The 110,752-nt window shown below is 44.4% G+C and overlaps 4 protein-coding genes across 7 annotated transcripts in view; 3 read left to right on the top strand and 1 right to left on the bottom strand.

Annotated features, from left to right (window-relative positions):
* Positions 1 to 10,090: 10,090 nt before the first annotated feature.
* Positions 10,091 to 45,211, top strand: TPRN (taperin). 2 transcript variants are annotated; one of them, XM_063433051.1, is made up of 5 exons: positions 10,091 to 10,116; positions 10,152 to 12,703; positions 37,442 to 37,646; positions 43,024 to 43,133; positions 44,462 to 45,211. In XM_063433051.1, the coding sequence occupies exons 2-5, from the start codon at positions 10,208 to 10,210 to the stop codon at positions 44,522 to 44,524; spliced, it is 2,874 nt and encodes a 957-aa protein (XP_063289121.1). In that variant the 5' UTR covers positions 10,091 to 10,116; positions 10,152 to 10,207; the 3' UTR covers positions 44,525 to 45,211. The 2 variants fall into 2 exon arrangements, with proteins under 2 accessions (XP_063289121.1, XP_063289119.1); XM_063433049.1 differs by lacking the exon at positions 10,091 to 10,116 and having other exon boundaries at positions 10,123 to 12,703.
* Positions 45,212 to 49,134: 3,923 nt separating this feature from the next.
* Positions 49,135 to 51,737, bottom strand: TMEM203 (transmembrane protein 203). Its single transcript, XM_063433048.1, has 2 exons — positions 51,663 to 51,737; positions 49,135 to 50,069 (listed from the first exon to the last, which is right to left on the bottom strand). The coding sequence occupies exon 2, from the start codon at positions 49,993 to 49,995 to the stop codon at positions 49,588 to 49,590; it is 408 nt and encodes a 135-aa protein (XP_063289118.1). The 5' UTR covers positions 49,996 to 50,069; positions 51,663 to 51,737; the 3' UTR covers positions 49,135 to 49,587.
* A 12-nt stretch (positions 51,738 to 51,749) lies between these two features.
* On the top strand, positions 51,750 to 101,947 carry NDOR1 (NADPH dependent diflavin oxidoreductase 1). 3 transcript variants are annotated; one of them, XM_063433045.1, is made up of 15 exons: positions 51,750 to 52,016; positions 63,566 to 63,700; positions 65,667 to 65,744; positions 69,027 to 69,124; positions 74,200 to 74,298; positions 75,934 to 76,035; positions 76,620 to 76,838; positions 85,024 to 85,145; positions 85,254 to 85,474; positions 86,078 to 86,185; positions 87,156 to 87,270; positions 87,361 to 87,507; positions 92,777 to 92,895; positions 94,280 to 94,374; positions 101,611 to 101,947. In XM_063433045.1, exons 2-15 carry the CDS (start codon positions 63,566 to 63,568, stop codon positions 101,753 to 101,755), a joined length of 1,803 nt encoding a protein of 600 aa, XP_063289115.1. In that variant the 5' UTR covers positions 51,750 to 52,016; the 3' UTR covers positions 101,756 to 101,947. The 3 variants fall into 3 exon arrangements, with proteins under 3 accessions (XP_063289115.1, XP_063289117.1, XP_063289116.1); XM_063433047.1 differs by lacking the exon at positions 51,750 to 52,016 and adding an exon at positions 52,054 to 52,064; XM_063433046.1 differs by lacking the exon at positions 51,750 to 52,016 and adding an exon at positions 60,513 to 60,549.
* Positions 101,948 to 106,666: 4,719 nt separating this feature from the next.
* Positions 106,667 to 110,752, top strand: part of LOC134573346 (uncharacterized) — an 8,693-nt gene continuing 4,607 nt past the window's right edge. The window contains exon 1 of the mRNA XM_063433044.1: positions 106,667 to 106,702. The gene's annotated coding sequence lies outside the window, so the exon portion shown is untranslated. The remainder of the gene's footprint in view (positions 106,703 to 110,752) is intronic.

Below are 110,752 nucleotides of genomic sequence, written 5' to 3'. Positions count from 1 at the left end.
GAGTCTGAGGCGTTCAAAAATTTTTTAGCTATTGGGACACCGCAGTGGAAGGTACCCGGACAAAATTTATTTTCACAAAATGCAATCCCCAACCTGTACTCCATTGTGCAAAAGAAAGTAATGGCATGTCTGGCACACAGTGTTGGGGCAAGGGTCCATCTGACCACCTCCTCTACTCCTCCTACTCCATCCTCTTCCATAACCTCCTCGGCTGAGTCCTCTTCTGCTGCTGCGTCTTGCTCCACATCAACGGCACCCCCCCAGCTCCCAGGTAATATTCCACATCCCAGATACGGCAGTGTCACGCCGTCTTGGGTTTGACTTGCTTGAAAGCAGAGAGTCACACCGGACAAGCACTCCTGTCTGCCCTGAACGCACAGGTGAAAAAGTGGCTGACTCCGCAGCAACTGGATATCGGCAAAGTGGTTTGTGACAACGGAACAAATTTGTTGGCGGCATTGAAGTTGGGCAAGTTGACACATGTGCCGTGCACAGGCTTACAGGACGTCCTGAAGCAGGCCAGGAAGGTGTGTGGCCATTTCAGGCGCACTTTGCAGATATCCAGTGGCGAAACAACATGCCAGTGAGGCGCTTGATTTGCGACAGCCCGACATGTTGGAATTCAACACTCCTAATGTTCGACCGCCTGCTCCAACAAGAAAAAGCCGTTGATGAATATTTGTATGACCGGGGTGCTAGGACAGCCTCTGGGGAGCTGGGAATTTTTTTGCCACGTTACTGGACGCTCATGAGCAATGCCTGTAGGCTCATGCGTCCTTTTGAGGAGGTGACAAACCTAGTCAGTCGCACCGAAGGCACCATCAGCGACATCATACCATTTGTTTTCTTCCTGGAGCGTGCCCTGCGAAGAGTGCTGGATCAGGCCGTAGATGAGCGTGAAGAGGAAGAGTTGTGGTCACCATCACCACCAGAAACAGCCTTATCAGCATCGCTTGCTGGACCTGCGGCAACGCTGGAAGAGGATTGCGAGGAAGAGGAGTCAGAGGAGGAATGTGGCTTTGAGGAGGAGGAGGAAGACCAACCACAACAGGCATCCCAGGGTGCTCATTGTCACCTATCTGGTACCCGTGGTGTTGTACGTGGCTGGGGGGAAGAACATACCTTCACTGAGAAGGAGGAACGGGAAATAAGTAGCTCGGCATCCAACCTTGTGCAAATGGGGTCTTTCATGCTGTCGTGCCTGTTGAGGGACCCTCGTATAAAAAGGCTGAAGGAGAACGTGTACTGGGTGTCCATGCTACTAGACCCCCGGTATAAGCAGACAGTGGCTGAAATGTTACCAAATTACAACAAGTCGGAAAGGATGCAGCATTTGCAAAATAAATTAAAAAGTATGCTTTACACAGCGTATAAGGGTGATGTCACAGCACAACGGGAATCTAACAGGGGAAGAGGTGAAAGTAATCCTCCTCCTCCCACGACCATGCCGGCAAGGACAGGACGCTTTAAAGACGTGTTGTTGATGGAGGACATGCAGAGTTTTTAAGTCCTACGCATCGCCGCAGCCCTTCGGGATCCACCCTCAGAGAACGACTCGACCGACAGGTAGCAGACTACCTCGTCTTAACTGCAGATATCGACACTCTGAGGAGCAATGAACCCCTTGACTACTGGGTGTGCAGGCTTGACCTGTGGCCTGAGCTATCCCAATTTGCGATAGAACTTCTGGCTTGCCCCGCTTCAAGTGTCCTGTCAGAAAGGACCTTCAGTGCAGCAGGAGGTATTGTCACTGAGAAGAGAAGTCGCCTATGTCAAAAAAGTCTAGATTACCTCACCTTTATTAAGATGAATCCCGAAGGGACTGACAGTGGGCGATACATTCGACTAAAAAAGGCCTGATGAGATGAGCTGCCTTGGGCTAAAAATGGTGACCCTATGTAGGAGGAACAGTCCCTATTCTGCTCTGTGTCAGTGTGTATCAGGGTCCCTGAGGACAGATGTAAATCCATATCTGCCAAGTGACCCTATGTAGGGGGAATAGTGCCTATTCTGCTCTGTGTGAGTGTGTATCAGGGATCCTTAGGATAGGTGTCAATCCATATGTAACGGACCGCTTCATCAGACAAGGGGTAAAAATCAGTTTAGGCGATATGCCCCTTTCTGAGAGACAGGCACAGCTACTGCAGAACACCAAACTCCCGAACTGGATACAAAATAGCACTCCAAACTGGAACCTCACGAATAGCTGCTAGCAGACGAACAGGAAAAGCAGACATCAGTTTACACTCCTAGCAATCAATCTCCAACAGCATACAGTGAATCCCCCCCAAGAACGAGACAAGGCTCCGTGTTGAGTGTCAAGCAGTGGTCTCAGGTGCTGGCACACCCAGCCTGGTTTTTATTACGGTTGTGCACATACAGGACACACCCAGGGGGAGGCATAAAATAACCAATCAAGTAACAGTACAACCCACACATCCCCTCCCCTCAGATAAACAGTTAACATAATTAGTACATACAGTAAAAATACAGTTTCCACACATACTCTGTAACTTTAAAACCATACATCACATTCACATAAAAATACATATCCACAATCAATCCATTCAGGGGAACAACATATTAAAAATTGGCATTAATCAGACCAGGGGTTCAAAAGTTAGTAGAAGTATCTTTTGGGCCCTGGCTGGCAGCATGGCAAAATCTGGCTCAAACAGTAAAAGTAAAACATCCCCACAATGCATCATGGCTTCCTCCCTTCTGCCCTGGAGAAGTAATCCAATTATCTCCCAGGTCAAAGACAAAACTACATTACACATGTGGGGACCTAAATACAGGATTATGTTTTAAAATATATAAAGTTACTTTTTATACATTAAACACAGACATGTAACATATCCCCAGATAGCTCAGGTCTGCGTGCACATTATTAGGTGAATGGCACGCAGACCACACAAATACAGTTTAATTGCCATGGAGCCAAAGTCTTTACCATAGTCTTTCATTATATGAATAGGGCAAGTACCGAATGGCCCCACTGTGTTTAAAGGGCCAGAATGAGTGACATGCACTCTGTTAGGGCCAAATACGTTTTATAAAAGGGCCCAATCTCCCAGGGCCATAGTCCAAAGGCAGCAGGCGGGCAAGCAGTCCTCTCCAGGCCCAAGTGGCGAAGGGCACTTTGTCACACCATATCTGCCAAGTGACCCTATGTAGGGGGAACAGTCACTATTCTGCTCTGTGTCAGTGTGTATCAGGGTCCCTGAGGACAGGTGTCAATCCATATCTGCCAAGTGACCCTATGTAGGGGGAACAGTCACTATTCTGCTCTGTGTCAGTGTGTATCAGGGTCCCTGAGGACAGGTGTCAATCCATATCTGCCAAGTGACCCTATGTAGGGGGAACAGTCACTATTCTGCTCTGTGTCAGTGTGTATCAGGGTCTCTGAGGACAGGTGTCAATCCATATGTCAAGCTGTCAATATGTCATATGTCAATCCATATCCATTGTGATTTAGGAATGTTAGGTGATTTATGCCCTTTATGGATTAAAACCAGACTCTGCATCAACTGTGTAATTTTCCATGGGAGTTTTGCCATGGATCCCCCTCCGGCATGCCACAGTCCAGGTGTTAGTCCCCTTGAAACAACTTTTCCATCACTATTGTGGCCAGAAAGAGTCCCTGTGGGTTTTAAAATTCGCCTGCCCATTGAAGTCTATGGCGGTTCGCCCGTTCGCGGAAGTTTGCGTCCGCCGTTCGCGAACCGAAAATGTTATGTTCGCGACATCACTAGTTGGGGGGAGGTGGTAGGTGAGGGATAGACACAATTGTGTAGGTAGGGGTAGACACAAGGTAGGTAGGGAGAAGTGAGACCAGGTAGATAGTTGGAAGAGACACTAGGTAGGTGGAGGAGGGACACAAGTGGGGAGGAATGACATTAGGTAGGTAGGTGTGGAGAGAAGGTAGGTAGGGAGGAGTGACACTAGGTAAGTGGAAAAGGCACTAGGTAGTTGGGAAGATAAATTAGGTAGGTGGAGGAGAGACACTAGGTAGGTGGGGTTAAGACACTGAGTAGGTAGGTCAGTGTAGACACTCTGTAGGTATGTGGAGGAGGGGAGACACTAGATGGCAGATGAAATGTGACGGAATGTCTGGCATCCCGACCGAGTTCCTCTGTCAATCGCTGCTTCCTAGTACTTGCGAGCACCATAAGCACTGCACTGGAACACCATAACCACCTAAACCACACAATAGGTAGGTGGGGGAAGACACTGGGTAGGTAGGTGGGGGGGAAGACACTGGGTAGGTAGGTGGGGGGAAGACACTGGGTAGGTAGGTGGGGGGGGAAGACACTGGGTAGGTAGGTGGGGGGAAGACACTGGGTAGGTAGGTGGGGGGAAGACACTGGGTAGGTAGGTGGGGGGAAGACACTGGGTAGGTAGGTGGGGGGAAGACACTGGGTAGGTAGGTGGGGGGGAAGACACTGGGTAGGTAGGTGGGGGGGAAGACACTGGGTAGGTAGGTGGGGGGGAAGACACTGGGTAGGTAGGTGGGGGGGAAGACACTGGGTAGGTAGGTGGGGGGGAAGACACTGGGTAGGTAGGTGGGGGGGAAGACACTGGGTAGGTAGGTGGGGGGGAAGACACTGGGTAGGTAGGTGGGGGGGAAGACACTGGGTAGGTAGGTGGGGGGGGAAGACACTGGGTAGGTAGGTGGGGGGGGGAAGACACTGGGTAGGTGGGGGGGGGAAGACACTGGGTAGGTAGGTGGGGGGGAAGACACTGGGTAGGTAGGTGGGGGGGAAGACACTGGGTAGGTAGGTGGGGGGAAGACACTGGGTAGGTAGGTGGGGGGGAAGACACTGGGTAGGTAGGTGGGGGGGAAGACACTGGGTAGGTAGGTGGGGGGGAAGACACTGGGTAGGTAGGTGGGGGAAGACACTGGGTAGGTAGGTGGGGGGAAGACACTGGGTAGGTAGGTGGGGGGAAGACACTGGGTAGGTAGGTGGGGGGAAGACACTGGGTAGGTAGGTGGGGGGGAAGACACTGGGTAGGTAGGTGGGGGGGGAGACACTGGGTAGGTAGGTGGGGGGAAGACACTGGGTAGGTAGGTGGGGGGGAAGACACTGGGTAGGTAGGTGGGGGGAAGACACTGGGTAGGTAGGTGGGGGGAAGACACTGGGTAGATAGGTGGGGGGAAGACACTGGGTAGGTAGGTGGGGGGGAAGACACTGGGTAGGTAGGTGAAGGGAAGACACTGGGTAGGTAGGTGAAGGGAAGACACTGGGTAGGTAGGTGGGGGAAGACACTGGGTAGGTAGGTGGGGGGGAAGACACTGGGTAGGTAGGTGGGGGGGAAGACACTGGGTAGGTGGGGGGGAAGACACTGGGTAGGTAGGTGGGGGGGAAGACACTGGGTAGGTAGGTGGGGGGAAGACAGTGGGTAGGTAGGTGGGGGGAAGACAGTGGGTAGGTAGGTGGGGGAAGACAGTGGGTAGGTAGGTGGGGGAAGACACTGGGTAGGTAGGTGAGACACTCTGTAGGTGGGGGGTCACTGGGTAGGTGGGGAGAGACACTCGGTAGGTAGGTGGGGGGTAACTGGGTAGGTAGGTGGTGGGGGAGACACTGGGTAGGTAGGTGGGGGAGACACTGGGTAGGTAGGTGGGGGAGACACTGGGTAGGTAGGTGGGGGAGACACTGGGTAGGTAGGTGGGGGGAGACACTGGGTAGGTAGGTGGGGGGAGACACTGGGTAGGTAGGTGGGGGGAGACACTGGGTAGGTAGGTGGGGGGAGACACTGGGTAGGTAGGTGGGTGGGAGACACTGGGTAGGTAGGTGGGTGGGAGACACTGGGTAGGTAGGTGGGTGGGAGACACTGGGTAGGTAGGTGGGTGGGAGACACTGGGTAGGTAGGTGGGTGGGAGACACTGGGTAGGTAGGTGGGGGAGACACTGGGTAGGTAGGTGGGGGAGACACTGGGTAGGTAGGTGGGGGAGACACTGGGTAGCTAGGTGGGGGAGACACTGGGTAGCTAGGTGGGGGAGACACTGGGTAGCTAGGTGGGGGAGACACTGGGTAGCTAGGTGGGGGAGACACTGGGTAGCTAGGTGGGGGAGACACTGGGTAGCTAGGTGGGGGAGACACTGGGTAGCTAGGTGGGGGAGACACTGGGTAGCTAGGTGGGGGAGACACTGGGTAGCTAGGTGGGGGAGACACTGGGTAGCTAGGTGGGGGAGACACTGGGTAGCTAGGTGGGGGAGACACTGGGTAGCTAGGTGGGGGAGACACTGGGTAGCTAGGTGGGGGAGACACTGGGTAGCTAGGTGGGGGAGACACTGGGTAGCTAGGTGGGGGAGACACTGGGTAGCTAGGTGGGGGAGACACTGGGTAGCTAGGTGGGGGAGACACTGGGTAGCTAGGTGGGGGAGACACTGGGTAGCTAGGTGGGGGAGACACTGGGTAGCTAGGTGGGGGAGACACTGGGTAGCTAGGTGGGGGAGACACTGGGTAGCTAGGTGGGGGGGAGACACTGGGTAGCTAGGTGGGGGGGAGACACTGGGTAGCTAGGTGGGGGGGAGACACTGGGTAGCTAGGTGGGGGGGAGACACTGGGTAGCTAGGTGGGGGGGAGACACTGGGTAGCTAGGTGGGGGGGAGACACTGGGTAGCTAGGTGGGGGGGAGACACTGGGTAGCTAGGTGGGGGGGAGACACTGGGTAGGTAGGTGGGGGGGAGACACTGGGTAGGTAGGTGGGGGGGAGACACTGGGTAGGTAGGTGGGGGGAGACACTGGGTAGGTAGGTGGGGGGAGACACTGGGTAGGTAGGTGGGGGGAGACACTGGGTAGGTAGGTGGGGGAAGACACTGGGTAGGTAGGTGGGGGAAGACACTGGGTAGGTAGGTGGGGGAAGACACTGGGTAGGTAGGTGGGGGAAGACACTGGGTAGGTAGGTGGGGGAAGACACTGGGTAGGTGGGGGGAGACACTGGGTAGGTAGGTGGGGGGGAGACACTGGGTAGGTAGGTGGGGGGAGACACTGGGTAGGTAGGTGGGGGGGAGACACTGGGTAGGTAGGTGGGGGGGAGACACTGGGTAGGTAGGTGGGGGGGAGACACTGGGTAGGTAGGTGGGGGGGAGACACTGGGTAGGTAGGTGGGGAGACACTGGGTAGGTAGGTGGGGGAGACACTGGGTAGGTAGGTGGGGGAGACACTGGGTAGGTAGGTGGGGGAGATACTGGGTAGGTAGGTGGGGGGAGATACTGGGTAGGTAGGTGTGGGGAGACACTGGGTAGGTAGGTGGGTGGGAGACACTGGGTAGGTAGGTGGGTGGGAGACACTGGGTAGGTAGGTGGGTGGGAGACACTGGGTAGGTAGGTGGGGGAGACACTGGGTAGGTAGGTGGGGGAGACACTGGGTAGGTAGGTGGGGGAGACACTGGGTAGGTAGGTGTGGGGAGACACTGGGTAGGTAGGTGGGGGGAGACACTGGGTAGGTAGGTGGGGGGAGACACTGGGTAGGTAGGTGGGGGGAGACACTGGGTAGGTAGGTGGGGGTAGGTGTCTCCCCCCCACCTACCTACCCAGTGTCTCCCCCCCTGGGTAGGTAGGTGGGGGAGACACTGGGTAGCTAGGTGGGGGGGGAGACACTGGGTAGCTAGGTGGGGGGGAGACACTGGGTAGCTAGGTGGGGGGGAGACACTGGGTAGCTAGGTGGGGGGGAGACACTGGGTAGCTAGGTGGGGGGGAGACACTGGGTAGCTAGGTGGGGGGGAGACACTGGGTAGCTAGGTGGGGGGGAGACACTGGGTAGCTAGGTGGGGGGGAGACACTGGGTAGCTAGGTGGGGGGGACACACTGGGTAGGTAGGTGGGGGGGAGACACTGGGTAGGTAGGTGGGGGGGAGACACTGGGTAGGTAGGTGGGGGGGAGACACTGGGTAGGTAGGTGGGAGAAGACACTGGGTAGGTAGGTGGGTGGGAGACACTGGGTAGGTAGGTGGGTGGGAGACACTGGGTAGGTAGGTGGGGGGAGACACTGGGTAGGTAGGTGGGGGGAGACACTGGGTAGGTAGGTGGGGGGAGACACTGGGTAGGTAGGTGGGGGGAGACACTGGGTAGGTAGGTGGGAGAGACACTGGGTAGGTAGGTGGGAGAGACACTGGGTAGGTAGGTGGGAGAGACACTGGGTAGGTAGGTGGGAGAGACACTGGGTAGGTAGGTGGGGGGAGACACTGGGTAGGTAGGTGGGGGGAGACACTGGGTAGGTAGGTGGGGGGAGACACTGGGTAGGTAGGTGGGGGGGAGACACTGGGTAGGTAGGTGGGGGGGAGACACTGGGTAGGTAGGTGGGGGGGAGACACTGGGTAGGTAGGTGGGAGAGACACTGGGTAGGTAGGTGGGAGAGACACTGGGTAGGTAGGTGGGAGAGACACTGGGTAGGTAGGTGGGAGAGACACTGGGTAGGTGGGGGGAGACACTGGGTAGGTAGGTGGGAGAGACACTGGGTAGGTAGGTAGGTAGGTGGGGGGGAGACACTGGGTAGGTGGGGGGGAGACACTGGGTAGGTAGGTGGGAGAGACACTGGGTAGGTAGGTGGGGGGGAGACACTGGGTAGGTGGGGGGGAGACACTGGGTAGGTAGGTGGGAGAGACACTGGGTAGGTAGGTGGGGGGGAGACACTGGGTAGGTAGGTGGGGGGGAGACACTGGGTAGGTAGGTGGGGGGAGACACTGGGTAGGTAGGTGGGGGGGAGACACTGGGTAGGTAGGTGGGAGAGACACTGGGTAGGTAGGTGGGAGAGACACTGGGTAGGTAGGTGGGAGAGACACTGGGTAGGTAGGTGGGAGAGACACTGGGTAGGTAGGTGGGAGAGACACTGGGTAGGTAGGTGGGGGGGAGACACTGGGTAGGTGGGGGGAGACACTGGGTAGGTGGGGGGAGACACTGGGTAGGTAGGTGGGAGAGACACTGGGTAGGTAGGTGGGGGGGAGACACTGGGTAGGTAGGTGGGGGGAGACACTGGGTAGGTAGGTGGGGGGAGACACTGGGTAGGTAGGTGGGGGGGAGACACTGGGTAGGTAGGTGGGAGAGACACTGGGTAGGTAGGTGGGAGAGACACTGGGTAGGTAGGTGGGAGAGACACTGGGTAGGTAGGTGGGGGGGAGACACTGGGTAGGTAGGTGGGGGGGAGACACTGGGTAGGTAGGTGGGAGAGACACTGGGTAGGTAGGTGGGAGAGACACTGGGTAGGTAGGTGGGGGGGAGACACTGGGTAGGTAGGTGGGGGGGAGACACTGGGTAGGTAGGTGGGAGAGACACTGGGTAGGTAGGTGGGAGAGACACTGGGTAGGTAGGTGGGAGAGACACTGGGTAGGTGGGGGGAGACACTGGGTAGGTAGGTGGGGGGGAGACACTGGGTAGGTGGGGGGTCACTGGGTAGGTAGGTGGGGGGAGGTAGTTGGTAGGTTAAGGAGGGGGTACAGTAGGTAGGTATATGACTTGGGTGCTGTTGCTATGGTTACCAGACCCGCCATGTGCTGTCTGTCATTGAACAGACCGAGCTACCCGCGGAGCATGCTGGGAGGACTCCGGGCAGCTCTGACAGTCCGCGTGCAGGGAGGAGGGAGTATTTGCGTTCCAAGCCTCGCTGTGAGCGCGGAGACACGCCCCGTAGGTAGGCGGAGTCTCCTCTGACAGGTTTGTGGTCTCCGTCTGTCAGTGAGGGAGAGGCGTGGTTTACGTGCTCAGTGGGCGGGCTCAATGTCCTTCCTCCCAGGTGTCTATTAACGGGCGGGTTTAATATGGATCTGTCACTCAGGGGGCGTGGCATGGGCGGACTCAGTGCTCCCCTGTCAGCGTTTCCTCCAGTCAGAGAGCAGTGGGCGTGGCTGTAGGCGTGGCTTTCTGAAGTACTCTGTGCGCGCACTCAGTCACTCAGTCAGTGAGCGGAGCAGCCAGCGGCCGGGCAGAGCCGGAGAAACACACACACACACACACACACAGAGACAGACAGACAGACACAGGCTGCTGGAGCCAAGGGGAGCCAGTGTCTCAGGAACCGAGCAGCTTCTGAGGAGCTGAGTCTGAGGAGCTGAGTTGGTGTTTAAGGAGCTGAGTCGGAGGAGGAGCTGGAGCTGGGTCTGATTTGCTGGAGTTGGTGTTTGAGGAGCTTAGTGTGAGGAGCTGGAGCTTAGTGTGAGGAGCTGGAGCTGCTGAGAAGCTGAGCCATTGAAAGCAGCACAGACCAAGTATGGCTGTGAGTGGTGGGAGTAGCAGGAGCTGGGCACGGCCGGGGCTGGAGGCTGGAAACATGCCTGCCTGGAAGCTGGAGGTGCTGGAGAGGAAGCGGGCAAAGATGGGCAGTCTGCCCCCAGCCAGGGAAGGGTCCCCCAAGAGAGGCCGGCCCCAGGAGCGGGGCCCTACAGAGACTTTGGTGCTGCAGGACAGCCTAGGGCCCCTTCATGAAAACCCTTTTATCAAGTTGGAGAAAGAGCGGCGGCGCAGGTGGGGCTCCCAGCACTCCCCAGGCAGGAGCCAACAGCAAACCTCCCCTATTCGGCACTTGCTGGACATGTACAGCAACGTACCAGGCATCAGGACCATCAGGGCTGAGAACATCATCATCATCGAGTCTGACCCCGGCTACTTCGGCAGGACTTCCGCAGAGGAGAACACAGGGAGCAAACATCACCGTGACCCAATGGAGGAGCTGCTGGCCAAAAGGGGCAGCAAAGTGACAGAGATTAGAGCGTCTGAGGTGGTCATTTACGAGCCTGACCCTTCCATGAAGGTCAATGAGTCAGTTTCTCTAGGCCAGGAGGACAATGCTGTGTTGGAAGAGGCTGGCAGGGTGAGCAGACTGCTGGAGAAGTTTGACCATGGCCACAGTAAGCCTGTGCGAACCAGGAGCTGGGAAAATCTGCTGGATAGAGACTCTCAGCCCTCACACCGTAAGCCCACCATGTTGCCAAAGCCTCTTATCATTGAGCGGCAAAGCCAAGCACCCGTGAACAAGGCAGCCAAGCGGTCTGGGGAGATATCGCCTTCATCTTCCTCATTTTTAGATGAGGACAGTAAACGGTTTCCCTTAAACAATCCTTCATGGTTACCTTCCAAACCACCAACTGTCCACTCTATCCCTGACCCTGGTTTGTTTCATAAAAGACCTACCAGTCCCGTATCTCCACCTGCAGTAGTTGCACCTGTTTCCACAACCCCTCTGGTGGTAGGTCCACTATCGCCTCATTACGAGACCTCCACAGATGAGAAGAGTGTGTCAGCTGTGGTGGCATCCTTTATTGAAAAGTTTGAAGTGGGCTCCTCACAAAACAATTTGCCTTTGTCCAAGTTTTTGACTGGGTCCCAGAAGACTGGTAGAAATACAATTGTCATCAACCCAAAAGCCACATCTTGGAATTCTACCAGACCTGAAACTAGTGGAAGCCAGGCAAAAGAGAGCCTGCCTCTTACGAATGGTCATATTGACCAGTCCAATGTAAGTGCTAAGGCAGATGGCTCTGTAAAAATAGAAGACCTTCTTTCTAAAAGCAGAAGAAGCAGGGGCTACAAGGTATCTGAGGGAAGTGGGCAAGTGCCATCTACTGCAAGTGTTTCTTCTAGTGAGATCTCCCTTGGGGCCAAAAGCTGGGGGCCAAAGTGTGAGGTAGACCATGCTAGAACAATCATTCCCCCTGAATCCAGTGCCACTGAATCAGGTTTGTGTTCATCGTACAACCACTGTGACCCAGCTTCCAGCAGTGCCACTCCAAACCAGCAAAAGCGAGTGTCTGCCTCAACTAGCACCAATGACTCTTTCGAGATCAGGCCAGCTCCAAAACCAGACCTGACGAACATCGGAGAAAATGACATCCAGGCTAAGGCACTCGCAAACATCCGAATGCAGTCCAAAAACTCTTTTGTTTTTGTTCCAAAGAAGAGGCAGGCCCCTTCTGCACCAAAACATGATACAGCCATGCAGTCTTCGATCAACAGGCCAAAAGTAAAAAATAGTGCTTCCATATATAATGGTTCCAAGCTGGATTGCACCGATGCTCCTTATGAAAATGGCATCCTGTCAAATGGAGGTGAAAGTTTTTCGGCCAGAGGGGACATTTCTAATCCAGTTGAAAGACTGGAGCAGACTGAGTCACAGAAGGCTTCTACAGTGCCCGCACTCTACGACTTTGATTGGAAGAGTGGTCTTTTACCAGCTCACTCTGCCACTGAAGGACACTCATTCACTGATGTTGGCGCAGAGTTGGAGTACATTAGTAGTGTTCAACATGACAAAAGAAATGATGTCTTACCTGTCACTAACATACACGAGGGTGTTATTAAATCTGATATTCCCATCACAAATATTGATGATGTAGTCACTAATGATGTTGGAGAGCTAAGTCAAGAAAACAAAGCAGACGTGAAAGGAACAGATTCATCTGCGCCTTCTTATCGCCCTCATGCTTCACTGTCCTCTGTCCGCAATAAAGTCGGGAATACGTTCACGGTGGTCCCCAGAAGGAAGCCAATAACCGAGCAGGAGGCCTTTAGAACACCTATCATTGAAGAAGAGGACGATGATGAAAGCCGGTCTAAAAGAAAGCCTTCTGATGGGAATGATGCACCTTATTCTGAACTTGGAGCTTTGCTCAAAAAGCGGTATCCCACCGTGGATGAGATCCAGGTCATTGGTGGATACCTCTCACTGTCCAAATCCTGTCTGTCCAAGAATGGCTCGACTAGAAAGAAGGTAAATCATTGAGAACGGGTTTGTTTGAGGAACATTCCCAAGATTTTAGCAGCCAGTCTGTAAACATGGCCCTGGACTGTTCTGAGCAATTATTATTACAGAAAGTCAAACCCTTTCCTCTGTGATGGCCAATCCCACACAGTGTGCAGGAAGCCCATTCTCATATTGACTTTGTGTAATATAATCAGAAGCGTTTTCTTTTCCATTAGATTGACTCGTTAAGTTTTGTGTTTATTTTTTTAAAAAAACATGTTTTTTTTGTAGATTAGTGATTGATTGCTAACCTTTGGCTCTCCACCCCGTGTGATCTACATGTTTTATTCAATAAATGTTAAAATTGGGGAGAAAAGACAAAGGAAAAGCAACATTTTTAGAATTTTTCCAGCTCTGATATTTTAAAATTCAATGTGCGATATTTTCATTGTGATTCCTCCCCAATTTCTGGTTTACAGAATAAACCTGTATTAAACCACAATTCGAGTCTAGTGGCCGGCTGAGGATAATGTAAGATATTTCTCTGCAGGCAGAATAATGGAAAGTTCTGTTTTTACTGTGATCCATTTTTGTTTTCATACATATCGCCCAGGTAAAACACAGGTTAATGACGGCTGTTCTGTCTGACAGTGAAAGGGTTATTCAAGGAATGACGACTACACCAGCAGAAAGTAAACCTCCGACAATAATTCATAGTTAGAGTTAAAGGGATTTGACTTGATTCTTGTGTTTTTTGTTTGTTTTTTACCCTCGCTATATGAAGTCATAATTTAATGCAAAGTTTTTTGTTTGTTTGTTTTTAAACACTGACCGGGTTATACACACAACTGAGAATTCAAAATGAACTAAACATTTAAGTACAAATTAGCTGAACACTTGGAGATTTTTTTTAAAATATTTTTTTCTAGTTTTTGGCTATTTTGTCCTGAAATTTGAAATTCACGTTGAATACGGTAACTGAAACATTCCAGGAGAGTGGTTAATCTCTAAACTGGGAAATGTAGGAACGGAACGCAAAACCTAGGCAGAAATAGCTGACCACTCCGCTATAGTCACGACTTGTCTGTTTTTAGCACCGAATTTTCATTTCAGTTTTGAATTCACTTGAATCTGTGTTTATTAAAACCCCTGTGTATTTGTATCGGCCCCTACCACCTCTGCTGGGAGACTGTGCCTTCATCTACACCTCCTTCTGATTCCTGACACTTCCCTCAGCTAGCGTCCATTTACATCATTTTATATTTCAACAAATTCCTCAATATTTGGCTCATATCTCATAGATTCCGTGTTTATGACTTTTTATCTTTTTACATTCAGGTGTAGAAATCATCCTTCTTTTTCTCCAATTTAGATCCAGTTTATTAATGACTTGGAAATGTAGTCCTTTAGTGTCCGTTAGCTGCCCCAGGTTCTGCTCCAGAAATTGCAGTCAAATTTGGAGTTAGGGGCTTGGCCCGATAGGGGCCTTCCTTGTTTTCCATACTGCTCAGCCTTTAAGTAGGGTATTCCTTCCATAGTGATGTACGTGGTATGATAATGGCTAAAAAAAACTGATTTCTAGATTTGGTTTAAAAATGTAAAACAAAGCGCTCTATATAGTACTCCAATGGTGAGCAGTGAGTGTTTCATGTTAAAGGAGCACTCCAATCCCCTAGGATGTTGCTTCTCTGTGTGGTGACCGTGGTGAGAGCTGCAATGCTGCGCATGCACCCGTAGTTCCCCCATTACTTTATTAATAGAGGTATTGGATTGGACCTGAGATCATCGATCGCGAGTGGGCTGCGCTGAGGAGGCTCTGTGGGCAAAGGAAAATAGGTGGGGTTACTTTTTTATTAATGCTAAAGGGGAGCGTCCCAATGTTAAACATGAAATTACAATTTTTAACAATGAATTGCTCCTTTATTTTTGTTAAGGCATCGTGGGAATGTGTTCCCCTGCTTTAACCGCAAGTGGTGTCAATGTTTTCAGCACATCCAATAGAATGTATTTGTTTCTCCTCCTGTGGTTCCTTGGAACCTAAAAGAAGCCCATTAAGCTGTGATCCCCAGTTTTACATTAGTCTGTTCAGGCCGTACACTGTGCCGGCTATACAGAGCGCTGGGGATTTTTCTTGTGCTGTTCACAGATCCTGTTTGTGGCCCCATTAATGTGGTTTCCTCTGTAAACAGCCAGGTTTCGGGTGAGCGCTGCGGGTATGCAGAGCCTGTGGCCTGCCCTGCCCTTCTATGCTGGAACAAAGTGTTCTGCATTTATAGTGTTCCCTGGCTGGGACCGGCGTTACGATGCTGGGTGTGTGGGGAGGGCAGGGTCTAATGCCAGCCAGGAGCTCTCGTGGCTGGCCATGTATTGTGGCCTCTTGGTGGGTCCTGCCTAAGTTGTCACTTAGTGCTCAATGGCCACATGGTCAGTTTTTCCACTATATTTTTAGAGTACGGTGAATGCTCCATGCTGGCTGAGAATCTTGGGGTGTGAAGTGAGACCTTTAGCCTTGCTTTCCATGGTCCTGCAAGCTCACTTGTCATTCCATGGTTATCGGAGGAGTACGTTCCTGAGCCCATGTAATATTCACCTACTATACAAACCGGACATGATGGACCTTTATATAGCTAACGGTACCTGCTCTGTGTGTCTATCTCTGTAATGGTGTGTGTGTTTCCGTTTAGGTGGCCAGACCCCTTCCGTTCACAAGAGAATGGTATTTTTATTCACTTTTTTTTTTTTACGGTGTGCTGGTCTCCCCTCGACTGCCCTGCCTCTATGGCTGAGATGATCAAACTTGATGATCTCAGCCAATCCTAAATTTTCCCATAGGATTAGCTGCAAAACACTGCACCAATCAGCATCTCCTCATAGATATGCATTGAATAAATGCATCTCTATGGGGAGCGTTCAGCGCACACTGTGCAGCACTAAAACAGGAAGCATCTCTATTGACCGTCTGAGTGACGGTCACTAGAGGTGTCACTAGTAAGCAATGTAAACACTGCGTTTCCTCTGAAAAGGCAGTGTTTACATTGAAAAGTCTGCAGGGACAGGCTCTAGACACCAGAATCACTACATTAAGCTGTAGAGGTCCTGGTGACTATAGTGTCCCTTTAAGAATTGTATTTTTGTCGTTGAATATAAAGCTTTGTAAGTCTTAAAAAAAAAAACAATCTGGCTCCTAACTTTTTTAGCTGGCTCGTAGATTCAAAGTAAATTTGTCAAGCCCTGGTTTAACATATGAATGTGTGTCAGTGGACACTCCACTGCATGATCTACTGGTATCTGGAGATACTGCTTTCTGCCCATTGGTATAATTAAGGTGGTAATTAGAGCAGTGCATTATTGGAATGTGCATATCTACACATCCTCTCGGCCTAGTGATAAAAGTTGACGTTGTCTGCGTCATGTGACATATGGCTTTTATTTATACTCCAGAATGAGTGCATGCTGGTCCAAGGTTCAGCCAACGATAAGACGTACTCTATACTTCCTGTTCTTTGTATAATATTATAGCTGTACTCTCCCCGAAATTCTCCAGATACCCACCACCCCCAGCCATAATGGTTCAGCTGTATAAAATTGTTCAGATTTGCACTGTGAACGCGGTGTATACGCCTAAAACTGCGCAGCGATTGCAAAGTCCAAATGTCGGGACGCTGAGAAATGTCTTGCGCTCCCTGTAAACTGTGACTGATTAATGTGTTCATAACCAGAACAAGTATATCGGCTACGGAGGGGGACAGACTGGCCAAAAACTGCCTGCGTTAATCATGAACGCCGCATCACCCATTCTGTGTTAATCATTTCTAAAATGGTTCATTAATTTTTTTCTTTATATTAACTGGACATTTGCACGTCTGTTGTGATGACTTATCATTTCCACGCTTGCGTCTGACCCCTTCACAGCCAGCAATCCAGGGGTTATGCTAAAATAAGGGAATTGTGGGACCCTTCGGTACAGTTTAAAATCAGGGGTTTATTCACTAAACAGCAAATTGTCACGAACTGAAAACTAAACGGCTAAATGTAGGCTTACATCGGCAAGCTGTGACCACAGCTAGGTTGGTGAATGAACTCAAATCTTCCATGTTACCTTACACTTTGTAATTCCCCTTTTAGTTACAATTAGGATTGATGTTAGGAGATACACACTGCTTTCTGCAATTGGGTTCGTTGGCCCCTGGGGACAGCATCCTCTGAGGGCTCTCCCGGTACAGGCCTCGACACGCAGAGCGCAGCTCGTTGGATGGACTGCACCTTTTAATGTTCGGTTGGAGAGCTTTATCTTGTGTGACTTGTTGTTGCCTAACTGGGTGTACATCCAGGAACCAGCATCACTTGGGAATAGTGGTGACTCCCATAGCTGGGGTGACGCCTGTGGTTTTATGGTTTTATATAAAATGAATCTTTAATGCTTTCTGCAAATTAAATCTTCACGTTGTGGGGGGGATTTAGCAATACGGGAAGAGGAAGGAACTGATGCCAAACTCTGAGAGTCGGGCGTGTGAAGTATCTGACGAATATGTTTTAAATGGGCTCTTTTTGTGTTCTTTAATCAGTGCATGAGACTTGGGGAACATATTGCACTCTGAGCTCAAGCAGGATGATGTAGCAATTGGCTTGTGACTCTGACTTGCCCGCTTTTTGTCAAAAGTCTGTGAATTTTCAACCAGCGCGATACAAGTCACTGTTTATTGTAAATAAGCCCCCATTTCACGCTGGCTCAGATTAGTAATTTCTTCTTTTCATTCACCCCTAAATCTTGGACCAATTTTGGCTTCTCTGGGCCTTGTTAGTGTGCTTCAGCCTACATTCTCCTTGCAGCCCTTAGGGTGACGTGGGAATTTGCATTTAGTAAAATGTTAGCTGCTCTGTCACTGGCTCCTCCGTCTGATTTAATGGCTAGGTCTATCGACCTGGGACTGCAGACAAGGCCGGGGGCACTTTATTATGTACATCCGTGTTCAGCTGGGAGCTCGTGATTATAAATTGTGTAGTTTATCCCATAGCAAGTAAACGAAACAGGTTCTGAATACATCAACCGTTTACGTAGTCTTGTAAATGTCACACAAACACCACTTTGTGATTTATTAATCTGAACATTGTGCAGCCAAAGTTATTGCAAGTTGAATTATTGAGAATTGTGCTATGCTGCCCGTATTTGGGCAAAAGTGACTCTGTAACAGTGAGTGAGTGGACAATGTTGGCCCCCACCGCGTTCTTGTACCAGTTATAGAGGACAAAGCAAGTTCTTCATTTCTAGTGACCACCTATAGATCAAAGTTTAATAAAGCCTGCCGTGGATCATCGGGCGGATTGGTGATGTTGGGGTCCACTTTAAATGTGTCCATAATATGTGTCATTCTGATTTCCACAGGAAGCAGGTGGAAGGCTCAGAATGCGAATGTATGACCTCATTGTCACTTCCTCTCTTACACCAGATAGGGAAGATTCAGTCACGGATATTTACCCTTCAAGTGCTGGGTGTTTGCTTTGCAATGCGTTGGCATGTAAGGTGTTGGAACAATGCTGCCAGCCAGTTGGATTTGTACGCACGCCAGTAAGAAGTTGGAATTTTGCTCCAATCCCGTGTGGATGAAATGGATTCCGTATTCGCTGTGCTTGTCACAATGTGCAGTTTACCTATACACGGAGTGCTTTTATAGCTCACAATTTAAGGACATGTCTATGGTAATCAGGGCTCAGCTCCCCTTTCCATCGGTAATTGGGGAGAGTTATGGCAGAGAATGTTTAATTCACTTTACTTTGAATTGCAATTACGTAGCGTCACGCGTGTGTCCATTGCGTGGCAGCCATGCTTTATATTTGGTTCACGTAGAATCCAGGGGCAGAGTACCTGGTAGCAGCTCCCTTGGCGCTCACACTGGAGGGATTCAGGTGTCTGGCAATCTATCTAACGTTGGAGCAAGCCGGGATGGAGCTGTGTGAAGGGTGTACTGCTTGGGTTTATGAGGAAGCAATAGCGTAAGCAGCAGTGGGTGGCTGGGATTGGCTCAGTGTCAGCTGACCACTTGCAGCCTATCACAGCACCCATTGCTGGTATAAATTGATATGGCTAAAAGGACATGTGTAATCTCTGCCTTAGCCGCACCTCCAGTGGGGGCGGAGCTATGGGAAGCCAGGCACCCACTTTCGGTGTTAAACTGCTCGAAAATGGTTTAATACTGGATGGCTGGACAGCACCAGGAGACTCCAGGCACTATAACCACTTCAGTGAGATGGTTATGGTGCCTACACTGTCCCTTTTATAATAGCCTAATAATTATTTTCTCACGTGGAGTGTGAAAAGGATTCTGGGATATGTTTATTCAACCCCCTGTGAGGAGATGGGCAGTCCACTTCATCTTCCAGATCAAAAAAGCAGACTAGTAAGAATGATTAATTACTCAAAAATCTGCTTAACCTGAATCAGGTCTCTCTTCCCAATTTCTGGGACTTTTTTGTTCCATGAAAAAGCCCGGGGCACCTCTGGCTATGCATAGCTCGTGGAATGCTTGGCTACTGCATTGCGGGACCAGCATGCGCCCCTGAAACGAATCTCTATTTAAACACACCCCTGTAAGGTCAGGAAACCTGGTGGAACGTGTGCGCAGGGAGCCGTTGGCCTGGAAGCCATTGCTGATTGTTTGATGGTTTAGTTGATTTGTTGAGCACTGTGCGCAGCCTGTGGATGTGGTGATGGTGGTGGTGTGGAGGTCTGCCAGTGGCCGCCATTTATCTATTCCTGTGAATTCCTCTTGTTGTCAGAGTACGAGCTGAATGTGAGAAACTCTTGTGCCTCCCTGAAGTAGGCCAGGCTCGTGTAAGCTCGACATGCTACCTGCATGGCTGGGGATCGGCTTTCACTGATGGCAGATTGTTATCGGCAGTGAAAATGCCTTGCTGCAGGCAATGCTCGAACCAGATCTGGTTTCTTTGCTCCCTGGAGTGGGCGAGGCAACTCTTATAGAGAAGTGAAAACAGCATCAACATCAATAGACAGCATTGAAAGTACAGGTGTCGGGTGTATGGATAAATGCATCCGTTCCTCATTGATGACGAGGCAGGGACAAGCTGGCTGAATGACCATGTCAGCTGTCACCTGCCATTTACCTTCCCAGAGCAGCAGTAGAGAAATTATGGCGGACAGCAGGGACGAGAGCCTGATGGAATCTATAAAGATACAATTTAATATTTCTGTTGATCAGCATTCCTGGTCAGGCATCATGTCAACCTGCAGACTTTGTAGGCCAAAGCCCCTGGCTGTGATTGATGTGAGTGGAAGAGGTGCGTGCAGTACCATGCACAGCCAGCTTCTTGCTGGGATTACTCCTTCAGATAGACCTAAATAACCGTCCGCTTATAACGTGTGGGTTACAGTGCGGTTGGGATCGAGTGCGGCACAGGTTTTGGTAACAATTGTCTTTCCATATCTGTGCCAAACTGCATATTACCCTAACCTGCTCCAATGGGAGCGTTGTAGTGATTGGCAGGTATCGCGCACTCCAGAGAAGACGTGAAATGAAAGGAGAGGTTTTTTTTTTTTCTTTCTTTCATTGGAATTGCTTGTAATAAAGGCACATTCCATACATTTATAGGTATATATGATAATCACTTCCTTATAACCCTGCTGGTGTACCTGTATTGCAGAACGTGACCTGCAGATATACCGCACTCTTCTCCTGCTACCACCAATAATATACATTCTTTACGTTACCCCAGCAGTTTAAAGATAAACTTACCTTTTAATATTATGTTTGTGGTGTGGATAATAAAATGAATTCCCATGCTCTCTCCAAATAAATGCATCCCTCCTCCCTTGGAGATGTTTCACATGATTTGCTTGAATCGGTACCTATTTCTTATTGACTTATATGCCACTTGTGTCACATTTCATTTACCCAAAACCTTTGACATACTCGTTTTTCGATTGTCACAAACCTCTCGGCGGCCCTGCCTGTGAACAACCTGTTTATAATGCCATTTTTAGAAAGCGAGTCACTTAAACTCTTCAAATTGTAACAGGATTAGATAATGTCCTGTCCATGCTCAGCAGCCGCGTTAACCAGTTAGTCTGATAATGCTCTGCGGGACGGTAATTGTCTTGGGCTCTAGAAATAGATCTTTGCTACCAAAGCCTCTCGTATTAGTGTAGCAGTTTATCACATTTCAGAGATTTTCCACCTGTTTGGGAGCAATAGATGAGGTTTCTCTGTTAATATGGGGCAGGTGTGAGAGATTATGAAATATCTGGAATTAAGGCTTGATGTATTTGCTTTCCTTTTGTTAACACTATACCTTTGTCACGTTATGTTGGTTAAAAAGCTCATTTAAACTGATCACGTATGAGATTAATATTTTGTTATAAAAAAAAGGGGTAAAAGACCGGTTTAATTATCCGTTCTGACCCTCCCACAGAAGAACCTGGTACAGGTTGAACTTGGTGAACCCCAGTGTTGTGGGTCCCTCTATCTGGTGTGGACTTGGTTCTGATATCGGTCAGTTAATAACAAGTGGTGGAACCAGGCCTGTTTTTTTTTTTTAAAAGCACAGCCTGGTCTGCTTTTCGTGTAGGGAACAATGGGTGCCCCAGACCTCCCCAACCCCATAAATCCTGGAATGTTTGGTACTCACTTGGTTCTCATCGTTAGTTTGCTCCCCCAGGACAAATATTAAATGGCTCTATAGACCGGTACCCAGACAGCAGTTTGTGTGATACCCCTGATGGGGTCTTTCTCCTATAACCCCCTGCCCAATATGATGTGCTGCCTTTATAGTGTGTCTGTAAAGGCTTTCTATGAATTTGTTACTGCTACAATGTGTGGCTGCTATACCTGTAACAAGGTGTGCTACACTCCGTCCACCTTTACTTCCTTGTAACCAGGGCTGGGTGTATGTTAAAGCTTGTCAGGCCATGTTCTCTTTATAGCAGCAATAAGCTGCTTGTGTTTCCTCCTTAGATTACACAGAACTAGTGTACCAGTTCTGCCTCCCACGTCACCTCCCGATCCAGCATCAGATTAGTGCATTCCTTGAGATGTAAAGCTGCAGGGTAATGTTCTCCAAACCGACGGTAAAACTGGATGCCAGCCAGCCAAATCCTTTAATAGGCTATCACTGGGGCTAGAGTCCAACATTCGTTTGGCTATAGCAGCGCTCTATCTCTCGATCAGTCCATGTTTATACAGGAACGCCAGTTTATAGCTTCTGCGATTGCGTTCTGCGTAATAAACTGGGATATTGGAGCTAAATATAGACCTATAATTGTATGAGCTGCTGGGAAACCGTTCAGCAATGTAAGGGTTAAATGGATAAAACTCCGGTCCGCGCGGGGTGTGTTTGGCAGCCCAGGTATTCTGTATTTACAGACTGTTTATTTCAAAGTCTAAACAAGACGACCTGAGCTCAGGATTTTTCGTGGCACTGTGTGATGTTTGTACCCCTTTTATTCCTATCCTGTATATATAATTAGTCCTTATTTAATGGTATCATAGTATGAGCTAAACTCTGAATGTACCCCTATTATTTCTATCCTGTATATATCTCAATATATAATCAGTCCTTATTTAATGATATCATAGTATGCGCTAATCTCTGCCCGTACCCCCTTATTCCTATCCTGTATATATCTCAATATATAATCAGTCCTTATTTAATGATATCATAGTATGCGCTAATCTCTGCCCGTACCCCCTTATTCCTATCCTGTATATATCTCAATATATAATCAGTCCTTATTTAATGATATCATAGTATGCGCTAATCTCTGCCCGTACCCCCTTATTCCTATCCTGTATATATCTCGATATATAATCAGTCCTTATTTAATGATATCATAGTATGCGCTAATCTCTGCCCGTACCCCCTTATTCCTATCCTGTATATATAATCAGTCCTTATTTAATGATATCATAGTATGCGCTAATCTCTGCCCGTACCCCCTTATTCCTATCCTGTATATATCTCGATATATAATCAGTCCTTATTTAACGGTATCATAGTATGCGCTAATCTCTGCCCGTACCCCCTTATTCCTATCCTGTATATATAATCAGTCCTTATCTAACGGTATCATAGTATGCGCTAATCTCTGCCCGTACCCCCTTATTCCTATCCTGTATATATAATCAGTCCTTATTTAATGATATCATAGTATGCGCTAATCTCTGCCCGTACCCCCTTATTCCTATCCTGTATATATCTCGATATATAATCAGTCCTTATTTAACGGTATCATAGTATGCGCTAATCTCTGCCCGTACCCCCTTATTCCTATCCTGTATATATCTCAATATATAATCAGTCCTTATCTAACGGTATCATAGTATGCGCTAATCTCTGCCCGTACCCCCTTATTCCTATCCTGTATATATCTCAATATATAATCAGTCCTTATTTAACGGTATCATAGTATGCGCTAATCTCTGCCCGTACCCCCTTATTCCTATCCTGTATATATCTCAATATATAATCAGTCCTTATCTAACGGTATCATAGTATGCGCTAATCTCTGCCCGTACCCCCTTATTCCTATCCTGTATATATCTCGATATATAATCAGTCCTTATTTAATGATATCATAGTATGCGCTAATCTCTGCCCGTACCCCCTTATTCCTATCCTGTATATATAATCAGTCCTTATTTAATGATATCATAGTATGCGCTAATCTCTGCCCGTACCCCCTTATTCCTATCCTGTATATATCTCAATATATAATCAGTCCTTATTTAATGATATCATAGTATGCGCTAATCTCTGCCCGTACCCCCTTATTCCTATCCTGTATATATCTCGATATATAATCAGTCCTTATTTAACGGTATCATAGTATGCGCTAATCTCTGCATAGAGATCCTGTATAGATCTCGATATATAATCAGTCCTTATTTAACGGTATCATCTCGATATATAATCAGTCCTTATTTAACGGTATCATAGTATGCGCTAATCTCTGCCCGAACCCCCTTATTCCTATCCTGTATAGATCTCGATATATAATCAGTCCTTATTTAATGGTATCATAGTATGCGCTAATCTCTGCCCGTACCCCCTTATCCTATCCTGTATATATTGCAATATATATAATCAGTCCTTATTTAATGGTATGATGGTATGCGCTAAACTCTGCCCGTACCCCCTTATCCTATCCTGTATATATTGCAATATATATAATCGGTCCTTATTTTCAGGTATCATAGCATGTGCTAAACATGGGATACTGAATGCCGTGTTTATATGGATCCTATGGACTGAGATGCTATGTGTTTGGATAGTGTCTCCTCCAAGATGGGTACAAGTTAGCTACCGGCTCGACATCTCTTCATACAGTGGGCAGTGCAGGAATGGAGCTGCCCTGCAACATATACAGGGTTTATGCAGGATACCTCTTCCGACCGCATTGGAATTCTATGTGCTGTAGGGCAGTACTCTTCATGCGCTGCCCAACAATATGTATAGATGTAGTACCCAAGCAGCCATGTTGTTTTTTTCAATGTATGGAGCCATCAGAGATCTATATTCTGTATATCTGTTTTTCTGGCACTCTGTGATATGAATTAAACTCATTAAAAACATAATGTGCCAATACTGTGCGTTCCAGCTCACAGATTGTTTGCTGCAGTTGGCCAGGCACGGGCTGGGTTACAGTGTTCTAAGATTGTCCCGTTCTGTGTCCTTTTATTTGTTGTCATTTATCAGAAGCCTGTGCATTGATCCTGGGATCGGCGTGACGTCCGGTGCATGCAGTGTAGCTAGTGACATCACACAGATTGGTCATTTCAGGTAGAGCAGAGAGAGCTTTATGCTTCTCCCCATTAGCTTTCTGCAACGGTGTTATCACTATTGCGCCCTGAGGAGTGATTCACTAAATGGCAGGAAATGAAAATGTTAAACCATAATAAGTGTTGTGAAATACTCAGTCTGCTCTAATCTCAGTTTGGCTCTTTCGGCCTGAATTTTACAATTCACACACCTCGCTGAGCAGTCAATAAATCCTTTTAGTTTAAACCCGTGTTATTGTGAGCTGGGGGTTTATGGACAAAAGGGCCGCGATCCGATACCCAGGAAAAGCCCTGTACAATGAGTTCTAGGAAGAGCCAGAATGGGAAGGGGGGGGGGGGGTCATTACACCTACCTTAAAACTCACAGAGACACCGTATTGTCTGCGTCATTGTGTGGCCAAACCACCAACAAATATATATAGAAACAAAAACCCTTTCATTTAACGTTACTTTGAGTTTTAATAACCGCACTGGATTCCCAGCTCGATCAGATGACATATGTAAAACAAGGTAGAGAACACTTTGTCTCACGTTGGTGCTGATTGTCGTCAAAGTTTGTTGATTGGGCTGGCTTCACGCTGCTGTTATGAGTAGCATCTGATGGCAATGTGCGTCTTCTTATACAATGTGCAGTAGATGTCTGTGGAATATCCATGTGCGTTTGCGAGGTAATTTATAGATAACTGCGCAGCGTCCTCCGTGGCTCCCCACTTTGTACTCTACTCTTGCGCATGTTTTAGTGTAACAGTGACACGGACTCCTGCTGAAGGAAGCTGCGTCCAGCTGAAAATTTCACCAAAATGGAAAATGGCTGCAACGTAGGGAGAGAAGTTCAGGTAAATACCTCTCCCTCGGACACCTTACGGTGTTTTGCAAAAAGTTAGTTACATTTTAATGCTAAAGATTCAGGCTTTTATGCTCTCTGCCTGTAATGTATTGATCTAAATTACCATGCCACTCGTTAGAACATGGTTGCACCCTTATTCTTCCCACAGTGCACGTCTCAATCCCAGAATGCTGTGTGCCCATTTCATCGCGCAGGCGCAAACGTCGTAAAGGTTGACATATTTGTTATGTTTGTTGCGTCACTAGGGCCATGTATAGACTGCATGGTTACTCCTAGCAGACATTGCTGTTTACGTATATGGACTGATCGAGCAGTCACTCTAGAAGTGTGAGCTTTTGTGACAAGATGCTTCGAGTCCTGTGTCCGCAGTTATTGGTGAAATAATGGAATGTTTAGACGCGCTCCATTTGGAGTGACATTGTATGTGATCGTATGTTCACTGTTTGGCAATCTGCAATAGGGACACGCTCAGCCTTGGTATTACAGAAGCTCACCCATTGCACAGGCCGGGCGACATGCTCACTGCTCGAAGTCTTGTTTATTTTAAACCGTGAAGATGTTTTGACAAGGAATTAACCTGTATTGCTTCAGGGAACATCTGGAATTACGAAACCATCTAGTGTGATCTCAATAATGCCGGATGTGTCTTCATGCTAACACTCTGATCTGACCTTGGAGATGGGGTAGAGTTCATTCTAAAACACCTGCTACAGAGGTTACATTGCTGCTGAAAGTAGCAGGATGTATAAATTGCAGAAATATGATGGAATTTGTACAATCTACATATATATTCCATTAAACCCATTCTGTAACGTGCCATTTGTGGACAGTCTGTGGGGTGACATGCGGGGGGGGGGGGGATTACGTACAAGGTGTGTTACAATGGGTTAGGTGTGGGTCCTATTAATATCCCAACGAACAATTGTCAAACACGGTTACACCTGCCAGTGTCTAGCTGTAGTAAGAGTGTGACTGTGTATCTATTTAGCCTTTATTTAGATTTCCCGAAGAATCGCAATTGGCAGCTAAAACGGCAATTTCAAATAAACCTGGTCCCAGGGTATATCTCAGTTTTTATTGGATTTATACATTTTAAATATCGATGTTAATCTTTGCTACATTGCTGCTGTACAAAGTCCGGCCTGTGTCGGGAGTTAATCTTGGCTGCAGATCTGTGCACGGTTTTCCTGCAGCTGCAGCATGGTGGCCATGTCACAGTATGGAGCCAGCCTTGACTTGGGAAGAATAGCCTGTGCATTCCTGTCATTCCATAAATATTCAGAGAGCTTAATGGGTCCGCAGGACGGCCCGTCTAATGGAGAACATCCTGGCTGCAGAGTGCGCCATGTTCCTGGTGTCCTGGTTTTATCGTATCCGTTTTATATAAGGTGATGTGTGCCACCGTTAAATATCTGTGCTAGTTACCCTCTCTGGAAGGTGCTTGGAATTGTGGGAAATGTCAGCTAATTTGCAATAAATGCCCTCTCTCTGCCTTTTATCTATCAAGCCAAGTCAAAGCTAGTTTAATTTCTCCGATTCTGGCATAACTTCATCCAAAGCGGATCTGCTTTTAAATGCATTTGATTCTACCTTTCTCGGCTTGTTGTACATTCACGCTGCCAGATAAAATGGCACATGTTGGTTAATTGATAAGTTGGGGTGAAAGGTCACTCTCCCAGACTGTACTCCTTGGAAATGAGACATTCTGCCTTAACTTAATAATTCAGCACGCTTCCCTCCTGTATAGTGGCGTTCCTCCGGGGGCTCGTGGGGGCACACGCTGTTTGCCTGCTTTGAGGTTGAGGGGGATGTGTGTAACCCGTTCAGTGCCAGGGGGCTGGGCAGCATCTGTGGTGTAACCTGGCGTAATCACGTACAGCCACGCAGTGTGCATGATGCAGCCTTGTATCAAAATTACCACCTAGCTTTTGGCTGACCCCCACGGAATCCGATACTGGTGGCCCTGTTCTCTATTGTATGTCTATGTTCTAATTACTATAGACCGGTGTACCATCGGCTGTAATAATCGCAGGTTTGTGGCCATATATTTTGAGTCCAGGATTCTGTTCTATGCCGTGGACTTCATGTGGCTCCAGTATGGAGTCTGTGGAGCAATGCCTAGCCCACCCAGTATTTGTTTTAGAAAAACTCACATGTTAAATGTTTGTTGTATTATGAGCCCCTCTCCTGCTCTCTGTATTACTGTTTTCTGTGTACTGAACTGGGGCCTGTGAGTCTGGAAGGCTGATTGTGTTAGATACGCCTGTGTGTTGATGGGTAAATATTGACCTTCTCCTGCTCGCCTTCATGGCTGGCATAGAGCTGCTTTTATATAAAATCTGTATTGTGATTTCTCTGGGTTTTATGCCAGGTTGGAAATGCGCTCTCTCTCTCTCTCTCTCTCTAAACACCCTGACTTTAATGGCAAGTTCGACTTCCAGCAGAACTATGCAGGGAGCTCATTAGCTGTAGATACCTTTTATTGTATTAGCTTTATAATGACAAGAACTCTGCAGCCCTGCTGCGCCTTGTGACGCCGAACTCTGCAGCCCTGCTGCGCCTTGTGACGCCGAACTCTGCAGCCCTGCGGCGCCTTGTGACGCCGAACGCTGCAGCCCTGCGGCGCCTTGTGACGCCGAACGCTGCAGCCCTGCGGCGCCTTGTGACGCCGAACGCTGCAGCCCTGCGGCGCCTTGTGACGCCGAACGCTGCAGCCCTGCGGCGCCTTGTGACGCCGAACGCTGCAGCCCTGCGGCGCCTTGTGACGCCGAACGCTGCAGCCCTGCGGCGCCTTGTGACGCCGAACGCTGCAGCCCTGCGGCGCCTTGTGACGCCGAACGTGGCAGCCCTGCGGCGCCTTGTGACGCCGAACGCTGCAGCCCTGCGGCGCCTTGTGACGCCGAACGCTGCAGCCCTGCTGCGCCTTGTGACGCCGAACGCTGCAGCCCTGCTGCGCCTTGTGACGCCGAACGCTGCAGCCCTGCTGCGCCTTGTGACGCCGAACGCTGCAGCCCTGCTGCGCCTTGTGACGCCGAACGCTGCAGCCCTGCTGCGCCTTGTGACGCCGAACGCTGCAGCCCTGCTGCGCCTTGTGACGCCGAACGCTGCAGCCCTGCTGCGCCTTGTGACGCCGAACGCTGCAGCCCTGCTGCGCCTTGTGACGCCGAACGCTGCAGCCCTGCTGCGCCTTGTGACGCCGAACGCTGCAGCCCTGCTGCGCCTTGTGACGCCGAACGCTGCAGCCCTGCTGCGCCTTGTGACGCCGAACGCTGCAGCCCTGCCGCGTCTTGTCACATTGATGTCTGCCCTTGTATAACGAGTGAACGTTGAATTCAGCAGAATTTGTGCAGTCTTTAGATCCTGACCAGGGCTAATTCTCTTTGTATTTTCCGTCTTGGGGTGAGCTCTGATTAGTGCATGGTTTCTGTAGAATGTAGAGATTCTTCTTTTATAGATCATAGCCGGTTATTTACAGACCTAACCCACATGCTGCTAGGTGTATTCTGGCAATGGATTTAGCCCACTGGATGAGACAGGTATGTCCAGTTTTATTGAGAAAAAAAAGGCCCCAGGGCGTGACCCTCCCCAAATCACTTTCATTGAAATCCCTTTGTGAGTCACCTGTTTATATTTATCTCCCGTAGCTGTCACCTTGAGCTGTGACGGAGGTATTGTTGCATTCCGAGTTTAAAGCGTGGCGATTTCCTGTAAGCCTGATGTCGTCTATCAACGTATTTGGTGTAATGGCACCTGCAGTGAGGGGGTGGTATGCTGCGCCCCGTGTTTCTGTGCTGATATCCGTATCGCTGTATTTCAGTCACCGCACTAATTGTCACTGCCAATCACTAACCATCAAATGCAAGAAATCTGCCGTTAGGAACTTTCTCAGTAAAATACATTTAAAGGAACTATATTTTGTATACATTTGGTAGAACCACTGCTTAGAAATGCATGTTCTGTATGTGCCCCGATTCCAATTTTTTTTTTTCTGACTACACTTTGTGTTAGCCGTCCAGAAGTTTTTTTTTCTTTTTTCTTCCACATATGAAATAGAAGTTTTCTAATGCGGACTTCCTTTGGATATAATGGACATTTTTTTTTTTTTTAAGACTCCCAAAGAACAGAACTCTGAATGTTGGACTAGATGCAAACCTTCTTACTGTGGCTTCCATGACCAACCATGAGGGCTCTTGGTTCCTATGCTGTGGCCCTCGGTCCCTATGCTGTGTGCCGCCTGTGGCCCTCGGTCTCTCTGCTGTGTGCCGCCTGTGGCCCTCGGTCCCTGTGCTGTGTGCCGCCTGTGGCCCTCGGTCCCTATGCTGTGTGCCGCCTGTGGCCCTCGGTCCCTATGATGTGTGCCGCCTGTGGCCCTCGGTCTCTGTGCTGTGTGCCGCCTGTGGCCCTCGGTCCCTATGCTGTGTGCCGCCTGTGGCCCTCGGTCCCTGTGCTGTGTGCCGCCTGTGGCCCTCGGTCCCTGTGCTGTGTGCCGCCTGTGGCCCTCGGTCCCTGTGCTGTGTGCCGCCTGTGGCCCTCGGTCCCTATGCTGTGTGCCGCCTGTGGCCCTCGGTCTTTCTGCTGTGTGCCGCCTGTGGCCCTCGGTCCCTGTGCTGTGTGCCGCCTGTGGCCCTCGGTCCCTGTGCTGTGTGCCGCCTGTGGCCCTCGGTCCCTGTGCGGCGTGCCGCCTGTGGCCCTCGGTCCCTGTGCGGTGTGCCGCCTGTGGCCCTCGGTCCCTGTGCGGTGTGCCGCCTGTGGCCCTCGGTCTCTGTGATGTGTGCCGCCTGTGGCCCTCGGTCTCTGTGATGTGTGCCGCCTGTGGCCCTCGGTCTCTGTGCTGTGTGCCGCCTGTGGCCCTCGGTCCCTATGCTGTGTGCCGCCTGTGGCCCTCGGTCTCTGTGCTGTGTGCCGCCTGTGGCCCTCGGTCTCTGTGCTGTGTGCCGCCTGTGGCCCTCGGTCTCTGTGCTGTGTGCCGCCATCTATAGTTTTTCCATATTCCCACCATTCACAGATTTCTGAACAGATTAGCATTATCCCTTCTTGTTCGGATTTCACAGGAACGGATTCCAGTCTTTACAGCAAGTCACCATCATGGTGTAAATTCTATACTGGCCATTGCCCCTTATCCTACACCCCTGGGCAGCAGGGCTGTTTATTTGACATGACGTGTCCTGTGGATCACAATGGAGATAAGGCACAGTGCTTGTCATAGCTGTAAATGATATTACCCCAGACACGTGTTCTAGTCATAGCAGATAATGCCACTTAATGGAAAATAAACGCTGGTGGATTAGTCATTTGTGTTGCTGCAGGTGACGTGTACTCCCTGGCAGGAAACTGGTTTATATCATGTGACAGACGTGGGGTTATAAACTACAGTCTAGTGTTCTAACTTACTATGAAGTATGTTTCCAGGAAGTACTGTGTGTAATGCAAGTATTTAATGCTGCAAGGTTCACCCTGTAGTGTGGGTCCTGCCGGCGCCGTATATAGTACTATGGGATGTACCCTGTAGTGTGCGGGTCCTGCTGGCGCGGTATGTAGTGCTATGGGATGTACCCTGTAGTGTGCGGGTTCTGCCGGCGCAGTATATAGTACTATGGGATGTACCCTGTAGTGTGCGGGTCCTGCCTGCATGGTATATAGTGCTATGGGATGTACCCTGTAGTGTGCGGGTCCTGCTGGCGCGGTATATAGTACTATGGGATGTACCCTGTAGTGTGCGGGTTCTGCCGGCGCGGTATATAGTACTATGGGGTGTACCCTGTAGTGTGCGGCTTCTGCCGCCGTGGTATATAGTGCTATGGGATATACCCTGTAGTGTGCGGGTTCTGCCGCCGTGGTATATAGTGCTATGGGATGTACCCTGTAGTGTGCGGGTCCTGCCGGCATGGTATATAGTGCTATGGGATGTACCCTGTAGTGTGCGGGTTCTGCCGGTGTGGTATATAGTACTATGGGATGTACCCTGTAGTGTGTGGGTCCTGCCGGCGCGGTTTATAGTGCTATGGGATATACCCTGTAGTGTGCGGGTTCTGCCGGCGCGGTATATAGTGCTATGGGATGTACCCTGTAGTGTGCGGGTTCTGCCGGCGCGGTATATAGTGCTATGGGATGTACCCTGTAGTGTGCGGGTCCTGCCGGCGCGGTATATAGTGCTATGGGATGTACCCTGCAGTGTGTGGGTCCTGCCGGCGTGGTATATAGTGCTATGGGATGTACCCTGTAGTGTGCGGGTTCTGCCGGCGCGGTATATAGTGCTATGGGATGTACCCTGTAGTGTGCAGGTCCTGCCGGCGCGGTATATAGTGCTATGGGATATACCCTGTAGTGTGCGGGTTCTGCCGGCGTGGTATATAGTGCTATGGGATGTACCCTGTAGTGTGTGGGTTCTGCCGGCGTGGTATATAGTGCTATGGGTTGTACCCTGTAGTGTGCGGGTTCTGCCGCCGTGGTATATAGTGCTATGGGATGTACCCTGTAGTGTGCGGGTTCTGCCGGCGCGGTATATAGTGCTATGGGATGTACCCTGTAGTGTGCGGGTCCTGCCGGCGCGGTATATAGTACTATGGGGTGTACCCTGTAGTGTGCGGCTTCTGCCGCCGTGGTATATAGTGCTATGGGATGTACCCTGTAGTGTGCGGGTCCTGCCGGCGCGGTATATAGTACTATGGGGTGTACCCTGTAGTGTGTGGGTTCTGCCGGCGCGGTATATAGTGCTATGGAATATACCCTGTAGTGTGCGGGTCCTGCCGGCGCGGTATGTAGTACTATGGGATGTACCCTGTAGTGTGCGGGTCCTGCCGGCGTGGTATATAGTGCTATGGGATGTACCCTGCAGTGTGTGGGTCCTGCCGGCGCGGTATATAGTGCTATGGGATATACCCTGTAGTGTGCGGGTCCTGCTGGCGCGGTATATAGTGCTATGGGATGTACCCTGTAGTGTGCGGGTTCTGCCGGCGCGGTATATAGTGCTATGGGATGTACCCTGTAGTGTGCGGGTCCTGCCGGCGCGGTATATAGTGCTATGGGATATACCCTGTAGTGTGCGGGTCCTGCCGGCGCGGTATATAGTGCTATGGGATGTACCCTGTAGTGTGCGGGTCCTGCCGGCGCGGTATATAGTGCTATGGGATGTACCCTGTAGTGTGCGGGTCCTGCCCGCATGGTATATAGTGCTATGGGATATACCCTGTAGTGTGCGGGTCCTGCCGGCGCGGTATATAGTGCTATGGGATGTACCCTGTAGTGTGTGGGTTCTGCCGGCGCGGTATATAGTGCTATGGGATGTACCCTGTAGTGTGCAGGTTCTGCCGGCGCGGTATATAGTGCTATGGGATGTACCCTGTAGTGTGCAGGTTCTGCCAGCGCCGTATATAGTGCTATGGGATGTACCCTGTAGTGTGCGGGTCCTGCCGGCGCGGTATGTAGTACTATGGGATGTACCCTGTAGTGTGCGGGTCCTGCCGGCGCGGTATATAGTGCTATGGGATATACCCTGTAGTGTGCGGGTCCTGCCGGCGCGGTATGTAGTACTATGGGATGTACCCTGTAGTGTGCGGGTCCTGCCGGCGCGGTATGTAGTACTATGGGATATACCCTGTAGTGTGCGGGTCCTGCCGGCGCGGTATATAGTGCTATGGGATGTACCCTGTAGTGTGCGGGTTCTGCCGGCGTGGTATATAGTGCTATGGGATGTACCCTGTAGTGTGTGGGTTCTGCCGGCGTGGTATATAGTGCTATGGGATGTACCCTGTAGTGTGCAGGTTCTGCCGGCGCGGTATATAGTGCTATGGGATGTACCCTGTAGTGTGTGGGTTCTGCCGGCGCGGTATATAGTGCTATGGGATGTACCCTGTAGTGTGCAGGTTCTGCCGGCGCGGTATATAGTGCTATGGGATGTACCCTGTAGTGTGCAGGTTCTGCCAGCGCCGTATATAGTGCTATGGGATGTACCCTGTAGTGTGCGGGTTCTGCCGGCGCAGTATATAGTACTATGGGTTGTACCCTGTAGTGTGCGGGTTCTGCCGGCGCAGTATATAGTGCTATGGGATGTACCCTGTAGTGTGCGGGTTCTGCCAGCGCCGTATATAGTACTATGGGATGTACCCTGTAGTGTGCAGGTTCTGCCAGCGTGGTATATAGTACTATGGGATGTACCCTGTAGTGTGCAGGTTCTGCCGGCGCGGTATATAGTGCTATGGGTTGTACCCTGTAGTGTGCGGGTTCTGCCGGCGCCGTATATAGTTCTGCCAATATGTTCAGGTCTTGCCTACAGTAGAGTTTTGCAGGGCTGTGTTTATATCGGTTACTGTGGAAACAGAATGTTGTGCTGTGAGAACGCGGAAGCCGGCTGTGTGGTGATTTTTGGCATTGCTCAGTTTTACGAACTCTTTAACACTTCACGGGGAGGGAACTCCCTATAACAAGTTATGTTTCCATAGTACAGGATTTGGCCCTTAGAGCAGGTTTGGCTTTCCTTTTCACGGTCTGTTACATCTCATCTGGTACAGAAGCATTTTCCATTTGGTCTGGAGAATATCCAGACTGTAAGGGCAGGCAGGGGCAGTGACCAGGGAGCCTTCCTTTACTCTGGTGGTTGTATTTAACATTGTGTATTGTTCCCACAGACTGGAACTCCTTATCTCAGGTTGGTGAGTTTGCTGAAGTCGGAGGCTTGCTGTGCAGCGTGACATGCTATTGGTCTTAGTATTATATTGGGTGCCCAGCTTAGCGGAGATAGACCCCTCTGTCACATAACAGACTGCATCTATAAAGCAGGCCCTTTAATACTTCATTCAGGACTGGGGGCTGCGAGCTATGTCTCTCTCTGTCCTGGATTGCTGGAAACCTGCTTGGGATTAGTCCCTTTTTTGTCATGGTTGAAGAGGCTAGCTGGCTGGAGAGCAGTGTTGGCCAGCCCTCTGTGCATCTGCCACTATTGGTAAAGTCCCGGCAATCGGATGGTGCACACAGACGACAAGCTGAGTGGCCCCCTGGTAAACTGCCTTGTAATAAGGTAGTCCGTTACCCAAATCAGAGTATGCCACCACTGTACTAGAAATGTAACGACTCCCAACGTATGTTTCAGCCTCATGCATCACTGGGGTTCTGTCCCTCTAAACCTGCCAAAAGCGGTGTACCCTGCACTCAGTGCACCCCCAGCACTCTCACTAAGGTGAGGAAAGCTCAGCCCACTGCCACATTTAGCCAAAAATTACCTTTTCCATAAGTCTCAAACTGGGGGTAGCCTACATAATTTGACCCTGTGGGCACCCTGTATAAGGTAAAATAAAATGGATCTTATCGTGCGTGCCAGTTGACCACCAAACATCATGCCACAAATAAAGAAAAAAAAGCTGAGAATCTCTAATTGCCCGACTGTTCTATTCGCTCTTTGTCTATCTGCAAGGTTTCACTCTGTGTAACTGAAAGATTAGTAGATGCAGTGCATCGCCTCTCCGCATCCTGTCTGTCTGTAAAAAGACTGGAAAGGACTGGACAGTGGGACTTGCTGTCTTAATCCGCTGATTTCCCTGCTCCCTCCCTTCACAGACCAGCAGCATCAGACTCTGGTGCCCAGGTGTGGCAGGCAGGTAAATGTTGGCCAGGTGAGACTCTAAACATAGAACACAATGCCGGCAGTCCTGATGTGGGCCTCACCCCGCTCTGCTTCAATTATATAATAGCTGTGCGCGGGTCACTGCAAATCCTCCTCTCCCTGCGTGGGCTCGGCCAACAATAGCCGTGAATTGGCTATATGGGGTGTGACAAATTGTGCTCCCATTGAAATCGTGTGTGTGTGTGTTTCTATCCAGGTGAGGTTTAACCCCGGCTATGCCAGACGGCCCTGCACAGGTTTCCAGACCACAGAAGGACTGCCTCGTACAATGTAATGTGTCCGCACTGAACGCAGCCCTTGTTTACAGTATCACTGCGCAAGCCATCACACCACTGATTTTTAGTTCTCTAAACCTTTTGGTTTTGTTCCAAACATGTAGAGGAGCACATTAAAGTTTCTACCTATTCTCAATGAATTTGGTACCTAGGGTAATTGGTGTAGAATATGGTCTCCGCTGTATCGTTGTGTCCCTGGGGAGTATTGCTAGGCACCAATTGTCAGTGGGATTCTCCTAACCTAATATACACGTAGTACACGCAGACTGCTTCATGGTACAGGAAGATAAAGCCTTGTTGTGTGCATCAAGCACAGTTATAAACATGCATAATAAGCAAAGCGTGTCTTATTTATGATTTTTTAAAATGGATTTGAAATACACTTTACTGTTTATGTAGCTAAAAAAGACTGTAAAATTGGTGTTCTTGGTTTGTTTTTGATCAAATGATGTAGATTATTAAAGTGATACTATAGGCAATAAAACTTATTTCGCTTAATGAAGCAGTTTTGGTGTGTAAATCATGCTCCTGCAGCCTCAGTGCTCAATTCTCTGCCATTTAGGAGTTAAATCACACTTTGCCAGGGCGTGATCTATACACTAAAACTGCCTCAGTAAACTAGTTGTTTTGGTGCGTATAGTGTCCCTTTAAGTGTGTTAACACAAGACTGTCCATGTGAAATAAAGGAGGGCTGTGTGGCAAAAACGAGATCTGTTTGTGCTAATCGTTCTGCCAGACACTGGTACAGCATGGCAAGGCTACTGGGATTACCAGCAATGTCAGGTCACTGACCCAAGCTGATCTGCAGAGCGAACACCCAGATCCCACTGTGTACCTTCCACATCCTGGCTCTGGTCATACTCCGACACTCTGTCCCCGAAGGGGTTAAACTAAATCGCCAATCATCGCCTGTTCTGTCTTTTTAAACCGTTAACCGTGAAGTATTGTATGTCAGACAGGGAAGTGAATGATGGCTGTGTTTGTCTCCGCTTCCCAGTAGAGATGGTATTGGCGGACACTATAACATCCTGTGGCAAACGTGTGATGCTATATCCAGCTTTTTATCTGCCTCCGCATGTTTCGTTTCTGTGGAAAGTAAATCTCTGCCAAATAATGAGCCTCAACCTGCAGCAGCCTGATAACGTGTCCTGCAATGAATAATGTGTGTGCGTGTGTGTGCGCGCTTGTGCGCCAGTCAGTCCACTGAACACAAACATTCTCTGACAATGGCTTAAAATGGACCCAGTGATCTCCTTACTGGAGAGAGCAAGAGAACCAGGACTTGCCAGTGATATATATATATATATATATATATATATATATATATATATATATATATATATATATATATATATATATATATATATATATATATATATATATATATATATATATATATATATATATATATATATATATATATATATATATATATATATATATATATATATATATATATAGAGAGAGAGAGATACTTAATACAATGTTAAACAAAAATCTGCACACCAGTCAAGCCATAAGACTTGCTTTTCCCACAGAAATCCCAAAACTGCAGCGATGTTGCAACCGCAAAGGATTCTGGGTGGGCATAAAATCTGCACACCAGTCAAGCTATAAGACTTGCTTTTCCCACATATATATATATATAGAATCCAGCGCACTTGCTTATTCACTAAACAATGACTTCAAATCTTAGAGATTGTAATAGTTTTATTTAAAAACTCCTCCCCTAGGCAACAAATGATGGGGGTTTAGTTACATTATATGATCATACATTGCATAAGCCTGCCACAAACGTGAAAGTACCCCATATTCGGCAGATTTGAAGTCATTGTTTAGTGAATAAGCGAGTGCGCTGGATTCTGTATTGTGTACATTTTGGCCCCAGCAGCACCCTATAATGTATGCATGTTCAGGTGAGTGCAGCCCTCTTGGTTTGATATATATATATATATATATATATAATGAGAGATCTGCTACTTCTTTTATCAAGTTATCACAGCCAGGGATTCTGGGTATTAACCCATAATAACACTGTATACGGATGCACATTATATAATTATATAGTATTATTTTCTGCCACATTGAGTCTCTATGCAGTTAAAATCTTGGAGGTGTGTTTAAATACTAAATTACAAATGGTTTTCCAATACAATATCTACGTTTCAGCACCTGCTTTGCATTGTATTGTTTTATCATTTGTGAAACTTGTGACTGATGTCTGACTCTCTCCAACAGCTGAAAATCTCATTCAATGAGCAGAACATACACACCATGTTTGAATATCCCTCTGAAACGTCGTTGGCTGAGGATGATGAGAGTGCTGAAGAGTCTGGCTCAGATTCTGAGGATGACCAACCATCCAGCCCCTTCCTACCACGCCCGACGTTTGTCAGCAGCGGGACGAGCACCAACACCCTCCGCACCAACACTACAAACTCAGGTAAACAGACCACAGGTCTGGAAACTAGGTGAAACTCACCTGCTGATTTCACACCGATACACTGAGCGGTCTATTGGCAGACGGTGTGTGATGGTCACCTGTATAGTGTATAGGCACAGGTTTAATGTAAGATAAGAGTTAATGTAATATTGCTGTATTATGTATAAGGGGGTTAATAACATACATATTGCAGCTTTCTCCCGTATAGGACATAGCATTTACTATAATATCTTAATGATTGACTGTGAACGACTTCAGATCTGGGTTCGTGGAATAATCTGCCATCATGATGTTCAGAACAAGTTGCCGCGTAACCTGTCACCACACCTGTTTCCGCGTTCCCACTGACCGTGTTTATAGTTACGTTATGTAACAATGAATTCATTACAAAGTGTCTAATGGTAATTATCACTGAGTCAGCATCCTGGCCGATCTGTGGGCTGTGATTGGGAGCCACGTAGAAATCAGGAAATAGAGAGAGAGAGGGGTGTGGGTGTATAAATGTATGCCTTATTATCTTGGCAATCATGACTTGGTCGTGAAGGTGTTAAATCCGTTTGATGACCCCCCTCCGCCTCCTGTACTCAAATATGTTTTCCCTGCGGCAGCAGAGCTCTCACTTCAAAGCCTGGCTTGTTGACATAACATTTCATTTCGTCAAATGGGTTCCCTTGTGTGGAATGTTTCCTTAAATTGCTTTAACCCCAACAGTAAACACAGCGGAACAATCAGCGAAGTGTTTCAGGAATAGCCCGGTTGCACAAACTTGTTTACTTCTTTGGTAAAACTTGTCTGTAATCGTCATCTCTCCTGCTCTCCGTAATCTTGCTGTAAGGTGTCGACTTGTCTTTAAACACACTAATGGCCATAACAGCAAGAGATCCACAAAATGGGCAGGAAATTCTGGCTTTTAATGGTTAATCTTACAGGATACCGTGTGTTTGTGGATCGGTAAAACACATTAATTATGAAACAGGTGTGTTTAAAAGAACACTCCAGGCTGGCAGTTATAATGCATTATAAATATAGGCAAAAACTGAAGAGGAGCCTCTTATTCCGGTGTGTTTGGTCTGATTTGTGATCTTCCAGTGGATCTGTTAAATAATTGGTTTGCAAAGCTACTGTGGCTGCTTTCAGTCTGACTGGCCAGTCCTGTGACCCACCAACCTGCAGTATTATACACACAGCCGCAGCTTGAGACCTAGAACTAGACTTGATAAGGTTTTGTAGGAAACAATAAAGCTGCACCTGTTAACCATCCCGCACCAAAGGGGCCAGAATAGTGCTGTAAGCCCCCTGCAGAGACACTGGGACCCCCTCATACCATAAACTCTCCAGTGATCAGGATTTATTTCTGCACAGTTGTCTACGTGTGGCTTTAGCACAGTTTAGAAATTCCATTTCAAAGTCTAATTTGCAGAGATTTTATTATCTAAGAACTGGTTATTGCTTAATGGCACTGTATGCTTCTTGAAGGAACAGGTTACAGCCCTGTTAAAGAATTGTGTGCTTGCTTTTATGTCACGTGCTGTTTACTGATGTACATGGTACTGATCACCGCATTCTTGGCACGGATATGTCATCCCTCCAGATTCTGGTGAATGAAATCCTTTGATCTTTAGATTGTAAGCTTTTTCTGCACTGTCTTCCCCATTATCTCATGTATTGTACAGCATGGTCGAACCATGGTTATCGTTGGAGTTTCCTGGTGCTGTCCCTCCATTCAGAGTTAAACAGTTTTTTAGCTGTTTATCTTTGAATGATAGTCCCTGACCCCACATAGCTCTGCCCCCACTGGAGGTGTGGCTAAGGCAGAGATCATACACTTCCTTCTAGCCATACCAGTTCATACCAGCAATGGGCACTGTGATAGAATGAAAGCTGTCAGCTGACTTACAGCCACCCAGTGCAGCTAATACTTCCTCATTAACCCAAGCACCAGAGGGCCGAACTGCTGGGGTTTAGCATTATCACATTAAAAAGCGTTTAACACTGAATGACGAAGCCGTGCCAGGGGACTCCAGACAGCTTTGCTGAAACGTTGGGATTTGAGTTACATTTTTATTTTGCTTTGGTGTCCCTTGTCTATCACACCATTACTTCGTATTATTTGGTTTTTCTCTGGTAAGTATTTAGTCTGCCATTCTTGTTTTTGAATATTTGCATTTTTTTAATGATTTTTTTTTTTTTTTTAGGGATCGACCGATTATCGGTTAGGTCGATATTATTGGCCGATTTTCGGCAATATCGGTATCGGCCAATAAAGATACAGATATTGCCGATAATACATACCAGGACCGCCGAGCTGTCCTGGGGGGCCCAGCAGCAAGCTCTTACTTACCTTCCCAGCAGCTCCCTTCAGCTCCCCTGTGTAAATCATGCAAGTCCCGCGGCCGTCAGAGCGTTGCCATGGTTTCCATGGCAACTCTCCGCGCGGCACGCAGGCCGCGAGATTTACACAGAGAGCTGTTGGGAAGGTAAGCAAGAGCCTGCTGCTGGGCCCCCACTGCAGAGTCCATGCCACCGGACCACAAGGGAATGCCACAGCCCCCCTCCCTGGCCAAGTAACAAGCAGGGAGCGGGGACTAAAATAATAATAAAATATTTTTACAAATGTTTTAATAAAAAATGCCCCCCTTCCCCCAAATTACATACCTACACAAACACACACACACACACACACACTACACACTCTGCATTCATTATATACACACACTACACAAACACACTGCTTTCACTATACACACACACACTGCATTCATTATATTTACACTACACACACACACACTGCATTCATTGTATACACACACTACACATACACACTGCATTCACTATACACACACAATGCATTCATTATATACACACACACTATACACACACACTGCATTCACTATACACACTCTGCATTCACTATACACACACTCTGCATTCATTATATACACACACTACACAAACACACTGCATTCATTATATATACACTACACAAACACACTGCATTCACTATACACATACACATTCTGCATTCATTATATACACACACTACATAAACACACTGCATTCATTATATATACTACACAAACGCACTGCATTCACGATACACACACTCTGCATTCATTATATATACACTACACAAACACACTGCATTCACGATACACACACACTCTGCATTCATTATATATACACTACACAAACACACTGCATTCATGATACACACACTACACAAACACACTGCATTCATGATACACACACTCTGCATTAATTATATACACACACACTGCATTCATTGTATATACACTACACAAACACACTGCATTCACTACACACACACTGCATTCATTATATATACACACACTGCATCCACTACATGTGGCATGAATATTTTGTGCATTTACCTTTAGAAATAGTTAATTGTTTTTCAAAATGGTAAATGTACAGAAGTTTGGCAAGTTATCGGCTATAGGCCTTAAAGTTCAGATTATCGGTATCGGCTCTAAAAAATCATTATCGGTCGATCCCTACTATTTTTGTTTCATGGTATTTGCTTGTCATTACATTTCTTTACTTGAGTTTGGTGTATATACATTATGACTAATTTATGTATAGCATGCTGCTTGTCATTCTATTCCGTCTGATACATGGATTATGTGTATATTACTGCATTGATATAATCAGGGCCGTCTTTAATATTGATTGGACCCTGCCCCCGCCACCTTCCCCCTCACTCCCTGGCATGCAATCAAGCCCTCCATACCAACGCAGTGACGCACTAAAGTTCAAATAGCCCTGGTGCAAGAATTTTTGTGGGCCCCCTACTCAAAAGGGTGGCCAGAAGGTAGATCCCTATCTGTCGTGCTGCTCCAACAATGCTTTGACAGCTGGGGCTCTGTCATTACCCCATGTTTGCAGGATTGTATTTAGCACTGAGCCGTACTGATGTGTTTGAATGGAAGCATGTTTTTGTATGAAGTATGTTTGTGTGAATGGGTAGGGGTGTGTTTGTATGTGCCGTTTGAATGCAAGCATGTATTTATGTGTAGTGTTGGTTTTTGAATGTAGGAGTGTGTTTGTTTAACACCAAAATGTGTGTGTTTGTATGTAGTGTTGAAGTCTGAATGTAGTGTTGTATTTGTATGTAGTGTTGGTGTACCAATGCTGAGATGTATGCACATACACTGCCACACATACACACAGATACACACTGAAGCACATGCAGATACAGATATACACAGTGACACACTTGCAGATACAGACACACAACCTGACACACAGGTATACACACTGACTACATACAGATACTACAGACACACACACACAGATAACCTACAGATGCGCACAGATACACAGACACATATACGGTCAGACATACAAACACAGACGCATACACTGGTAGACATACTGAAACATACACTGACCGACATACCATCTGTCAGTGTATGTATTTGTGTATCCTGCACACATACATATACACACACTGACCCATATACTGTCAGACATACTGACACACAGACACACGCACCGGGAGACCTACTGACACACACACACACAGATACACATACACTGATAGACAAACTGACCCTCACATACATTCACACATACTGACCTAAAAACTAACACACACAAATACACAGACAGACATACTGACACACACAGACAAACCTACTGACACACACACACAGACACAGACAGGCATGTAAAATTTACATTTTTAAACCCACCCTCTAGTTTCCTACCTTTTTTGGAGGCTGGCTTCCCTGGGGTCCAGTGTGGCGCCTAAGGCTGATGGGAGTGAGGAGCCCCCCTCCTTACTGCCTCCTTCTCTTCCTCCCTCCCACGCGGCTTCTTCTGCCCCCTCCCGCACGACTCCTCTCTTTATGGGAGAAAGTGACTAGTGACTGTCACTTCCTCCCATTAGGCTGCCGAAAAGTAAGGGGCCCTACTAAAAACAAGCCCACCGGGTGTCCCTAAGTGCATGGGCCACCCGGTGGGCCTACTTAGTGTGTGGAGCCCCCGGCTGGTGGCAATGGCTGGGGGAAAAAGTCTTGAGGGCAGCGGGGCCCGGGGCAGCTGCCCTGTTTGCCCCGCGTTAAAGACTGGTTACATTTTATGGGGTGTGCTGCTTATTCATTCTCTACAGATTTTATCCACAGACTATTGGGAATAGAGCATTGAGTGAGCACTTTTTTTTTTTTTTTGGTATCTTGAATATGAATATATATGTGTGTGTGTGTGTGTGTGTGTGTGTTTTTTCTATTTTATCTGTAGTATGCCACCCTTGCTAATTATTAGACTATGGATACTAACTGCTTAATCTCATTAAAGTGGTTATAGTCTTACCCCCTGTGACTGGTAGATATCTAAATGTCCTCTCTTTCTACAGGTCTCTCCAGCTACACACCCAAACACTCCGTAGAATACAGCAAATGGCAGGAGGAGCCCTCCAAGGGGGGATCAGCATCTGGGGACAGTACAGCACCCCAAGAAGAGATGGTAAATATTCTGTCATTAGTTACCCTCGTGCTACATGTAGCTAGTCTCTAGGTAAACACATGGGTTAGGGAGGATAAGTTACCCACAGTGCACCTGGCTCTGTACAGTGTGACGTGGTAAGCCCGTAGTTTTCATTTCAGTCTGTTTGGGGTATGTGCACCCTAAAATATAGAAATGATTTGCTGTCATTAGGTTGGACAATATACAGGTGAAGTCTAGTCTTTAGGCTGCGACCATGTAATGTGTGCATACAATGGCAGCTTTGTCATTTACTGATATTTATTTTTTTGAGAGACGACTAAGATTCAAAGTGTCTTGGGGAGCATAAACAAACAAATGGTGGGACTCAGGAAGTGAAGCTTGCCTTTTGTCAAGTGGAGGTAAAATACACAAGACAAGGTAGTCCCTAGTTTTGCTCTTATGTAATTTACGAGAAGATCAAAATCTATGAAGAGAAAGATGAGGAGTCTTAGAAAGGCAAGTTTGGTGTGACTGAGCCACCTTTAAGGAACGCTGTAGACACCCAGATCATTTCCGCTTATTGCTGGGTGCAGTGTCCCAATCCCACTTATTCTGGCAATGTAAAGCATGTTTTTGAAAAACTGCAATAATTACATTGCAGGACTAAGTCTGCCTCTAGCGGTTGTCAGACAGACATTACAGGCACTTCCTGCTTGCTAGGCAACTTTTGGTCACCTAACTGACGCTGGATGTTCTCAGTTAAAGGGACACTATAGCTACCAGAACAACTACAGCTTATTGAATTTGTTCTGGTGAGTAGAATCATTACCTTCAGGCTTTTTGCTGTAAACACTGTCTTTTTAGAGAAAATGCAGTGTTTACATTACAGCCTAGTGATAACTTCACTGGCCACTCCTCAGATGGCTGTTAGAGATCCTTCCTGGGTCATGGCTGCCTAAAATGCATCCAAACATTCAGTATCTCCTCCCTCTGTATGCAGACACTGAACTTTCCTCATAGAGATTCATTGATTCAATTCATCTCTATGAGGAGATGCTGATTGGCCAGGGCTGTGTTTGAATCATGCTGGCTCTGCCCCTGATCTGCCTCTTTGTCAGTCTCAGCCAATCCTATGGGGAAGCATTGTGATTGGATCAGACTACCATTTCTGATGATGTCAGCAGACTGCTTGTTATTCTGAGTGATCCTTTAAATCCATATAGGAAAGCATTGAAGGGCATGGGGGTGGTGGGACAGAGTGAACTATAGTGTAAGGAATACAGATTTGACATTCCTAGCATTTTGCAGATATAGGCTTGTTTAATCCTCAGATATATCATGTGCTCTATTATTTTGTTTTTTCACAGCTCACCCCGGCAGACAGTAACTCCCTCTCAGATTTCCGTAGTGAGCCGGCTCTGTACTTCTAGAACTTTGTGTGAGAATCCGTGTACAAAATACTCCACGTTAGCACCTTTACCATTGTCATCACTGCCTCAGCCACAGGATTTAATCATCACAAATGAACCGGATCCCAAGGCAATAGCAGACATTCACATTGACGATGCTGCAAAGGATTCTGGGAAATCCCTTTTCCTGCATTGTGTGGCTTGAAGACTAACTTTATAATACTCCTGGAGGGAGAATCGGGAGCTCCTGCTTAATGCAGTTTACCATCCCTCTCCAAAGAATATCGGGCTGCCTGATAAACGTGTATTTCAGAAATGGACCATCCTGCAAATGGCAGCTTATTGGGCTGTCTTTAATGATTTAATCGGTGACGCTCCGCTAATTATATTAATTGGCGAGATGCGTTTGAGGATTTGTGGCGTATGTGGTTTGGCTGAGTCCTACCTAGCACTTTGTGTGAGCGAGGGATGGCTCTTTCTAGTGGTTTACAGAATGATTGAAACCTGGCGTGTTGAATCTCAGCATCTGCCTCGAATTAGAAGCATGAACAGTGCTACAGAGATACCTATGGTATACAGGCTAATATATAATCTATAGTGGAATTATTTTATAGAAAGTTTAAAATTGAAACTATGAAAAATCACTTTAGTGACATTGCACAATTATAGTCCAGCAGTTTATAATTAGAGATGTATAGATATTTTTTTTTTCTTTTTTTTTTCTATTTGACATATAAGAGATGTATAGATAATTTAAGCAGTATGAACGGGATGCTAAAAATCTTTAGATGTCGGTGCTCTCCCGGTCTAATAATAAGACATCTGGATTTCGTTAACACTCCATAATCTCTCGTCTCTGCCGCAGGTTTCCTGGCAAAGAATTAGGGAGCTTTTATCTCAATTTCATAAATAACTGAAAGTGATCACTTTCCATCTTAATGTCATGAATTTGAAGTGTCCGTCGCCATGGAGCCTGGTACAACACTCCATTTGTTTCCATGGTGATGGTTTAGTATTCTCTTCCATGCTGTAAAAGTGAATGGTTTTGTACTGTATGGTAATACCAGCTAATGTTGCACTTTTAGTTTTATCAGCTTTACCTCTGTGGCTGGTAACCTGCTAAACTGGAAAATTGTAGAAAATTCACATTTTAGGTAAGAATTGCCACGTTAGACAGTTTTTCCTAATTTTGTGACTTATCCTAAAGCTGTAATTATCTTCTCTGTTGTCCCCAGTGAATAGCCCGATTTGTGTTCGCCAAGTGCCCTTGTAAGGAGTGTTCCTCCTGGTTTCCTGTTGATCAGGAGATTGGGCAGAGGCTGGGGGTCAGTCCCCCATTTCTCTCAGAGCACTTGGTTCAAGCTATGTGTGCGATTTAAATGGGACCAATGTGACACTCCTTGGCAGTGTGCGGAGCTCCGCAATGAATAATGCACTCTGGGTCAGTCGCAATGTATTAATCTCACTCCGAATCAAGTACTGGGATGAAACAATCCTGCTATTACTCCATATTTATACTTTATATATGTTGTACCGCTTGAGCACGGCTTAACCAAGCTCTATTTATTTGTAATGTCCATAAAACTCATAGGACCCGTTAGAAATTCCCATTTTCACAGATTACAGACTGGTTTTGTATTTGAATACACTTTGTCACACACAGTGTGCACTATATTTACACACATTTTATACAGCACCAGTGATACTAAATCCACAAAGCAAAGGGCGAAGAGCAAAATAAGAATAGCTGTGTCTCGCCACACCCTAAGGTGGTGATATACCGTCCATAGATGCAGTTCCCTTGTGTGGGTTTCTCTCAATGTCTGTTTTACAGATGGATCTCGCATTTGTGAGCACACTGAACGTGTCAGCAAGGCCACAGCACGCTGTCAGTCCTCCACAAATTCTCAGTTTAGGGACTGAATGCCAAAGGACCTGCATTTTAGGCGAAAACAGGCAAACTGGAAAATGTGCAACTTTTTGTTAATTAGTTCCTGTACACAGTCAGTGATATTTCTAGTTCCAGTTAATAAAATCTGGCAATAGCAGGAAGTATTAAATCCACTGGGCGTCACTCCTAACCACCCAGCTCCTGCTATTGGCTGGCTGTCACCAACGTTGCTGATAAGAATACAGGTAGACTTCCAAAGAAGCGTTTTCATCCTATTGGTACAAATCCCAAGGTATGTTTATTTAGGTCATGCTTTACCTACCATGCATGAACCGTTTTACATAAAAATCCACCCATCATTGTATCCAGCAACAAATAAAATCAGTTCCATCCCAGCCCGTCTGTGCGTGATAACCTGACCTTTAATCTCCTATAGACTTGAAATGACACGAATGGCACTCGCTGGTAAGAACACGTGATCTAAGCCAGACTGAATGACCTATTACCAGTGTACTGCCTCATGCATTGCTGTACCCATCGCCCCTCACTGCCCCAGCTTTATGTTCACTGTCAAACTATTTTGCCCTTGATTTCATGCAGTTTGAGTATGTAATATAATTTATATGTAAGCAAAGTAATCTTTATCATCAGGTGTTTTCCATATTAGCCAGTTCGTAATGTGGCCAAATCTTTAATGGGTCTCCCCATACACTTGTTTTTGTGTTAAATGTTCATTTTCCTTTTCTGGTTAATCTGTTTTGTAAACTGTTCTAGCGTAAATTCAGACTTCTTCCCAGATTTTGTTAACTAGATTCAGCTGTAAAAATAAAGTTTAATAAATATTTTCACTGCAGGTTAAAAGTGGAACTTGTGTGTTTCTCTGTGGAAACTGTACATGAACAATATATCGTACAATCCTGTCATCACCGGATATTTTACTGCCCACATAAATCAATGTTTCCAATATAAGAACCTGTAGTGACAGGTTTATATATTTACGTCCAAACATTAAATTAGGTGTGCACTTTCTTCAATTGTTCTGATTACAGAAAATGTGTTAAGGGTAAAAACCAGCTTCCTGTCTCGTCTAACTCCCCTGATCTCCAATGCCCCACATGCCCTCTGCTGGTCACATCCGTGAGGCCTGCATCATACGAATGCAAGTGAAAGTCTATATGTTAACCTGTATTTTTAGCAGTTCTTGGGTGTGTGCTGTGTAACCTTGTTATTAATCTGTTTCCTGGCCCCGTTCTAGTGCTGTATAAAAGGTCTGAAGGGTGCAGTAAAATATGCACCCTATACATAGTTATTTTGGCATACAGTGCTTAAAATTCGAAAGCCTTCCTCTTTTTCTCTGGTATATAACAGACACCATAGTACATTGCATGATGATGTTCTGATCTACACCCAAAACATGGCTGACTCCGTGTCCATAAAACACACAACCCGTTATTCCAACAGACATCACATTCTCAAATCCCTTTGTGTACGGAGGATGACTTTAACGCACCAGTTATGTACATGCGGAGTTGCCGTTAATTCAGTAAGTCTCTTGGTACAGATGTCAGACAGGAATTGTAATTCTTTCTCCCCTGTTCCTCACCCATCTTATCACGAATGGGAAAACAGCTGAATTAGGGAGAGCAGCTGCTTCCTATTACACTTACAGATCAGCATGTGTTTGACTGAGAGACTGGATGCAACAGGCAAATCTAAGGAAAGCAAATACTAAACGAACAAGCATTTAACCAGACCACAGAAAGGCTACATTAAAGGGACACTCCAGGCACCCAGACCACTTCTTCCCATTGGAGTGTTCTGGGTGCCAATTCCCCTTAACCCTGCAACTGTAATTATAGCAGTTTTTTTTATAAACTGCAATAATTACCTTGCAGGGTTAACTCCTCCTCTAGTGGCTGTCTACTAGACAGCCACAATAGGGCACTTCCTGCTTCATAGCGCAGAAAACCTGTGCTATAGCATCGCTGGACGTCCTCACGCTGTGTGAGGACCTCCAGCATCGCTCAATTCCCCATAGGAAAGCATTGTAAAGCATTTTCAATGCTTTCCTATGGAGAGCTCTAATGCGCAGCATTGCCGCGCATTAGGTCTCCTCAGCCGGTGGGTGGGATCAGTCTCCCCCCGTCGGATGACTTAATTAAGAGGAGAGGAGCGGTGGCAGGGGTTTCAGGTAAGTAATTGAAAGGGGTTTTCACCCCTTAAGCAACCAGGGATGGGTGGTGGGAGGGAGAGGGGACCTGCAGTGCCAGGAAAACTGTTTTCATGGCACTGGAGAGTCCCTTTAAACGCACCAAGAATAGTACAAGACAAGCCAAGGTTAGGGTTACAGAATAAAGCCAAAAGGTCAAGGACAATATGAAGGTAGAATAGTCAAAGACAAGCAAAGGTTAAATTACAGAAAATAAACACTCTCTAGAGAAACCAAAAAAATGAAAACCAAGACACGGCATCACACAATAGGAAAAGGGAGTTTAATGGGTTCCCATTGGTTGCTGGGACCTGGTGATGCCTAAATGTGCGTGCACATTGAGGACGTGATTATGCACGCACATCATCAGTGTCGCATTCTGTGTCTGAACCTTTAAATTGAGGCTTGTGGAAGCACCCGGCGTCCAAGGAAACACCAGCGCAACTTGCGGCTGTGGAGACCCAGCTAGAGGTCAGTTTACCGTCTGTGTCCGTGCTGTTCAGGCGCAGACACACAATCGCGCTGGATGGGTAAGAATACACGGGTGCGTCGGTCAGGCGGGGGCATGTGCCTGCCCTAGTCTGGCCGTGTGACACTCCCAAGATCTAGGATCCCGTAAAGCCATTCAAAACCATGTAATATAAAAAATTCTTACATCGTGTGGTTTATTATTTACACAAAGATCTCATGTTGAGGTAAAATGTGACCTACTGGGAATAACATATCATGGATGAGCCTATAACTAACCGGGAAACAGGGGGGAGTGTAAAATAACTTTGTATAAAAATAAGCATGTCCCTTCAGTTTGAATACAACTCCAAATAGTGTAAAGCTTGTTTAACCAGCCACCCACTCACTGAAGAAAACAAACTTAACAACTCATTGGGATCAGTTACATTGAGTTCTGAACGAGAACAAATCATTGTGGGCCATTGAATAAAGCTTTAATAAATAAACATGCAGGGAACTGATCCCGATCCAGTCTTAGTTCACTCTGCAAGCCCGGATCATCAGGAGCTGAAGGAGAATGAATATGGGTGACAGGATGAGTCCATACCACAGCTCCTTGGTATTTCCCACTAGTTTCTGACAGAGAAGCATCTCAAAGACAAATTTTAGGCTCAGTAGGGTGAGAATCCAGAAGAGGCGCAGCACGGCTTGACGCTTGTCCTCCTGGAAAAGTCGCACTGTCACTATAGTAGTGAAATAGGTGCTGAGCCCATCGGCAGCAAACAATGGAATGAACACGTTCCACCAACTGAGGGCCTGGGCCACTCCGTCCACTTTGAGAGCCACCAGCACAGAGAATATGAGCAAAGACGAAACATGAATGAAAATTTCAAACTGGGCGAATCCCAACCATTGCACCAACTCACGCAGCGAGAACAGCATTGTGCTGGCCGATAGGCTGCAGGCAGGGGATGTCAGGACAGCAGCGGGTGATTACACGGACACCGAGGCAGTTACTGAAATCACAGAGACAGGTTTTATTAGCAAAGAAAGGACACAGTAATTCAATAGGTTTAAATACACTTCCTGCACAATGTGAAATTTCCATGTTACAGAGGGAAAACGTGAAACGTTACAGAATCCTGCACAATATAAATACTATGAATATAATCTTTTCATCCTTTACACATGAACATTAAATATCTACTAAGTGTGGTTAAACGCAGCATACGTAAATGTAACACATCTCCCCTCCCCTATACAATACAGCAAAGCGTTTAACGCTCCGTGCCTGATCCGCCGATCCCCTCCGTGTAACGCCGTGCCGGACACACCGATCCCCTCCGTGTAACGTGGCCGTGCCGGACACACCGATCCCCTCCGTGTAACGTGGCCGTGCCGGACACACCGATCCCCTCCGTGTAACGCGCCCGTGCCGGGTACACCGATCCCCTACGTGTAACGCGCCCGTGCCGGGTACACCGATCCCCTACGTGTAACGCGCTCGTGCCGGGTATACCGATCTCCTCCGTGTAACGCCATGCCGGGTATACCGATCCCCTCCGTGTAACGCGGCCGTGCCGGGTATACCAATCCCCTCCGTGTAACGCCATGCCGGGTATACCGATCCCCTCCGTGTAACGCCATGCCGGGTATACCGATCCCCTCCGTGTAACGCCATGCCGGGTATACCGATCCCCTCCGTGTAACGCCATGCCGGGTATACCGATCCCCTCCGTGTAACGCCATGCCGGGTATACCGATCCCCTCCGTGTAACGCCATGCCGGGTATACCGATCCCCTCCGTGTAACGCCATGCCGGGTATACCGATCCCCTCCGTGTAACGCCATGCCGGGTATACCGATCCCCTCCGTGTAACGCCATGCCGGGTATACCGATCCCCTCCGTGTAACGCGGCCGTGCCGGGTACACCGATCCCCTCCATGTAACGCGCCCGCGCCGGGTACACCGATCCCCTCCATGTAACGCGCCCGTGCCGGGTACACCGATCCCCTCCATGTAACGCGCCCGTGCCGGGTACACCGATCCCCTCCATGTAACGCGCCCGTGCCGGGTATACCGATCCCCTCCCTGTAACGCCGTGCCGGGTATACCGATCCCCTCCGTGTAACGCCATGCCGGGTATACCGATCCCCTCCGTGTAACGCGGCCGTGCCGGGTATACCAATCCCCTCCGTGTAACGCCATGCCGGGTATACCGATCCCCTCCCTGTAACGCCATGCCGGGTATACCGATCCCCTCCGTGTAACGCCATGCCGGGTATACCGATCCCCTCCGTGTAACGCGGCCGTGCCGGGTATACCAATCCCCTCCGTGTAACGCCATGCCGGGTATACCGATCCCCTCCCTGTAACGCCATGCCGGGTATACCGATCCCCTCCGTGTAACGCCATGCCGGGTATACCGATCCCCTCCGTGTAACGCGGCCGTGCCGGGTACACCGATCCCCTCCATGTAACGCGCCCGTGCCGGGTACACCGATCCCCTCCATGTAACGCGCCCGTGCCGGGTACACCGATCCCCTCCGTGTAACGCCGTGCCGGGTATACCGATCCCCTCCCTGTAACGCCGTGCCGGGTATATTACCATGGTTCTGCCGGGTCTCTGGTTGGTGTAAGAGTTCAGGCGGTAGGTTCCCGGTCTGTAGGTGACAGGTAGGTGCCGGTATGCCTCAGTGTGGCGGTAGGTGACAGGGAGGGTGCGGTAAGTAAACCCGGTTAGTGACAGACAGGGGGCGGTAGGTGACAGGCGGTTGGTGGCCGCATCTCACGGACCATCAGGGAACTTCCGGCATCACATGACCTGATCACATGACCCGCGATATCATAGCCACGCCCACTCCGTGGCAATTTGCCGCTTCCTGTACCACGTGACCGGTGACGTCAGCGAAGTTCCTGGTAATTGAATGGGAACTTCCAGCCACTGAGTGAGAGAGACAAGGTGAGTGTGAGTGAGAGAGACAAGGTGAGTGTGAGTGAGAGTGACAAGGTGAGTGTGAGTGAGTGAGACAAGGTGAGTGTGAGTGAGTGAGACAAGGTGAGTGTGAGTGAGTGAGACAAGGTGAGTGAGTGAGACAAGGTGAGTGTGAGTGAGTGAGACAAGGTGAGTGTGAGTGAGTGAGAGAGAGAGAGACACACACACAAGCTGAGTGTGAGGGAGAGAGAGAGAGAGACAAGGTGAGTGTGAGTGAGACAAGGTGAGTGTGAATGAGAGAGAGAGAGAGAGACACACACACAAGGTGAGTGTGAGGGAGAGAGAGAGAGACAAGGTGAGTGTGAGGGAGAGAGAGAGAGAGACAAGGTGAGTGTGAGGGAGAGAGAGAGAGAGAGACAAGGTGAGTGAGGGAGAGAGAGAGAGAGAGAGACAAGGTGAGTGTGAGGGAGAGAGAGAGAGAGAGAGAGAGAGACAAGGTGAGTGTGAGGGAGAGAGAGAGAAAGAGAGACAAGGTGAGTGTGAGAGAGAGAGGGAGAAAGAGAGAGTGAGTGAGTGTGAGAGAGAGAGTGAGTGAGTGTGAGAGAGAGAGTGAGTGAGTGTGAGAGAGAGGTGAGAGTGTGAGAGAGAGAGAGTGAGTGAGTGTGAGAGAGAGAGTGAGTGAGTGTGAGAGAGAGGTGAGAGTGTGAGAGAGAGAGAGTGTGAGAGAGAGAGAGTGTGAGAGAGTGAGTGAGTGTGAGAGAGAGAGTGAGTGAGTGTGAGAGAGAGGTGAGTGTGTGAGAGAGAGTGAGTGAGTGTGAGAGAGGAGAGTGTGTGAGAGAGAGAAGAGTGTGTGAGAGAGAGAAGAGTGTGTGAGAGAGAGAAGAGTGTGTGAGAGAGAGAAGAGTGTGTGAGAGAGAGAAGAGTGTGTGAGAGAGAGAAGAGTGTGTGAGAGAGAGAAGAGTGTGTGAGAGAGAGAAGAGTGTGTGAGAGGGAGAGAGAGAGTGTGTGTGGGAGAGAGAGAGAGAGTGTGTGTGTGTGTGTGTGTGAGAGTGTGTGTGTGAGAGAGGGAGAGAGAGTGTAGCGGAGTAGTAGGGGTTACTTCACGATATCTGCACTGGTAGTCAGGATAAGCAGGTAAAACACAGGTAGTGTAATAACAATGGAAAAACACACACAGAATGCTCGGATGTTACCCCTTAAAAAAGAGGGGGAAACTACCAAGCCCGCTGGTAACGATACAAATATAAGTGCACATAGATGTTGTACCACATAAATCTTAGAATCTGGAGTCCAGTGGACAGGGAAATGGGGATAAATAACGGAGAGATGCTAAATATGATAGATACAGTGCATAAGGAGTATCTCTAAATCCACTGAGAGACATACAGACTTTATTAATCTATTAAAGAAAAAGAGATACTGTAGCAACTGTGTATCAATAGGAAAGCTCTCTGGTTCCTCTAATTACCTATAATGTTTACCCTTGGTATGAAAAGCGAATCCATTGTTCTAAGTGTTATTACCAAGGGGGTTATAGGTCCCCTAAACAGCGTTATTCCTTCAAAAATCTCTGTGTGATAAATCAGTTACGAGATAAAAGACTCGATATATACACAGTACAGAGTCTTGAAGGATGTTAGACCGAAACTTAAAAATAGCAGAGCAATAGACAAAGTAGCAAGTGTCTAAATAGACAAAGGGAGACAGCTGAGTCAAAGTAGAGACTGACGGCAAGTCAAAATATCATGAAAATAACAATAAATAGTCTCCTAAACTATTTCTATTTCCCTTGCTTCTGCTAATAAATACCTTCGTGGGTGTTCTATACTAGGTCATTAAACTAAATGCTGTTAACCTATCGTACGGAGTTGAACTCCAGAGAGAGTAATTCTGAGAAAACGAAAATTAGAAGAAAATCATAACAAAAATGTGAACAGAAGAAGGGAGGATTCCCTCAGTGCATCGTGAGTGGTGCTTAGTGCATTGTCCAAGTGCTGTGACTCGGGAACCCCCCCAGGTCAGATCCGACGCGCGTTTCGGAGTAAGCAACTCCTTCGTCAGGGACCAGAATTGCCGCCCAGAAGATCCCGTTATTTAAATCGCTATTAGCCAATCATGAAGAGGTTCTTCGCATCGTCATCAATGACGTCACGCTATGTTCAATTAGACTCGATAGGGGTGGAGTTAAGTTCAGTTACATCAGATGATTGACAGGCTGGAGGTCCCTTGTGTGGAAACCAGCCTTCTAAAGTTTAAAGCTGTCCGAGGCATCGTTGGTCGTACTGTGTTGTTACAATTATGTCCGTATTTATTGGACCATAAACTCTGTGTAACATTGTATCTACAGATATATAGTTAAATAATGAACTATTATATTGATCTAAAGTGGCCACTGAGATTCAGAAAGTGAGAAAGGACGTTAGCACTTATTTGAAATATGGATATAATAATAATAATGAATCTTAATGCTAAAAGTGGCGTGATCTAAATGAAAATATCTACATCGACCTATAATTAAAGCGACCAAACTTTTTTGTTCGATATGAAGTAGCCACTATGTTATGAAAAGTGGAGAGTAGCATTAAGATTGATTTATTGTGTTTAAGGTAGAGTATCCTTAAAACTCAGCAAATAGTAATAGTGAAAAACGTCCTTGTTAGTGGACAGTTGTCTCTGTCCAATGATGAGCCCTCTATCGGGATTAAGAACATAGTAGAGGGGCAGAGAGTACAGGGAGAAGAATTTTTTAATGGGCGGCAATTATAGGGACGGTTAAATGTCCCTCTGTTAAAAAACATAATGAAGTGCAATATAGTGATAAAAATCTCTCAAAAAATATATATATACAAGTAACTAAGAAAAAATGAATAAAGAGGCTATTTACAAGTGCACTAAAAATTATATTTAGGAAGACTTCTAGATAAATGGGGAGTATGGGAAACCCTCATTGAGACCTTTGGGGGACAGGGTTTTGAGGCGATAAATCCAATAACATTCACGTCTCCTTAGACGTTGGTCCCAATTGCCTTTCCTCTGGTCCTGTTTAATTAGTTCGATGCCTTGGAATCTGAGGACTTTTGGGTCCCCATTGTGAAAGGTTCTCACATGCCTGGAGACCGATGTTTCTATGTGTCTGGCTGTTTTTATGGAATTTATATGTTCAAGAATGCGTTTCTTGAACGGTCTGAAGGTTTTACCTACATACATAATGTGACATTGGCAGGTAATTAAGTAGATCACTCCCTTAGAGTTGCAGTTGAAAAAAGAAAGCGATTTGAAATTTTCTGTGTTGGAACTGTTGTTAAAGTCTTTTGATTTTGTATTGATGTACCCACAGGCTTTACACCTGCCGCACTTGTAGGTACCTTTATTTTTTTCCGACAGCCAATGTACAGGTGGTTTGCAGGGCTGGAAATGACTATGTACCAGTAAGTCTTTCAAATTGTTGCCCCTTCTAGCTGTCAGAGTTGCTTGGGAAGGGAGGACGTCCCTAAGATGTGTGTCCTGTTTTAATAAAGGCCAAAAGCGATTCATTATTGCTTTGACTTGGTTCCAGCCGGCGTCAAAGGTGGCAATACACCTAAGTTGTTTTTGTTCTACTTTTGTTGATGGAGGGGAAATTTCCTTTTCTCTAAGTAGATCTTCCTGTTCAGATAGGAGAGCCCTGTGGTATGCCTTCTTCAGGCATTTATTGGGGTATCCTTTGGACCTAAACATGTGGCGTAATTCTCTTGCTTGTGTTTTGAAGTCTTCCAAATCGGAGCAATTGCGTCTTAGACGTAGATATTGGCCCGTCGGTATTCCCCACTTCTGCTGCGTCGGGTGATAACTTTTCCAATTTAGGAGGTTGTTAGTGGCTGTGCTCTTTCTGAAGAGGTTCGTTTTGATAATGCCTAGTTCTTGTGGAGACACCATTAAGTCAAGGAAGCTTAGAGATGGAGTGCCTATTTCAGCTGTGAATTTGAGATTGAGTTCATTTATGTTCAGGCTAAGTGTGAATTGTCTGAACTGGTCCCCTGACCCAGTCCAGACGATTATAATGTCATCTATATATCTTTTCCATAGATATATATACTGGGTCAGGGGATTTTTTGGGGGAGACATGAACACCACTTGTTCCTCCCACCATCCCAGGTGCAGGTTTGCATATGAGGGCGCACAAGATGTCCCCATAGCAGTTCCCTGCACCTGGTGATAGTACACTCCATCAAACAAAAAGAAATTATGTTTTAAATAATTTTAAAATTACCAATTCGCTATGTTTATCTAGGGACGTCCCTCTCCTCCTTAAAAAGTGCTCCGTGTGTTTTAGACCCAGAGGGTGTGGAATTGAGCTGTATAATGATTCTACATCCAAGCTGCAGATAATGGAATTAGGTGGTAGTTTGGTTTTGGTCAGAACAGCTAGAGTTTGTTTTGTGTCTCCAACACAGAAAATTTCAAATCGCTTTCTTTTTTCAACTGCAACTCTAAGGGAGTGATCTACTTAATCACCTGCCAATGTCACATTATGTATGTAGGTAAAACCTTCAGACCGTTCAAGAAACGCATTCTTGAACATATAAATTCCATAAAAACAGCCAGACACATAGAAACATCGGTCTCCAGGCATGTGAGAACCTTTCACAATGGGGACCCAAAAGTCCTCAGATTCCAAGGCATCGAACTAATTAAACAGGACCAGAGGAAAGGCAATTGGGACCAACGTCTAAGGAGACGTGAATGTTATTGGATTTATCGCCTCAAAACCCTGTCCCCCAAAGGTCTCAATGAGGGTTTCCCATACTCCCCATTTATCTAGAAGTCTTCCTAAATATAATTTTTAGTGCACTTGTAAATAGCCTCTTTATTCATTTTTTCTTAGTTACTTGTATATATATATTTTTTGAGAGATTTTTATCACTATATTGCACTTCATTATGTTTTTTAACAGAGGGACATTTAACCGTCCCTATAATTGCCGCCCATTAAAAAATTCTTCTCCCTGTACTCTCTGCCCCTCTATTATGTTCTTAATCCCGATAGAGGGCTCATCATTGGACAGAGACAACTGTCCACTAACAAGGACGTTTTTCACTATTACTATTTGCTGAGTTTTAAGGATACTCTACCTTAAACACAATAAATCAATCTTAATGCTACTCTCCACTTTTCATAACATAGTGGCTACTTCATATCGAACAAAAAAGTTTGGTCGCTTTAATTATAGGTCGATGTAGATATTTTCATTTAGATCACGCCACTTTTAGCATTAAGATTCATTATTATTATTATATCCATATTTCAAATAAGTGCTAACGTCCTTTCTCACTTTCTGAATCTCAGTGGCCACTTTAGATCAATATAATAGTTCATTATTTAACTATATATCTGTAGATACAATGTTACACAGAGTTTATGGTCCAATAAATACGGACATAATTGTAACAACACAGTACGACCAACGATGCCTCGGACAGCTTTAAACTTTAGAAGGCTGGTTTCCACACAAGGGACCTCCAGCCTGTCAATCATCTGATGTAACTGAACTTAACTCCACCCCTATCGAGTCTAATTGAACATAGCGTGACGTCATTGATGACGAAGCGAAGAACCTCTTCATGATTGGCTAATAGCGATTTAAATAACGGGATCTTCTGGGCGGCAATTCTGGTCCCTGACGAAGGAGTTGCTTACTCCGAAACGCGCGTCGGATCTGACCTGGGGGGGTTCCCGAGTCACAGCACTTGGACACTGCACTAAGCACCACTCACGATGCACTGAGGGAATCCTCCCTTCTTCTGTTCACATTTTTGTTATGATTTTCTTCTAATTTTCGTTTTCTCAGAATTACTCTCTCTGGAGTTCAACTCCGTACGATAGGTTAACAGCATTTAGTTTAATGACCTAGTATAGAACACCCACGAAGGTGTTTATTAGCAGAAGCATGGGAAATAGAAATAGTTTAGGAGACTATTTATTGTTATTTTCATGATATTTTGACTTGCCGTCAGTCTCTACTTTGACTCAGCTGTCTCCCTTTGTCTATTTAGACACTTGCTACTTTGTCTATTGCTCTGCTATTTTTAAGTTTCGGTTTAACATCCTTCAAGACTCTGTACTGTGTATATATCGAGTCTTTTATCTCGTAACTGATTTATCACACAGAGATTTTTTAAGGAATAACGCTGTTTAGGGGACCTATAACCCCCTTGGTAATAGCACTTAGAACAATGGATTCGCTTTTCATACCAAGGGTAAACATTATAGGTAATTAGAGGAACCAGAGAGCTTTCCTATTGATACACAGTTGCTACAGTATCTCTTTTTCTTTAATAGATTAATAAAGTCTGTATGTCTCTCAGTGGATTTAGAGATACTCCTTATGCACTGTATCTATCATATTTAGCATCTCTCCGTTATTTATCCCCATTTCCCTGTCCACTGGACTCCAGATTCTAAGATTTATGTGGTACAACATCTATGTGCACTTATATTTGTATCGTTACCAGCGGGCTTGGTAGTTTCCCCCTCTTTTTTAAGGGGTAACATCCGAGCATTCTGTGTGTGTTTTTCCATTTATACAATTAAAGGGTTCATGCCCAATTGGGTGGAGCTGGTACCACCCATTCTGACCAATTTTTTTTTTTTTTTTCCCCTAGTCATAGATTTGACGTTTTGTGAATCTGTAGACTAAGGAGAAAATATATCTCTTCTTTTCATATTCAGTGTAATAACAATCCCTTCCTCCCAAGAACTAGACGATACATAGCTTGGAGGTCAACTGAGGTTTTAATCACAGGTCACAGCATTTATACAGTTCCCCATATACAGGGTTTCCAAAGTGCCCTTGCAAGGGTTTTACAATAGTGGACTACATGGGAAACTTGAGTTACAGGACTATTTCCCAGCATACATTGTTACACTGGAGAGATGAGTGATAAGAATACTGTATATTGATAATCACTCGATCTCTCCATACAGCCCAAGTTACAGTTTCACATTAAATTCTACAACTTAAAAAGTATTAGAGTAAATTAACCGAATGACCTCTCGTTGAATAACTGGGATCTGAGCGCACCATCTGGGGAAATACCGCTCAGATCCCTGCACATTCAGACGAACGCCATTCGAATGACCAGATTTCACGAACTACCATTGTAACAGTGAAATACATTGAGAGTGTTAATATACCGAAATAATTATTGTCCCAAACGGTCTGGAAGTCCAGCGGTGTTCGGTAAGTCGAGTAGCCAATTTTAGTTCCAGGCACTCGACGACCAAACCCCGCTGTGCTTTCGTGAACAAATATGGCCGCCACCATGTGTTCGGTATACGAACGGCGGCCACCGACGAATCCCATTAATCAACTGGCGATACATTGTTGCAGTAGTTAATGGGAGACACACGACCCCCGTTGTGTGGTCTCCCATTCGGCAGTTTGTTGGTTTCACGAACAGTGTTTGAAAATTACTGTTCGTGGAACTTCAAGCGTAACGCTGGCGGCGTTCGCATGCTGCAAGCACACACATGCTCTGTACCTATACTGGTAATATAAGGGGAAATAAACTAAAAATTCAACATTTCACACACATACATTTCTTAAGTGGCTAGTTTTGCCACAGAGAGGAAGAGTGAGAGAGTGTGAGGGAGAGGGGGAGAGAGTGTGAGGGAGAGGGGGAGAGAGTGTGAGGGAGAGGGGGAGAGAGTGTGAGGGAGAGGGGGAGAGTGTGTGAGGGAGAGGGGGAGAGAGAGGGAGAGGGGGAGAGAGAGTGAGGGAGAGGGGGAGAGAGAGTGAGGGAGAGGGAGAGGGGGAGAGAGAGTGAGGGAGAGGGGGAGAGAGAGTGAGGGAGTGAGGGAGAGAGAGTGAGGGAGAGGGGGAGAGAGAGTGAGGGAGAGGGAGTGAGGGAGAGGGGGAGAGAGAGTGAGAGGGAGTGAGGGAGAGGGGGAGAGAGAGTGAGGGGGAGTGTGAGGGAGAGGGAGTGAGGGAGAGGGGGAGAGAGAGTGAGGGGGAGTGTGAGGGAGAGGGAGTGAGGGGGAGTGTGAGGGAGAGGGGGAGTGTGAGGGAGAGGGGGAGAGAGAGGGAGTGAGTGAGGGAGAGAGAGAGAGTGAGGGAGAGAGGGGGAGAGGGAGAGAGAGGGGGGAGAGTGAGAGTGTGTGAGGGAGGGGGAGAGGAAGGGAGGGAGTGTGGTAGAGAATGAAAGGGAGTTATTATATTTATATAGCGCCAACAAATTCCGTAGTGCTGTACAATGGGTGGACGAACAGACATGTAGTTGTAACCAGACAAGTTGGACACACAGGAACAGAGGGGTTGAGCTTACATGCTAGAGGAATTGGGTATGATGACACAAAAGGTAAGGCTAGTATTAGGGAAGTAGATTGGTAGAATAGTGTTCAATGAAGACTTGGTGTGAGGTTTTGGAGCCATTAACAGTTTAATTGATACGCTTTTGTGAAGAAGTGGGTTTTTAATGATTTTTTGAAGGAGTGGAGACTGGGTGAGTGTCTAACGGAGGAGGGAAGCGAGTTCCACAGGAACGGTGCAGCCCTCGAGAAATCTTGAAGGCGAGCATCAGAGGTGGGAGTACGGACAGAAGATAGACGTAAGTCTTCAGCAGATCGTATGGGCCTAGACGGGACATACTTGTGTATAAGGGAGGATAGATCGGTAGGAGCAGCATTATGTAGAGATTTGAAAGCAAGAACCAGAATTTTATATTGAGCCCTATGCCAATGCAGTGTCAGGATTACAAGTTGATCCAGCACACAGTAACGTATAACGTATAAGGATAACGTATAACCGGACCTTAAAATGGCCGGACTTAACATCTCCAAGAATAGTCAAAATACTTGCCGAGGTCAGGAACACAGAATCAGACACAACGACGGCCTTTGACCCCAAAAGCAATTACCAGGTTTCCAGGTGCATGATTGCTGCTCAGCACAAACCCTCCAGTGGATCTGATTGGCCATTGTAATGTCTGCTCGGTGACGTAATGACAGCGGGATTAATGGCTGCTCGGTGACTTAATGACAGCGGGATTAATGGCTGCTCGGTGACGTAATGACAGCGGGATTAATGACTGCTCGGTGACGTAATGACAGTGGGATTAATGGCTGCTCGTGACGTAATGACAGCAAGATTAATGGCTGCTCGGTGACTTAATGACAGCGGGATTAATGGCTGCTCGGTGACGTAATGACAGCGGGATTAATGGCTGCTCGGTGACGTAATGACAGCGGGATTAATGGCTGCTCGGTGACGTATGACAGCGGGATTAATGGCTGCTCGGTGACGTAATGACAGTGGGATTAATGGCTGCTCGGTGACGTAATGACAGTGGGATTAATGGCTGATCGGTGATGTAATGACAGCGGGATTAATGGCTGCTCGGTGACGTAATGACAGTGGGATTAATGGCTGCTCGGTGATTTAATGACAGCGGGATTAATGGCTGCTCGGTGACGTAATGACAGAGGGATTAATGGCTGCTCGGTGACGTAATGGCAGCGGGATTAATGGCTGCTCGGTGACGTAATGACAGTGGGATTAATGACTGCTCGGTGACGTAAAGGCAGCGGGATTAATGGCTGCTCGGTGACGTAATGACAGCGGGATTAATGGCTGCTCGGTGATTTAATGACAGCGGGATTAATGGCTGCTCGGTGACGTAATGACAGTGGGATTAATGACTGCTCGGTGACGTAATGACAGTGGGATTAATGGCTGCTCGTGACGTAATGACAGCAAGATTAATGGCTGCTCGGTGACTTAATGACAGCGGGATTAATGGCTGCTCGGTGACGTAATGACAGTGGGATTAATGGCTGCTCGGTGACGTAATGACAGTGGGATTAATGGCTGCTCGGTGACGTAATGACAGTGGGATTAATGGCTGCTCGGTGATTTAATGACAGCTGGATTAATGGCTGCTCGGTGACGTAATGACAGTGGGATTAATGGCTGCTCGGTGACGTAATGACAGTGGGATTAATGGCTGCTCGGTGACGTAATGACAGTGGGATTAATGGCTGCTCGGTGATTTAATGACAGCTGGATTAATGGCTGCTCGGTGACGTAATGACAGTGGGATTAATGACTGCTCGGTGACGTAATGGCAGCGGGATTAATGGCTGCTCGGTGACGTAATGACAGCGGGATTAATGGCTGCTCGGTGATTTAATGACAGCGGGATTAATGGCTGCTCGGTGACGTAATGACAGTGGGATTGACTGCTCGGTGACGTAATGACAGCGGGATTAATGGCTGCTCGGTGATTTAATGACAGCGGGATTAATGGCTGCTCGGTGACGTAATGACAGCGGGATTAATGGCTGCTCGGTGACGTAATGACAGCGGGATTAATGGCTGCTCGGTGACGTAATGACAGCGGGATTAATGGCTGCTCGGTGACGTAATGACAGCGGGATTAATGGCTGCTCGGTGACGTAATGACAGCGGGATTAATGGCTGCTTGGTGACGTAATGACAGCGGGATTAATGGCTGCTCGGTGACGTAATGACAGCGGGATTAATGGCTGCTCGGTGACGTAATGACAGTGGGATTAATGGCTGCTCGGTGACGTAATGACAGTGGGATTAATGGCTGCTCGGTGATGTAATGACAGCGGGATTAATGGCTGCTCGGTGACGTAATGACAGCGGGATTAATGGCTGCTTGGTGACGTAATGACAGCGGGATTAATTACTGCTCGGTGAAGTAATAACCGTGGGATAAATGGCTGCCCGGTGACAGATTATGTTAATGGCATAAATGGCTGCCCGGTGACAGATTATGTTAATGGCATAAATGGCTGCTTGGTGGCCACTGTAACCTGGATCAGTATGTTCATTCATCTTCTTACATGAAAGAAATTACCCCATATTGCTATACAGCTATGAGAGAAGTTTTACAAGTTTTGGTCAGGTGAAACATGACTGTGGCCTGAGATGCACACATTTAGTGTTAACTGATATTGTCAAAGATTTTAACAGAATACTACAGCCCCAGGGCGTACTTGAAAATCAGCCACTAGAGGAGCTCCCCGCTGCAATGACCGAGTAAATCTCAGGTGTTGTGGCCCACATTGATTCATTACCTTCCTATGGGCCCACCGTGCATGGATATCAAGTCCCCAATGCTTCTCTATGGCAAGCATTGGATTGGTCTATCACCAGAGGAGCCATGTCTCCTGCATGACATCGCTGGAGGAGGGGAGGTGAGCTGGAAAAAATGGTAAATTCCTCTATTTTATTCTTTTTATGGCACAGATGATGTACCACTATACCTAGGGAGAGGGACACTAAAGCATTAGGAATCCAGGTTTGTGTTCCTTTAAGGCAGATGAGCAGGGAGGTTCTGGCATATAATGTATGGAGTGTGAGTGCTGATTGATCTCACTTAGAGGAGGGTGTAAAACCAGACACAGATTGTACTCTCACATCACGGCATTATATATTCTGTTATCTGTTCTGTGGGAAGGTGCAAGGGGATTTGGATTTTATTCTGTTAATGATTGAATTGTATACTTTGTTGCTGCAGCTGAAATTGCCGGGGGCGTATTAATGTACCAGGTTTAAATTTAATCCATAGATGGAAGAGCGAAATATCCTGATTCTGTTCGGGAGTCAGACAGGAACTGCCGAAGACGTGGCGGAGCGAATCTGCAGAGCGGCGAAGAGGCGGCACTTTATTTGCCGAATGGAATCTCTGGACAGCTACAGTGTGGTGAGTGACAGCGAAAGATCACGCTGGAGGCAACCACCATATATCGAAGCAGAGGAGGCCAAACCAGTACATATCATGTAATTTCCTGATCTTAGGAACCCTATAGCGTTAGACATGCAAGTGTGTTTTCTTAACAGTATAGTGCCCTGTTAACGGTTTGGGTTCCCTGCCCCCCTTATCGGAAAGCAATGGGAGGCTAGTGCTCATTTGCGACAAAACGCCACACTGCGCCAGTCCGATGCTTTGTATGAGACCATCTGATAGACATGGCAGAGTTTTACTTGGCTTATTCTGCGGAAGCGCCTCCAGTGGCTGTCTGTGTGATTACATATTAACCCTGCAATGTAAATATTCCTGCAGAATGGCAATGGTTAAATCGAGGGGAACATGGCACCCAGACCACATCATTGAGATCCAACTTTGACATGAAGTGGTTTGGGTGCCCGTAGAGTCCCTTTAATGTCAGGATGCGATGAATGCTTTACCCTAATTATTGTCACCAATGGATTCAATGTAACCAAGCTGTAATGTTTGATTTAAAAGGGACGTATTCAGTTAAGTGGCATCTGTGGAGAATTGAGAAGAGGATTTTATGCCAAACGCTGGGTAGTAGTTGAGGTTGGACATATTTTCCAGTTTGTATATTTTGACTAAAAATGTACCATTTCCATGTAAATTCTCCCCCAACCCTGCTTAGTGAATAAAGCCTTAAAGGCACAGTCCAGATCCCTATGGCACTTTTATCTATTAATTCATTTATTTTTATTTGTGTGGAAGGGGGAGTGGAAGCACCTGGCATATAGCGTAGTGAAGGAATAAGCCAAATGTTAAAGGGAGACTATAAGCGTCAAAACAACAAATTTATCTTGATGAAGCAGTGTTGGTGTATAGAACATGCCCCTGCAGCCTCACTGCTCAATTCTCTGCCATTTAGGAGTTAAATCACTTTGTTTACACAGCCCTATTCACAACTCCCTGACTGCTTTTTTTCATTTTCAATCAGATGTTAACTTGCTTTAAAAATCTTTATCTCCAGCTCTGTAAATTGAACTTTAATCATACACAGGAGGCTCCTGCAAGGTCTAGAAGGCTATTAAGAGAGTAACAGATACAACATTGTAAATTATACAGATTTTGCAATAAAGGAAGTGTAAACATTAGATGACTCTTTACAGGAAGTGTTTAGGAAGACTGTGAAAGTCACGTGCACGTAGGTGTGACTAGGGCTGTATAAACAAAGTGATTTAACTCCTAAATGGCAGAGAATTGAGCATTGAGACTGCAGGGGCATGATCTATACACCAAAGTGCTAATATTATTTTGTTGCTTATAGTGTCCCTTTTAAAACAAAATATTGCTTCATTTAATGTTGCAGTGTGTCCCTTACTTTATTACTAATTTAAACATTGAAACAAATAGTCTGATGCATTAATTATTTCCCTGACCAGATACAGAACTTATACTGAAAATGTAAAGCCGATTATGCCCAATATTTAATATTACTGTTTTCCATTTTCAGTATGAGTTCTGTTATTTACTAGAATATTATCATGCTGGGCAGAGGCAGTTTATACTCCAACTCATCAAGGTTAGATTTTTTTTTTTAAACTTCTTAATTGCCTGAAATGATTGTCACTCCTTTCAACTTTAACTTTAAAATATAGCCCCCTGACAAGCAGTGGAATTGGAAAGTCGTCTTAGAAAAGTAATTTTCAGATTTCGAGCTCATGTGCAGATATTGGGATGTAATCCTTCTCTTCCTATAAGAGCTGCACTTTCTGACTGTCCAAGTGTTCACTTTCAGATGGTCAGTGTACGGTGTTAAATGCAGAAATTCCTGCTTTCACCAGCACGGTTTATCTGTAGCTGAGATGTCTCGTCTGTCTACCTAACCAGGGGAACAGCACATGGAAACACTGTGTGACCTGCAGCTGATAAATTGTGTCTCAATTATTTTCTCTTGCAGGTAAACCTTATAAACGAGCCGCTAGTTGTTTTTGTCTGCGCAACCACAGGACAAGGGGACCCTCCAGACAATATGAAGGTAGATTTGATCATCTGCAGTAGCCTATTTAAGGAGAATAACGACGCTTGAGGGAGAATGGGAACTAAAGGTTATCGGGGGAAAACTCACCTCTATTCCATAGTAATCTACCACTCCCATGGTCCTGAGCCAGGACAGTGCTTTGCACATGGGTTACTAGTTTACTGCCTTAATCCCACCCTGCAGTGTGCCTTTAAAGAGGAATTGGCCATAGATCTCATCCTTCTCACAACCAAAAGCTGCTGAAAGATTTCCTGGGGTGGAGCAGGCCGTGCTAAAACACACTTACATTCTAAGCAGGGTATACTTACCAACCCAGCCAGCTTCGCAAGCGCATACAGAGAATCATGGGACGTTTGAAATCCGCTTAAGATGCCAGGAGATGCCAGCACACCTTTGCAATTAGTACAAATCAACATAAAAAAAACAGAGGCAGTTAAATCATAGCTCATCTGATATGTAACTTTAATTAATGGTTAGAATTGAACAGACCATTCCTGTTTAAGAACATTTGAAGCAACACACATTGTCCATTGGTTGAATAAACATTCAGCTCATACTGCCACCTAATGGTTGGTGGCGAGAATAACAGCTACACATACTAATTATACGACCTCCCGCACAATTTAAAATCTTCCCCAAGCCTAAAGTCCTTTAAGAGATCCCTCTCTACATACCTCAAAACAGAATGCACCTGTCATGGTTGATTATATGTTTCCTACCTGTTCTATGTTACATTCTGTATATATTGTGTATTAATATTGTTTTTGTATTTTATTGTACCCTAATTGTAACAATGCAATGATTTGTGGACCCAGGACATACTTGAAAACGAGAGAAATTTCAATGTATCTTTCCTGGTAAAATATTTTATAAATAAATAAATATACCTTTGGAAAAACAACAATTATTTCTTTAGCACCAACCTATTCCGCAGCGCTGTACAATAGATAAACCAAGACAAACATGTTTTACATACAGAAACAGTAGGTGATGAGGGCCTGGCCTAACGAACTTACAATTTATCCGTCATGCAAACATGGAATAGTATCACTTTATGGGAAATAATATATAATCTATGACCTAAATGTGTTGTTTTATTAGATAAGATGAACACTTAGTGTTTAAGTTAACCCCTTAACGCCGTTACGGCGTTCTATGCCGTCGCGGCTTTAAAGGGCTTTAATGGCATAGAACGCCGTAACATCTTGCAGCCCCTGGAGGTCTGGCGTACTCACCTCCGCCGCGATCCTCTTCTGGAGGGCTGCCTGACAGCCCAGGCAGCCCTGCTCCGGCAAGTGAGGCCCCCGGGGGCCATGTGATCGCTCTCAAAGAGCGATCACATGGCCCCCTATAGCTGGCTGTGGATCTGCCAGCAGGGGGACTGTCTAAAATATCAGACAGTCCCCCTGCTGGTAGGTAGTGTAAAAAAAAAATATTAAACATATTATAAAATAAATTAAATGCATTTTTATATATATAATATGTTTATATATTATATATATACATATATATATATGTAACGTCATACGTAATGTATTTTAATATTAATATTAGTATATATATTAGTATTAAAATACACTTAGAATGACATTACATATATATAATATACATATATTATATATATAATAGATATATACACATATATTATATATATATATATATATATATATATATATATATATATATATATATACATACGTATAATTACAATAATAAATAAATAAAATATTGAAACAAAATTTCAAATAAATTATATATTCATATGTAATTTCATTCTAACTGTATTTTGTTATTAATATATATATATATATATATATTGGTAACAAAATACACTTAGAATGACATTCTATATATATCTATCTATATATAAAATACAAATAACCGCAAATATATATATAGAGATAAATACATATAATTACATAAAAGATTACATAAGTATACACGTAGAATTTAAATACCTATAAATGCATATATATTAAAATTCTACGTGTATATTTAAGTAATTTTTTTAACATAATTATGTCATTTGATTAATAAAATTTGATTGACATTCCTGACAATACAGGGAGAAAGTGCAGAGAATTTAATTCGCAAGCACTATATTTGACCCTGTAACTCTCCAAGACATCATAAAATCTGTACATAGGGGGTACTGTTTTACTCGGGAGACTTCGCTGAACTCAAATATTAGTGTTTAAAACTGGTAAATCGTATTACAACGATTATATTTTAAGTAAAAGTTACGTTTTTTGCATTTTTTACAAACAAACTGCACTTTTATGGACTATATTATTGTTGTAATATGTTTTACTGTTTTAAAACACTAATATTTGTGTTTAGTGAAGTCTCCCGAGAATAACAGTACCCCCCATGTACAGGTTTTATGGTGTTTTGGAAAGTTAGAGAGTCACATATAAGGCTTGCATTTCATTTTTTTCACATTGAAATTTGCCAGATTAGTTATGTTGCCTTTGAGACCGTATGGTAGCCCAGGAATAAGAATTACCCCCATGATGGCATACCATTTGCAAAAGTAGACAACCCAAGGTATTGAAAATGGGGTATGTCCAGTCATTTTTAGTAGCCACTGAGTCACAAACACTAGCCAAATATTAGTTTTTTTCGTTTTTTTCACACAAAAACAAATATGAACGCTAACTTTGGCCAGTGTTTGTGACTAAGTGGCTACTAAAAAAGACTAAACATACCCCACGTTCAATACCTTGGGTTGTCTACTTTTTCAAATGGTATGCCATTATGGGGGTAATTCTCATTCCTGGGCTACCACACCGTCTCAAAGGTAACATTACTAGTATGGCAAATTTCAATTTGAAAATGGAACGTTCTATATTTGACCCTGTAACTTTCCAAAACACCATAAAACCTGTTAATGGGGGGTACTGTTGTACTCGTGAGCCATCGCTGAATACAAATATGTGCATTTTTTGCAGTAAAACCGAACAGTATTATGACATTTACAGCTAAAATGTGAGGCGGAACTACAATTTTTTTTTAAAATGTAAAATTTCTCACAGTTTTTTTAGTTTTATTCATAATAAATTATGTTTCATATATAAATATTTGATATGAAATGAAAGCCCTGTTTCTCCTGAACAAAATGAGTGTGGGTGCATTTAATATGAAAGAGGTGAATTACGGTTGGACAGACATATAGCGCAAATTCCAGTTTTTGTTTACGTTTTGTTTTGATCAGAACATGTACTATTGACTCCGTACTGAAGGGGTTAAATTATATATTTATTTAATGTTTCATTTTAGAATTTTTGGAGATTTATTTTTAGGAAGAATCTACCCCAGAACTCCTTGTGTCGGATGGATTATGCTGTGCTAGGACTTGGCGATTCCTCGTACCCAAAGTAAGACATTAATATTAACTGACGGCCAATTACTTCAGCATATGTGGCTGTTAATTTGTGGAATACACTGAGCCGGGTGGTTACAGTGTAACATGTGGCTGTTCTATATGTGGCAGATATTGAGCCGGGTGGTTACAGTGTAACATGTGGCTGTTCTATACGTGGCAGATATTGAGCCAGGTGGTTACAGTGTAACATGTGGCTGTTCTACACGTGGCAGATATTGAGCCTGGTGGTTACAGTGGAACCTGTGACTGTTCTATACGTGGCAGATATTGAGTCTGGCGGTTACAGTGTAATGTGACTGTTCAATATGTGGCAGACACTAAACCTGGTAGTTACAGTGTAATATGTGGCTGTTCTATACGTGGCAGATATTGAGCCTGGCGGTTACATTGTAACATGTGGCTGTTCTACACGTGGCAGATATTGAGCCGGGTGGTTACAGTGTAACATGTGGCTGTTCTACACGTGGCAGATATTGAGTCTGGCGGTTACAGTGCAACCTGTGGCTGTTCTACACGTGGCAGATATTGAGTCTGGCGGTTACAGTGTAACCTGTGACTGTTCTATACGTGGCAGATATTGAGCCTGGTGGTTACAGTGTAACATGTGGCTGTTCTATATGTGGCAGATATTGAGTCTGGCGGTTACAGTGTAACCTGTGACTGTTCTATACGTGGCAGATATTGAGCCGGGTGGTTACAGTGTAACCTGTGGCTGTTCTACACGTGGCAGATATTGGGCCTGGCGGTTACAGTCTAACATGTGGCTGTTCTACACGTGGCAGATATTGAGCCTGGCGGTTACAGTGTAACATGTGACTGTTCTACACGTGGCAGATATTGGGCCTGGCGGTTACAGTGTAACATGTGGCTGTTCTACACGTGGCAGATATTGAGCCTGGTGGTTACAGTGTAACATGTGGCTGTTCTATATGTGGCAGATATTGAGTCTGGCGGTTACAGTGTAACCTGTGACTGTTCTATACGTGGCAGATATTGAGCCGGGTGGTTACAGTGTAACCTGTGGCTGTTCTACACGTGGCAGATATTGGGCCTGGCGGATACAGTCTAACATGTGGCTGTTCTACACGTGGCAGATATTGAGCCTGGCGGTTACAGTGTAACATGTGACTGTTCTACACGTGGCAGATATTGGGCCTGGCGGTTACAGTGTAACATGTGGCTGTTCTACACGTGGCAGATATTGAGCCTGGCGGTTACAGTGTAACATGTGGCTGTTCTATACGTGGCAGGTATTGAGTCTGGTGGTTACAGTGTAACATGTGGCTGTTCTACACGTGGCAGATATTGAGCCGGGTGGTTACAGTGTAACATGTGGCTGTTCTACACGTGGCAGATATTGAGCCGGGTGGTTACAGTGTAACATGTGGCTGTTCTACACGTGGCAGATATTGAGCCTGGCGGTTACAGTGTAACCTGTGGCTGTTCTACACGTGGCAGATATTGAGCCTGGTGGTTACAGTGTAACATGTGGCTGTTCTATACGTGGCAGATATTGAGCCTGGCGGTTACAGTGTAACATGTGGCTGTTCTACACGTGGCAGATATTGAGTCTGGCGGTTACAGTGTAACATGTGGCTGTTCTATACGTGGCAGATATTGAGCCTGGCGGTTACAGTGTAACATGTGGCTGTTCTATACGTGGCAGATATTGAGCCTGGCGGTTACAGTGTAACATGTGGCTGTTCTACACGTGGCAGATATTGAGTCTGTCGGTTACACTGTAACATGTGGCTGTTCTACACGTGGCAGATATTGAGCCTGGTGGTTACAGTGTAACATGTGGCTGTTCTACACGTGGCAGATATTGAGTCTGGCGGTTACAGTGTAACCTGTGGCTGTTCTACACGTGGCAGATATTGAGCCTGGCGGTTACAGTGTAACCTGTGGCTGTTCTATATGTGGCAGATATTGAGCCTGGCGGTTACAGTGTAACATGTGGCTGTTCTACACGTGGCAGATATTGAGTCTGGCGGTTACACTGTAACATGTGGCTGTTCTACACGTGGCAGATATTGAGCCTGGTGGTTACAGTGTAACATGTGGCTGTTCTACACGTGGCAGATATTGAGTCTGGCGGTTACAGTGTAATATGTGGCTGTTCTACACGTGGCAGATATTGAGCCTGGTGGTTACAGTGTAACATGTGGCTGTTCTACACGTGGCAGATATTGAGCCTGGCCGTTACAGTGTAACCTGTGGCTGTTCTACACGTGGCAGATATTGAGCCTGGCCGTTACAGTGTAATATGTGGCTGTTCTACACGTGGCAGATATTGGGCCTGGCGATTACAGTGTAACATGTGGCTGTTCTACACGTGGCAGATATTGAGCCTGGCGGTTACAGTGTAACATGTGGCTGTTCTATACGTGGCAGGTATTGAGTCTGGCGGTTACAGTGTAACATGTGGCTGTTCTATACGTGGCAGATATTGAGCCTGGCGGTTACAGTGTAACATGTGGCTGTTCTACACGTGGCAGATATTGAGTCTGGCGGTTACAGTGTAACATGTGGCTGTTCTATACGTGGCAGATATTGAGCCTGGCGGTTACAGTGCAACCTGTGGCTGTTCTATATGTGGCAGATATTGAGCCTGGTGGTTACATTGTAACCTGTGGCTGTTCTACACGTGGCAGATATTGAGCCTGGCGGTTACAGTGTAACATGTGGCTGTTCTACACGTGGCAGATATTGAGCCTGGCGGTTACAGTGTAACCTGTGGCTGTTCTACACGTGGCAGATATTGAGCCTGGTGGTTACAGTGTAACATGTGGCTGTTCTATACGTGGCAGATATTGAGCCTGGCGGTTACAGTGTAACATGTGGCTGTTCTACACGTGGCAGATATTGAGTCTGGCGGTTACACTGTAACATGTGGCTGTTCTACACGTGGCAGATATTGAGTCTGGCGGTTACAGTGTAACCTGTGGCTGTTCTACACGTGGCAGATATTGAGCCTGGTGGTTACAGTGTAACATGTGGCTGTTCTATACGTGGCAGATATTGAGCCTGGCGGTTACAGTGTAACATGTGGCTGTTCTACACGTGGCAGATATTGAGTCTGGCGGTTACACTGTAACATGTGGCTGTTCTACACGTGGCAGATATTGAGCCTGGTGGTTACAGTGTAACATGTGGCTGTTCTACACGTGGCAGATATTGAGTCTGGCGGTTACAGTGTAACCTGTGGCTGTTCTACACGTGGCAGATATTGAGCCTGGTGGTTACAGTGTAACATGTGGCTGTTCTATACGTGGCAGATATTGAGCCTGGCGGTTACAGTGTAACATGTGGCTGTTCTACACGTGGCAGATATTGAGTCTGGCGGTTACACTGTAACATGTGGCTGTTCTACACGTGGCAGATATTGAGTCTGGCGGTTACAGTGTAACATGTGGCTGTTCTATACGTGGCAGATATTGAGCCTGGCGGTTACAGTGTAACATGTGGCTGTTCTATACGTGGCAGATATTGAGCCTGGCGGTTACAGTGTAACATGTGGCTGTTCTACACGTGGCAGATATTGAGTCTGGCGGTTACACTGTAACATGTGGCTGTTCTACACGTGGCAGATATTGAGCCTGGTGGTTACAGTGTAACATGTGGCTGTTCTACACGTGGCAGATATTGAGTCTGGCGGTTACAGTGTAACCTGTGGCTGTTCTACACGTGGCAGATATTGAGCCTGGCGGTTACAGTGTAACCTGTGGCTGTTCTATATGTGGCAGATATTGAGCCTGGCGGTTACAGTGTAACATGTGGCTGTTCTACACGTGGCAGATATTGAGTCTGGCGGTTACACTGTAACATGTGGCTGTTCTACACGTGGCAGATATTGAGCCTGGTGGTTACAGTGTAACATGTGGCTGTTCTACACGTGGCAGATATTGAGTCTGGCGGTTACAGTGTAATATGTGGCTGTTCTACACGTGGCAGATATTGAGCCTGGTGGTTACAGTGTAACATGTGGCTGTTCTACACGTGGCAGATATTGAGCCTGGCCGTTATAGTGTAACCTGTGGCTGTTCTACACGTGGCAGATATTGAGCCTGGCCGTTACAGTGTAATATGTGGCTGTTCTACACGTGGCAGATATTGGGCCTGGCGATTACAGTGTAACATGTGGCTGTTCTACACGTGGCAGATATTGAGCCTGGCGGTTACAGTGTAACATGTGGCTGTTCTATACGTGGCAGGTATTGAGTCTGGCGGTTACAGTGTAACATGTGGCTGTTCTATACGTGGCAGATATTGAGCCTGGCGGTTACAGTGTAACATGTGGCTGTTCTACACGTGGCAGATATTGAGTCTGGCGGTTACAGTGTAACATGTGGCTGTTCTATACGTGGCAGATATTGAGCCTGGCGGTTACAGTGTAACCTGTGGCTGTTCTATATGTGGCAGATATTGAGCCTGGTGGTTACATTGTAACCTGTGGCTGTTCTACACGTGGCAGATATTGAGCCTGGCGGTTACAGTGTAACCTGTGGCTGTTCTACACGTGGCAGATATTGAGCCTGGTGGTTACAGTGTAACCTGTGGCTGTTCTACACGTGGCAGATATTGAGCCTGGCGGTTACAGTGTAACCTGTGGCTGTTCTACACGTGGCAGATATTGAGCCGGGTGGTTACAGTGTAACCTGTGGCTGTTCTACACGTGGCAGATATTGAGCCTGGCGGTTACAGTGTAACATGTGGCTGTTCTACACGTGGCAGATATTGAGCCTGGCTGTTACAGTGTAACATGTGGCTGTTCTATACGTGGCAGATATTGAGCCGGGTGGTTACAGTGTAACCTGTGGCTGTTCTACACGTGGCAGATATTGAGCCTGGCGGTTACATTGTAACCTGTGGCTGTTCTACACGTGGCAGATATTGAGTCTGGTGGTTACACTGTAACCTGTGGCTGTTCTACACGTGGCAGATATTGAGTCTGGTGGTTACACTGTAACCTGTGGGTTACTCTGAGTATAAACGATGTTTTCCTCCAGATTGTATAGAAATGGAATGTATGTCAGACTGTTAAACTCTATTTATTCTCATTCTCAGATTTAACTTCGTCGCCAAAAAGCTCCACAAACGTCTGGCTCAGCTCGGAGCCAATCCCATCCTACCGGTAGCCCTCGGTGACGATCAGCATGAACTGGGGTAAATACTACAGCTTCTCCAAAATACAATAGAATTGAATCATTCACCGACAATGAACAAAGCTGCAAACCTCCTCCATTGTTTAATCCCTTTTTTAAATTACATGTGTCCGCTTTTCAAAATCTGCAAACAAATATAGTGAACCACGCACAAAATGGATATATAATTGTGGATTATACCTTAATGAATCTACCTTATCTGGAGTTACACCTATCACACCAATGCTGTATTACCTGAGTCAGTTTTCCTAACAGGCTCATAGAAATGTGAGTGTGAATTTAAAGCTGTATTCCTGGCACTACCGATCCCCCTCCCCAGTAAATAAAGGGGGAGGGGTTGTTTCTCAGCGCTGCGTCAAAGCTCCGCCATCTCCTCCGTCCCATGACGAGTGGGGTCTAATGTGCATACGCAGCAAATGCCATGCGCGCGTTAGACCTCCCCATAGCAAAACACTAATTCAATGCTTTCCTATGGGGAAAATCTGACGCTGGAGGTTCTCGTGCAGAGCATGAGGACGTCCAGCGTCAGATAACGGACCAAAAGTCTGTTACGATTCCGGAAGCGCCCCAGTGGACAGCCACTGAGGGCAGACTTAGAGCTGCAATGTAAACATTGCAGCACTAGGTGCAAGGGGAACCCAGCACCCAGACCATTTCAATGAGCTGAAGTAATCTGGGTGCCTACAGTGTCCCTTTAGGGAATATTATTACCCAAGTACTGCCTGTGGCTGCTATACTACTTCTGTTTTCTCAGTCTCTGCAGGGATAATCATTCCAGACCTTGGGGTATATGTTTGCTTTTCTTAGACCAGATACGTTATTCACATTCAGGAGGTGTGCATGTTCTGAATTAATTGATATAATCCTCAGTTATATATTCATTTTGTGCGGTGTTCACTTTTTCTTTGCTGTGTTTTTTTTATTAGTGGAATTACCGTTATTGGTGATAACTAGCTGCTCTTTGGCTCTACGAGTCACGAGTCACGTTTGTGCCCCTTTCTGTTCTCGTGTATAAAAACCATTTGGAAATCTTCAGGAAAAACCATACTGAAGATAAAAATAATCCCCTCTGACAGAGCCGTTATTTATCGTTATTTTCCACAGTTTATACGAGCGGTAAATAGAGGAGAATTCAATATATTGGAGGTATTTTATAGAAGGAAAAGAAAAAAGTGTGAGCTCCTTAGCCAAGCAATGTGTTTAGACATTCCCAAAGTCCAGCTTCTATGCCCATATATAAATAAATCATGTTTCACTGTAGCGGAGCGGCAGGGGTTAATCCAAGGGCTCTCCGCTGGTAATCAGCATTCAGCATACAGAAGGCAGGACACACAGCATAATTCCCATTCCCAAGGACCACACGACACATAGCCTGGGATTTTATTCACGGCTGTTAGCCTATGCATGCTCTCTATTCTAAAACCCACAAATACATTTTTACACCAGGTTAACACAGCTATTTCAGACAACCTTTAAATGTTCTGCAATATGGCCTCAAGTGGTTAGGTTTGCCACATTCACGTATTGTCCTGCTTTGGATCTGGTGAGTTGCCTGCTCGGTCCGTACGATAGTGACAGTGTACCTTGTTTAATGAAAACGCTTGCAGTATAGTAATCTGTATATTGTCCTTTCTAGACCTGGTGCAGTAGTGGATCCGTGGCTACAAGATCTGTGGAGAAAGGTTCTCTACTTATACCCACTTTCTCCTGGACTGCATGTAGTCAGCGATGATGTTATGTAAGTAGGGGATATCATTGCCATGGTGACCTGGATGTTTAATGTAATGATTTCTATTGGCTATATATATTGAGTGACTCACAGGAATCCGACATTAACACCTTTCGTGGTTAGTTACATTTCATAATTGCATTACTCCATCAGCAGACCTGTTACTGTGTTACACAGTATGTATGGATAAGGTGAAAATGGGTTTAAACCTGCATGGCTTCAGTGAGCTGTTACACTTATAAAAAGGATGTAAACAAATCCGTAACATTTTCTGCAGATTGCTGTTTTTTGAGTTTTAATTTTTGCTAATTTGATGGGAAATGGGAATTTACACTTTAGCGATATGACAGGAAACTGAAAGCAATGTGGGCACCTGGCGTCCCAGGTAAGTGTCAACCCATTCAGATACAGTCTGATCCTTACTGCGAGACAGCGCCAGGGACTCCCCGAACCATAACTACTACACTGCTGTGCAATAACATGTGGTGCTTAGAGTGCCCTGTTTAAGCCAAAAAATATCCTACCCTCCGATCTCTGATTCTAATCTAGAACATCAGTTAAGGCAAAGCGACTAATCTTCCCAATGTTTCCAGGCTGCCAGCTAAGTTCTCTCTCCGATTCCTGAACAACGTTTTGGCCCCAGAAGACAGTAGCAGAGATAACATTCCAAGGACCAGGATTCCTGAAGGAGAAACCCCCTCTGAGCTGAATCCGTTCCTGGCTCCCATTTTATCCAATGAACATGTGACATCAGAAGATCATTTCCAAGATGTGCGACTCATCGAGTTTGACATCACAGGCTCCGGGATCGAGTGAGTTCTCACGTTTCTTTCGCCGCCTCCTTACCTCGAAATGTTTTAATATTATCGCAGAATATGGAGTTATTTTATGACTGCATGTATCTAGAACCAGGGCAGTGCTGGTGGTGTGCCCCTTTATAAGGTGATTTAATACCCAAGATGTAATATACAGTGTAAGATACAGGGCAGTGCTGGTGGTGTGCCCCTTTATAAGGTGATTTAATACCCAAGATGTAATATACAGTGTAAGATACAGGGCAGTGCTGGTGGTGTGCCCCTTTATAAGGTGATTTAATACCCAAGATGTAATATACAGTGTAAGATACAGGGCAGTGCTGGCGGTGTGCCCCTTTATAAGGTGATTTAATACCCAAGATGTAATATACAGTGTAAGATACAGGGCAGTGCTGGCGGTGTGCCCCTTTATAAGGTGATTTAATACCCAAGATGTAATATACAGTGTAAGATACAGGGCAGTGCTGGCGGTGTGCCCCTTTATAAGATGATTTAATACCCAAGATGTAATATACAGTGTAAGATACAGGGCAGTGCTGGTGGTGTGCCCCTTTATAAGGTGATTTAATACCCAAGATGTAATATACAGTGTAAGATACAGGGCAGTGCTGGCGGTGTGCCCCTTTATAAGATGATTTAATACCCAAGATGTAATATACAGTGTAAGATACAGGGCAGTGCTGGCGGTGTGCCCCTTTATAAGGTGATTTAATACCCAAGATGTAATATACAGTGTAAGATACAGGGCAGTGCTGGCGGTGTGCCCCTTTATAAGGTGATTTAATACCCAAGATGTAATATACAGTGTAAGATACAGGGCAGTGCTGGCGGTGTGCCCCTTTATAAGGTGATTTAATACCCAAGATGTAATATACAGTGTAAGATACAGGGCAGTGCTGGCAGTGTGCCCCTTTATAAGGTGATTTAATACCCAAGATGTAATATACAGTGTAAGATACAGGGCAGTGCTGGCGGTGTGCCCCTTTATAAGGTGATTTAATACCCAAGATGTAATATACAGTGTAAGATACAGGGCAGTGCTGGCGGTGTGCCCCTTTATAAGGTGATTTAATACCCAAGATGTAATATACAGTGTAAGATACAGGGCAGTGCTGGCGGTGTGCCCCTTTATAAGGTGATTTAATACCCAAGATGTAATATACAGTGTAAGATACAGGGCAGTGCTGGCGGTGTGCCCCTTTATAAGATGATTTAATACCCAAGATGTAATATACAGTGTAAGATACAGGGCAGTGCTGGCGGTGTGCCCCTTTATAAGGTGATTTAATACCCAAGATGTAATATACAGTGTAAGATACAGGGCAGTGCTGGTGGTGTGCCCCTTTATAAGGTGATTTAATACCCAAGATGTAATATACAGTGTAAGATACAGGGCAGTGCTGGTGGTGTGCCCCTTTATAAGGTGATTTAATACCCAAGATGTAATATACAGTGTAAGATACAGGGCAGTGCTGGTGGTGTGCCCCTTTATAAGGTGATTTAATACCCAAGATGTAATATACAGTGTAAGATACAGGGCAGTGCTGGTGGTGTGCCCCTTTATAAGGTGATTTAATACCCAAGATGTAATATACAGTGTAAGATACAGGGCAGTGCTGGCGGTGTGCCCCTTTATAAGGTGATTTAATACCCAAGATGTAATATACAGTGTAAGATACAGGGCAGTGCTGGCGGTGTGCCCCTTTATAAGGTGATTTAATACCCAAGATGTAATATACAGTGTAAGATACAGGGCAGTGCTGGCGGTGTGCCCCTTTATAATGTGATTTAATACCCAAGATGTAATATACAGTGTAAGATACAGGGCAGTGCTGGTGGTGTGCCCCTTTATAAGGTGATTTAATACCCAAGATGTAATATACAGTGTAAGATACAGGGCAGTGCTGGTGGTGTGCCCCTTTATAAGGTGATTTAATACCCAAGATGTAATATACAGTGTAAGATACAGGGCAGTGCTGGTGGTGTGCCCCTTTATAAGGTGATTTAATACCCAAGATGTAATATACAGTGTAAGATACAGGGCAGTGCTGGTGGTGTGCCCCTTTATAAGGTGATTTAATACCCAAGATGTAATATACAGTGTAAGATACAGGGCAGTGCTGGTGGTGTGCCCCTTTATAAGGTGATTTAATACCCAAGATGTAATATACAGTGTAAGATACAGGGCAGTGCTGGTGGTGTGCCCCTTTATAAGGTGATTTAATACCCAAGATGTAATATACAGTGTAAGATACAGGGCAGTGCTGGTGGTGTGCCCCTTTATAAGGTGATTTAATACCCAAGATGTAATATACAGTGTAAGATACAGGGCAGTGCTGGCGGTGTGCCCCTTTATAAGGTGATTTAATACCCAAGATGTAATATACAGTGTAAGATACAGGGCAGTGCTGGTGGTGTGCCCCTTTATAAGGTGATTTAATACCCAAGATGTAATATACAGTGTAAGATACAGGGCAGTGCTGGCGGTGTGCCCCTTTATAAGATGATTTAATACCCAAGATGTAATATACAGTGTAAGATACAGGGCAGTGCTGGCGGTGTGCCCCTTTATAAGGTGATTTAATACCCAAGATGTAATATACAGTGTAAGATACAGGGCAGTGCTGGTGGTGTGCCCCTTTATAAGGTGATTTAATACCCAAGATGTAATATACAGTGTAAGATACAGGGCAGTGCTGGTGGTGTGCCCCTTTATAAGGTGATTTAATACCCAAGATGTAATATACAGTGTAAGATACAGGGCAGTGCTGGTGGTGTGCCCCTTTATAAGGTGATTTAATACCCAAGATGTAATATACAGTGTAAGATACAGGGCAGTGCTGGTGGTGTGCCCCTTTATAAGGTGATTTAATACCCAAGATGTAATATACAGTGTAAGATACAGGGCAGTGCTGGTGGTGTGCCCCTTTATAAGGTGATTTAATACCCAAGATGTAATATACAGTGTAAGATACAGGGCAGTGCTGGCGGTGTGCCCCTTTATAAGGTGATTTAATACCCAAGATGTAATATACAGTGTAAGATACAGGGCAGTGCTGGCGGTGTGCCCCTTTATAAGGTGATTTAATACCCAAGATGTAATATACAGTGTAAGATACAGGGCAGTGCTGGCGGTGTGCCCCTTTATAAGGTGATTTAATACCCAAGATGTAATATACAGTGTAAGATACAGGGCAGTGCTGGTGGTGTGCCCCTTTATAAGGTGATTTAATACCCAAGATGTAATATACAGTGTAAGATACAGGGCAGTGCTGGCGGTGTGCCCCTTTATAAGGTGATTTAATAACCAAGATGTAATATACAGTGTAAGATACAGGGCAGTGCTGGTGGTGTGCCCCTTTATAAGGTGATTTAATACCCAAGATGTAATATACAGTGTAAGATACAGGGCAGTGCTGGCGGTGTGCCCCTTTATAAGGTGATTTAATAACCAAGATGTAATATACAGTGTAAGATACAGGGCAGTGCTGGCGGTGTGCCCCTTTATAAGGTGATTTAATACCCAAGATGTAATATACAGTGTAAGATACAGGGCAGTGCTGGCGGTGTGCCCCTTTATAAGGTGATTTAATACCCAAGATGTAATATACAGTGTAAGATACAGGGCAGTGCTGGCGGTGTGCCCCTTTATAAGGTGATTTAATACCCAAGATGTAATATACAGTGTAAGATACAGGGCAGTGCTGGCGGTGTGCCCCTTTATAAGGTGATTTAATACCCAAGATGTAATATACAGTGTAAGATACAGGGCAGTGCTGGCGGTGTGCCCCTTTATAAGGTGATTTAATACCCAAGATGTAATATACAGTGTAAGATACAGGGCAGTGCTGGCGGTGTGCCCCTTTATAAGGTGATTTAATACCCAAGATGTAATATACAGTGTAAGATACAGGGCAGTGCTGGCGGTGTGCCCCTTTATAAGGTGATTTAATACCCAAGATGTAATATACAGTGTAAGATACAGGGCAGTGCTGGTGGTGTGCCCCTTTATAAGGTGATTTAATAACCAAGATGTAATATACAGTGTAAGATACAGGGCAGTGCTGGCGGTGTGCCCCTTTATAAGGTGATTTAATACCCAAGATGTAATATACAGTGTAAGATACAGGGCAGTGCTGGCGGTGTGCCCCTTTATAAGGTGATTTAATACCCAAGATGTAATATACAGTGTAAGATACAGGGCAGTGCTGGCGGTGTGCCCCTTTATAAGGTGATTTAATACCCAAGATGTAATATACAGTGTAAGATACAGGGCAGTGCTGGCGGTGTGCCCCTTTATAAGGTGATTTAATACCCAAGATGTAATATACAGTGTAAGATACAGGGCAGTGCTGGCGGTGTGCCCCTTTATAAGGTGATTTAATACCCAAGATGTAATATACAGTGTAAGATACAGGGCAGTGCTGGCGGTGTGCCCCTTTATAAGGTGATTTAATAACCAAGATGTAATATACAGTGTAAGATACAGGGCAGTGCTGGCGGTGTGCCCCTTTATAAGGTGATTTAATAACCAAGATGTAATATACAGTGTAAGATACAGGGCAGTGCTGGCGGTGTGCCCCTTTATAAGGTGATTTAATACCCAAGATGTAATATACAGTGTAAGATACAGGGCAGTGCTGGCGGTGTGCCCCTTTATAAGGTGATTTAATACCCAAGATGTAATATACAGTGTAAGATACAGGGCAGTGCTGGCGGTGTGCCCCTTTATAAGGTGATTTAATACCCAAGATGTAATATACAGTGTAAGATACAGGGCAGTGCTGGCGGTGTGCCCCTTTATAAGGTGATTTAATACCCAAGATGTAATATACAGTGTAAGATACAGGGCAGTGCTGGCGGTGTGCCCCTTTATAAGGTGATTTAATAACCAAGATGTAATATACAGTGTAAGATACAGGGCAGTGCTGGCGGTGTGCCCCTTTATAAGGTGATTTAATACCCAAGATGTAATATACAGTGTAAGATACAGGGCAGTGCTGGCGGTGTGCCCCTTTATAAGGTGATTTAATACCCAAGATGTAATATACAGTGTAAGATACAGGGCAGTGCTGGCGGTGTGCCCCTTTATAAGGTGATTTAATACCCAAGATGTAATATACAGTGTAAGATACAGGGCAGTGCTGGCGGTGTGCCCCTTTATAAGGTGATTTAATACCCAAGATGTAATATACAGTGTAAGATACAGGGCAGTGCTGGCGGTGTGCCCCTTTATAAGGTGATTTAATACCCAAGATGTAATATACAGTGTAAGATACAGGGCAGTGCTGGCGGTGTGCCCCTTTATAAGGTGATTTAATAACCAAGATGTAATATACAGTGTAAGATACAGGGCAGTGCTGGCGGTGTGCCCCTTTATAAGGTGATTTAATAACCAAGATGTAATATACAGTGTAAGATACAGGGCAGTGCTGGCGGTGTGCCCCTTTATAAGGTGATTTAATACCCAAGATGTAATATACAGTGTAAGATACAGGGCAGTGCTGGCGGTGTGCCCCTTTATAAGGTGATTTAATACCCAAGATGTAATATACAGTGTAAGATACAGGGCAGTGCTGGCGGTGTGCCCCTTTATAAGGTGATTTAATACCCAAGATGTAATATACAGTGTAAGATACAGGGCAGTGCTGGCGGTGTGCCCCTTTATAAGGTGATTTAATACCCAAGATGTAATATACAGTGTAAGATACAGGGCAGTGCTGGCGGTGTGCCCCTTTATAAGGTGATTTAATAACCAAGATGTAATATACAGTGTAAGATACAGGGCAGTGCTGGCGGTGTGCCCCTTTATAAGGTGATTTAATACCCAAGATGTAATATACAGTGTAAGATACAGGGCAGTGCTGGCGGTGTGCCCCTTTATAAGGTGATTTAATACCCAAGATGTAATATACAGTGTAAGATACAGGGCAGTGCTGGCGGTGTGCCCCTTTATAAGGTGATTTAATACCCAAGATGTAATATACAGTGTAAGATACAGGGCAGTGCTGGCGGTGTGCCCCTTTATAAGGTGATTTAATACCCAAGATGTAATATACAGTGTAAGATACAGGGCAGTGCTGGCGGTGTGCCCCTTTATAAGGTGATTTAATACCCAAGATGTAATATACAGTGTAAGATACAGGGCAGTGCTGGCGGTGTGCCCCTTTATAAGGTGATTTAATACCCAAGATGTAATATACAGTGTAAGATACAGGGCAGTGCTGGCGGTGTGCCCCTTTATAAGGTGATTTAATACCCAAGATGTAATATACAGTGTAAGATACAGGGCAGTGCTGGCGGTGTGCCCCTTTATAAGGTGATTTAATACCCAAGATGTAATATACAGTGTAAGATACAGGGCAGTGCTGGCGGTGTGCCCCTTTATAAGGTGATTTAATACCCAAGATGTAATATACAGTGTAAGATACAGGGCAGTGCTGGCGGTGTGCCCCTTTATAAGGTGATTTAATACCCAAGATGTAATATACAGTGTAAGATACAGGGCAGTGCTGGCGGTGTGCCCCTTTATAAGGTGATTTAATACCCAAGATGTAATATACAGTGTAAGATACAGGGCAGTGCTGGCGGTGTGCCCCTTTATAAGGTGATTTAATACCCAAGATGTAATATACAGTGTAAGATACAGGGCAGTGCTGGCGGTGTGCCCCTTTATAAGGTGATTTAATACCCAAGATGTAATATACAGTGTAAGATACAGGGCAGTGCTGGCGGTGTGCCCCTTTATAAGGTGATTTAATACCCAAGATGTAATATACAGTGTAAGATACAGGGCAGTGCTGGCGGTGTGCCCCTTTATAAGGTGATTTAATACCCAAGATGTAATATACAGTGTAAGATACAGGGCAGTGCTGGCGGTGTGCCCCTTTATAAGGTGATTTAATAACCAAGATGTAATATACAGTGTAAGATACAGGGCAGTGCTGGCGGTGTGCCCCTTTATAAGGTGATTTAATAACCAAGATGTAATATACAGTGTAAGATACAGGGCAGTGCTGGCGGTGTGCCCCTTTATAAGGTGATTTAATACCCAAGATGTAATATACAGTGTAAGATACAGGGCAGTGCTGGCGGTGTGCCCCTTTATAAGGTGATTTAATACCCAAGATGTAATATACAGTGTAAGATACAGGGCAGTGCTGGCGGTGTGCCCCTTTATAAGGTGATTTAATACCCAAGATGTAATATACAGTGTAAGATACAGGGCAGTGCTGGCGGTGTGCCCCTTTATAAGGTGATTTAATACCCAAGATGTAATATACAGTGTAAGATACAGGGCAGTGCTGGCGGTGTGCCCCTTTATAAGGTGATTTAATACCCAAGATGTAATATACAGTGTAAGATACAGGGCAGTGCTGGCGGTGTGCCCCTTTATAAGGTGATTTAATACCCAAGATGTAATATACAGTGTAAGATACAGGGCAGTGCTGGCGGTGTGCCCCTTTATAAGCTGATTTAATACCCAAGATGTAATATACAGTGTAAGATACAGGGCAGTGCTGGCGGTGTGCCCCTTTATAAGGTGATTTAATAACCAAGATGTAATATACAGTGTAAGATACAGGGCAGTGCTGGCGGTGTGCCCCTTTATAAGGTGATTTAATAACCAAGATGTAATATACAGTGTAAGATACAGGGCAGTGCTGGCGGTGTGCCCCTTTATAAGGTGATTTAATACCCAAGATGTAATATACAGTGTAAGATACAGGGCAGTGCTGGCGGTGTGCCCCTTTATAAGGTGATTTAATACCCAAGATGTAATATACAGTGTAAGATACAGGGCAGTGCTGGCGGTGTGCCCCTTTATAAGGTGATTTAATACCCAAGATGTAATATACAGTGTAAGATACAGGGCAGTGCTGGCGGTGTGCCCCTTTATAAGGTGATTTAATACCCAAGATGTAATATACAGTGTAAGATACAGGGCAGTGCTGGCGGTGTGCCCCTTTATAAGGTGATTTAATACCCAAGATGTTAATCAGAATAAAATAGGTTATATTAATAAAGGAAAAATACATCAATTACACCCCAGCCTGCTACCGTGATCCCACAGAACCATCTGTTTTATGAACATGTCCCCTGTCCGCCCAAAGTCCCAGCTGGTACTTGTGAACCCCTGAGTCTTTGTTTCCTCACTTGACCTGCGATTTTGTTTTTGCAGTTTTTCTCCCGGGGACGTGGTGATGATCCAACCACAGAACTCCCCCGAGCATGTACAGCATTTCTGTAGTCTGTTGCGGTTGGACCCAGATAGGCAATTTGTGCTGGAAGCCAAGGATTCATGTGAGTGCAAGATCCACACTGTACTTTATTACCTTGTCTCCAAAGATCGTGCGTGGCGGTTGGTTGCATTAGTAAATTTGCGTGATTATACTTTCTTGTCTTTTTCAGACACTGCAATCCCAGCGAACCTGCCGCAGCCATGCACAGTGCGATATCTGGTGGAGCGGTATCTGGATATCTGCTGTGTCCCTCGCTGTTCCTTCTTTGAGCTTTTGTCCAATTTCTCTCTAGACGAGCAGGAGCGGGAGAAGTTGAAGGAGTTTAGTTCTGCTGCTGGCCAGGAGGAACTCTATGCTTATTGTAACCGCCCACGGCGCACCACGCTGGAGGTAAGGGGCTTCATACAAAATCGCAGCCCGGTAAAGTGATCTCTCTAAATGATTAACAAAGGCCTTCAAACCAAATTATTAACTAAAATGGATGTTTTTGTTTATTTATGCATTTTGAGAAGTTAGATTCAATGCCAGCCGTATCTGCGACTTCCTACCACGGATCTGAGAAGCCAGTTGTGTAAAACTGGATTTATGAATAAATATTCAAACACTCCCCAACCTTTTCATATTATTATGATTTTTATTCATCTAAACCGTCTTAAATGACTCACTGGCATTTCCTGTTTTGAAGGAGATCTGTCATCTCAACACTATTTCTTTTTAATACAATAACCCTTTCAAGTTTGGAAAGTAAATAGATTCTTTGTTAGATTAAATATATGAAAACAACAACAACTTTGTTTTCCTGCACTGTAGTTCCCCTTTAAGCTGCAGTGCCTGATAACTACCTGTGTCAGACGTGGAGGATCTCGGGAACAAGGTGCTCGTTTGTGATTTAAGACCGATTTCCACGTTGAATTCCGCAAATTATCCTCAAACCTGTGTAAAGCATTATGATATCAATCTGTCCGATCCACTGAGGAAATCTCATCCAAACAGGTTCTACAGGACTTTCCTCATACAACCTGCAGCATTCCTCATGACTATCTGCTAGACCTCATCCCTCGTATCCGTCCGCGAGCTTTCTCCATTGCCTCTTCCATACAGGTGAGATATACGGGTATACTTCCATAGTCGGGATCTGACAACAGGTCTCTGGGCATCAGGTAAGATGCTGATAGGATCAGCCGATTGGGTGTAATCTCCTGAAATGTGGGGTTTATCCATTAAACAAGGAACTTGGGAGAATTGAGAAGAGAATTACATTTTTATGGCAAAATAGCTGAATTAAGAAAAATAGAGAATGTGTTCTATCTCAGATATTTTATTATTTGCATTTCTCCTGTCAATCCTGCACAATTCTATATACAGTGAATAATCCCCGTCTGTGTTTGCTTTTCTGCAAACATTGATTTTATCCTGTGTTGGAATATTCTATGTGAACAATATCTAATCTCCCAGTGAAATAACATGAAGAATGATTTCCATTAATTCTATCACCAGAACTTTTATAAATTAATTCTAACAAGGATATCCACTGAGAATTCAAAGTGAATTTCAAATTTGGCTCTGTTCTCTTTCATCTAGCAGTTAAATCACTTTGTTTATACAGCCCTAGTCCCATCTCCCTGCATGTGACTTACACAACCTTCCTTTATTGCAAATTCTATTTAATTTTGAATTTCTTCTCTCCTGCTCTGTTAATATCCTGCTAGACCCTGCAGGAGCCTCCTGTGTGTGATTAAAATGTAATAAAAAACAAAAATGTAGATAAAACTTTTAAAGTAAGTTACTTTTCCAATTGTTTTCACTGCAGGCTGTGCCAGTCACTGGCTGTGTCATTGAAGGTGTGGCTAGGGCTGCATAAACAGAAACAAAAGTGATTTAACTCCTAAATAGCAGAGAATCGAGTAGCGAGACAGCAGGGACATGATCTATACACCAAATCTGCTTCATTAAGCTAAAGTTGTTATGGTGACTATAGTGTTCGGTTACATTTGAAATGCAGAAACCTTACTTGGAGGACATTACAGGCTAGATTTGCAATATAAACTCCATCCTCATACATCTTGAACAGGCGCATCCCAACATAATCCAGATCCTCATGGCCGTGGTACAGTACAGAACCAGACTACAGGAGAGCCGGCGTGGCTTGTGCTCTACGTGGCTGGCGTCTCTCCGGCCACAAGAGGGTGAGTGCCATGTTATTTGAATAACATATTGTATGAAGAGCCCCTCTTGGCTGTGTGACCCACTGATCTCTACCTCTCCATTCTGCACAGGGGAGACTCGGGTCCCTCTCTGGGCAAAGAAAGGCAGCATGAAATTTCCGTGTGACGCAGATATCCCATTGGTGATGGTTGGACCTGGAACTGGAGTTGCCCCATTCCGTTCAGCCATACAGGAGAGGTCTGCCCGCAGTGCAGCAGGTATGCCAGAGGAATGGACACGGCCCCTCCAGAATTCTTATTTACAGCTACGTGTAGGAAAAAAACAAAACGCTAAGCTTTTTTTAACTAATGGGTTTCCTTCCACACACCACAAGGAGCACTTTTCATGTAACATCCAGCAGAATTGTGAAGAAATTGGTGTCCAGGGTGGATCTGGTAGCTCTCTTTGTTACTGGAAGTTGTCTTTAACTCGCTGGTTTGCTATTATGTGGGCAGGTTATAAAGCTGTCGTGGTCGTAGTTTAAATCAGCCGTTTCACTGCTCTGCAGCTATTGGCCAGAAGATAGGAATTTTAAAACATGACAGGAAGTGAGTATTTTGCTTAGAATTTCTGTAATAAACTTCACAGCAGCACTAAACAACTAGAAAAAAACATTAACCAATCAGAAAAGGCATAGGAGGCAATATAAACCCCAAATTCAGCAGGCACCTCCTCTTTCTTTGCTGCTCCCTCAAAGGTCAGTGTCTCTCTTCTCCCCGATCTTGCATTTACACTATTCTTTATTGTATTAGATTGTCTGTTTTCTCTTGATTTAGGCTTTATTTATTGCATTTTATTATGCCCAATGTCCCTTCTGGTCCCTTTGTCTCCCATTTATGGCTTTTTCTTCGACTCTCCTCTGTATTGCTTTGTATCCTGCTTTATCTCTTATCTGCCATCGTCTTCTTGCATCGTGTCTGGAGGGGTTCTCCTTTTGTTTGATGGTTCTTTCTTCACTCGCACCGGACCGTGGTAGGTTGTCTCCATTCAGACTATTCCCCTGTGCGGCAGCCATTTGACTCGAGAGAGATTGGGCTGACATTTCCACAGACAGCTGGATCCTACAGACAGTGAAGGTTTACGTTATCGAATACAAACAGAGACCAGTACAGGATCACCTGCCGCACCCTATTCGATCTTTAGTGGACGAACAAATTTCATCGATGTACAGATTCAGTGAAAGGCAGAAGGATCAGCGCTGTACAACTAAATAGAAAATAAATAGCGGCAGCAACCTAAAAGATGGGGCTCCCTCAAAGACCCAACAGAACTAGAATAATGCAGCAAAACAGGACACGGTAATGCCAAATGTGAACAAATGTGTTTAAAATATTAAAACAAATTAGCAAAGAACACGTAGCCAATATAAAAGTCCAAAGTCAGTGTGTAAACTTGCAAAGGTAGCAGATAAATCCCTTTTCAAACTTTCTTGGGAACCGTATAGATATAAGAAATAAAGCCAATAGTGCAATATGTTCCAACATTATTTGGTACTTTTTTTTTTTTTTTTTTTTTATATTCTTTATTTTTGTTGTGCAGATATTGACAAATAGGCTTACATAGACATATCCATTGGTTAAGATAAAACATAACAGGGTGCAGGAGCATTACAGGATATGACAAGAGTGTTGCACAATTTTTTTTTGTATAACAAGCAGGCTTAGTATGATACGCTGTAGTAAAATGTTCATGCTGAACAAAACTTCGCTTGAGAAGACAACAAAATGCAGGTAGTAGCATAATACGTGTTACATGACTGTTGTCTGGAGAGGGGTTCCACCCCGCAGGACTCCGTGTGATAGGCGTGAGAGTCCAATTAGTGTTGCTTAGGAGTATGGGGAGGCAGGGTACTTCAGCGTGGTAGCGAGCATGGAGCAGCCCACTTGGACATCCCAGGTGTCCCTCAGCCTGTGCCTTTGAAGGGCAGTTATGTCCCGGATATCGGTGCTAATTAGCAAGCTCTGTGGGGTAAGTGCCAGTGAGAGGGTACCTTGATGTTATATCAGATGTTGGGGCAGTCAGCATTGCGTGGTGTGTTGCCGTCCGGCTGGTAGCTCTCCTGTCTGTCTAACATAGGAAGCCACAGGTGCAGGCGACTGGGCTTTATTCTCCGGTGAGTTGGTGCTGATCTCGTTCGCCCTTGTGCAGCTTTGTCCCGAGTTGTGTGCACACAGTTGCATGATCTGAAACAGGCGGGTCCGCCGCGTGGGTAGGCTGTAAGCAGGCCTTCATAGGAGCGGGCCTAGGTCTGGCGGCCATCTTGCTTTGGGCCTTGAGCTCACGTGGTGGTATAGTGTTGCCTCCGAGAGCCGTTACGGGATGAGGACCGGGATAACCCCCCCGGTCCAAAGGGGGGGGGACCGGGACCGGGCCCGCAGTGATGCAGCTCCTCCGTTGGGCCCCGTAGGGCAGGATAGTGGAGCGGCGGCCGTCCAGTCCACTCACCGCCGGGCTAGTCTTGCTTGGTACGGCAGAGATCTCTCCCCCGAGGGACTTAAACTCCAGGAGTAAGCCTCTCCTCGGCTCCGGTGGCCCTTATACATCGAGGGTCGCAGTTGTGGGTCAGGTAAGTAGCCAACATTCCCGGTTTTCAGGCATATTATTATAAGATTTGCAGGAGCTGGTCTCTCCTGCGACCGTTCAGGTCGGCGGCCCGGCCCCGCCCCCTATTTGGTACTTTTAAAGTGCAAGTCTTATATATTCCTACTCACGTTTTATAGAGCTAAGACCAGCTCAAGTATGATTGGCGTACAGTGGTATAATGCCCACTTGTAGGTGGTGTAGTCAGTACCGCGGTTTTCACAACAGTATAGGGACCATGAGCCCAAAAATGACAAACAATTAAAAAAATAGTGCTCACTGTGTACACTAAGCCAGGAGTAATAATTCGAAATAAATGTGCTCACATTTAATTGAGCAGACACACCGCTCAATGAATAAGGCGTGAGTGGTATAATCCCCACCTAGGATTCTTTTGTGAGATCCTCTCTGGAGTGATGAACAGGATGCCAGACAAAAATGAAAAGAAAAAAAAGCTATAAAAATGACGCAATCACAGTATAAAAGTAGCCAAAATCACTTTAATTAAAATGCTTTAAAAAATCCACAACATGTTTCACCACATAGGGCTTTATCAAGTGGAAACAACAGTTTAGTCTTTTAATATTTTAAACACATTTGTTCACAATTGGCGCAACCTTTTCCTGTTTTGCTGCACAGATTCAGTGCCTGTTCTCCAAAGGCACAGTTCAGTTTGCTCTATTCGACAGAGGACTTTTCAGCAATGTTTTCCTGGTCAGGAAGAAGTCGGGGATTTCCATCCCATCATAAACCTGCGTCATCTCAATACCTGCTTGTTATACAAACACTTCAAGATGAAAGACATCAATCACTTGCAGGACTTGTTTCAAGAAAATAACTGGTTCGCGCGTCTGGACTCTTACCTGTCCATTCCCGTTGCCCACGATAGTCCACATTATCTTAGGTGTGACTGAATCGTTCTTACCAGTTCACCTGTCTCCCATTTGCAGTCAGTTTGGCACCATGGTGCTTTACAAAACTATTGAAACCAGTGGTGGCACACTTACAAGCCAAGGGCATTCAATGTCGGCTTTATGTCGATGACATATTGCTGTTCTGGTTGAACTGTCAGACATGATTTGTCGTGAGATTTCGAGAGACCTTGTGCTTTGTGGTGAGCCGTGAGAATTCGTCCCTGGTCCCCTCACAGGAGGTACACGTTCTAGGATTTTAGATCAATTCTATTCAATGTGTTCTACGGTTACCTCAGTCAAAGATCTCTGCAATACGGAAGGAAATAAGATGGATGTTCAGGATTCCCCTTTGACTGCTGGCAAGGATAGTCCAACTCCTATTATCCTCCATCTAGGCGACTTACTCGGGCCCACTACGCTATCCAGCAATGCAATGCCTGATTATGCATTGTTCTTTTTGTTACCTCATATTTTAGTTCCTTTTACGTAATTTTTTTTTGTTTCATTGTGACCTTCTTCATGTCCCGGTGACGATGTTGGCTGAGGATCTCATTTATCGGAAGTATCTTCCTTTTCACCTCGTTCTTTAGCTGTTTTTTATATTGTGCTGTTAGTGGTTTAATGATTTTTATTCTCCACCTATGCCTTTTCTGATTGGTTAATGTGTTTGTAACGGACCGTTTCACTTACAAGAGGATAAAACCCAGTTTAGGCGATATCCCCCTTTTCCATAGACCAGCAGCTACCGCAATCACCAATCTCCCGAACTGCAAACTGTACGAATTCTGGAAACTCCCGAACTGGAAACACACGAACCCTGGAATCAGCTGAACAGGAAAAGCATACAATCCGCTTACACTCCTGGCAGTCAGCATACAATCCAATTCCCCCAAAAACGAGACGACACATCGGTTTGAGGGTCAAGCAGAATCTGAGGTCTGGAACACCCAGCCTGGTTTTTATTACAGTTGTGCACATACAGGACACACCCAGGGGGAGGCATAAAACAACCAATCAAGCAACAGTACAACCCACACATCCCCTCCCCTCAGATAAGCAATTAACATAATTATTACATACAGTAAAAATACAGTTTCCACACATACTCTGTAACTTTAAAACCATACATCGCATTCTCATAAAAATACATATCCACAATCAATCCATTCAGGGGAACAACATATTAAAAAATGGCATGAATCAGACCAGGGGTTCAAAAGTTAGTAAAAGTATCTTTTGTTCCCCCTGGCTGGCAGTATTTTAATCTGCTCAAACAGGAAAAGTAAAACATCCCCACAATGCATCCTGGTTTCCTCCCTTCTGCCCTGGAGATAATTGGAGAAGTAATCCAATTATCTCCCAGGTCAAAGACAAAACTCCATTACACATGTGGGGGCCTAAATACAGGATTATGTTTTAAAATATATAAAGTTACTTTTTATACATTAAACACAGACATGTAACATATCCCCAGATAGCTCAGGTCTGCGTGCACATTATTAGGTGAATGGCACGCAGACCACACAAATACAGTTTAATTGCCATGGAGCCAAAGTCTTTCCCATAGTATTTCATATATGAATAGGCTCCACGGCATAGCTATCTGGGGGTATCACTGCTCACACGAATGGCCCCACTGTGTTTAAAGGGCCAGAATGAGTGACATGCACTCTGTTAGGGCCGAATACGTTTTGTAAAAGGGCCCAATCTCCCAGGGCCATAGTCCAAAGGCAAGAGGTGGGCAAACAGCCCCCTCCAAGCACACGTGGCGAGGTCGGTTTCGCCACAGTGTTTCTAGTTGCTTAGTGTTGCTGTGGAGCATATTAAAGAACGTCTAAGCAAAATACTCATCTCCTGTCATTAATAAAATACGATTATAGGTACACTAAAGATAACAACAATTGTACTTTGTTTTATTATCTACTCATTAGCCATTGTTGTCTCTATGGCCAGGGAAGTGTCAGACTAGTTTGGGACTTTCTTTCTCTTTCAGGTAACTATTTGTTTTTTGGGTGCCGCAACAAATCGAAAGATTTCTATTTCCAACAAGAATGGGATGGTCTGGTGAAAAGAAATATTCTGACGCTGTTCACCGCTTTCTCTCGTGACCAGGTGAGATTGGTAGCATTGGGTTCTACTGTCACCAAGGGAGATTAGCGTTGTTGCTTTCTCCTCTGATGAGCAGGATTGGCAGTGTAGATTTCTCCTGTGACGGACTGGATTGGCGGCGTAGTTTTCTCCTGTGACGGGCGAGATTGGTGGCGTAGCTTTCTCCTGTGACGGGCAGGATTGGCGGCATAGCTTTCTCCTGTGACGTGCAGGATTGGCAGCATAGCTTTCTCCTGTGACGGGCAGGATTGGCAGCGTAGCTTTCTCCTGTGACGGGCTGGATTGGCAACATAGCTTTCTCCTGTAATGATTGGCGACGTAGCTTTCTCCTGTGACGGGCGGGATTGGCGACGTAGCTTTCTCCTGTGACGGGCGGGATTAGCGGCGTAGCTTTCTCCTGTGACGGGCGGGATTGGCGGCGTAGATTTCTCCTGTGACGGGCGGGATTGGCGGCGTAGATTTCTCCAGTGACGGGCGGGATTGGCGGCGGAGCTTTCTCCTGTAATGGGCGGGATTGGCGGCGTAGCTTTCTCCTGTAATGGGCGGGATTGGCGGCGTAGCTTTCTCCTGTAATGGGCGGGATTGGCGACGTAGCTTTCTCCTGTGACTGGCGGGATTGGCGACGTAGCTTTCTCCTGTAATGGGCGTGATTGGCGACGTAGCTTTCTCCTGTGACTGGCGGGATTGGCGACGTAGCTTTCTCCTGTAATGGGCGTGATTGGCGACGTAGCTTTCTCCTGTGACGGGTGGGATTGGCGGCGTAGCTTTCTCCTGTGACGGGCAGGATTGGCGGCATAGCTTTCTCCTGTGACGGACGGGATTGGCGGCGTAGCTTTCTCCTGTGACGGACGGGATTGGCGGCGTAGCTTTCTCCTGTGACGGGCGGGATTGGCGACGTAGCTGTCTCCTGTGACGGACGGGATTAGCGGCGTAGCTTTCTCCTGTGACGGGCAGGATTGGCAACGTAGCTTTCTCCTGTGACGGGCGGGCTTGGCGACGTAGCTTTCTCCTGTGACGGGCGGGATTGGCGGCGTAGCTTTCTCCTGTGACGGACGGGATCGGCGGCGTGGCTTTCTCCTGTGAAGGGCAGGATTGGCGGCATAGCTTCCTCCTGTGAAGGGCAGGATTGGCGGCGTAGCTTCCTCCTGTGAAGGGCAGGATTGGCGGCGTAGCTTTCTCCTGTGATGAGCGAGATTGGCGACGTAGCTTTCTCCTGTGACGGGCGAGATTGGCGACGTAGCTGTCTTCTGTGATGGGCGAGATTAGGGGCGTAGCTTTCTCCTGTGACGGGCGAGATTGGCGGCGTAGCTTGCAGCCAGTGTCTGTTTCCTATTGTTATATTTCTTATTTGTGTTTTAGTTTTTTTTTTTTTTTTTTTCTGCAACAGGATGATAAAATATACGTGCAACATCAGATAAAGGCAAATGGACCTCTTCTGTGGGATTTACTCAGCAAGAAACATGGCTATTTCTACATTGCTGGGTAATATGCTGGAGGATCCTAATGTTTTATTTACACAGCACTAATACTAGTTACTGATAGTAATAATCTAATACCTGTTACACAGCACTAATACTAGTTACTGATAGTAATAATCTAATACCTGTTACACAGCGCTAATACTAGTTACTGATAGTAATAATCTAATACCAGTTACACAGCGCTAATACTAGTTACTGATAGTAATAATCTAATACCAGTTACACAGCGCTAATACTAGTTACTGATAGTAATAATCTAATACCAGTTACACAGCGCTAATACTAGTTACTGATAGTAATAATCTAATACCTGTTACACAGCGCTAATACTAGTTACTGATAGTAATAATCTAATACCAGTTACACAGCGCTAATACTAGTTACTGATAGTAATAATCTAATACCAGTTACACAGCGCTAATACTAGTTACTGATAGTAATAATCTAATACCTGTTACACAGCGCTAATACTAGTTACTGATAGTAATAATCTAATACCTGTTACACAGCACTAATACTAGTTACTGATAGTAATAATCTAATACCTGTTACACAGCGCTAATACTAGTTACTAATAGTAATAATCTAATACCTGTTACACAGCACTAATACTAGTTACTGATAGTAATAATCTAATACCTGTTACACAGCGCTAATACTAGTTACTGATAGTAATAATCTAATACCTGTTACACAGCGCTAATACTAGTTACTGATAGTAATAATCTAATACCTGTTACACAGCGCTAATACCAGTTACTAATAGTAATAATCTAATACCTGTTACACAGCGCTAATACCAGTTACTAATAGTAATAATCTAATACCTGTTACACAGCGCTAATACTAGTTACTGATAGTAATAATCTAATACCTGTTACACAGCGCTAATACTAGTTACTGATAGTAATAATCTAATACCTGTTACACAGAGCTAATACTAGTTACTGATAGTGATAATCTAATACCTGTTACACAGCGCTAATACTAGTTACTAATAGTAATAATCTAATACCTGTTACACAGCACTAATACTAGTTACTGATAGTAATAATCTAATACCTGTTACACAGCGCTAATACTAGTTACTGATAGTAATAATCTAATACCTGTTACACAGCGCTAATACTAGTTACTAATAGTAATAATCTAATACCTGTTACACAGCACTAATACTAGTTACTGATAGTAATAATCTAATACCTGTTACACAGCGCTAATACTAGTTACTGATAGTAATAATCTAATACCTGTTACACAGCACTAATACTAGTTACTGATAGTAATAATCTAATACCTGTTACACAGCGCTAATACTAGTTACTGATAGTAATAATCTAATACCAGTTACACAGCGCTAATACTAGTTACTGATAGTAATAATCTAATACCTGTTACACAGCGCTAATACTAGTTACTGATAGTAATAATCTAATACCAGTTACACAGCGCTAATACTAGTTACTGATAGTAATAATCTAATACCTGTTACACAGCGCTAATACTAGTTACTGATAGTAATAATCTAATACCTGTTACACAGCGCTAATACTAGTTACTAATAGTAATAATCTAATACCTGTTACACAGCACTAATACTAGTTACTGATAGTAATAATCTAATACCTGTTACACAGCGCTAATACTAGTTACTGATAGTAATAATCTAATACCTGTTACACAGCACTAATACTAGTTACTGATAGTAATAATCTAATACCTGTTACACAGCACTAATACTAGTTACTAATAGTGATAATCTAATACCTGTTACACAGCGCTAATACTAGTTACTGATAGTAATAATCTAATACCTGTTACACAGCGCTAATACTAGTTACTAATAGTAATAATCTAATACCTGTTACACAGCGCTAATACTAGTTACTGATAGTAATAATCTAATACCTGTTACACAGCGCTAATACTAGTTACTGATAGTAATAATCTAATACCAGTTACACAGCGCTAATACTAGTTACTGATAGTAATAATCTAATACCTGTTACACAGCGCTAATACTAGTTACTGATAGTAATAATCTAATACCTGTTACACAGCACTAATACTAGTTACTGATAGTAATAATCTAATACCTGTTACACAGCACTAATACTAGTTACTAATAGTGATAATCTAATACCTGTTACACAGCGCTAATACTAGTTACTGATAGTAATAATCTAATACCTGTTACACAGCACTAATACTAGTTACTAATAGTGATAATCTAATACCTGTTACACAGCGCTAATACTAGTTACTGATAGTAATAATCTAATACCTGTTACACAGCGCTAATACTAGTTACTGATAGTAATAATCTAATACCTGTTACACAGCGCTAATACTAGTTACTGATAGTGATAATCTAATACCAGTTACACAGCGCTAATACTAGTTACTAATAGTAATAATCTAATACCTGTTACACAGCGCTAATACTAGTTACTAATAGTAATAATCTAATACCTGTTACACAGCACTAATACTAGTTACTGATAGTAATAATCTAATACCTGTTACACAGCGCTAATATTGGTTACTAATAGTAATAATCTAATACCTGTTACACAGCGCTAATATTGGTTACTAATAGTAATAATCTAATACCTGTTACACAGCGCTAATACTAGTTACTGATAGTAATAATCTAAACCCTGTTACACAGCACTAATACTAGTTACTAATAGTAATAATCTAATACCTGTTACACAGCACTAATACTAGTTACTGATAGTAATAATCTAATACCTGTTACACAGCACTAATACTAGTTACTGATAGTAATAATCTAATACCTGTTACACAGCGCTAATACTAGTTACTAATAGTAATAATCTAATACCTGTTACACAGCGCTAATATTGGTTACTAATAGTAATAATCTAATACCTGTTACACAGCGCTAATATTGGTTACTAATAGTAATAATCTAATACCTGTTACACAGCGCTAATACTAGTTACTGATAGTAATAATCTAAACCCTGTTACACAGCACTAATACTAGTTACTAATAGTAATAATCTAATACCTGTTACACAGCACTAATACTAGTTACTGATAGTAATAATCTAATACCTGTTACACAGCACTAATACTAGTTACTGATAGTAATAATCTAATACCAGTTACACAGCGCTAATATTGGTTACTGATAGTAATAATCTAATACCTGTTACACAGCACTAATACTAGTTACTAATAGTAATAATCTAATACCTGTTACACAGCACTAATACTAGTTACTGATAGTGATAATCTAATAGCTGTTACACAGCGCTAATACTAGTTACTGATAGTAATAATCTAATACCTGTTACACAGCGCTAATACTAGTTACTGATAGTAATAATCTAATACCTGTTACACAGCGCTAATACTGGTTACTGATAGTAATAATCTAATACCTGTTACACAGCGCTAATATTGGTTACTAATAGTAATAATCTAATACCTGTTACACAGCACTAATACTAGTTACTGATAGTAATAATCTAATACCTGTTACACAGCGCTAATACTAGTTACTGATAGTAATAATCTAATACCTGTTACACAGCACTAATACTAGTTACTAATAGTAATAATCTAATACCTGTTACACAGCACTAATACTAGTTACTAATAGTAATAATCTAATACCTGTTACACAGCGCTAATATTGGTTACTAATAGTAATAATCTAATACCTGTTACACAGCGCTAATACTAGTTACTGATAGTAATAATCTAATACCTGTTACACAGCGCTAATACTAGTTACTAATAGTAATAATCTAATACCTGTTACACAGCGCTAATATTGGTTACTAATAGTAATAATCTAATACCTGTTACACAGCGCTAATACTAGTTACTGATAGTAATAATCTAATACCTGTTACACAGCACTAATACTAGTTACTAATAGTAATAATCTAATACCAGTTACACAGCGCTAATACTAGTTACTGATAGTAATAATCTAATACCAGTTACACAGCGCTAATACTAGTTACTGATAGTAATAATCTAATACCTGTTACACAGCGCTAATACTAGTTACTAATAGTAATAATCTAATACCTGTTACACAGCGCTAATATTGGTTACTAATAGTAATAATCTAATACCTGTTACACAGCGCTAATACTAGTTACTGATAGTAATAATCTAATACCTGTTACACAGCACTAATACTAGTTACTAATAGTAATAATCTAATACCAGTTACACAGCGCTAATACTAGTTACTGATAGTAATAATCTAAACCCTGTTACACAGCACTAATACTAGTTACTAATAGTAATAATCTAATACCTGTTACACAGCACTAATACTAGTTACTAATAGTAATAATCTAATACCTGTTACACAGCGCTAATACTAGTTACTAATAGTAATAAGCTAATACCTGTTACACAGCGCTAATACTAGTTACTGATAGTAATAAGCTAATACCTGTTACACAGCGCTAATACTAGTTACTGATAGTAATAATCTAATACCTGTTACACAGCGCTAATATTGGTTACTAATAGTAATAATCTAATACCAGTTACACAGCGCTAATACTAGTTACTGATAGTAATAATCTAATACCAGTTACACAGCGCTAATACTAGTTACTGATAGTAATAATCTAATACCTGTTACACAGCACTAATACTAGTTACTAATAGTAATAATCTAATACCTGTTACACAGCGCTAATACTAGTTACTGATAGTAATAATCTAATACCTGTTACACAGCACTAATACTAGTTACTAATAGTAATAATCTAATACCTGTTACACAGCGCTAATACTAGTTACTGATAGTAATAATCTAATACCTGTTACACAGCACTAATACTAGTTACTAATAGTAATAATCTAATACCTGTTACACAGCGCTAATACTAGTTACTGATAGTAATAATCTAATACCAGTTACACAGCACTAATACTAGTTACTAATAGTAATAATCTAATACCTGTTACACAGCGCTAATACTAGTTACTGATAGTAATAATCTAATACCAGTTACACAGCACTAATACTAGTTACTGATAGTAATAATCTAATACCTGTTACACAGCGCTAATACTAGTTACTAATAGTAATAATCTAATACCTGTTACACAGCGCTAATACTAGTTACTGATAGTAATAATCTAATACCAGTTACACAGCACTAATACTAGTTACTGATAGTAATAATCTAATACCTGTTACACAGCACTAATACTAGTTACTGATAGTAATAATCTAATACCTGTTACACAGCACTAATACTAGTTACTGATAGTAATAATCTAATACCTGTTACACAGCACTAATACTAGTTACTGATAGTAATAATCTAATACCTGTTACACAGCACTAATACTAGTTACTGATAGTAATAATCTAATACCAGTTACACAGAGCTAATACTAGTTACTGATAGTAATAATCTAATACCAGTTACACAGCGCTAATACTAGTTACTAATAGTAATAATCTAATACCAGTTACACAGCGCTAATATTGGTTACTAATAGTGATAATCTAATACCAGTTATTATTTATTGTGACAAATAAAATAATAATAATATTAGGCAGCATGCGTGATAATAATCAGTGAATATTTAGTATAACGTCGTATACAATGGCAATGTTAAAACACGTTCCAATGGCTAACAGCATCAACTGTCACTTACAATATTTATGAGGGTACTTCACAGACAGAAAGTAAAACTTCCAGCGAAAAGCCATAAAACCTTGGCTAACAGATCAACTGAGTAACCCTTTCAATGCTGGCTAGATCCTCCTAGGCATATAATATCCTATTCTCATATACTTTCCAAGTAAAATAACATTCAAACCAGCTCATTAATCATTTCCTGGAACCATCCAATAAGAATAATCTACCAGATTCTATAAGCCGAATTTTAATTTGCCTAAAAAGATATCTTATCTTATTTAGAGCAAATCAATACACCTGGATAAAAACATCGGTATGCTAACATGTGATAATAATCACATTAATATATAATTATTCTTAATTCCACCTGCAGAATGGAATGTTTATAACTATATATTCTTTAGTTAACTAAGATTTCTAAATATTGAAATCTGACCGTGATTTATCCAGTCATATATCATGCTCTTAGATTTTTAATTAATTAAGATTAATTAAATAAAACCAGCATAATTACCAGTTAAGTAGATATTCTCATCAGATGAGTAGGTAGTCCCAGGAACTTGAATGCGTGTATGATTGGTTGTATGGAGGTATGTAAGTAATAGTAAAAAGTAAGTGTCAAGGAGTGTTTCTTGAGTTGGGTCCAAGAGAGTTTGAGAGTTGAATTAGTCCCAGAGTGAATATTTGTCATGGATCTCTGCATGTCCGAATCTGAAAGCCCAAACTTCTCCAACTACCTTCTCTCTTCCCTTTGTCCTAACTTTTAAAGGGAAAGATTCTCTGTACGTCATTAGTTGATAAGGCCAAAAGGAAACTGAAGGTGGGGTCAACCTGCAGATTGCAATTTAGGTATTTGGTCCATGGAGGGCAGTCTCGCCTCACTAAACCTTCCTATCCAGGAAAGAGTTAACTTTTCCTGATGACGATTTTTACGTCATTTGGCTTATCTAAAATACTACCATAACTTAAATTTTGCTGTCAGTTCAAAGCATTTGCCTCAGTCTTTGTGGCAACTACTTTGATCGTAATTTCTAAAACTGACAGTTCTAAACTAAATTTCACCCCTTCCTTACAATGGGACCTTGTAAAATTTAGAAAGTAAAATTAATTACTTAATCTTCTCTGTCACTAATGTCTGTGTTTAGAATTATTTCTATTCCATTAACATTTAAACAGAGCCTTCCATTCCCCTGCTTCATTGCTTATCACTTGGCTTGTTTATATAATGCATTCTTTAGCTCAGGCTCAGTGGTTAGTGTTACAGAAAGGAAGAAGAAATGATGTATTTTTGTTAGCCTAAAGATCCAAAATGGAGTCCGCTCTGTTCTGAGTGACTCTGGCAATATACACTTTTAATTTCTATTTTAGCACAAAATGTCTGCCGATATAAATATCCTGACAACACAACAGTATTGATACAATTTATGTGTTGCTATTATTAGTTACTATGAGATCTATTACTGATTACCCTGTGCTAATTTTAGATACTCAGTATTACGTGTATTATTATGGAGGTTGTTGTAATATATTTACAAAGTAAACATGCTTCTGTCTTCTCTTTGGCACCTTTGTTGTGACTAGAAATGCTAAGTCGATGCCTGGAGAGGTAACGGACGCCTTGAAGTCTATATTCTGCTCAGAAGGTGGGATGTCGCCTGTCGAAGCTGAAGAGTACCTGGTCCAGCTTGAGAAATCTCGCCATTTTCAATCTGAAACCTGGTCATAAACCCTCGTTATCCCCCTCAAACTACAGGACCAAATTAGCGAGTTCTGATGGCCGACACTAAGCGTTATTAAAAAAAGAAACACAATATTTTATCATTATTTAAGCCTTTCTGGCAGATTGTCAGATATCTCGTGTTACATTATTGATAAAATAAACTGCGTTAGAATTAAACAAAGCATCAGATTGACGTGACCCCACGATTCCACCAGTTATCAAACATTGTACACTCGCCATAGCTTGCGCAAGCAGTGACAATTTATTCTATTCTGGGTACAAATAAAGTTACAGAGTAGTCCCCATCTGTGTGAGGTCTATTCAAGGCATGACTGTTGGATGGTATGGTGGCGTGATTGAAGAATCGCTATTGGAGGGGCAATGAAACACAATATCAAGTTGTCTTTGATGACTGGTGGTACATTGCTTGTCAGTCACAGATTGTAAAGGCTCTGCCTTCCAGCAGAGATAGTAGGAGCTGCCTCATCGAGGGAGCTGGTTCCTGAAGAACATCCACAATACTGAGTAAAACCTGTGCTTTTAGATGGGTATAAATGAACAGTATATAATTGTATTTATAGTAGAATTCTAAGTATAGATGTAGATTTATATATTTGTATATTGGAAATGTAGCTTTTGTGAGTGCCCATGGGGGCAGCCATTTGTATACAAATCACTTGATTTGCATGGTTAGCCCTATGACATTCTGTAAACTCCTCCCCTTTGCTAGAAGAGAATTGGTTGTGAGAGGCATTGGAGGAGGGGCTGATTGTTCCACTAAGCTCAGCCCATTGCTATCATATCAGGGGGTGTTGTTTGCATATTAATCACCATGGAAACCAATAAATGTCCTACTGATTTTTCCTCTTTTATCACTTTGTCCCTAAATCTCATTTTATCCTAGCGACACTTTATACATCACTTGGTGTGAACTTGTAAATGGTGGAATTAGAATCTGGATAATTGTGTGCCGGTGCGTTATCCTTGGCATTGCAATCCCCCGCTCGGTTTATGGATTAGAGAGCGGAACAGGCGGATTCTCAAATCACCAAGTTTAACGGAGTCTGGGTGAACTGTGATCGGATTTGCACGTTTGACCATTCACCTGTGTTCAAGTAGCATTGTGCTTTAATACAATTAACTGCCTGAGCAGAGATGGCTACACAAAGAATATCAGATAATTAAGGTTTAAACACTTATTATCCACAGGAAATGCCCAATTCCACCAAGACGTTTATAAATAATGTCAGACAGAGAGAGAGGTTTATATATTAAAGGAGAACCGTCCCTCCTTTTAGAATTTACACCAACAAAACAATCACCTTTAGCTCGTGTTAACCTGTTTATATTTTTAATGTGATGGTTCGTGGCACAATCCAGTTCAATCCTGGCACAGCCAAGGCACACATCGCATCGGGGGATAAACAAAAACATTCTGTTTCATCTCTTCCACTAAATATATTTCAAGGCAGAAAAGGGCAACGTTTCTACCGATGATCGACAAGATGGAGGGTCTGTTACAGGTTTGATGTCTGTAAAGAGATGTGGATTTATACATCTAAAGGAACTAAATCGGTTTCCATTGGTGTTTTTAAGGAATAAGTTGCAATCCATGGTGGGGGTTGGTCAATAAATAGTACAAGGTATTAAAGAACACTTGGTAAGGCTATCAGAAGTCATTTGCTCAAGTGAAAAGCAAAGTGTTTTGTGATACAAACAGATGGATTCAACAATCTCCAATCTGTTACAAAACAGTCCCTGAGTTTGTCAATATCAGCATTCCTGAATTAGGGTTACAGGGGAAAAGGGGATGGGGTGAAACAGAGAGGATCGTGCTCAAACACATTATTTTACTATTTGGGAGCTCCTTCTAGACTTGTGCACACATACATTTCAGCTGCGACAAATCAAATGCCTGTTAATCCTATAAGAATCCACAGGTCAATCCTGGATGGATTGATTCGTTCGGGCGTCGATTAGCACGAACTTGATTCCTTCTTTGTTTTAGAATTGGGCCACTCTTTATATTTACCCCTTTTCCATTAGAGACCATCTCCTGTCAGCCTCTGTGAGAATCCGTGCTTTCTGCTTTGAACTTTAGTTCTATAATGACTTTTAAATCATCGTTTTTATAAAATAAGACTAAATGGGACCTTCAGCTAACCTGTAAAGCAATTCAACATGATGGCTGTTCCCTTCTCTCAAAACACAGAATTGGTAAATAGAGAGCATAATTAAACAATAGTTAATAGGATAAATTAATAAGGGAATTACAAGTTTTAGACTAGAGGTAGGCAACTTTCAACATTTTAGATATTGTGGACTATATGTCCCATGATGCTTTATCAATCTGATAAATCATGTAATAACGTACGTAGTGTTTATTATCTGTATTATACCGGGTTATATCTCTGATAAATCATGTAATAACGTACGTAGTGTTTATTATCTGTATTATACCGGGTTATATCTCTGATAAATCATGTAATAACGTACGTAGTGTTTATTATCTGTATTATACCGGGTTATATCTCTGATAAATCATGTAATAACGTACGTAGTGTTTATTATCTGTATTATACCGGGTTATATCTCTGATAAGTCATGTAATAACGTACGTAGTGTTTATTATCTGTATTATACCGGGTTATATCTCTGATAAATCATGTAATAACGTACGTAGTGTTTATTATCTGTATTATACCGGGATATATCTCTGATAAATCATGTAATAACGTACGTAGTGTATATTATCTGTATTATACCGGGATATATCTCTGATAAATTATGTAATAACATACGTAGTGTATATTATCTGTATTATACCGGGTTATATCTCTGATAAATCATGTAATAACGTACGTAGTGTTTATTATCTGTATTATACCGGGTTATATCTCTGATAAATCATATAATAACGTACGTAGTGTTTATTATCTGTATTATACCGGGATATATCTCTGATAAGTCATGTAATAACGTACGTAGTGTTTATTATCTGTATTATACCGGGATATATCTCTGATAAATCATATAATAACGTACGTAGTGTTTATTATCTGTATTATACCGGGTTATATCTCTGATAAATCATATAATAACGTGCGTAGTGTTTATTATCTGTATTATACTGGGTTATATCTCTGATAAATCATATAATAACGTACGTAGTGTTTATTATCTGTATTATACCGGGTTATATCTCTGATAAATCATATAATAACGTACGTAGTGTTTATAATCTGTATTATACCGGGTTATATCTCTGATAAATCATATAATAACGTACGTAGTGTTTATAATCTGTATTATACCGGGTTATATCTCTGATAAGTCATGTAATAACGTACGTAGTGTTTATTATCTGTATCATACCGGGATATATCTCTGATAAGTCATGTAATAACGTACGTAGTGTTTATTATCTGTATTATACCGGGTTATATCTCTGATAAATCATGTAATAACGTACGTAGTGTTTATTATCTGTATTATACCGGGATATATCTCTGATAAATCATATAATAACGTACGTAGTGTTTATTATCTGTATTATACCGGGTTATATCTCTGATAAATCATATAATAACGTACATAGTGTTTATTATCTGTATTATACCGGGATATATCTCTGATAAATCATGTAATAACGTACGTAGTGTTTATTATCTGGGATATATATCTGATATTATCTGTATTATACTGGGATAGTTTTTTATGCCGGGTCAGAAATCAAACAAGTTAAAGGCGGCCAGACTACTTTAATATTGTGACAGTTGTCAAATTGATGTGAAAGGGAACGATGTGTTCTATTAACACCAGGTAGTCATCGAAGATAATTAGGTTAATTTTGCCGTGTGTCTTTGAATGCAGAGTTATATTAAAATCACTGGCTTCCTGCACGATTGTATGACGTTTATAAATATCTCTGATAAAAGCAACAGCACAGGCCATTATTTGCAGAACTTGTGAGTTTAAAGAAACAGTAACAGTTAAAAGGTGTGACACTGTCACTGAAATGAAACTGATGATTGCAATAGCCCCGATGGGAAGTTCAGACTGGATCCATCTGACTGAGAGCTAGTCCTGCCTGACGGACCTGATTTGTAAGCCGTGGGCAGTAAATGTGGCACGCCTGTTTCCTGGGTGCTTCTTAACACAGTGTTTGGCCTAATCTCATTGCAGAATTACAATCACTAGTACAAAGATTGTTCCCATATTGCTATAACAGCCTCCACTCCTCCGGGAAGGATTCACACTATATGGAGGAACATTGAGGGAATAGCAGGGGCAGGCGACCTTCGGCACTCCACATTTTGTGAACTACATCTCCCATGATGCATTGCCAGCATTATCTACACCATCTGGAATGCCGAAGGATCCCCTCTCCTGGAATACAGTTCTGGTTGGACACTTATTGTGAATAGGCCTGGCCCCAGCTGACGTTACAATTCATTCTAGAAATCTTGGCACCCTGAAACAGCAAAGAACTTGCCACAGTTTGATCTATCAATTCATTGTACGGAGCTGTGTTAGTGTCTCTCCATTCCAATTGGCACTGTGCCGCCAGACACCCACCAAACCCAGAGTCTCTTTCTCCATGCTTTAGATCTAATAACGGATGCTGGGTTGATGTTCCAAAAGGAGTAAAATCAGGACCTACAAGTCAGCCCAGGGTAGCCAAAATGCCTTCATCTGTTGTAGTACTGCAATTCCCATGATGCTTTGCCAGCTGCAGATGAGCTGCTCAAAACCTGTTCATTTCTCAGTCCAGAGAAGGCGAGCTCGAGATAAACCTGCATAGTTTGGAGATTAAATCAACAATGTCAGACCTCTTCTGATTGGCTAAAAGTCTAGCTCCAACCCTCCTCATGGAAGGTGTATTTACCTGCAGAGAATCTTGTACAGTGAATCACAATGTAACAAGCCGGACGCAGATCTGCTCCAATACAGGTCAGGTATTCCACCTCCGCGTCTTATACCAGGAATATTCAAATCTCTACAGTGTGTGCTGCAATCTTTATCACCAGTTCTCCTTAATGGGTTGGAGGTAGTAGATACATGGTATAGCCTTCCAGTGGGAGTAGTAACCGTGACATAGAAAGGGTAGTAGATACCTGGAATAGCCTTCCAGTGGGAGCAGTAACAGTGATAGAGAAAGGGTAGTAGATACATGGAATAGCCTTCCAGTGGGAGCAGTAACAGTGATATAGAAAGGGTAGTAGATACCTGGAATAGCCCTCCAGTGGGAGCAGTAACAGTGATATAGAAAGGGTAGTAGATACCTGGAATAGCCTTCCAGTGGGAGCAGTAACAGTGATATAGAAAGGGTAGTAGATACCTGGAATAGCCTTCCAGTGGGAGCAGTAACAGTGTTATAGAAAGGGTAGTAGATACTTGGAATAGCCTTCCAGTGGAAGCAGTAACAGTGTTATAGAAAGGGTAGTAGATACCTGGAATAGCCTTCCAGAGGGAGCATTAAATCGGTTGGCACATTGTTTGGCATACACACCCACAAAGGGTTTATTCACTAAACACTGAATTGTCGTGAGTAAAAACTGAGAGACTGAAAAACTGAGAGTTTGAGACTTTTTTTTAAATCAAAGATTGTTGCTTAAGTTTCACAACTGGTTTGGGTTATGTTTGGGGAAGAACTGGTTTGCAGCTTCTCGGAATAAGGAACCAGATATTGGAATATATTGAGCACAAGATCCTTAAAACACAGAATTTAATGATTGTTAGTGGCCAAAGAGAAAGTGACTGTGAGTTTTATTGCTGTGGAGCTCTGTGATACCCTCATACACACTGCACATTACTGTGAGTTTTATAGCTGTGGGGTTCTGTGATACACTCATACACAGTACATTAATGTGAGTTTTATTACTGTGGAGCTCTGTGATACCCTCATACACACTGCACATTACTGTGAGTTTTATAGCTATGGAGCTCTGGCATACAGTCATATAGTGCACATTACTGTGGGATTTATAGCTGTGGAGCTCTGTGATACACCCATACACACTGCACATTACTGTGAGTTGTATAGCTGTGGAGCTCTGTGATACACTCATACACACTGCACATTACTGTGTTTTATTACTGTGGAGCTCTGTGATACCCTCATACACACTGCACATTACTGTGAGTTTTATTACTGTGGAGCTCTGTGATACACTCATACACTGCACATTACTGTGAGTTTTATAGCTGTGGAGCTCTGTGATACCCTCATACACACTGCACATTACTGTGAGTTTTATAGCTGTGGAGCTCTGTGATACTCATACACACTGCACATTACTGTGAGTTGTATTGCTGGGGAGCTCTGTGATACCCTCATACACACTGCACATTACTGTGAGTTTTATTGCTGTGGAGCTCTGTGATACCCTCATACACACTGCACATTACTGTGAGTTTTATTGCTGTGGAGCTCTGTGATACCCTCATACACACTGCACATTACTGTGAGTTTTATAGCTGTGGAGCTCTGTGATACTCATACACACTGCACATTACTGTGAGTTGTATTGCTGGGGAGCTCTGTGATACCCTCATACACACTGCACATTACTGTGAGTTTTATTGCTGTGGAGCTCTGTGATACCCTCATACACACTGCACATTACTGTGAGTTTTATTGCTGTGGAGCTCTGTGATACCCTCATACACACTGCACATTACTGTGAGTTTTATTACTGTGGAGCTCTGTGATACCCTCATACACACTGCACATTACTGAGAGTTTTATTGCTGTGGAGCTCTGTGATACCCTCATACACACTGCACATTACTGTGAGTTTTATTACTGTGGAGCTCTGTGATACCCTCATACACACTGCACATTACTGTGAGTTTTATTGCTGTGGAGCTCTGTGATACCCTCATACACACTGCACATTACTGTGAGTTTTATTGCTGTGGAGCTCTGTGATACCCTCATACACACTGCACATTACTGTGAGTTTTATTGCTGTGGAGCTCTGTGATACCCTCATACACACTGCACATTTTGACGGTCAGAAAGACATTTGACTTGATTTTGGATCCTGTTTATTATAATTATTTTATTATCAGGAATCTGAAGATCCAATTATTCTGGTTGACATGGAGTACAGCTGGAAATGAGTTCAGTAATATAGAGCTTGAAAAACATGCTTTCTGGAGGAGAGTGATTCTCCCAGTAATGTGTCTGTCTGTGTGTATAACAGAGCCCCACAGCAATAATACTCCCAGTAATGTGACTGAGTGTATAACAGAGCTCCACAGCAATAATACTCCCAGTAATGTGTCTGTGTGTATAACAGAGCTCCACAGCAATAATACTCCCAGTAATGTGTCTGAGTGTATAACAGAGCCCCACAGCAATAATACTCCCAGTAATGTGTCTCAGTGTATAACAGAGCTCCACAGCAATAATACTCCCAGTAATGTGTCTCAGTGTATAACAGAGCTCCACAGCAATAATACTCCCAGTAATGTGTCTGAGTGTATAACAGAGCTCCACAGCAATAATACTCCCAGTAATGTGTCTGAGTGTATAACAGAGCTCCAAAGTAATAATACTCCCAGTAATGTGTCTGAGTGTATAACAGAGCTCCACAGCAATAATACTCCCAGTAATGTGTCTGAGTGTATAACAGAGCTCCACAGCAATAATACTCCCAGTAATGTGACTGAGTGTATAACAGAGCCCCACAGCAATAATACTCCCAGTAATGTGTCTGAATGTATAACAGAGCTCCAAAGTAATAATACTCCCAGTAATGTGTCTGAGTGTATAACAGAGCTCCACAGTAATAATACTCCCAGTAATGTGTCTGTGTGTATAACAGAGCTCCACAGCAATAATACTCCCAGTAATGTGTCTCAGTGTATAACAGAGCTCCACAGCAATAATACTCCCAGTAATGTGTCTGAGTGTATAACAGAGCTCCACAGCAATAATACTCCCAGTAATGTGTCTGAGTGTATAACAGAGCTCCACAGCAATAATACTCCCAGTAATGTGTCTGAGTGTATAACAGAGCCCCACAGCAATAATACTCCCAGTAATGTGTCTCAGTGTATAACAGAGCTCCACAGCAATAATACTCCCAGTAATGTGTCTGAGTGTATAACAGAGCCCCACAGCAATAATACTCCCAGTAATGTGTCTCAGTGTATAACAGAGCTCCACAGCAATAATACTCCCAGTAATGTGTCTGAGTGTATAACAGAGCTCCACAGCAATAATACTCCCAGTAATGTGTCTGTGTGTATAACAGAGCTCCACAGCAATAATACTCCCAGTAATGTGTCTGAGTGTATAACAGAGCTCCACAGCAATAATACTCCCAGTAATGTGTCTGAGTGTATAACAGAGCTCCACAGCAATAATACTCCCAGTAATGTGTCTGAGTGTATAACAGAGCCCCACAGCAATAATACTCCCAGTAATGTGTCTGAGTGTATAACAGAGCTTCACAGCAATAATACTCCCAGTAATGTGTCTGAGTGTATAACAGAGCTCCACAGCAATAATACTCCCAGTAATGTGTCTGTGTGTATAACAGAGCCCCACAGTAATAATACTCCCAGTAATGTGTCTGAGTGTATAACAGAGCTCCAAAGTAATAATACTCCCAGTAATGTGTCTGAGTGTATAACAGAGCTCCACAGTAATAATACTCCCAGTAATGTGTCTGTGTGTATAACAGAGCTCCACAGCAATAATACTCCCAGTAATGTGTCTCAGTGTATAACAGAGCTCCACAGCAATAATACTCCCAGTAATGTGTCTGAGTGTATAACAGAGCTCCACAGCAATAATACTCCCAGTAATGTGTCTGAGTGTATAACAGAGCTCCACAGCAATAATACTCCCAGTAATGTGTCTGAGTGTATAACAGAGCCCCACAGCAATAATACTCCCAGTAATGTGTCTCAGTGTATAACAGAGCTCCACAGCAATAATACTCCCAGTAATGTGTCTGTGTGTATAACAGAGCTCCACAGCAATAA

The sequence above is a fragment of the Pelobates fuscus genome, chromosome 9 (genome assembly GCF_036172605.1).
Source record: "Pelobates fuscus isolate aPelFus1 chromosome 9, aPelFus1.pri, whole genome shotgun sequence".
Lineage (NCBI taxonomy): Eukaryota > Metazoa > Chordata > Amphibia > Anura > Pelobatidae > Pelobates > Pelobates fuscus.
The sequence above is the reverse complement of the archived record's forward strand: the minus strand, read 5'-3'. Positions and strand labels throughout refer to the sequence as shown.

Excerpts from the sequence above, each read along its gene's own strand:
- NDOR1 (XM_063433045.1), top strand. The coding sequence starts at position 63,566 with ATGGAAGAGCGAAATATCCTGATTCTGTTCGGGAGTCAGACAGGAACT. Across the intron at positions 85,475-86,077 it reads CACGGCGCACCACGCTGGAG|GTTCTACAGGACTTTCCTCA; the intron begins GTAAGGGGCTTC and ends TCATCCAAACAG. Across the intron at positions 92,896-94,279 it reads CCGCTTTCTCTCGTGACCAG|GATGATAAAATATACGTGCA; the intron begins GTGAGATTGGTA and ends TTTCTGCAACAG.
- TMEM203 (XM_063433048.1), bottom strand. The coding sequence starts at position 49,995 with ATGCTGTTCTCGCTGCGTGAGTTGGTGCAATGGTTGGGATTCGCCCAG.
- TPRN (XM_063433051.1), top strand. The coding sequence starts at position 10,208 with ATGGCTGTGAGTGGTGGGAGTAGCAGGAGCTGGGCACGGCCGGGGCTG. Across the intron at positions 12,704-37,441 it reads ATGGCTCGACTAGAAAGAAG|CTGAAAATCTCATTCAATGA; the intron begins GTAAATCATTGA and ends TCTCTCCAACAG. Across the intron at positions 43,134-44,461 it reads CAGCACCCCAAGAAGAGATG|CTCACCCCGGCAGACAGTAA; the intron begins GTAAATATTCTG and ends GTTTTTTCACAG.